Source organism: Dermacentor albipictus, chromosome 4, assembly GCF_038994185.2.
Source record: "Dermacentor albipictus isolate Rhodes 1998 colony chromosome 4, USDA_Dalb.pri_finalv2, whole genome shotgun sequence".
Lineage (NCBI taxonomy): Eukaryota > Metazoa > Arthropoda > Arachnida > Ixodida > Ixodidae > Dermacentor > Dermacentor albipictus.
Window position 1 is genome coordinate 151,877,437 of NC_091824.1, and position 144,179 is coordinate 152,021,615.

The 144,179-nt window shown below is 45.7% G+C and overlaps 3 protein-coding genes across 3 annotated transcripts; 1 reads left to right on the forward strand and 2 right to left on the reverse strand.

Annotated features, from left to right (window-relative positions):
* Nucleotides 1-537: 537 nt before the first annotated feature.
* twr (signal peptidase complex catalytic subunit SEC11 homolog C twr) lies at nt 538-20,643 on the reverse strand. Its single transcript, XM_065441827.2, has 6 exons — nt 20,433-20,643; nt 19,633-19,742; nt 16,894-17,043; nt 13,825-13,944; nt 8,084-8,141; nt 538-960 (listed from the first exon to the last, which is right to left on the reverse strand). The coding sequence occupies exons 1-6, from the start codon at nt 20,478-20,480 to the stop codon at nt 910-912; spliced, it is 537 nt and encodes a 178-aa protein (XP_065297899.1). The 5' UTR covers nt 20,481-20,643; the 3' UTR covers nt 538-909.
* Nucleotides 20,644-29,555: 8,912 nt separating this feature from the next.
* LOC135909759 (aminopeptidase N-like) lies at nt 29,556-116,964 on the reverse strand. Its single transcript, XM_065441826.2, has 20 exons — nt 115,620-116,964; nt 55,119-55,274; nt 54,515-54,617; nt 54,087-54,207; nt 53,001-53,155; nt 51,340-51,453; nt 49,489-49,623; nt 46,734-46,799; nt 46,548-46,613; nt 45,423-45,580; nt 44,642-44,733; nt 43,503-43,636; nt 42,489-42,544; nt 39,147-39,294; nt 38,426-38,505; nt 37,525-37,638; nt 36,844-37,011; nt 34,196-34,339; nt 30,379-30,460; nt 29,556-29,976 (listed from the first exon to the last, which is right to left on the reverse strand). Exons 1-20 carry the CDS (start codon nt 116,783-116,785, stop codon nt 29,827-29,829), a joined length of 3,408 nt encoding a protein of 1,135 aa, XP_065297898.1. The 5' UTR covers nt 116,786-116,964; the 3' UTR covers nt 29,556-29,826.
* A 10,199-nt stretch (nt 116,965-127,163) lies between these two features.
* LOC135909781 (uncharacterized) lies at nt 127,164-138,228 on the forward strand. Its single transcript, XM_065441849.1, has 5 exons — nt 127,164-127,264; nt 128,864-128,981; nt 135,292-135,459; nt 136,685-136,786; nt 138,081-138,228. The coding sequence occupies exons 1-5, from the start codon at nt 127,251-127,253 to the stop codon at nt 138,153-138,155; spliced, it is 477 nt and encodes a 158-aa protein (XP_065297921.1). The 5' UTR covers nt 127,164-127,250; the 3' UTR covers nt 138,156-138,228.
* The last annotated feature ends 5,951 nt before the right edge of the window (nt 138,229-144,179 follow it).

Genomic DNA, 144,179 nt, shown 5'->3' on the forward strand with positions numbered 1-144,179 from the left:
AAAACCTGTGGAGGGAAAAAGTTACCTTTTCTACCCGAAAATTTCCCATCCTGTAAGCTCGTACGACGCTTCTTTGACCTACTGAATGTAACATATATTTTGGGTGTTGCTTGATTTTGTCAGATCAGCAATGAATTGCCAGTAAAGGGATGAGCCATTATCTGTGGTCAATATTTACAGACCAGAGAAAAAGGCATTTATTCAGCATTCATCAGACGTATTATGGCTCATGATAACAGCACAAAACTCTAGTAAATTACAACATTTATGGTCTTATTAACCCCATGGCTGGAAGATGGTAAAAGAATGGGTATGGTGGCCATGTTCAATCAACAGATTTAGAATAAAAAATATTCCGTTGGTCCATTAACACTGTTCAGTTACACTTCGCAAATAGAAGAACACTTACAAATTGCAATTTTTTAGCACTTCCAACAGTGTTCACAGTATAAGTAGTCCACATAACACCATATTTACAGTGCGCAAAATTAGGACAAATGAAGCAAAAAATGCAATGAAGTCCTCAGACAAAGCAAGAAGAAAAAACAATTGCTTTTAATTCACTTTCACGTGCTCCAACCACCCTTACAAAGATGTGATGTGATGACATATATTTATAGGATACACAAGTATGGCTTGTCTGCTGCTTTGTCTTTTGTTCCAGAAATATACTGGGCCTGATTTGGACAGTATAACACGTAAACAAAGAGGTGCCCGCATTGTGAACACCTTGGCAAAATATTTCCTCCATCTTGAACAGAAAGAAAACGAAACAAAATGCGCGGCACGTGGCCACTGAACCAGTACGTGGGTGGACAGCGAGGAAGAGGGAAGCCCCTCGCCGTTGACTTGCGCAGTCCCACATGAGTTGATGTTGGCGAGGCAGTAAGCCTCGCGACACAGCCAGTCCTATTCTCGATGAACCAACACAAATAACCCAAGACATCCTAGCACAAGGAACTGCAAAGTAAGGAAAGCAAAGGAGAGTCTTGTGTGAACATCACAAGCCACAGCTGCAAGAGACACAGGGGAGTTTTAGATTTTGCACACCCAAAGTTAGAGGACGCAAACCGCCGATGATACAAAAGAATGCAGAAATCGCATACAAAATAATGCAAGTAGGGTGTGTTTCTTTTAAGGATGCGCTGACTTAAAAGCCCTACACGAAGAAACAAGATAGAAATGCAAGTTGACATGGGTGTAGGGCTTTAGGTATGCAAAGATGCTGGAGTGTGCAATTTCTAGAACTCCCTATTGTAACACAATTTGAAAGTTGCAAGTGAAGTTAAATGGCAACTGCACAAAACATTTCTGATGTATATTCAGCTGGGCATTACATCGTGTCAGAGCATTTATTTCACAGGACACTTTGCCATGGCTGTAGTGCGACCAACTGCCATCCTTGATCAGTAATCGCCAGACACCTATTTCAATCGGGGTTACAGAGCAGTGACAGCACAATGTAAAATGGACGTTAGAATGCCAGGAAACACCATATCATGGGTGATATCACATCAAAAACATGTTCCACTTCACTGCCACTTTACCTTTACAGCCAACTTCCAAAACTTCAATAGACTTATGTTTCTACTAAGTTGTGTCTCAAAAGGCACATGCGCAAGTTACATGCTTCTTTTTATTTAAGCAAGTGGATGGTGTAAACTTATCTCTCACATTCTGTAGGGGTTCAATTGATGAAAGCTGACTGCAAGTATTCAAGACATGTGATGCAAATGGTGAGCACGGGTTAAGGAGTATGGAGGCAAGAACTTTTGGTTTGATCACCTTTAATTTTTGTCCAATGCAGCTTGCAGGTGACTTATGATAGAGTGGCGAGAAAACCCACAATTAGGCATGTCTTTGCCTATGACGCTTAGTGAGCACCTCTTGAAAAGTTGTTCTCCTGTCCTCCATGATGGTACATTTAAACTTTTTTTTTTTTGATGGCCGAGGAAAACAAGAAGGCACATGGCAAGATAGGTCTGGTGAACAATGGCCCATCATTGAGGGGCTAAATATTGCATCACAGATTAGGCAGTGCAAGCTGGGGCATTAGTGTGATGAAGAAATATTGCACACTACCCTTTTCATAATTCTGGTAATTTTCTTCACACAATCTTTCTGCATTGCCTCAACCTCTACAAGTTGATCTTTTTTTTTCTAGAAGGAACAAATTCCCAATGCACGATTCCACACACAAAAAAGAAATGATGACCATCATCTCTACATTTGAACTTCTACTTTTTTTTTTGGCTTGCAGCTTGTTTGGTTTCAGGGTCATAGCCACATGTTGAAGACCAAGATAAAAACCTTCTAAAGATCACAAGCTGAAGACGAAGCTATGAAATAATAAAAATTGTCATCCACCCAAGTGTAAGCAAGAAGCTACAAAGGGCCTGCTTAGAAAGAAAGCCTCACAGTAGGAAAATTCGTCCAGATCAGGAGATCAAACCCACGAATGACGCTTTTTCGGGCCTTGACATGCACAACAAAGGTGAAGCTAGTTCTAGAAGCTTCCATTGCATCGGTGCTGCTCTTCCCCTTTCTGTCTGGCGGTAGGATTTGAAACACCACTTTGTTTCCTGTGCTAAGCTTCAAATAAAAGTCTGGGCCAAATAGAGATTTTGTTACTTCCTGGCAAGTGGGAAACAAAGTTCGTGGCAACCTGTCTAATGTCTATGCTAAAGATGCACAGACAAGAAATTCAACTCTGACCAACAGCTTCCAAAATCTTGTCGAGTGTGTAGCCACAACTCTCTCATCAATTCCTTTTGCAAACCTTTTCGACATTCTCATTGAAGGTTGGCCAAAATGAGGATAGTCTTCAATACTCATTCCTTCTCTTTAAATCTGAGCAAGCTTCTCGAAAATGCGAGCGTAGCTAAGTGCCTCCAACACAAAGGCCCCCTGAAGCATTACAAGTGCTCTGTGCTAGTTATTCCAAAGATAAAATATCTCAGGCAGATTCACTCTTAGGTATAAAGCAACAATGATTATCCAAGAGTAGTGTGACATTTTGCAAAACCATAAACACAAATGCATAGGTCATATTAAGGTGATATCAGCTTGGCTGCTTGGTCGAGATGCAACAAACTACAGCCACATAGCAGGGAAGAACTGAACTACAACTACAAAGAGCTGTGAAAAGCCAGTTAATTTTTTTGAAGAGGAGTGGTCACCTTGTCAGTGCAATGGCATTTTAACGATTTGCTGCTCTACACATGTCCACACAGATGACATATGTTGTAACAGAATCTTGTTTATGCAAATTTTACAAGATCACATAAAGTATCGTTATCACACCTCGAACAAAAGAAATAAATGTAGTCGAACTTGCTTATAATTATACAAGTTTTAGAAATACATAGCTTATAACAATTAATAGCTGCTGCACCGCCTGCTCTTGTATATTTTCTATGGTGAAGTAACCCGCTTACGACAATGCCCCTATGCCGGATTATCGGTTATAACGATGGAGTCTGTCGACTGGGTGTCCGTGCCATAAGGTAATGAAATGCGAAATCCTTGAAAAGAAAAAGGAAGAGAAATTCGAGCAGCTGCACGATTGCCTACTAGCCAAACAGCCGCCACGCACTCATTTTCCAACTTCTGCATGCCAGCCACGTGCACTTCTCTCCCGTCGCCCTTCGACCCCTCCGAACAGAAATGGGCTGTACCCATACACTCGAAACATTATTACACCTTTATGGGTGTACAAAGGGCATTCGGTTGTCGCATAGCCTTCATGTTTAAGGGGCATGATCAAATTGTTGGTGGGTACCAATGATGGCACTTTGTTTGCCCAATTTTTCTTACAAGTAAAAATGATGGCAGCTGTGACAGGCGACATAAAAAAGTGCATTAAATAAGAGATATGATAGGAGATGCGAGACCAACCTATGACCAGAGGTCAGTGTTAATGCGAAAGCATTATTGCTCCATTGAGCGAAAATCCGGCAAAGTTAGCGTGACCGAAAGATGGCACCAAAAATGGCCGATGGCACAGAGTAAAAAACGCATACAAAATGTTCGAATTAACATCAGATTTTTCGGAGAGGTTCCTGTGAACAAATTAAATTAATGGTGTTGAAAAGAAAATTAGGTAAGTTTCAAACTGGATGGGAATTGAGCATGGGCCTTTTGGTGTGAGAAGAGCACACTTCCCTGATGCCACGGTGGCTCCACGGTTCTGGCAGACTAAAGGTGCGCCTAGTGTGTAAAATGGCCGGTGGCACAGAGAGTAAAAACATGTTAAAAAACGCTTGTACTGACGTCAAATTTCTCAGGGAGGTCCCTGTAAACAAAGTAAATAAATGCCTTTAAAAAAACATATGGTAAATTTCAGTCTCGGTGGGAATCTAACCTGGACCTCCGGGAGGCAAGATGAGTTCCCTGACAGCACAGCGGTGCCAGGGCTCTGGCTGATCAAAGGTGTGCTTATTGCGTGCATCATTAGACATGTCACATTGCAGCCATCTGGCTGATTAATACCCCTGTCACAGGGGCACCCGCGAACTCCGTTGAGCATGAAACTCTCTAACGGAGATTGACGGCAATGGAGTTGCGGCCGTGCTACACGGCACAACGCGAGCTTTCGACGGGCGCCACATGGGGTACAAACGGCGCTGCTGCGCTTACTTCCATGTGCAACTGTTCACATATACGGTCGCCATTAAAGTAATCCATGTGCATTTTTTTAACGCAGTATGTAATAATGTAAAATCACAGTGAGAATCTTTGCAGTACGTTACCGCAAGACTTGTTTTTTAAGCATAGCGAAGTTGCAAGCGATGCTGGCCACACTGCGCTCTTGCTTTCGTGCGTGGGCAGAGCGGGTCACGTTGTTGGGCCGGTGCGCTTCGAGTTGTGATTCCGCTGTGTAATCGAGCGTGTCTGTGTGTTCGCGGTGCGCCGCGATCGCTCGTGGTGCGTGTCACCCGGAGAATTTCACCCGTACGGCTTGAACGATACGTGCGGCTCCCGTGCATATAAAAACCAACAAAATGGCGGAACGGCGTTTCCCGATGCAGCGTGGCGAAGTATTGGTGTAGAGAGTACAGGTGCTGATGCCCTTAACAACAAATTAAAACTTCCATTATGTGGCATATATCCCAAGGCAAAAAAAAAAAAATAATGCTATAATTTGTAAATGAACCAGTTACGACGATTTTACTAGCGTGGTTTTCTGCAGAACTGTAGTTGCCTGGGAACGAGAGTACTCCATCCAACCGTAATGGTCATTGCCGAACTCCATTCGCCCAATATCTCCATTTAACTTCCTTGGCGCAAGGGAGACCGTGTGACACGGAGCGCAACTCCTTTGGCGTAAAGACGAAGGAGTTCAATGGAGTTCGCGGGTGCCCGTGTGACAGGGGTATAAGGGTGTGCTCTAGTGTGTGCATCATTGGGCACATGACAGCGCAGCCAATGGGGAGGAGGTGGCACCAGATCATGAGTAGATAACATGAGTGCATTCATTAGGTTTCGAAGTCTACAAACAGTATAATGCTTTCACATTCCCACACTTAAGCAGTCTGAATTGCCTCTGCCAAATTTTTTTTTTTACATTTAAAATAAGAGTGTTTTCACCACTACCAAATGTGGGAGAAGAGAGCACACTTATGAATATTACTGGCACAAAATGCTTCATCAAAAGCTTCGCCAATGTTGCCCGAGTGCTAACTCGACTGCTGGAGAACACCCTAATTTCAGGGCGCCTGAAGCAGGCCCATGTATTTGTCGCTCTCGTCCTCTTCCTGACAACTCCCCACATACTTGCCAACTTTGACCCATGTGCTGGAAGCAAAATCCGCATAGACTCAAGCGGCCACAGCACCGCTGTTGCTTTCATTCAATGCCAGCACGGTAGAGAGCGCATGACAGCCAATGCCAGTCATCTGCTCTCACCTTCAGAAAGAGATGATATTCCATCACTAAAACAAGAGTGCCTGCCTTTCGGTTGTCACCAAGTTGCAGCCATACTTATTTAGCCACACATTTTTGGTCATTACAGACCACCGTGTCCTCTGCTGGATCTCTTCTCTCAAAGACCCGACATGACGGCTTGGTCTGGCTTGCAGGTCACAGAATATTTGTTAGTTATTCTCTAAAAGTCAGGCTGTTTACACAAAGATGGCGACTGTCTTTCTCATCATCCGGTAGATTCTCCTGATCCTTCTACACATGCTACACATGATTCGGACGCCCACGTACTGGCTCTTACTGATATGAGCTACGTGCACATTGAACAACGATGCGATGAATCCTTGTGTTTTCAATCATAAGCAGTGTACCAATGCTGCCCTCTGTATGTTCATGCTCCATGACAGCATCCTTTAGTGCCTCAATATCAGCACTGAAAGGCACGAACCTCTACTTGTCCTACCTCATCATGTCCCATCATATCTGAGCAACGTCATTATGTATTCACGACAGGAGCCCTCACAGTAGCACAAACTTACGTCTGCATATGATGTTGATGTTTTTTAAGCCTGAGTTGTACTGTTCTGTGCATCGCTATGTTGCTGCTTGCAACCTATGCCAACGCTGGAAAAGACCTACTCTGCGGCCTGCTGGACACTTCCCACTATTGACATTCTCTTTGAACCATTCAATTGCGTCAGTCTTGACCCGCTTGGCCCTTTTCCAATGACAACTCGAACATAAGTGCTTCACCGTCACTACAGATCACACAACACACCGTGCGATCACGAGGGCCTTGCCAACTAGTTGCACCACAGATGTCACGAATTTTCTTCTGAATAACAAAACATTTCCAATTCTAGGCACTCCAAAGCAGCACCCCAGAAAATGTCTGCGCTGTAGGCAACATCATAGGCTCCTTTTTTGAAGTGTGGCTGACCACACTCCATGATAATTTAGTCACCACATCCTCCAAAGTGATCCCATGTCCCGACACACTCATATTTTCTATGTCTTGTACGTGTTTTCAGACACACCTCTGTGCATTTGAACACTAATTGACAGCACTAAATTTTTATGGAAAAGTGCCAATGCAGCAAAGCAGCACATTTGTTTACATCAACTTCAATTAAAGCTGCAATCAAGACAATACCTTGCTAATTGTATCTTACCGTCCCTCATGTAATACCGTACCCAATATAGCATCTATATGAAATCTATGGCCTAGCATGACAAACTAATCTGCGAGTGACAGTCTCCCAACCAGCGCCGATCATTAGCGTTGCGGTCACGTCGGCCCTGTGTGATAGTGCCTGAGGTTGCACAAGGCGCACCCATGATAATGAGGCATCAGAAACAAGCAGGCAGTCAGCCCAGCAGAGAAGCCTCATCTCCCATTGTGCTCCTTGCAAGCAACCCTATCAGTGATGTCAGCACTCTTTGTGGATCGTAACAGGCAGTTTAGAAGCTACAGAATGCGTCCCTTTGATGTCAGTGTCACATAGTGCTGCAGTTTAGTGTTTGTCTGTGTAGCCTTTAAAGCCCACATTAAAATGTGTATTTTGCAGCTTTCGCTATTAATACTTGTCCAGCAATGACCATGTATACTGAGAAAGAATCAAACAAGATAAACATACAGGTTCAAAATTTTGTGTCAGTACTCCTTTCCCATCAAGACTTTACAAGAGTTGGCTATTTTGATTGTAAGTCAGTAATTATACTCAGGATGCAATGTAGAATCAACTGAAGCTTCAGCAATACCCTTAGAGGTCAAAAGGCATTTTGAAAGTGAGTATCAAGCAATTTATTCTAGCTTCTTTTTATCCTGCCCATACCTTTACCAATGAATGCAAGCGCATGAGTGATAACCTGAGTGGTAACATCACCCAAGGTCATGAAGATTTATGACACGTCACATGGGGATCATTTTCACAGAACGGAACAAGCTGCTGTGTGGTACCAGAAATTATATGTTGTAAACCTGCACCTATATATGCAGGCTTTAATATTTGGTTGATGTGCCTTCCCATACCTTTAGAAGTGACGCATTCAGATGTGATGCAGCACACAGGCATACAGATAATTTTTATACTAGAGTAACCTCAGAGAAAACAACCAGGCAAGAAAGAATGAACAAGCCACAAAACTGCTCACTACTTACCTTAAACTTTGGATAGTCATTCATTAATATCGTAACAATACCAACATATGGGACAAACCTGCAAGGAAAATAAATGAACACAGTGAAACTACCATAAGTGAATCCGCAGTCATCATACTGTGTTGGTGAAGCAGCGCACTGAACAGGATAAGGTGAGACAAGAATACACTACACGCGCTGCTTCGTTTTACTGCACAATACTGTTACGCTTGTGTCTCTGCACCTTGTCTTGGTCAGTGTGCTGCTTCACCAACAACCCAACTTTCCACATTACTGAACCTGCAGTTGTGAACTGTGCACTGTTGTGTGCAATTGCCACAACATACTTAACATTTCAAATTCACCTTCAGCCTAATTAGATCCGCTGAATACAACACAAGCCTTTCCCAAAGCTGTACAATAACCTCTGTCTCACATTGACCCTGCCACACCCTATATACCTACAATATTCTTGTCTCATGACCCAGTTTGGTTCTCTCGTGATGCCAAAAAAGAAAATGTGGGGTTTTATATGGTAAAACCACTATCCGATTATTAGCAAGCTGTAGTAGGGAGCCGCAGATTAATTTTGACAATCTGGGATTTATTAAGATGCACCAAATACACGATACATGAACATTTTTGCATTCCGCCCCAATCAAAATGGGGCAGCTGTGGCTGAGATTGAACCCGCGACCTCACATTCAGCAGCACAACGCTACAGCCACTGGGCTACTCTGGCAGGTATCTGATGCCTACAGATCTTCAGCCTACACCACAATTCTTCAAACATACCAGCTCTCAAACTCCAGCTCAATTTCCCAGTGCCCCTGAAGGCCAACCTATGAGGCTTAGTAGGCTAATAATAATAATCAATAATAATAACTTTTATTTCGCCTTAAGATGTACAGAGCACAATGGCAGGTCGGCACAAGTCGGGAGAAGACTTGTTGGGCAGTACCCGGCAGCCAGCAGTTCAAAAGGCAAAAGAGTAGACCAAACAGGGGATGCCACTATAGTGCTGCTTTCAAAGGAAAGTTTTACTAGCCGCAGAGGCATCATCAAGCGTTCAAGCCAGTTGGACTTCAGCATCAATGAGAAAAGCATCACTTGCTAGAGGGAGCAACAGGATATGCTTTTCATGTGTGCTCCAACGAGGATGGCAGTTATCAGACCACAACAGCAATGATGACACAGAATGAGCTTGGCATGCTCATATTAAAACAAATGTGGTTTTCATCTTGTCAACGCTGTCCTCACTTTTTTGTTTGGCCTATCTTCGCAGTAAGTTCTTTCTTTTTTTTCCTGGCTTTGGATTTTCAAGGGTCGGTTTAGAATCAAGGCCGGCCTAGAGTCCAGCAAATACAGTACAGCTACTCCTGATTACGAGAGAGCCAGCAATTTTTTTTGGCTCAGCTTTGAAGCAATACAGTCACGTTATGCGGTAAAGCTATGACGTTTCGTTTTGCACCTAATTGCACTATGCAGGCAATTTCCGACCCAATTTACTTGGAAAACAAAAGTTGTCTGTCAGAAATGGGTAAATACAGATAAATCAGATATTATGAGCCACCGTTATTGCTTGAAAACCTTCCTAAGGCAGAACACAAATAGGTGTTTTTGATGGGAGATGACGTGCGTGCACATTCCCAGTACCCTAAGCTCCACCAAGACAGATGCTGCCACTAAAGGGGTCATCAATGGAGTTGCCACATAGGTGAAGCACATATGTGTGGACTGGTCAAGTTGGAATCATCCGGCCAATGTCAATTTTAGAGCCCAAATAATGAACGTCTTGGCTTATAGAAATTCACGGGCACCAGCTGGGACCTTTAGTTGGAATGAAATTAACCAAAAGATGGAATGAACTGGCATCATATTAACAGAAGTCTACTGTATAAGGCGACGTTTTTGCTTTCTCCAGAATCCTTAGCCTCGAAGTCACCCCTCGCCTTATATGCGAGGCTCATGGATTCAATTACTACATCAATATGGCAGCAGCGGCGTCATATTTCCGGCAATCAAATTTTAGATTGCAGCACAAATTTTAGCAACTAATAAGCCTTGGCAGGTAAGGCAGCACAGTATTCTTGCACATAAAATCTGCAGATGATAGTATGAAATGAGCGGTTAAGCGGGTCCGCATGGCACCAGTCTCCCCCGCACGCACATCACTGAAGGTATCACTCTCATTGGTCTCCATAGTTCGCAGCTCGTGTCTTTCATATCCCGCTCCGCGTTCACTGTGCTCGTTCGTTCGGTCACGCCCTCGCTCGTTTAAAGGGACACTAAAGGCAAACACTAAGTAAAGCTAAAGTTATAGATTAGTGCTCTAGAATCTCTAAGGTGTCAATGTTATCACGAACAGAGCCTTAATAATCGAGAAATCGAGGTAAATGCAGGACATGATTTGAAACTACCCCAGGACATTCAAGCCCTTGCCCGATGACGAAAGCACTCCAATTAAATTCTGTCACTAGTACTCAACTACCCGTTGCAAGAAACATCCTCGTATTGTATTATAAGACCAAATAAAATGCAACTTGCCCATTTACATTTTATCTTTAGGAGAAAGAAGTCATTGAAATTACTGCTGACAACGACGCGGGCAGTCGAAAGGTTTCGGTTTCACTGGACTCTGCACAGCCCACGCTTTCGCGTTTCAGTTCTTTCCTGATCGCATAGTGATGCAGTGGTTTTGCTCGCTCGCGAAACTCGCAGAAACTGCAAGTAGCAGAGAATTCAACCTCTATGTGATGTCGCGGGATGCCCGGACGGTCTACGCCCCTTTACCAAAGAGCAGCTGCAGCGGCGAATCCGCCGCTCTCTCTTGGCTCGGTGCCGCCGTCTGTCGGGCGCCGTTTTACTCACCAATGGCAGCAAAGAGCGGTGATGGATGCAAAGTCACCACTCCCCGGGTAGGGTGGCGGGAGATTTCAATTTCGAAAAAGGTATTCGGACCCTTCAGATAAAATTATTGCGTAAACTAAGTCTTTTCTTGGCACGAAACAAGCGTTGCAAGGTTTCTGGACAGGTATTTAAACAGTCTACATCAACTTAGTATTCGCCTTTAGTGACCCTTTAACAGTAAAGGTGGGGTGCAGGTTATATGCAATTTTCGCCTTATATTGCAGCTTCACGGCAGTGCACACTGCTATAAGTTTTGCCATAGGGCGTATGCAAAGACACACCAACTAAAAAGGCTCACATGTGCAAGTTTCTAATGATTACCTTCGCACAGTTGTGATACAAAGTTTAGGGGCAGTCAGTGTCAATACAGAGTGGCAACTCAGCTTTGTCCTATCATTGGGGGTAGCTGGTAGAAGCTGCATTCATAGTACAAAATTGGCAGTGTATCTGGCTGTAACAGCATCCCCAAACTCTCCAGTGGAACTTGTAGTTGTAGCACCTATAATTTAAGAGCCAAGGTAATCAAGCAGGTAGAATCTCCCTGACAGCTGTCATTTCACAGCTGGGCACAACGTCCTCAGCCTGACTATGACATGATGCATGCTAGAGGACAACATTAAATAAATGTAAAATAAATTTCTTCTTTCTTTTTTTTTTACAGCTTCAGCACCGCAGAAAATTCTGTCGAAGCTGTGAGTGTGCTTCGCGTTCGCCCATCGCTATGCATGTCATTGTGATGGGCAGGTATTGCATGTGCAACGTTGACTCCGCAACACTGGCAGTTTAAACTGTGTTTCGCACATTCACAAGTTCGGAGTGTTGCCCACAAGCAAGATTTCTTCATTCCTACTAGCACGCGCACACACAAGCTTGGGCTATAGGCATTTGCAGTAGTTGCCAGCAGATACCTGCAAACCCCACTTGACACGCGCCACCGTCATTGCAGCCTGTGCATGCCATCTCACCCCAGATGTATGTTGTATATTCGTCTACGGGTATGAGCGTTCATTAAAAGCTAGCCTCCTGCGACGACATGCAGCCCGAAACCCCCGGCACCTAGGCCTAACCAACACTGTCTCATTGGGACTCGGGTGAAAAGCAGCCTAGGCACCTCAATGCGAAGTTGCTCAGGAGTTCTCGATCTCTAAGCAAACCATCTCCGACTACGTGACAAACAAGGAGAAGATCCTGTAGCCAGCAGAAGCAATGTCTGAGGGGAAACAGAAAAATTTCCATGATGGCGGTCATTTAAAGCTGGAAGAGGCCTTGAACATGTGGCTGAGCGCCGCTGTAGCTAGGAGGATACTTGCTTCTGGCAATCTGCTCAGACAAGCAGGGACGCTGGCCCTGCACATGACTATTGCTGGCTTTAAATTCAGAGATGGCTTGCTGCGGAATTTCAAAAAAGTGCAAGCTGGCATTCAAACGAATGTGAGGCGACAGTGGTGCTGTTGACCGAACCCTTGTGCTGAACTACAGCGCTGACAAGTTGCGTGCACTGCTGCACTAGTACTCTCCAGATGATGTCTAACTGTGATGAGACAGGCCTGTTTTATAAGATGTCCAGGGAACCCTGCCACGGGGGAAAGCATAGCAAGGAGCGTCTGGTTGTCGTGGGAGGCCACATGTCAAGGACAAAGAAGCTTTTGCTCCTCATTTTAAGCAAGTAAAAACATCCGAGATCTCTTAAAGAGGTTAGGTCACTGTCTGTCTGGTACGAGGCAAACTGCAAGGCGTGGATAACGCAAGATGTTTTTGAAAAGTACATACTGTAACTCAACCAGAAATACAAGCTTCAGAAATGCAAGGTGCTGAAGTTCACAAACTGGCATGCCCACAGGCATATAAACAAGCTAAAGGCTATTGATATAAGGCATTTGCTGCCAAATACTACAAGTGTGTTGCAGTCCATGGACCAGGGCGTGATTAAGAACTTGAAGATTCACTACCAATCGCACCTCTTGAATCGTGTGCTATTGTGTGTGGACCGCGACAAAAACTACCTACGTTGTGGATTTTCTCTTGGCCATCAGAATCCTGTCTGATGCCTGGAAGGCAGTGACGCCGGACACAATCCCCAACTGTTTTCGTCAACAGGATTTGTCCTTGATAATGAGGACAGTACCACAGTCCACGACCCACTGCAGATGGGATTCTGCCTGCCGCAGCAATGGACATTATCGATAACTTCCATGCTAGTGGAGTCAACATCCTCGCTGTTATGTCTCAACAGTTCAACTTTGACAACAGTTCAACTTGCTGTGGAGTGCCACCACAGCTTATTACTGTTCAAGAGAAGCATCATAAGTAAAATATAGCAAGTGTGACGAAGAAGATCGGCACGCTGAAAAGCCCCCTTGCCCCATCGCATGGCTCGTACCCAGTTCGTTCTTTGGCTGCGCCCTAGCTGCTGATGCTGCGTGTGTCGCTACTGCTCTGTGACCCAAATAAACCCCTTTACACAAGCAACACCTGGCTACCTCAGCCAGCCATAGACAATTGAGCACTCTGAATATCGCAACTTTCATTCAAGCCGCGCTGAATGCTGTAAGAACTTAATATAAGGGGAGAGGACGACGAGAGACTGCAGCCTCTTGACTGCATCAATGTTCATTGGTTACGTTTAAAAATGAAGGTAAGCAATCCTGCCACAAACTCTGTCTCAGTTCATAACAGGATACACAAAAAGTGGCAATTATGGATTAATTATACATGTTCCTTTCTACGCCACAGTTAAAGCATGGCAGTCAGTACTATAATGCTGACAAAGAAAAAAAAACTTGAAGATAGAGGTAAAGGGCTAACTGCAGCTAGTGCATGCGATAGGATGCAGTAAGGAAGCCATCACTTACCCCCTTGCCCGGCCGACAATGTCCTTCTTGTCGAGCCACATCTGGCCAGGAGCATATAGGCCTCGGTCATCAACTGAGTTGTTATCCCCCTTGGTGAGAATCTTCACTGACCCATCACCCCTGTGTGCAAGGCAAAGGAAACCAAAAGTCCGATAAGTCATCATAAGAACAATCGGTGCATAACAAAGTTCAGTGTGTGAGAAACTTGAAAGGCCCGGATATTAAACAATACAAAACAAGAAATGAAAACGACAGCAACTATAGCAAAAAGGTTAAAATGTCTTGGCTGCTAACGAAAACCTTGTTCACAAAGTGAACAGGGATCTTATGTCCAAACACGGGTCAAAATTATGTTACCTAATTCGAATCCCAGTCTTTTTCATTTGACTTTGTAGGCAGGCAATAGCTGCGGACTGCCTGCTTTTTTTTGTGAAGGCACCGATACAGCCCGATGTAACGCGGGCAAGCACAATGGCAAAAAGTGCACAATCTACTGTCTAGAATGATGGCAGAGCCAGAATCACTGCCGGCCTTTGGCACACTATGACGCACTGGAAGAAAAAACATGTCTTATCTCACGCTGAAGCCGCTAGACCAGAATGCATTGCGAGCTAGCTTGGTAGCCAGCAGCATGCTGGGCTATCAAACAAAAAAGTGCTCCCTCGCTGTGCACTTATACGTAGGGGCTGTGGCAACAGCTGATCGGCACATTCCCTTGCGCTGTTTAGCTATCATGAATTCATACCGACTCACTCAACCTTCACTGCTTTAAATATTATAAGGCGTAATTGTTTTAATTCGATGCTCACTCTTTATGGGAAAGCGTTTTGCATTTGGTTTGCCAGGGCATGTTACTGCTCTCGGCAGAAGGAAACAAAGAATTGGCATGCAGTGTGCACCAATGACAGTGATCTAGTGCGTCACTGAAAATGAGCGAATACACACCAATAATAGCAGCAAGGCCCCGTAAAACTACACAGAAATCTCATCATTTCATTCCATTTATAGGCCCGAAGGCAGTGAACAAGAGGGGGGGCAATACAAACATATGTAAAGGAGGTTATGTACAAATGAAACTAAGAGCCACATAATAAGGGTGTCGTGTCATCTGGCGATGGAGAACCGTGTCACTGCAGTGACACAATGCTCAGGGCATGATGACAAAGAGAGGTGGATAGAACATCACACCAGGCCAGGACAGCTTCCAAAGCAGTAGACGGAGGGGATGCCCATGAAGATGAGGTGGGGACAGTCTTCCATTGTTGATAACACTGCTCATAACCCGTAGCACATGCACAAACTTTTCATCATAGTGCTTTCTAGAGGTGATGTGCTAATTGCCAGACATATACAGTCAAACCCACTTATAACGATACCGGTTCCAACAATAAATTGGTTATAACCATGAGAAGCTGCTGCACTGTCAACTTCTGTATGTTTTCCATGGTGAAACAACCCACTTATTACAATGCCCTAACCCCGCATTGTCGGTTATAACGATGAAGACTGGCTGCTAGTTGTCCATGCCGAAAGGTAGTGAAATGTGCAATTCTTGAATAGAAAAAAAAAACGAGAAATTCAAGCTACTGTAAGATGGCCCGCTGCTCCAACAGCCGCCACGCGCTCATTTTCCGGCTTTCTTCACGCACCTCTCTCCTGTCGCCCTTCCACCTCTCCAAACCCGAATGGGATGCGCCCAAAGGTCTATGCCATGCCACCCTCCGAAACACAAATGGACCGCACCAACTGCACTGCTCTCATTGTTCGCTGGCTCCTCATTCAGCGCAGTTCTGCAAGCAGCTTAATCGCTCGCGTTCGTCTTTGTTGGTTGCGTCAAAACTGTTCCTCGCCACATGGTTTCTCAGTCTCATTTGATTTGCTGCCGAAACAGAAGATGGCTGATCCACCCGCTGATCATTGGCAATGCCCGGCGTTGCCAGTGAAAAGAAAGCGTATGGCTATAGATTTTGAAACTAAGTGGTTCTGACCGATGAAGCGATTGTAGCGAACATGCTTGCATCAGGTAGCGATGGCGACGACTGCAGTGATGATGCGGTAGGGCAGGGTGCCTCAACGTTGTCCTCACAGGAAGCCCGGCAGATGATTCAGTCCCTCCAGGGATTCATCTTTGCGAGGAACCTCCCGCTGCACCACATGGAGCACCTGGATGCCTTGGAGTAGGATGTCGGCAAGCGTCGCGTAAAGCATGCAAGGACAATGGACATGGGGCTTTCTCGTGCAAGCTAGTGAGAAGTGCGTGGCAAGATACTTGTGGGAGTCTCACTTCAGAATTTCTCCTGGATTTCACAAGCCAACAGGCTGCCGCAGCAGCCTTCTCAGATTGTTTAAAAGGCCCTTTTTGCCATCACCAAAACGATGCCCCAGACGTGTTCGCACATTGCTTGCTTCCAGTGACCCCCTCTTTGCAATTGTTACAGCAGTGTCATTTTTTAACGCCGACAGCCGCGGCTTGTTACATGCGATCAGAGTGCCCAGGAAACAGTTAAACGAAGGAACCCAATCAGCAGCCAAATGGAGGAAGGTGGTCGGGAGGGGCACTGGCCTGCCTGCCATTATAGCTTTCCCATATCAGCTCTGCCATCTCCCATTTTTATTTTTTCGTGCAACCCAGTTATAACAATTATCGGTTATAACAATGGAATTTTCCTGGCACTTCAATAATGTTAGAAGTGGGCTCAACTTTACCATACCTTTTATGAAAAGTGTTTCAAGGCCCTTTTAGCTCCTTTCACCAATAATCTGAATAGTTAAGACCTTTATCTGGTTCCGTCAGATGCAGTGCACTTTCTTTAAATGAAGGTTGGATAATATGAGCAGAGTTCCAACATTCTGTTATGTTCGGTGAAAAAGGAGATGGCACTGTATGCTGTGATCATGTAGAACGAGTTGACATGCAAGACTTGTTTCAATTTCCGTGAGCTATTCCAACTGCAGCCTGCAATTGAAACATGCCAAAGGAACCTAGAAAATTTTGCATGCAACAAACTTCTTTTGCAATCAGTGATTACAGCAAGATGTCCTATACAAGTTCAGCCACAACAGACTCACTTTTCGTGCAGCTTGAGCACCCTGTGAACAATGGGAATGTCACGGCCCTCCACTTTGAAGACCACTATGTCGCCAACGCGGATTGGGTCTTCCTTGTAGTTCGTCAGGAAGAGCAGGTCTCCGCGATGGAATGCTGGCTCCATGCTCCCACTGACCACAGTAAAGAAGAGAGAAAAAAACGAAATGGTACACAATTACTGAAGTTTGCAGTCTTTGAATCCTTGCATTACTTCACAAAGTGCATGCCATAGAAGCGATTTAGCTCTATGTCATACTAGAAATGGATGGGCTTTCCGAAGGGATACATGTAATTTATTTTATTAGGTGCCTCAATTCTTACTACTTCATTCTATGGTAAAATATCTGGATATTTCAAAGGAACTTCATGAGATGGCAGTGCCACTAGAGGTCCATTCTATAGGATAAATGGAGCACACAAGTTATCCACACGCAAAACTTCTGCAAATCTTCATGAATACTCATTGAACATGGATTAGTATGCCTGAAAGATATCTGAGTTGTGCCGGCATGGCTTCTGCCTTCCAAGTATATGATTGCATGTATTCATGTCTGCATACCTGCTAGTTGTTGTGGGCAAACTGCTGAGGTCAACCTTCTTATTTGTTGCATTTGCTGTGCTTCTTTCTGCTTTACATTTCAAGGCCCACAATACTACATCGTCATAGCTTTACGCTCTTTATATTTAGCTCGCATGCCCACTTCGACATTTTTTTATGTGGAACATCTTTCAGTTCAGTTTGCACAGTTAGCTTGCTAAAACCGTATGCAACAAACATGTAGTACTATTATCGCTTATAGCTTTGCAACCGTACTACCCACATGCCTTACTTTGGTATCATTGCGTAGAGGAAAGAAGCCATTACATGAATATGCACGAGGCACATGTACAGATGGTGCCGTTGTCGCGCCACACAGAGTAACCGTACATGCTCCCTATAAGGGGTGCATATACAGTAACTCTAACCACACGATTTAATTCAAGCTAAATTTAGCCTCTCACTGAGCATTCACAGAGGTATAACTCGGCCACGCATTAGCTGATCCGAGCGACATTTCATCAAACTTAAAACTGTGCTTATCAGGAGTCGCAAGGCTTTCCCGGGTGTATAATTTGTTGCAGAAATGTGGCAGTTGCTAAGCTATGGCGCTCTCGCAATCATCCTGCAGGGTACCAGGAATGGCGTGAAGAAGCCTGGGCAGCAAGACAAAGGGATGCCAATTCGCACCTGCCACCTCTGACTATAATACAATGTGCCCACTTCGAATAGGAGACGAGCACGATTACAAGATTAGACCGTAGCACCCCGACTAGATTTATATAATTTAAGCATATAAGCTTGCTAATGCATGAACAAATGCCACTTGTATATGTGATTATGTCACTTCTGTACCCTAGTGCCCATACACCCGCAACAGCATGCACAAAACGTTTCACGTACCCCACTGCCAGCTGTAGCCTTAGTACAGCCTACCTGGTAATTTTTTTCCTACCTGACAGATGAAGATAGTATTTATTTTAAAGCAAATCGCTTTCTTTAGATCTTTCACCAATGTTTGTGGTTGTACTTTGACTGCCGATACAAAAAGGAGCATGCTCTCACACAAATGAGTTGTGGAGTGCATTGGTCACCAACTGTAAGCATATCATATTAAAAGACCTTTGATACAAACCTAGTTCTCTGTAACTTAACCTAGATATGGTGTTTGCAATGGTAAAATAACTTAACGTTTATTAAACATCCAGGACTACTCCTGAGGTTGTGAAGACAGGCAATGGGTGACAATGCCCATATAACACGTTGACTCAGTAGAAGACATGCCTTCATAAGATTGTGGTGCATGTGAATAAATGGGCCTCACAACAAGTGCCGTCGCACGAGAGCTTTGGGGCAGCTGAAGGTTTGGTGTGTGGTGAAGCACTCGGAAAGGATTGCCTTCCCACTGTCCTCCCACCATGCGGTGGCTGCAGGAAGGGGCTCCGGCACCATTACAGATGTATTGTTGAATGGTTCTCTTCTCTAAGGAATTCTACAATGAAACAACAACCGCTACCTGATTGTCCTCACTGCAAGAAATATACACCTTCAAGCGCAACATTCCATTAATGAAATTAATAGCTTTCCAAAAGTGTTTCGCTATTCGCTTACATCGTCAATCATTGTCTATGGTTTCTGCAAATTCTATTTGTTCGATTTTCTCACTTAGAACATTATCGATGAAGTCTCAGCAGGGCTGTGGAGTAGCCACATAGTAAAGTAATAAGACAGCAATTCAGCATGACAGTTTTTGTCCTTTGCAAGTGAAATAAGCTATTAGAAAAGTTCTAAGTTCATCTTAAGTTCATGGAATTTCAGAGAAATTAGTTCGGGCTATGAAGTGACACAATGCATGCTAGAAGGTGCTTATGATTTCCCTTTAGTGTCATGTTAACCGCGCAGTATGCAAAATTGGTGGGCCAGCAATACGTACACTGTCTATGTTTCTCACTCTGCATGATTAGAGATGCGATACCACCTAAACCCCTCCCTCCCCCCAACCCCGCCCCCCCCCCCCTCAAAAAACAACTTTAGCGAATCTAAGGAAAGTTTGCCCCAAAAGAATTGGCACAATGTTTTCATAACTCGCCTGGTCGGTGCGCCACACGCGGCTTAAATATTTGCGTTCCCCATTTATTTTTTCTAATGTCTGTCATTTCAAAATGGATCCGGGCACATTTACCTGAGCACAACTACGATCGGGCTGCCGCTGCCGGTGACGACCATCAGACCTTTCCATATCATAAGGGCCGACGACACGATCATACCAAAGTTTAAAACTTGGTATAAAAGCTGTGGGCGGAAAACAAAAAAAAAGGTTAGGCAACATAGCAGGTTGAATCAAACATATGCTGGCACGTGGCCGTATTTACGAGAATTAAAAGGGCGCAGTGGCGACAGATCATAGGAAGCGAAAGCACCGATAACCTCAAATATCCAGCACAGTACCTCCGGTAGAAATGAGAAAACAGTAAGCAGGGAATATGCCATTATGTAGGCATGTTCAACTGACATGGATGAATCTAGTACGAGAACGCCAGCACATTGCAGCAGGAAAGCCGCCGTGGGGCAATTTCGTGCATTCGTGTACTCGCAGTACTAAATATGTACTAACAAGCAACCATAAGCGACTAATGAAAGCGGGAATTCTGACCATACAGAGTGCCGTAGCGCCACGTAATTCTTTAGGATAAGATATTCGACCGCGCAGTTACTCGTGACATTCGCTGAGCAAAACATCTGGCAAAGCCCGGCTTCCGCTGCCGAGAAACGTCGGCAAAACCAGACGCTAGGGAAAGGTTTTTGTTACGTTGCAAATAAAAACACAGAATGCTTAAAATTTTTCTAGCTTCTTGAATATCTACTGAGCTAGTACAAAATTCGCGCAAACTGTATTTACGCAGGTGCCAATATCTCCAGTCGTCAGCGCCGTAAGCACACGTCCAGAGCATGCAAGGAACCGTACGCTGTGCGCTTGCTTACCTGCCGCTTATTCATACGTTTGAGGTCATCTAGCATGCCGCCAAACATGTTTGGTTAATATTGTTGGGGGTCCCTTAGACCCTTGCAGTCACAAAATTCCGTACGTGCTCTTCCAGCCCAAACCACACCACCAAGCGTTACCGCCGCCACATACACCTAACCGGTACACGTCAGTTCAAAGGGACCCCAACAAAATGAAAATAAGAAGCGTCCATGCGCTAGCGCCACCACACGCCGGTGGAAAAAACTAAGCTCAATGTTACCAGACAAAAGTGCATTTTCGCTTTTTAAAGACTACAAATGTAACACAACGTCTAACATGATGGCGAAGGCTGCTCCACTTTCTTGCTCCCTACAAACGAAGGTTTATCTGCACGTCGTAAGATAAAAAAAAGTTATAATAAAAAAATCATACTACATTTCAATAGTAATAAAAGACCAGTAACTGCGTACGCAAGTAAAAGGTCACATGGTGGACCTCTTATGCAGCTTCATGTTTTTGGCCGCGTCGGGTGCCAAAGATCATTTTTCGCTACTTTCAGTGCTTAATTAAACATATAAATTCACGTTTAATGAGAAAAACATGGCTCGTTTTAATCACTACGATAAGGAATTATTCCGTGATTATTCCATCAGCGGAGCTATCTCGATTCATGTTCTGAGCGGTTAATTGTCTGTCCCTTTAACGCACATTTGGTAGTTTGTTTCAATGTTATGAAGAATTATAAAGCTGGACAGCGCTTCAATGCTCTAAACTCGCTTACTCGTCATTTTTTATACGTCAGTGCAAGACAGTTTCTATATTTATTTACTTTTCCTCCTTATCATGCTCAGTGTGATATAGACAGCGGCAATATATTTATTGTTTTTCTTCGTGATTCAGCTAATATACAGAGTCTTGCACAGCGTCAAATTAGCGCGAACTTTTAGCGTTTGGAGAAATGAACTACAAGCATACAAAGCTTGCACTGACAGTAGACATCGGTAGCAGCTTCCGTCACCACCGCGGGTGGAACGCAAGTATAGTAACTCTATGGGAACGCAAGTGGTGACGGAGGTCTCGGAGGCCACGCGACAGGTTTACTTCGTTGGTTTTACTTTCCGGTGTTTACCTAGATGCCGGCACAAGTCGGTTCGCTGGCTTCTCGCGACGTAAAGGCCCTTTGCGCGGTAAGGATGAAATTACCATATGAAATAAACAATTGAGCAGCCTGCCCACAGTCTATCCACATTAAAGAGGGTTAATGCTTATTCCACATGGTTTATTTCACATTCTTAGCGCATGAAGTCGCTAAAAGCCAGCAATCTGGTAGGCAGTATATCAGAGTTACATGTGGACGACTCGAGCTATTGGCGGCTACGGGCAATATTTTGCGGGTAGCAAACTTTTGCAGTGCATTTTCAAATCTAGCCAAGCTATTTTCTGTGTAAATATAAAGAAGAGGTGCCGAAGTCGGAGACAAAAAACATTCTCTGATGATTACGATACTCCCTAATGCGGAATTTCAGTGTCTTCATTTGGTGTCAATATTTTGTATTACGATTATATAGGTACACGGTTTATTCTAGGAAGAGAACGCTGTGAGTATGCCGGCGCTGGCGCCGACAATCTGTCTCGCGCGGCGCATTGCAAACGGAGCTAAGTGTGGCGCGACTGCAGTCGCGTGGCTGACGCGTGGCCGCGATTCACAGCAGCCACTACAGACAGACCTCTGCTCATGCAGTGCTTTGTTTCCATTTTGGGGGCGAGCTCCACCACCGACACCACTGAAAAAGCTGGCGCCGCCGTCGGCGTGACATGGTATGAAGGATCACGTGGACACCATATAAAGGACATAGCGGCCGCGTCGGCTGCTTCGGAAGTGCCGAAGTGAGCTGAAAACGAAAGTTTAAAAGTCCCACCTGGGCTGCGGTTCTGATTAAGTGGGGAAGTTTTGGCGCTTCGTTTGTCTGTTCCACAACACTTGAAAGCCCTATATAATAGGTAGTGGCTGCCTTTCAAGGCGTCCAACATGGTAGGCTACTGTTCGGTGCCGCAGTGCCGGACGTACGGAACGGAGCCCGGTGTCAGCCTTCACATGTACCCGCAGGACAAGAAGCTGCGCGAAGCTTGGATCGCGAAACTTAGAACTGGCAAGCAGCCATTGGCTACTACTCGATTGTGCAGCAAGAACTTCCGCGAGGAAGATTTCTGCTACACGTCGGGGCTGATGTTCGCGGCGAGTAGCAGAAAGCGCGCACTGATACTTTCGCCCGCGCGCGCTGCCCGGCTGTCATTAAGCTTCAGTTTACGTACTTGTTGACATGGAGGAAGGAAAAATATAGGAGGGACCACGACATCACGCAGCCAGCCTTGGCAAGCGAACGCTCCGTGATGCCACAGTGGTGGCTCAATTAACGTGTGACCTCTGCGTCTATATCACGAAGCAAGAATCGAGATTTACTGAAAGGTTTGGTTCCCAGTAGCTATGCCAGTATTTATTCGATGCGCGCTTGTTCAGCCGTCCTGTCGTGGCTCTGCCTGCGGAGCGGGAACTCTAAAACCAACCGCGCACTTTGTCGTGACGATCACGTATTGACAGCACCAGGTTGGCTGCAATCGCGTTCCGGTAAGCTCCATCCTATCTTTTTCCTTCCTCCCTGCTTGTTGATGCTAGATACTGGCAAGTTCGCTGGAATGGAAAGAGAACAGTAGGAAGCACATTAAAGGCATGGCATGTGCTCATGTTTGCGTTAGCACCAAACAATGAACGTGCCGAATTAAGAGAAAGAAGCAGGGGAAATTGCTCGCTGGGATAAACATATATATGCGACTCAACTAGAGAAATAATGATATTGAAACGTTCAAGACTTAGAATACCAAAAAAAAAGATTGAATCGTCGCGACGGCACATCACAAGTCGCTGTCGGCGTCTAAGTCCATATCTTTTATTTTTATTTTAAATTATTTTTCAACAGCTCTGATATTCCACGGAACAACAGTTGCTTGTGTACTGATGCTTATGTGCTCACGGCACGAAGCGAAACATTGTGCCATCGCTGCAGAGAGGCTTCATTCTTAATGCGTCACTTATTTATACAGACTATAAGAGCATATTTCACATACTTTGCTCTCAGCGATTGCCTACCTCTCACGCAAGAAGCCGGTTCGGGGAACTCCTTCGCAGCGACCGCGCGCAGTGGGCGTTCACTGCACGTATTCGGTAACGAGATAGCGTCTGTAAACCATTCTGTGCTTTCAGTTTACCTAAGATTATTATTTTGAGAGTAAAAAAACTCCCCTCGTTTCGAGACTACTTACAGAAATGTCCAGGACGGCGTATGCGTGGTATTTTTATTGAGCGCCGACAGCCAAACCTATGAGGAGCATGTTGCATTATCCATCATATTACGCAAGCGAGGTGCAACTGACGGGTGGCGACTTCTTATGTCCTCGCCCCCAACATGGTATCGATGGATGCGTAGCCGCATGACTTATCGATGACGTCATCGGTGAACGGAAGACGACGCGCTACTGTGGCGCCATCTTGTAGCGGTCGTTGCCGCAGAGCCCGTCTTGCGTGGCCCTACACGCTTTTCTTCTCAAACTTTCACCATACCCTCCTCCTCCGTTTCCTCCTCAGGCTCTCTTCGCTACCATCGTCTTTCATCCCCCACTGCTCTCCTGGTTCACTTTATCATCCTTAGCTGTGCTCGTTCGCTCGGTAACTCCAAGGGTTACCCCACACGGAGAAATGCCCACTTTCAACGCAGGAACTGGTGTTAAGAGCGGCGCTCTAAAAGAAAATGCTACACGTTAATCAGTGGGAAAGTAAGGAAAAGAACTGTACAACTACCAACATCTTGTCAATTAAAGTTAATCTAAAAGGAAAGCTTAAAGAACCACTTGCATTTTTAAATCCCGCAAAACACAAAACTTCTAGAAGACTCATTGAAATGACTTGAAAGGCGTGTAAACATTTTAGTATAGTATAGGACGGTGAATATAAATTGCGGCGAGGGGTTTTTCAAAACCTTTTAAATTTACCTCTTCGCCTCGAACGACGAACGCATATATAAATATTGTTTTAATAACATATGCTGCTGGGCTAGATGGTGGATTCTTGGGTTTATAATAAGCGCAAACTTTAGACGGCGCAGTGAGACAAGGGACAGGCGCTAACCTGCAACTGAATTTTATTAGACACCACATGCGTAACAAGGCAGTTGCGCAGACCGCACCACGCGGAAGAGGTCACACATATGGTGTCATCTTGAATAGGATGCAATTACGGAGGGCTGACAAAGTATTTGACTCTATGTTTTATGTTCTAATAAAGAAAGAAAGAAAGAAAGAAAGAAAGAAAGAAAGAAAGAAAGAAAGAAAGAAAGAAAGAAAGAAAGAAAGAAAGAAAGAAGCGCAGCGGAACTATGAGGCAGAAAGCGGAGGAGGAGGGTATAGCGAGAGCGTGAGAATAAAAACGTATAGTGCGGCGCCTTGCACTGAAATGCATTGGCGTTCCTGTCAATTTGTTCATAAAATGTCGTTTTATGCAATGGAGCACACAAGAAACTGGAACGTCAATGCATTTCTCAAAATACTTTGATTTGCGGATCAACAAAATTGGAACGTGAAGAATCGCGATTATGCCTAGGGCTTTCTAAAACTAGTGCAAGCATTAATTTTTATCTAAAATCGAGAGCTCATTTCCTTTCATACAGGTTCCGCCGTTTGACGGTGTAAGCATCCTTGAGAATTTGTGAGCCACCGCTAAGACGTTCTGAAACGGTTTTTATTGCCCAGCCAGCGTTATTTTTATCGCGATAGCAATTATATGGACACTCCAGGCGCATTTCTGCCGTCGCCATCGCCGTGATGTTCCTTATAAAGTCCAAGCGCGATACCGTCGTCGCGGCGCGTCGTACGCTGTATGGTGGTGGTGGTAAACTTTATTGAAAGGGGGAAGGGTAAAGGGGGACGTGGCTGAGGGATCGGGCTCAAGTGAGGTCCCGGGCCTGCTTGGCCTTTCTCCACCCAGTCCACCAGTTCAGTCTGTCGGTCGACGTTCCCGGAACTGAGCCAGGCTGTCCAGTCAGTCTCGCTGCCGACGGGGGCATGAGAAAACGGAAGCGAGGTGCATTCCCACATTATGTGTGTGAGTGTTTCTGTTTGTGAACAGAGCCTGCATTGGTCGCTTTCCTTGCCCTCTGTGATTTTGTTAATGTGCTTTGGGTGTGGGTATGTGTTTGTCTGGAGTCGCCTAAACGCGACCGTTTGCGTTTTATCGAGTTGTTTGGCCGGTGGTGGGAGCGCGCGAAGCCTGTATGTGCGAGTGAAAGCGTGCAAGATTGCGCCGACAATGGCTCAATCTCGCGCGCGCAAGGAAGGAAAAGCGAGGTGGAAGCGCGCCGTCTTCCGCCGCGCGTAAGGCAACAGGGGGAGCGGAGGCCGCGGCGGCGGGGAGGGGCGTTCTACGAAAGCTGCGGCTGCTTGTGGCGCGGCCGCGCGTATGTAGCTTGAAAGCGAGCTGCGATGCACTGCAGTACATCGAGCGCTGGGGAAGCTTCGTATTCGCTGTGTTCTCGCCTTAGATTGCGTTGAAGTGAGAGGCAGCGCGAAGGTAAATTCGCTCGGTGCTGCTGCCGCTCTTTCTCAGTACAGCGTTTTGCCAGCGAGTGTGCGCGGTCATTAAGTGAGATGTGTTCATGTTTACTTGTGCACCACGTGACACCATGCTTGTTAAGTTAGTAAACGAATGTTTGCAAGTTTATACGGCTGATAAAACTACTATCCTTACTTCGTGCACCTGTCTACTAATTTGCTATCGCAATCGATGCTTCGCCTTTACGGCGAAACGGTGACTTTTTAGTGTTACTCTGCAAATGACGTTCGTTCAACAGTTACTAGAACCCTTGAACGTGCGCGTCTGTGATATACTTTAGAATCCCGACAACTGTTACTCTATTAACATTAAATTTAATAACATTTTTCTTAATAGCGCAAAATTATTTCTGTACCGCATTGCAGATGGTTTACTAGAGGACCATCTACAGAGTCTTCCGACCAACACAGATGCTTCACGATATTAAGACAAGTCTGGTGTTTGTATTTCTTGCCCAAAGCTAGATTGATTTTTTATCTGCAGTTGTCGTATTTTATACCCAATTTCTCGGCTGATATTGTGACAGTAGTGCTTGCTCTACGGAAATGAAATCCACCAATTCCATCGGCTGCAATTGTCACCGAAGTTTGCGTTATCACTTACTGCTTCTGGTTACTCGCGTTTTAAGGATGTTTCATTCATCGCTACCTATATAGATACTTAAGAATTGTCCGTTTTGTTTGGGTACTTAGCCACGGAGTTGTATAATTAAATGAAATTGCCGATTCTTTAGCCAAGGCTTCTATAAGCAGCCCTTTTCTTCCATATTGCTCTGTGTCTGCTTATGTCACGGCTGCTCGATTTCGTAGGCGTGTCAACATGCAAGCATTGTCAGACTCTCCGCTGACTAACTCCACGTATTACCGACAGATTGTGCATCCCTAGGACAGATAATTTTCACAGACAGGAAAAATTGGAGTGTTCATCACGAGGCTGCGCTGTAGCACATTAATTGCTCAATGGCTAATTGTGACCTGTGTTGATGGTTAACCTCCCTGCCTTTCCTTCTTCCCTTCCCCTACCCCCCTCTCCCCCCCCCCCCTTCATCACAAGTCTGGACTGGTTCCTTCACCACTGCGTTCATTTTGTGGCGAGACACAGACTACATATAGATTTATTTTGTAGTTGTAGACGTTTCTCTTTAGTGCAGCAAGACGACGCAGCAAGACGACGGCCACTTGCGGCGGCAGACAGCTTGGTAAAGGACGAAAATCGCAAAAACGAAAGAAAGGTGGCAACGCCGCCCGGAAGTTTCCGCACTGAGTCAGCCTGCCGTGACGTCATGGATTTTGACATCGTATACATGGGCGTAATCTACTGTTGATCTATAGAGGATCCCGGCGGCCGCGTTTCAATGGGGACGAAACGCGAAAGCGCCCGTTTACCATGCACTGGGTCCACGTTAAAGATCCCCAGGTGGTCAAAATTAATCCGGTGTCCCCACTACGGCGTGCTTCGTAACAAGATCGTGGTTTTGGCACGTAAAAGTCCACAGCCTAATTGAAAAATTAACTTATATATAGTACTACATTCCAATATAATGGAACTAAAGTTTCGAAACAATTTGTAACCCGGGCCACCACACACATCTGCATGTCTTTCGTGTCTGCTAAGAAATCTTGAGGTTCGAAGTTAATCCGTAGCCCTGTAATATACTGTAACTCACCCAACGGGCAACATCAGTCTGGTGCAAGCAGCCTCTGTAACGATCACAGATCTCACGCGCGTGGCGAACCACGCAGATAGTGGTTCACGCTGCAGCTAATGTTCCGCATTGCGCGCACCCGCGCTTAATCACGTGAGACAATCGCAGCGCACGATGCAACTCAACGTGCGTTCAAGAAGTGCGCGCTGCGCAGAGGGAAAGGCACTTGGAATCGGAAAGCCATGCACGACACGTTGTACGCTTATCGCTCTTTATTTACAGTAAGTTTACAGGACAAAATGTTGTGGGATGATACACATGACAAATAGCAACCGTGCAAGTGAGACATACTCTCACTTTCGTTTCATCTCTCGCCCGTACACTTGCGAAAGCAACTATGCCACGTATCAATAGCAAGTCTTTCACAAAAGTACATTCAAGAGCCGAGTAAATCGCGACAACGTGCATTCAAAATTATCCTTGAGAGTGATATGTGCAGGGGTTCAAAACAACGCAATATTTCGGAACTTGAGAAATTATGCACACTCGAAATAACTCCGAGTAACCAGTATATATAGGGTTTACCAGCGAGTGTGGAGTGCAACCTACATGAATGGCTTGCACGAAGGTGATCGTAGCCACTGAAACACTGCTAGAAGCAAAACCAGCGGCAAACAATTCTCGTTATGCAAATCAGCTTATCCAGAACGGCGCACTGAGAGCCGTCCGTGGTGCTCGGTATATATGGCTTCGGTTACATCACGTGCAAGGCATTTACAAATGAGAGGCGATGTCATTAATGCGACGGAGTATAGCACTTAGCACTGCGTGTATTTCACACTGCTCAAACAAGCGCTACCAGCAAATTATCTTACTCGCACAACTTACGCCAAAATGCGCGAACCAGCCTTGGGAGGTCTATGTTACAGTGCTTTTGTACAAGGTCGTCGTAAGAGGAAGCAAACTTATATTGCTGGCTTGGCAAAGCAGTTACATGCATTGCAACTTGGATATCGCGTGTGAGTTAAGCAAATATCCATGCACATCTGACGAACATAAAAAAGAAAAGAGGAGTATCAGACGCCTTATCAATACCAAAGCTTTTAAAGAAAACGAAAGTACATTGAAACCCACAAATTCGAGAAGCTGCGACAAACGGAGACTAAAGCACATAGCGTGTTCGTTGCTTTGCAGTGAAAAACAAGCGTACCTCAATATTTCGGGCGCTTTTATTCGTTTCTCTAAAAAAATATATGCGCGAACAGAGTCCACTGCTAAATAAACGTCACAGAGTGCGAAAAAAGTGTACCCCAAATCTCCAAACAAAAAACTCAAAATGTGCCTGTAAGTGACAATCATACTACCGTCACACCTGCAACAAGATGTGACCAACCGATACGTCACTTGTGACCGTCACTTATCAGCTGGTCACGTAACGCAGAGATGCACGTGAGAGGAACTGCAGTGTAGGCAGACGCTTCACGTCTCGCCAAAGCAATACAACGACCGTCGAGTTCCTTTACGGCAGCGTTTAAGCAAAAGGTACTTGACCGGGAATGATGTGGAAAGAACTCACGTCACTCAGAAAGCATACGACCACCCATTATCCGCACATGTATAAAGGAACCGGGTAAGCACTCTTAAATCACACAATGCGTGACGTTGGATAAAGTGCGATAAAATGAGCTGAATAACAGCTTACTGCATTTAGTCAATCAAAATAAAATCGGGTAAAAATATTTTCAGTGCTCACAAAATTCCCAACGTCGCGCTCTAGGCAGCGACAAATGCTCCCTATTTACACAGTCATACGCACAGAAACAAACAAAACAAAGAAGAGGACAAGCAATACATTCAAGCACAACATGCGCCAGTCGCGTAACATTACTCAAACCCGCGCGATCGTCCACCGCAAACCAGAACCGAAAACACAACCAGAAGAATTTCCACGGGATAATTCAGCTGATGTACATAGGACTTCCGTTAGGTGTAGTTAATTCGGCACAAGGAATGAAGTAAACAGTGTACAGGAACAAAAGAACAAAATAGAGCGCATCTCGGTTTATCAATTTGGTATAACCTAGGATGCCTAAGTGAGGCCGGGCGGCTACTTTATTTTTTCGTTCAGCCAGTCCCGTATCCGGGCGTAGTTCTTCTCCTTCCAGCGGATGTTGGACTCGGCCTTCTCGACGGTCTGCTTGTAAGTCCGGCCCACAGCCGACACGGTTTCCTTGTTCTTCTCGTAGAACACGCTCAGCTAATGTGGGGGAAAAAAATAAACGGCAGTCGCTTTATACGAAGAAGTAAAGAGTGCATGATTTATTGTGAACATCACCTTAAGTGCCTCTCTCTATACGTCCTCGCTGACGCACCAAGTGACACATTTCGTGCGCAAACTCCCACGTTTGCGTCGAAGACGCCATCGTGTCTCATCAACTAGGGTCTAGGGCTAACACAAGATTGCTGCGTTCATTGCGCGATAGGGACGCGAAATAACGTTATATCATTGACATATATGGCTCGAATCGTTAAAGCTTTGAAATTGGTTATCTTACAAGGACCCACCCCTTACAACAAAAGAATTGACTAAACGAAAACATCTCACTCCGTTTTGTGCACGTCATGATCATCCCGCTCTGTTATGTAGGAAAGCACTCACCATCTCCATCTGGAAGTGCGAATGGATCGAGCCACTGGCTGAACCGAAGATACGAGGAAGTGAGAATGCGCCAGATGAGTAGCTGCAGCGAGGAAGAAGAAAAAAAAGAATTATATAATGCAATGCAAGCACTCGCTATGATCATCGCGCTCCATGGGCAACTCGTTAGAGTACACTGAACATTGCTCAACGTCAGCTCCTGTCAACTACTGCCTCTGCGCAACCAATTAAAGCATAAAAACGTCAATCTAAGTGAGGATTTTTCAGTTGCTACACGAACCGCACGAAGAAAACTGATAGCATTCGGTAAGAGCCAAGCCTTATCTGAACCTTTCAAATTGCGTTGTAATAAGTTAATCCTGAACGGAAAATCTTATGTGTACAACGCCAATTCTGATCAAATTGGACAACTTAAGCAACGCAGTGATAACGTAGCACGTGCATGTCCTGTTCCGCCACGTCCTTTGATCTAGGAAAGCGCGAGGGGCAGTGGTTCGTTTTTTTTTTATTTCCTCAAGTTTCAGTTTTATATTCTAAAGTTAGAAGTACCTCCAACAAATACGATTATTTATCGTCTGCAATTGACACATGTTCTGCAAAAGTCATTGCGCTTACTGAAACATGGTTGCCGGCGCATGTCGCTGACATAGAAGTGTTCCACGGTGCTGCGCAATTTCGTGTTTATCGCTGCGATCGTACTGCGCGCAGAGGAAATGGCGTCCTTTTGGCAATTTAAAATGACATTCCGTGTTCTCTTGTCTGTACGAGCGATGATCGAGAGGCTGTCTGGGTTTCCGTAGCTCTTGGTCACAAAAACGTCATCATAAGCGTGTGCTATCGCTCCCCCTCTGCAGAACCTACGTTTTTCCATGGCCTGCACGACAGTATTAACCTTGTTCGCACGCGATTTACTTCATCTCCCGTCCTACTTCTTGGCGATTTTAATCTTCCAAACATAACCTGAAACGATCAATATTCTTCACTCTGTATCTTTTCGGCACAAGCTAAGGAGTTTTTAGACTTCTGCTCAGTTTTTTCGTTGCCACAGCTATAGTAACTCAACCTACACGTGTAGCTTCTAACGCCGCAAGCACCCTCTACCTGGTTTTGACATCCTACCCTGATACAATCTTGGAGATAACACACCTACCTGGTATAAGCGATCACTGCCTACTTGCAATTTCAATAACAATTTAGTCCGCAAACCAAATAAAATCAGAAAAGCCACACATACAGAAACGCTAACTTTATCGCCATAAATAACGAATTAACTGCATTTCTCGACACTTCCCTACTGAATTTGGAAAATCGTTCGCGTCAGCACAATTTGGGCATGTTCGCAACTAAAGTTTAGGAACTAACAGAAAAGCACATTTCATCCCGTTTCATTACGTCCAATTCTGATGCTCATTGGTGCAATACCCATCTGATGCGCCTACGTAACCGCAAAAAGCGCCTATATCGCTCCGCAATACACTCACCAACTGACACACGCTAGTCTGCTTATACGTCTGCATTCGACACGTAGGTAACAGCACTACAGAAAGCTAAATATAACCTTTTATCTAACGTACTTCCATCAATGTTCAAGTCTGACGTTAAAAAGTTTTAGGGTGTAATCAACCCCTTGCGTGATGAGCACATATTTCTGGAAGACCCATTGGTCATCCTTATACCTAACGAACAGTGCGCTGCCGCCCTGCATGACGCGTTTGTGCAAATCTTTGTCCCCTGCAATGATCGCCTACCTCATACTCGCCAATACGCTTATGTAGTTGTGCCTCCAGTGATCACTGATACGGCTGGCGTTGCAAAACTAATTGATTTCCTGTACCAACACTTATCGCCTAGTCACGACTATTTAGTTCTGTTATTCTAACAAAACATTTTCAGCACTCACTGGATACATCTACGCAACCTAGCCAATGGACAATCGGGAAGGTGGTTCCATTGTATAAATCAGGTAACACAAATTTAACAGCTAATTATCGCCCCATCTCACTATAAGTACTTTCTGTAAACTGCTTAAACATATAATTTTCAAACATTTTGTTAACTTCCTGGAATCCGATGCATTTTTCACACCAGCTCAGCATGGATTTAGAAAAAAACAACACTTTTATGTGAAATTCAGAATGCAATCTGTATGCTCAAAATGCATCGTATTCTCGACTGCCCATCATTTGCAGAATGCATTTTTATAGACTTCGCTGAAGCATTTGATAAGGTCTGTCATAAACTTTTATTTTATAAACTAAGTCAGCTGAACCTTGACACTAACATCCTAAAGTGGATTAAATGCTTCCTATCTAATCGCACTCAATTTGTAACCGCAAACGGCCACAACTCACCACTTTAAAGTGTAACCTCCGGTGTACCACAAGGTTCAGTGCTCGGGCTTCTTGTTTCTCATTTATATTAACGACCTTCTTTCCTCACTATTATCTAACGTTCGCTTATTTGCTGATGATTGTGTTGTCTTTCGTGAAATGCAGAGGATACTAACCGCCTTCAACCTAATCTAATTAGTGTGTCTAACTGGTGCAAACATTGGCTAATGGAACAAAACGTTGACAAATGTAAAGTGATGCGTGTATCCCGAATAACTAACAGCATGCATACATATTACTAAATAATGTTCCCTTGGAGTTAGATCACTCTTATAGACAACTAGGTGTGTATATCTCTGCTAACTTATCTTGGAATGTTCATACCAACTATGTAATCCGCAACGCTCCCCGCATGCTTGGCTACCTACGCCGTAACTTTTCAACCGCCCCTAAATCCATAAACCCTTATACATCTGAAACTAGAATAGGCATGCGCTGTTTGAGATCCCGTCATTGACAAACTAATTAATTGATTAGAACTCGTGTAAAATAATTCAGTTCGTTTCATCTTACGTAATTACAACAGAACTGCCAGTGTGTCTGCCATGAAAACAAACCTTGCATTTACCCCACTTTCCTCTCGTCGTAAAATCGCACGTTTAGTTCTTTTTCGTAAACTACACCATCATTCACCACTCTTAAACGATCTCAATTCTCAGCCCCAATGCGTATCGCCTCGAATCGACCACCGTTATAAGGTTGGTGTCAACTCATGCCACACTAAAACTTTTTTTGCAGTCATTTTTCCTTCGGTCATCTACGGAATAGAACCATCTTCCTGGTGAAGTTGTATCCATTTACAATAACCAAAGATTTGGAGTAGCCTTAGCTAACATTGTGTAATGTAAATATTTTTTTGTTTACTGTATGGTTGTAAAAAAAAGTGCATTTGTATTGATCACTTTACTATCTTATTTTGCTACTAATTTATCATGACGTCGTAAACCCTAGCTAAAGCTATATAATCAGAAGGCTTTGTATACTTAAACGTTCTAACTGCTTGTATTTGTTTCCTTTTCTCATTTGCTGCAACCCACTCCTCTTTTTAATGCCTTTTACCTTGAGAATAATAAATAAATAAATAAATAAATAAATAAATAAATACAACAAAACAAACCTTATCTACTCAATGCAGACGGCCAAGCCGCACAATGAACAATCACACGAGCCTTCAATGCCACTGGCACCAGCGTTCAAATCACGCAGTGCACATGTGAACACACGTGATCCACTTATTGTGTGCGTGAAACGTCCTTGCGTAAAAGAAAGTAACACACTAGGCTTTTTTGTTGCTCATACATTGTGTTTTGCCACGAAGTGATGATGGTGACAATATGATGTGTGTTTCATAAACTGCGGTGCATTTCGTTTGGACTCTATGTCCCGCCGCGTTCACCCGAATGCGCGTAATTTCGTGCTTCACGTACGTCTTGTAGATGGCTTCCCAGTTCTCGAGCAGGAAGTTGAAGAGGAGGCTGCGGCCGAAGACAGTGGAAGCGACTGCGCTGATGACCGCCGCGCCGTCCTGCCGGCGAACGCCGGAGTCGGGCGTGATTGTCTTCATCAGGAAACTGCGACGGGAGAGAAAAGACACGGTCATTGTTAGAGTCGCTCACCGCGCACGTTATGCTGTCAAGAAAAAAAGAGAAAGAGGACGCCTTCCGCGAAACTGTTAATAAATATTAGACATTTTGGCTTCTTGACATGAACTTACCATACCCGACCAGGCAGTATGTGGTCAAACCTCAGATCTCATCTTATGTTGTACTTTGTATAGATGCCATTTGGGGGCTGTGTCCTCGATGGATCGGTCTCCGGTATATCCCGTTCAGTACATGTTACCGAAGCACTGCAGAGTCATTGACACTCATACCAGTGCATGACATCACGCTCGCACAAAAATGAAAGCATCTCCAAAGTGATCCGAGAGCACACGGGTACTGCGTGAGCAGAGCTCGGATAACGTTTTAGTTAAGAAGCGGTCTATATTGCAGGGACACTGCTAACCTTTTATGCTACTGCTTAATCTAGGCCTGTAAGGAACGCGCCTCCAGCGATTGAATCTAACGCCAAGAGCACCTCGTATCCTAACCTCTGTCCTTGATATATAGCTCTGTAACTCAAAAGCATACCGGCCTGTTGATTCGAACTGACGTTTGGGGGAAACTTCCAGGCAAGACGTATAGAGCAAAAAAAAAAAAATCATCATTGCATAAGATTGCAATCAGCGCCTTGTCTGTCGTACATGTGTTCTTTCGTCCGCGTCTTCGCAGCGCTCATTTCATCAAGTATGCATAACCAACTCACCCACATCAAGCTTCTGCTATTTGCATAAGAACTCCGAGATGCATCCCACTGCTGTCAGTCGTTAACCTATAGATTCGTTCAGGTGAGGAATAAAGGCCGTGCGTGTCGCATCCCGACTTGGTTAGCCTGATCACCTGCACGTTAATTTGTGGGAAAGCAATAATGTCGTTTGCAGAACAGCTCCCTCTAAAATGCCCTTCCAGGTTTCTTCGAGGTTTCTTCGAGGTTTCGCTGCTTTTGTTCTCTTCAGTGAAACAAAAATCAGCTTTCGGCCTTAAATGCCCGTTCTGTTTAACTTTTGGACCTTCGGTGTTCCGTCCTTGTGTTGCCTATAGGAAACGGCCAGAAAGGGGCAGTGAGGGAGGATACACTATACGGGCAGAGTTTTCTTAAACTTCCTCTATACGTGAACGATGGGCTAGCGAGCTGAAGCGCGTTCAAAGGAGCACGCGCTCCGGCAAGCCAAGGCGGCTGTTGTTTCCGACACCTCGCCGAGAAGCAAATGCTACCTGGACCTTCTGCTAACTGCATTTCGCAGCTTACCTCGTCGTGCTTCTTTTAACTAAGGTTTCATCGGAAGGAAAAATGGGGCGAGCTTTGTGTCAATAGCGAGGCGTGCGGAAGCCTGCAGATTACCCAATTTCCCACAGTCGGTACCGTGTCAACTGCAGACTACGGAGAATTCTTCGCGCGGCGCCGATTGCTTCGTGCTCATAAAGCAGCCTGCGGCGCGAAGACGAATGCCGATCAAAGGACGCAGAATCGTGGCCTTTGTCCTTGGGACACGTCTTTCGTTGTCGCCGCGTGATTGTGTAGAGCCTTATACTGCTTCTCTGTTGTGCGCTTCCGTAACCCGGATAGCTTTATTATCCTGGATAGCTGCAGATGGCAGGTGATTTTTTTTAAAACTGTAAACATTGCAAATTGGCGAAGTTATTATTATTATTATTATTATTATTATTATTATTATTATTATTATTATTATTATTATTATTATTATTATTATTATTATGTGTGACGGTGGCCCAGCTCCATATCTCTACAAAGCTCGTTGTTCTGCGTAGTTGTGCAGCACAGTAGTGTACAACCTATTTTATTATTATTGGGGTAACCTTTATGGACGTGCACATTTTCACGTGCATCTGGCACTGCAGTTACGTACTGCTACTGTAAGTTTTGCTCCGATCGATGTTACATATAGCCTCGAGAAAAAAAGAAACAGAACATCAAAATCATCACAACTATTACAGTTAGTTGACATCGTAGTTGTTACCTTTAAATAATAAAATGTGTGTATTATAAAGGTCACCGTGAAAGCACGAGATGATTGCACCTTCTTGTACGTATAGGCGCTCAAAGAACCTAGGTATGGCATTCACCCGTATACCTATATTAAAACGTGTCTGTATGGATTTCAATAATTCCATATTTATCAATACTATTCTTATGGTATCGATGACGATCCAATTGTTCGTTAGAGTAAAATGCAAGACTTAAATGTGGTGGTGATAGTAATGATGATTTCGAACATGACATATCAATCCCGTAGTTGTTTCCGGAATTAGCAAAGTGCGGGAAACATGCGGAATTGTTGGACTGCGTAAGAAATGTTTCAGCGGAGAACCGTAGCTGCGTGCTACAACTGCCAAGTAATTTAGGTTAGATTTCCTCAGTTGTGGTAACCCCCGCAGGGTTTCGGTGTCCAGCGCGACGTGCGGGTGTGACGGCGCCCATATGGAACACGCCAACGTTGGCAGAAGGTGCTCACCTGTTGAGGACCCATGGTTCCCTGGAACAGGCCAAGCTTTGCAGCTGCTTCACTTTCTCCGAGGCCACGGAAGTCTTGTTGTACATGTCCCACATGAACAGCCAGTCGTCGTAGTTACCGTTTTCGATGGCCGTGCAGTACACAAACGAACGGAAGTTGGGTTTGATGCTGCGGTAGCGGGAAAAATAAACAGAGGGATTAGAAAGAGAGCAAGAAAATGCTCCCGTAAACTGCGATTAAGTGTTAGGTAATTGCAACGTGTCTATGAACGATACATTTATCTGCGTTCAAAAACGGATCACGTTTAACTGCATTCAAATACCTGTCACGTTTATCTGTTACTACTCGGACACTTATTAGAACACCGGGTAGACGATGTTCACAGTAATTCCATTTTCGGTTTTGTTAAGACACCAGAAGGCTAACTGAAACTAGACATCGACAAACAGATTCTGAATAATTTATGTCGTTGTACAAGACTATTCGTCATGTCAGTGTTGCTTATACCCAGTCTCGACTGTAATCACCTCACACAAAAATGCACTCTGTAATCAAGTTGTAACTTCGGCACTCACAAATCAATCAATTCACTCAAGCTTGATTGAGCAACCGAACAATAGCTGTGAAACCAGTTATCGCGCAGAAGAGGAATTAAGTCGGCGCAAGAACACCGCCACTCACGGGCTTTTCTCCGCCTTGCTGTCTCTCCAAGTGCGGAAGTAGTTAAGTGCTTCCTTGACACAGTCCTCGTGACCCAGTGTGCACGCCGTTGCGTACGTCTCCGTGCGAAGGAACCTGCGGAAGCGGAAGTGACGTAAGCACAAGGCTCACTCTCAGGTTCAGGTTAGTAATAGAGATGGGCTGAATTGCGACCATTGAATTGCTGAGGTCATTTTTGGGCGACCATGACGGAAGTGAGCAAAGCAGTGGAGAAAGGGTGCGAACGAGAACGTTGCCTTGAAATTTCGCCTTGAATTCAACAGGAAGCGTTGACTTTACAAACTGGGCAAGCTGGTTCAATGTTAGCTTCATTCAGAATTTAGTAAATGCATTTATTCAAGTTTAAATTCAAACCATCTTTTTTTCTGGAGAGATCTGGACGGCCTTCATGACTAAAAGCTGCTTGGGCTACTTGACTGGGTCTTTAAAAATCCTGACATTGGTGGTACATAACATTTACTTAAACAATACAGACAAGACATTCAGAGATCAACCAAAGAAAAAAATTAAATAAAGAATAACGAGCCGCTGGCACTTCCATGTGAGGCTGCAAGTGTAGAGTCGAGTTGTGCTTCCAGCAAATACATGGGTCTCAAGAATTTGACACATATCATAGGTGGTACAATGTGTTGTGCCACTACGCGAAGTCAAATCGCGAAATTATGTCGAGTGAGGCTGACCCATGAAAACGAAAAAAAAAAATCGCACCTCATGCGTACTGTCGTAATTTGCGTACGGCACTGGTTCCCGCGGTAAGGAGAAAAAAAACTCTAAAGTTATAAATATTCTGCCATTGACAGACGCCGCAGAGGTCCAGCGCAGGCCTCTTCGCAGAGAGGAAATAAGCAGAAGCATGTCTCACGTCGTCAAAATGGATTCCCCTTCCTCCTCGTTCCACGTAAGGCGGTCGTAGTTCGGCTTCACTAGGCTGAGCAGATATTTCTGCAAGAAAAAAAACCAGCACGTCATCATATTTCATGGAACCTTCCCATGTATGTTGTCTTAAGTATTGTGGCCACGAATAAGGCTTTAGTAAAGTTCTACTCATTAAAGTTGAACATGGACACAAACACGGTGTGGCCGTTTTATACATTCATTGGAATTGTAAACGTACAAATATCATGTTCGCATGGTCGTCTGGTATGTGTGCTGCCCTAGCGAGAGCAGGGCGTGATAAGCTCTAAAACGCAAAAAAAAAGAAAGAAAGAAAAGTACGCCTCTCGTAAACGCCGGAATTTCAGAAATATGATTAAATTGGAGCTATACTAAAAAAGCAATACCGCCGTTTGCTTTTTTGTGTTAAGTGTTTGTACCTAACCTATAGCTGAGCAACTACCTTTCTCGAGTGCTGGCTTGAGACACCGAGACCGCCTAAATAAATTGTGTGGCAATTCTCTTATACAGCTTCCGGCTGAAGCGTTTTGCTAAAATGATACGAAAAGGTGGAAAATGTTGTTTATCACGGAGGATAAGCTGCGGGGCAATGAGTCGGGATCGGCGGGCCGGAAGGGGTCGGATGGCGGGCCGTATTTTGTCCATGTCCGAGCTATCATTCGTTTGCGGCTATAACAGCGTGCACCGACCTTCCACTTTCCGTAGACTTCGGTGGTCTCCAGCATGCGGCTGATAAAGGCGAGGTTCGCGGAGATGGGGCTCCAGGCGATGTACGACTCTTCCTTAGCCAGGTACTGCGTCGCGTTCAGAGCCAGACCATAATCCAGGGTGCCAGCCCTGCGAAAGAGCAACACGGCATACAGTGGAGGGATGATCGGGCCAAGCGAATCTTTATACCGAATAAATTAAAGGAGCCTTCAAAACCATGCACAAACACACGGACATAACAGGGTGCAATACATGTACTAATTTATTCTGTATCGTGATTCAACTTACCAAACTACACATCCCGATTGTTATAGACACGTGTTTGCGAACTGCCATTCGCAAGAAGTGTGCATGTAGACGATTAAGCGAGAAACGGCAGCAGGGGTTAGAGGAAGCGGGCGACACCTCTTTAGGACAACGGAGATTTATCGTATGTGACATCACGTTTATGCGAAAGAGGATACAGTGTTTACGGTTCATGACACCATTGTTGGCGCTCCTGCGTCGCCTTGTGGCTATCACAGTGAAGCAGGTCTAAAAGAACTAATGCAACCAGATCATAGAATGGCAATGAAACATCGATCATTCGCGTGGCAAGGTCACAAAAAGACATGATGAAAAAAAAAATGGAATAAGAAGTTCCTGCATGAAACGGAACTGAAATATAACAGTTTATATAGCAAACAGAAAAGCCATGATGATTTTATAATTCAGAAATATAGGGGGAAAAAGGCTACCGACTATGAACATAAGCCTTGAACAGCGGCACTGAAAACAAACAAACTATGTCATTAACCAAGCAGCTCGGTTAAGTACTATTCTGACGCTCCCAGTATAGAGTTTGTGGTTGGACAGTTCGTACTTAACAATTCTTGAAGACGGTAAATGAGGAATGCCGAAACAGACGAAATGTAGGCACGCATCAGTAAGCTACTTTTTTTTTCTTCGCTCTTAATCTCGGAAGCGGTGGGGCTCACTGCCTTCTCCATCACAAACCCTTCAACACGTGCCCGCTTGCATCGCTCCTCGGTTCCAACGCGGCTCACCTAAACCGCGCCAACCTGTCGAGCGCTACGTCGGCAGGAATATATTAACAGAATAGGAATCGTATTTAATATTCTTCACCGCGAAATCATTTCTGCGTGCATTTTCGAGGTATCACCACTCAGCGCTAACAAAGCTGAACAAAGGCTTTGGTGGTGCTTCGTTGCGGCAGCACGCGTCCGTCGAGGAGAGTCTACTCAGTTCTTAGCCCCCTCTCCAGAAGATAAGGCCGGCGCAACGCTGGTGTGAAGCGTTTATTAAACAGTTGGTCCTGAACAGATGGCAAGAGAATATTGAATGTGGCGTAATTACACCCTCTAGAGTCCCAAACGTTCTTCCGTCGCTTGAAGCAGTATTAAACGAAACTGTCAGTTTAAGCTAGAGTGATAGATACAAGCAGTAAATAAGCCACTTTTACCAAAGGCAGATGATCGGCATGCCAGAAGAGCGACCTAACCTGGAAGACGGTTAGTGAAGCCACTTTTTTTAAATCGGAAACATCATTTCATGGCGTCACACATTAGGAACAACGTCTGGACTAGGCCAGCTAACTGTTGACAATTTATAAAATAATAAATTGCATTAAAATAAATCAAAATGCAACCCGTAGAAATTGTCGCCCACTTTTCCTGCAAGAAAAGTGGTAAAAAGCACATTAGCCACTTAATACCCTTCCTCTATTCAACTTCTCCTTTCGAGGTCTTCTATAGGACCATGAAGTCGGACATCACGCAATCTAATCACTTTGCCACTGCCTTCGTGCGGATCGAGCCTTCATTTGCAATTTTGAGCCTGATAGGCTGCCCCCTTATCAGTTGTATACAAGCTGAAAACATTTAAAAAAGCCAGTACCTCACTGTGGAATAATGCGGTACTCGTGTTTAGCGCCATTTTTAACAAACGACACACAGGAAGACAGCCTGCCGAGAAACGCCTTCATCTTCTTCCAGCTCTAAGTTCGGCAACAGCTGCTGCCTCGGCCTCCACAGAAAAGGCGATAATACGATACGGCACACACCCCGTTTCCTGTGTCGTCGGAACACGCGCTCCGCATGCTCAGCGTTACGGAGCGAATGCAAAGGTTTGCGCGGCCCGAACGTGTGCAAGGGAGAATGAGACGTCCCATTGTGCACACGAACTTGCAGTGGCTCGCGTACCGCTCACAATGTTCGGCGCGAGAGTTGTAGTCTCAAGAAAAGAAAACATGTTTGCGTGGGTCCGTGATTTCGGATTGTTATGGAGAGTGGCATTTAAGATATGTTCTCGTTAGAAACCATACATTTTGCCGAACTTATTTCTCTCAACACTTCTTTTTTGTTGTTTATGGTGGGTGAAAAAAAAATGAAGGCCGTTAGAAAGAGGTATAAACTCAGCTTTGACGTTCCATCTATTACTCACTAGGACTTCAATGAGCCAATAAGACAACTAATGTTAGATATATTATATGAGTGGCTCATCAGCATGCGATGCGCGATTTGACCAACTAAGCGCCTAGCAGCAACTATAGAGATGATCTACCGAGACCCCGGCACACGCTCTAATTTAGCACTGCAACAAGGCAACGCCAGCTCCTGTCAAAATTGATGTTATGAAGGGTCTAAAAGAGAACCAAGTCGTTTCGCACTGCTCCAAACTGCGGACGCGAACTCCACGTGAAAGACGGAACAATTAATGCGACAGCGATTTCAGTCACCAGAACTCGTGACCCACCTGCTGCACCTATTCACGCTATTTTTAGATGTGATAAAAAGCCGCCTACCATCGGCAATGCGCCTATATTGTTGCCGAGTCGTTCCCTACGCAATTCCAGTCTACAAGCAGCTGTTAGATTACCCAAAGACATTTAAGTTCAATTCAGTAACAGTACCTTCGCTTACACGTATTCACACCACATTTCCCTTGTCGCAGGAATTTTTCCAGGGCGACAAAAAGCGTCGCTGCTTCATTGCAACAATATTTGCTATATGCGCCCTCCTTTAGAGCTATTCCATGAACAGCACACCATAAAAATTTCAGACTCCGTTCTTTTTGTCAAACAACCAAGCATTGTCTAGCAAAAAACAACAACAACAACAACAACAACGTGGAGTTTTGGTTACGGTATGTATGCATAAGTGCACCATAAAAATTTCGCATTTGATGTCATAAGCCTAGACTTTCGGGTGATAAAATTCTGAAAGCGTGAAATTTGTTCCTACAACATTCTGAAGGATGTATTTGTCCCAAACTGACTACGTACGTAACTTGCAAGCAAAATAGAGTTGTAAGAAGCAACGAACCTTGCTAGATCCAAAATGTCGTCCAACAGTTGCGCCCTGTTAATGACGTGAATGTCCTGAAACGAAAAAGTAAAAAAAAATATTAGTGAGCTTCTTTTTTTTTTGCCATTTAGTAATCTAACGTGTTCGCACTGCCTGATTTCAGTTCGACGATTGCACGTGACAAAGTTAATTATAAGCCTGGTACTTCAATTGTAGTTAGCGACAATAATATTATAGTGTCCGAAGTTACATTACCAAATAATGTACTGTAAAAAAATGAAGCAAAAACGTGACACGCCTGGCTATGCCCAGAAATTTGGTATTTATTGTTCGTACATTTCACAAAACATATTATACTAACAAATATTTGAAATGAACACTTTTAATGACTGACAATCACGTGCCACACCGCGCTAACCTTAGAAAACAAAGTTTTTACCCCGGTTTTAAGAACGAATCCATAACACAGCGAAGCTGTGTATGGCTAGGTTCTGGTAGATCTCGTCAACGTGGACATAGACCAACAATTTTTCATCCGTGGGTCGATCCCGAAGTTAATGCAAAGCCGGACCCACCCACGGCGGAGGTGAAGGAGGCGTTAAGCACTTCCCGTACATGGGCCGGTCCCGAAGATAGTGCAATACCGGGGTGGCCCGTGGAGGAAGTGAAATTCGCCATTGAGGGGCCCACATTCGCAGCTTCGCTGGTCATCCTCCTTCACAGAGTGGAAGGCCACAAGTTTTTTTTTTTTCGAAAATGTGTCTTCCCAATACTAGCAAGGACGGAAATCATTTTCCCGCCTACGTCGTCTCCATTCAAGATGCCCCATTGCTCATGTCGGCGCTTTGTAATCATCTGGACTAAACATGTTCGTTGTTTAATAATTACCGATTTGTTTACACCTTTTAGGTTAACCACTCTTTTCAACAAAGCCTAAAAGGCCATAAAAGCAAAAGTTTTCTCGATACCGGGAAATGATCTAGTGTGAACGGCATGCTGCTGACGTCATCGCAGACAAACGAGCACACCTACCGTATGTCTTTCCATGAGCTGCTTAATCAGAAGCTTCCAGTTTTGTTCATCGTAGTTGACCTTGTAGAATCCCACTTGCTGAACGTTCGCAATGAACCACTCCGACTTCGATGTTGGCAGCTCCGTGATGACGGCTGCGTAAGATAAGAAGGCACGGAACAATTAGCTGGCACTCTCCAAAAAACTCCACAAGTGGACACCAAAGAGGAACGTTATCGTGAGCCAAACTTAGCGATCACACTTCTACTATAGCAAATGTACTTCACAAAACGACCTGGCGAAGCCACCATCAACTTCTCGCATTAATTGACATCGAGGCAGTTATTCGTTGGCACTTTTCTGCGCTGGATCCGCATACATATTTAGGAGAGAGAACCCAGCGTGCTGATCCCTTTAAATTGTTCTTGGTTGTGCGTAGTACCTAACAGTAGCACCTAACAGTAACGTATATAAAGGGACACTAAAGCGAAACAATAAAGCAGTTTACACTAATGAAGCATTGTTTGAGAACCCTGCAGGCAGTCATTTAAAAAAGATAGTTTGATTATTAGATGAGAAAATGAAGGTACAAGTATCAGTATTTGAATTTCGCGCTGAAACCCCAGCGCCGGTACGTCAGCGTGACGTCAGGGATTCCAAAGTATGTTTTCGCATTCGGGCCGCGTTGGCTGAATAAAGGTTCCCGAAACTTGCCACGTTTAATATTTGGTTCCTTTAGAACACATTGTAGTCAATCTGTACCGCTATATATAAGTAGTATAGGCCCTAGAAGATGCCATAAAAAGCCAAAACGTCACAGCCCCCAGGTGCGGAAACTTGAGTAGGCGTCGCCAGCCGTATTTCGTTCTTGCGCTTTTTCTGGCTTACCAGACGTCTTATCGTTGTAAGAGTAGTGTTTTTGGTGTTGTAGAACGGTAATTTACTGATGCAGAAGAAATCATTTTTCGCTTTAGTGTCCCTTTAAACACAGCCATAAATTCAAGCTTTTGCTTAGCTCACTGGCGTGCTATCAGATCATTCGTGTCTTTAACAGCGTGCAGCGTCGTCTTATTTCAATAAAGCGCGAGTGGGGAAGAAGCCGCCAGAGCAAAAGACGTTTCGCTGATGAGGAGGGTGGGGTGGCCTTTTTCAGAACTCACCTGTTTTGTTCGTAAACCACAGCTTGGGTTCTGTCGCATTCCAATTGGGACTTCTGGCGTCAGTGTAGGTGAGCGGTATTTTCCACAGCGTCCTGAGAAAAAACGAGGAGGTATTGCTGCTGATACCGCAAGAAGCTCGAATGATATTGCTGCATTGATTTCATAGAAATTAGTGATGCGCGAAAGATATCACTGTCTTTCTTTCTTTTAATTTATATTTTACTGGGCTACATGGCCATGTCATTGTGGCTTTCTTGGATGTCGGTGACATCGTGAAAACGAGGGCAGGCAATAGACAGATGCACGAGAAATTCCTGCATCCTCAATATTTGATTTCGTGTTCGCACTGTCTTGTGATAATCACCAGACGAACGGGCTTGTTACGCGCATATGCTGCAAAAGAAAGGTGTGCCTGATCAACTGAAGGCGCCTAAGTGAACGGCTACTATTTTGTCACTACTACTAACATTGATACTAACAGCTGCAATGTCCGCAACGATTTGCTGATAGGATTACCGTTGCAACATAAGCTGCTTGTTCCATGCGCAAGAACTAAAGAGAACCTGCAGTATGCAGGAATCCTAGCCCACTCAAGTCGATCTCAGACGTGCCAAGGAAAGCGGTGGCAGCTACGTTGAACAACGAAACTAAAAGTAACATTAGTATGAGAAAGTAGAGTGCGAAACGCTGTCACGTTCTTCGCCTAGTAAAATAAACGAAATACTCTGATTGTGCAATTTCAAAGAAAGTACGAATAAATAACGTGACGAAGTCAACTCACTGGTTGTCCGTGCTGCCGTCGACCAAGAAGCGCTGTTGCGAAATTTTTGCAGTGCCGCTCTCGTACGACCTCTCGACGGTGACGACCGGGTAGCCCGTCTGGAGAGTCCACGAATCCATTACAGCCTTCACGTCCACACGATTGCCTTCACTTTGAGCCTGCGTTCAACCGAACAAGCTTTTGAATAAAGGGTCCCTGCGGCAATGTTTCTAGGTGCATCGTTTTTAACAAGTGACCATGCAGGTCACTCGTGATTTTAACACGATAGCGTTAAAGGCCCCGTGTCGTAGAAAATCCGGCGTCAGCGTAAGCGTCGGCGGCGATGTTTGTATGAGAAAAATCATCCCGAACCACGCATCCCGATCCACGCAGGCCCACCGCGTAGCGCATATGCCTTGCTGAACTCATTGAATTTCTCAAAGTAGAATGCGTCAGGAAATTCGTAAAGTACGACTTACACAGGAGCTACGGACATGATAGCGTCGGAATGTAATTTGAATGTACGAGAAAACATAATTATGTTCCGCGGTAACTCAAACGCAAACCCATTTTCAAGCAGACATTTGAGGTTTGGCGCGGCTGTGCACTGCCTACGGGATCAGCCCACACAAGAGGCCGCGTTTCTACCAGAAAGCTCGCCTTCGTGCATAACATTCGCCGCCATCGTTTCCAGGAAAACACTACGGCTACATAGGCTGCAGTTGCCGGGAAGTGTGAGAAGCAGTGAAGAATCTGAGTATTATTGCGCTCGACTCTTAAAGGCGAAACTTAAGCGTCCTCCTCATTTTGTTTTACGATCCTACCCTTTTCACATCATCCGATATTTGAGAAGAAAAATTAAGCATGTGGAACACTTGAAGCCTTCTTCTGGTTCAAAGTACCACTTAACGAAGATTTGTTAACGCCACGTCCAGATGGCTGATGACAAGAGCCATGTAAGGACGCAATCAAGATAGCACCCATACATGGGCTATCTTGTTTAAGTTCCATCTACTCAATTGTTGTTACTTTCGTGCTTTATAAATGCGCAGCTTATCGTTATATTTTCCCCCACTGTTCTTCACTTAATTTTAAGGAACATTATATTGACACCTAGTTTTCCCGATTGTTCAGAGTAAATCTCACCATGGTGAGCTCCTTCCAAAGGTCGTCCTGGCGAGCGTTGTTGAAAGACCGTTTCTTCAGGTAGGTCTAGAAAAGAATGAGTAAACATTTAATAAACTCAAAACTATCTCACGTAGCGCGTGCTGACACGTAATATATAGACAAGCAAGTTTTATTGTAATTTGCACAAGTTTCATTAGATCTTACCGATACACCTTTCCTGAAGACTGGTTCCGTGAGGAAGAAATTCATCATACGAATTATAGATGCTCCCTGAAAAGAAAAGTAGAAGTTCGAGCGTTAGTTGAATTTAGATTAGGCAAGTTTTCACACAGCAAAAATCTGAGGTTGGGTGAGAGGGGAAAGGGGAGCACTATCTACCTCTGAATGATATGGCTGCATTATCGTGCTAGCACTGTCGTATGTCTATTCGCGGTGAACGCAGACACTTAGCTGTTCCCATATTTTCACGAATGCAGTCAACGTGATGGATAAAGGGTGAGTATGTAGCCTTCAAGAATAAACGATCTGCACTTTTTCTGCTCATTTGCTTCACACCCTGAAGAATAACACTAAGGGGAAAACAACAGCTGAATCGCGGTTGGGGTGACTTTAGACAGTACTAGAAACGACTCCGCACAAGATTATAAAACAATATGATTATTTAAGCTGAGCGCAAACAAACACCGAAGCGACCACAGTCGCAAAAATACGTTAAGAATATTCAAGAGGGTTGGAATTCTACGTTTAAAAATTAAGATGAGTCCAAAGTGCGAGCAAGTATGGAAGCTTGCAAATTCGAAGCGTACATGTGAGCCTCGTTATACAAAGCTGTTTAATATAATTAAATAAACAGGGAACAACTATCGACTGTTAAATTATAGCTAGGTAAAAGATACGCATGCAGACGCAGATATAGAACAGGAGATGACACATAAGTTCGTTGCCTTTCTCATTACCTTGCTTTCCTGCTGTGGAAAATTATTTCGCTTTTCGCAAGGCAGACTTCTTAGGGGCGCCAGAAACATCACCCTCTACCCAAAATACTCAAAAGTCTTCATTAGCTGATAGAATTACAATGAACTGACTGTGCTTCCGCAGTTTAAAAACGAATTATGACGAACATATAGGCCATTTACACGTCACAACTTCTAAAGACAAACGTAATTCTGCGTCTCCAACCATTAAAGAGACACTAAAGCCAAATATTAAGTCAAGTTTAAGTGACAGATTACTGCTCGATAATCTCTAAGGCGTCAATATTATCGCGAAAACAACCTTAATAATCGAGATATTGAGTTAAATGCAGTGCATGATTAGAGACTCCCACCGGACATTCAAGTACTAGCCCGATGACGAAAGCACTCCTCAGTTAAATTCTGTTGCTATTACTCAACCACTCGTCGCAAAAAAACATCCTTTTATTGTATTATATGACGAAATAAAATGCTGCTTGACAAGTTTTATTTCATTTTTAGCAAAAAGAACTCATTGAAATGACCGTGAGAACGACGCGGGCGGTCGAAAGGTTTCGTTTTCGCTCGCCTTCGCGCCACACACGCTTTTGCGTTTCAGTAGTTTGGTTATCGCGTAGTGCTGCACTAGCTTTGCTGGCTCGCCAAACTCGCACAAACTGCAAGTAGCAGAGCATTCAACTTCCATGTGATGTCATGGGATGCGCGAACTGTCTACGCCACTTGGCCATGAAGTGGCTTCAGTGGGGAATCCACCGCTCTGTCTTGGCTCGGTACCGCCGTCTGTCGGGCGCCGTTTTACACACCGAGGGCAGAAAAGGGTGGTGATCATAGAGTTTCTCACTATATTGCCTAGAGGGAAATCTGGCGCTGCTGTGCTATGGTATGCATGGGAATGCCAGTATATTGTGACTTCGGATTGGCATTGTTGTCGGAGATCCAGGCAAGCACCCTTCCGTCTGCCATAATGATTCATTTTCTACTAAAACAGCACGTAAAAAGCTGTTATAGCTTAATTATTACACAAAAACATGTTTTGTTAAGTTAGGAGAACTTGATATTGCATGTGCATTTATATGAAACGAAAAAAAGTATCAGCGGACCGCTGAAGTTGGAGCACAGATGACATGATTCGCGCTCGCTTTGGAACAATTTGTCATCTGTTCTTGCTTTTCTTCGTTTGGTTATGCATTGTAGGTCAGTAAACTTCACTGGAAGATGTAATATGGGTGAATGAACACCTTTTATGAAGATTTTACTTTAAGAACGCATTGTTTGTGTCGCCGTATCCACGTTTTAGACGAATCTTACGACACCAGCCAATACAAGCCTCGCAGACAGATATACCGTCATTCCCATGACGGCACGGCGCCCCTTAAGAAACTCCCATAGACGACTGCGGCGAATTTCCCTCTAGGTGTTATAGTGAGATGCTCTATGATGGTGATTGCATATGCAACGTCACCACTTCTCCGGTTGGGTGACGCGAGATTTGAATTTCGAAAAAGGTACTCGGGCCCTTCAGATGCACTTTTCTCGTAAACTAACTCTTGGCAGAAAACAAGCGTTGCGATATTTTCGGAATGGTATTTAAACGGTCCACGTCGACTACGTCATTGCCTTTAGTGTCCCTTTAGCGCCGAACATTAAAGAACTTTCCGCTCACGCGGTATGCACCTTTTTGCCTCTGCAGTAGCAGCGATGTGCCCAAAACCTAACGAAAACTTCGTCGTTCTTCGCCTGTCCTTCATAGTTCGCGCGTATTACGGCGTCGATCTGTCCTGGTGCGTTTCATGGTGCGTCTAATTTTCATGGCGCGTTTGCCACCAAAACCTTGTGGTGGCAGCCCGATGCACAGACAGCATCTGATAGTTGAGGCATAACGGCAACGGTAGATTTGTCACACAGATTTGTAACACTATGCTAAAGCTTTATGCTGCGCACGACGAAGTATGTGCGCACTAATGTGGGCGCTCGTTGAGACCCACCTTTCCGTAGGAGATCTTGTCAAAGTTTTCAATGATTTCGTCAGGGTTGTAGACTGGAACCGAAACAGGGTGCGACGACTTGAGGGAGTCAAGCTCCATGACTGGCTGCAGTTCGTCGGCGATGAACTGTTGCGCCTGTTATAGAAGAAAAACAACGAAAACAAACCCCCCAATAAGCACTCTCGGAACCATAGAGCACAGCAGAATCAGAGACCCCGTCTGTATTTAACTACCGTATATCCTCCTGAGACCAGAAAGCACGTCAGGGAGATAGCCGCATTTCAAGTTGGTTCTAATAGTTTGCTGGTATGGTACAAATGGGAGCAACCATTTTTCGTTTAAATATCGCGGTCAGCAACATCTCCATGCATGTGGACAAAGCCACGTCACAATGCATATGGACAAACTAACAGTCTCCTGATGTTTGCTGCCGTAAAAACCGCTATTCTTAGCATGAACATATAGGTGAAGATGTAACACGGTGTGGCATGTTGATGCTGCATTCCAGATTTATAGCAAGTAATATCGCAGAATTCAGAACGGGCTGCCCGAGTGTTTTCTGTCGTCTGTAATGACACAACGGTGTAGATCAAATTTCAATGTTCTCGAAAGGTGACGGCAACAGCATGACTGAACCATTTCTACACCGCAACGCCTGCACCTTACTGCGTATATCCAAGATAAATTTTACGTAATCGCTTCCGAGTCAATCTTGAAAAGGACAGAAAGTAACGCGCGATATATCCTACAAGAAGTTTTCGTAAGATATACGTCAGTTTTACCTATTTGGGCAAGAGCTAGGCGTTCTAAGCGTATTTACCGAGTCTACTTGTACTTGACTTCTTCCCAGCGACATTACATAGAAAATGAAGTATGTTATGGTCTATGTAATGGCACCCATAACTAATATTACTGAAATCAAATAAGGCGAGCCACACTCTGTACACCGGTTGACATTCGCAGGCTCAGCACTCGTTACAGGCGCACAAAAATATTTGCGCACATGCTGTCACGTGACGGACGCGTTTTCTAATCGAACAACGTGACAATAAGGCACGGAGTCAACGGTTCAGCAGTTGTGTGCAGCGCAGACGCCCTTTAACTACACTTCTTGTGTGACGAGTCTCCGTTTGTTGGCACCTGGCGTACAAGAAGGCGCAGAAATCGCAGTCCGAGTGCTCACTGTCCGCGAACGTAACAGCGATGGTCTCATTAGAACTATAGCCCCCGTGTTTCAATCAGTTTATGTTTAGTCTACACGGGAATTACTGGCGAAGAGAAGTTAAGGCTGGCTTTTGAAAACCAAAACGCATTTTGCCATTTCGCCGAATTGTTGTGTTAAGCTGCGTGTCTTCTGTTTTAAGCAGCACTTGTGTGCGAATTTATCTGCAGATTGTTCGGAGCTACTCAGATTCATTACATCTGCTTTTATCTTAGCTTGTGACGACATTTTCACGACACGAGTTCTCAAACTAGTCCTTCCGAAACCGGCACTTTGGCACCAATGAATGTTATTTTCTGCTTGGATTATTTTGGCTTCCCGTCTGCCAGAATCCTTCGTGAGCTTTCTGCAGTAAATCAGTTTACAGAATAAAGAACCGAAATGCAAATCGGATGTGCGATGCGATCATGTTATTCACAAGCTCCATGTATCACGAACCGAACCTTTTATGACACCGAATAATGACACGAGTGGCGCTTCGCCTATACGCTATGATCAGTATCGGACTATTGGGCACGGTGCACGAGAAAAATGCATAGAAAAGTAATTGTTGCTTCGCACAGGTTTGGGAAAGTGTAATAACGTGCTTCGTAGCCCTGGCTCTGATACACAATAGGAGCAATACTCACCATCTCCCAGTCCTTGTGTACGAAATCCACGCCCAGATACTCAACGTAGGTAGCGAAGCCTTCATTGAGCCACAGGTCGTCCCACCACTCCATGGTAACCAAGTTGCCAAACCACTAAAGCAAGAATGGACAAAGTCATGGACGCGCTTAGCGAATTCTTGGACATCTGATGGGCATGCAAATGAAGCAAGTTGTACACATCATAGCTTGACAATGTTCAGTTGTGACTATGTTGGTACATGTTACGTAGCGACGTACAAAGACGACAGAAAGAATGAAATGATACAGAGACGGCGCTAGCGCCGTGTCAGTAGCACTTCTTTACTTCCGTTTCTTTTTTTTTTTGCCGTAAAGCACTTCATTTGTACCAATGGCACACTAACAGTATAGCAGCCTTAGTCAAAGGCGTGAGTGAATTAAGAAAGTTACTGTTAAAGATGATACACATACACGTTGATAGAAGCAGCGTCTGCGTGTCTCATTGCGATAGAAATTATAGGGACACTCCAGAGGGATTTTCGCCGTCGCGTAATGTTCCGTACATTGCTTTGATATGCTAGGTAGGTGCTATAGTATTTAAACGCCAAAGTTACTCCTACCAGGTTTCCTGGTATTAACCTAATTATTCTTCAGAATTACTGACAATAGCAACGCGCAAAGAACAGTCTAAAATTTCATTCGCAGCCCATGCCTTTTATCCTAAATCTTCGAACTCAGACAATTCAAAATTACCTTTACCTTTATTTACCTTTATTCAATTCAAAATTACGAAAGTGTATTAAGGTTCGCAATCTGACAGTGATGTAGTTTTACTGACGCCGGTACGGGTGCTCTCTACGGGCAGTGCAATGGAACTGGAAAGTTCTAGCACCGGTGTGCTAATACTCTCAAGGGCATCACAAATCTTGGCACTTCAACCATTTTGCCGACTGCAAATTCACTGAACAGGCCTGGCCAGGTTAGCCGAGTGAATTCTTTAAGCGCACTAGAAATTGCACGGACACGCACACGCCGTTGTCGTGCTGTCCCGCTGATGCTGTATACGCGGATCGCGCACGAAGGATTAGATGGTCTCAAGATACGCGGATTGTGTTCGAGTGCAAAAAAATACAAGGCGAAGCAGAAGTGCCGGCAACGCTACTCTCAATCGCCTATGCGGCAGAGCAAGGACAGCGTTCTTAATTCCTTATGCTGCCGGCATGAGTGTTGTGCGCACTCACAGTATAAGCACACTAGCGTTCGTGATGAGCTGAAGCGGCGCAGCCAGGGGAGGAGGGAGGAGGAGCATGACCCCCCACGCGCTAATACTCCCCTCCCCCCCCCCCCCCCCCTAAAAGATATATCTGCGTTAGTGTAGGCGTTTTGATTTGGCCACCTCGACAGGCGGAAGCAGTGCCATTAGTAGCGATTACGCGTGTTCGCACAGTCTTATTGCCTTCAGCACTTAGAAAAGTGTAGCTTGCTTTGAAATTGAGGCCAACAGGGGCATATAAATACCAAGAAACAAATCCACAAGAACGTCTGAAGCCAGAGGCACGAAGATCAGACAAATCCATGTGCTCCATTATTAGTATGGTGGCTGAGCGATTTCAGTGCTGTATACGCTGTTCCCTCTAGTATGATTCTGACACCACCTATACAAGTGTTTTGAAGTTGCGTACCTGATGTGCGAGCTCGTGCGAGACGACGACGGCGACGCGCTGCTTGTTCCCGGCCGACGACTCGTTCGGGTTGAAGAGCAGCGCCGTCTCTCGGAAGGTAACCAGTCCCCAATTCTCCATGGCGCCAGCGTTAAAGTCTGGCAGTGCGACCATGTCTGTGATCGCAACATAAAAAGGGCTATCACTGCCATCGGTAAGCACGTGTGCTGCATTCAAGTCACTTAGTTTGCACGTGCACACTCACTAACTCGAAACATTCCGGCAAGAGTAAAAAGCTACTAAGTTGGTTTCAGTGCATATCGTAAGAGCACACTTATAGAAAAATGTAATAACGTGCTTCGTAGCACGTTATTATATAGCACGTGTCGTATACAGCACGTGTCGTATATAGCACGTGTCGTATATAGCACGTGCCGTAGCACGTGTCGAAAGATCGTAACTATGACTGCTTGCACAACTTATGGCTGGAACTATTCGAGTATCATATTCTGTATACGATGACGACGTCAGGGGGAAAGGCTACAATATCCGACCAGAGATTAGGATCAAAAACACCGCGTAATTGAACTGTCATCTCGAGAATTACCGAAGGATGGTCTTGATAGTGACGAATAACATTTTTATGATATCTGGAAAGCACACATCTTGCGAAGGTACTCTTGCAAAATATCTCTCTTTCAGAGACCAAAGCACTAAATAACCTGAAGCACTTCATTCAGTTAGGAGTTCTGAGCCTGCCTGACCATTTATTTAGTTGTAAGCCCAATCGTATGCAAGCTTTTCACCACAAGCGCGCAACCTTAACACGAGATGCCGCGGTGTCATAAATCGAAGATAGTGAACCGACACAGCTGATACAACAGATTATGACAGTTCTGTAGCGTAACACACGGCATCACTACAGACGTTTTAAACCGAAAGCTTAAGTTGTATTGACATTATAGTCCCTCCTCCTTAGTCAATGATCTTCAAATGATCCGTGGCTCTCGTGCTACTAAAAAATAAATATTACTTTTGATGCGGCGGGGACAGATGATAAAACTTCGATCGTATGCCTCAACAGCTTTTGCATAGCCTACTACTCACCAGTCTTTGGGAGTGGATACTTTTCCGAAAAGTAGTTCTCGTAGAATTCTAGGATTTTTGGTCCAATTGATAGCGAATATTCCACGGCTGAGATGGCATTCGGCCGGGCCCACACCCTGAACTGGAAGATAAAAAAGCCTGAAGTGAGCAATGTGAATGTGCAAAGAAAACTGACACTTCGCAGACAATTAGGAGTGGGTAGCACCTCCACGACGTGGTTAAAGTATCACCCCACTAAGCTTCCCAGAGGCGTACCTTGGCAGTAGAAAATTGTACCTGGTTACAGGTAATCAGTTCTACATTTCATCTTGATATTGTCTACTTAAGTACAGAGCCATGTGTTGATGTACTGTACGTGTCCACACTCACGCACGCACCGTATAGCACACACAAAGCGAGGCATATGAATAAATCAAACCACGACTCACCTTCGTGTCACCCCGCGACTCGAAGTCACTCACTACGAAAGCCAGCAAGTAAGTAGACATGCGTACAGTAGTCTGGAAAGCATCCGCCTGCAGTCCGCCAGGCCTGCGAGAAAAGTATGCATGGTCGTGCAATGTCAGACAGGTCAGCGCATCCGCACAACATCGCGCAGTTCGCGCAAAAGTGAATTATTCACACATTGTTGTTTGTTTGTTTGTTTGTTTGCTTGCTTGCTTGCTTGCTTGCTTGCGTGTTTGTTTGTTTGTTTGGTTATTTGTTTCTTGGCTTGCTTGCTTGCTTGCTTGCGTGTTTGTATTGAGGGTTTGAATCGGTATTAAGGTCCTAAAATGACAGTTATGGGCACGGCTAGACACGTGTGTACAAGCCGCCGATGTTCCAGCCTGGTGTTTTCCAAACAAATTCTAAATGTATAGTATCTATGAGACAATTTCGTGCAAGAGTACATGGTTCTGAAGGGGAGCTTGTGCACGAAAACTCAAGCGCTATCCCTATGTATAATGTCGTCCACGTTCAGACCCGGCTCCTTAGGCCATACATCATTTAAAGAGATAGCGATATACAGAGGGAGATGATAAGGCGTCTCACCTGTTCGTCGTCGAGCCGATGGGCATGTTGGAGAGTGCCTTCATGCCGGCCGGCCGCACGATGGTGACGGCGAAGGTGGCTTTCATGGCCGGCTCGTCGAAGCACGGGAACGCCCGACGGGCGTCCGTTGCCTGGAACTGCGTCGCCGCCAGCCACCTGCGTAGAATGACGTGCACCGAAATGAAGCGACGTACTACGTGCGGTAATGATGTGGCGATAGAGCATTGCCACAAAAGAAAAAAATTAAGGTTCAACTCGAGGCGAGCAATCGCCGCCAAGAGTGCGTGATTGCGGTTTTGGTTGCTGGGATGGTTGCAGCCCTTACTGTTAACTCTTACATTGTATACGGAGGTACATGGGTCACTAATTCTGACCCTTCTTTTTTTATTCGATGTTTGTATTTGGCTGAGGAAACAAACTTACGAAATGAGAAAACAGATAAATGGCAGTTGTCCACAAAACAGAAGTACAATGCTCATAAATCACGAAATATTGCGTTGGAGATGTTTCGGAATTCATCGCGATTGAATTTAAGAGCACGGTACAGGATGACTTTGCGGGCGGAGCATCTATCAAACAATTTACTTGGAACAGAAATAATACTTGATGAGAAAAGAAAGCACGATGTAAGGAACCTAAATGAGACGACGCACTCGTACCTTGTGCCAACCCTACGCACACCCGGACACACACAGCTGACCATCGACACTTGCACTTCGCTCCTCAAGGAGCCAGGGCGTGTGTCGAGTGAGCTCCTGAACAACACTTCGCAGTGTGGTGAATGCAGTTTAAATCATGAATACAGGACCTCAAGGAGGTGCGACATAATGCTAACGCATTTCCTCGAATTTACTGCTAAATCGCCACTGTGTATATTTTCTTTAACGTAGGACTGACTTTGGCGGATGTGTGTCCTTCTCTAATATACGGCGTACCAGGCGGTGGTCGTACTGCGAGTGCGTGCTTGCGCGAACTGTCGTTGATCTCGAAGTTTCTCCGCCGTTATATAGGATGCTGACCAACAGAAAAGCCTGCGCTCGCGCAGTATAGTTAAAAATATATAGCGACTGTACTAACGTGCAGGCAAATAACCTATAACAGGGGGAGCTCGCAACATTGGCGCGATGAGAGTCACCGTTGGTCCTTCTTCTTGGTTGACCATTGACCCTGGCGATAAAACGCGTAAGCCGACGACATATTCTGTAGCCCTTCCTCCCACGGACGGCAACGCGCTGTGTAAACAACTGTCACAATTGGCCGGTCTCTCTTCAGAGCTGGGCCGATATCCTGCCACTACACACGTGGCCGAAAATTCCTATGGATAGTGCTCGACCTGCACTGTATGTGGGGAAGGACTCGGACTGTGACCGCGACGTGTAATATGGATGGTGCACTGTTAAAGGAAACACCGAATTCGTTTTAACTAGAACGCATGATAAACTTCTTAGGAAGAAAGTGCTTGATGTGACGCATTAGGTAGCAAAATATCAGGAAAACATTATCCCTGATGCCGAAGTGTCAATGTAGGGCTGTAACCAGGCCCAAAATGCTAGTCTGGTGCTCCGTTTAACAATTAACCGCACTGCTCATACTCAATATACAAGTCGTGAAGAAACTAGTTTTTGTATTCCCTTTAGCAATTACATTAGGAACTATGACGTACTTGTTCAGGGACTCTATACTTACTATACCCAGCGAAATGCCGAATTTCTCTTTACGCAACCGTTGAGGCGACTAAAAATAAGATTTGTTGCATTTGTCCCAGCGAAGAGCGACGGTTCTTGCAACAGACAATACAATGAAACATCGTGTGAAACACCATTATGAGCCCGAAAACAGAGAAAATATCTCATTTTTTCCTTGCTTAGAGCAGTGTGCGCACCTTGATTACAGCGAAGGTTTCTTTTCTCCATCCCCCAACATTGCGGGTGCTCACTGTAGCTGTGCTGCCGAGTAGGCAACTTGGGGCACTGGTCGTGACCCTGAACATGTGCCTGAATAAAGAGTTCGGGCTACGGTGCACGCGCCGCTGAGTTCGAATAGAAAACTTACTGCTCGTTTCTGTCTAGCCGAGAAAACATCTTAAGCCGCCCGGCATGTGCGACAGTGCATGTGCTACTGAATATGTGCCCTTTCTTGCCAATCTCCCAGAAGTGGTATATGCTACTGTGGCATAAATGATATAGAAACCTTAAATGTATTTCGATGTGCACCGTACTAGTCTATGCATAGGCCTCTCAACGAGATTTTCCCCTCGAGAATCCTCATTCATCGCCTTCGTCCCCGTGGTGCGGACATCGAACAGCTATACAGGCGACTAGGCTGTACTCGTGTCATCCACTACTGCTGCTACCTCGCTAACTCATACAAGCTTTGCATGATTTATATTCGGACAACGCGTTGCATCTGCGTTTTATTTTATTTTATATTTATTTTTTCCCTCAAAAATGCGTTCTAACGAGGAGTTCATGCGCCCTGTAACAAAACTGTGCAGCAGCGAAGCTGCTCCCATGCACGCACATTCGCTCTCATGACTCCCTTTACCATGGCTCTGCACAACATCCTGCCCCCTCTTTTCCTATGTTTCGAGTTTCAACACAGAACTTGCAGTTGCAACACGATGTTTCACTAAATAACCTAGAATTATGCTCTTAAACACGACTTTGAGGGACACCTATAGCAGATTTGAAGCTATAACGTATCCGAATATGTCACTGCAGTAGCCTATCACCAGTGGCTTATTAACCGCAAAGTACGATGTTGAACTTGGATTTGTTGCTTAGTGCCTATGGTTTTGGGCTGCTAAGCACGACGTCGTGGGACCGAATCCCGGCCAAGGTGGTCGCATTTTGATGGGGGGCGAAATGCGAAAACACCCGTGTACTTTAGGTGCACGTTATAAAGTACCCCAGGGGGTCCAAATTTCCTGAGACCCACACTGCGGCGTGCCTGATAATCAGATCGTTGTTTTGGCTCGTAGAGACCCATAATTTAATTTAATTTTGAACTCGGATTTGTACTTGTGCACTCTTTTTGTGCTTTAAGTACAACAGCTTATGGGCATATCATCTCTTCAGTCGTCGCTCGCGCTCTCCAAGGGGCTTCCGAGACTTCCTATTTCCTGAACAGACTCGTGTTTACTTTTTCTCTCTTTTTTTTCCGGCATATTATTCAGGCTCAATAAGCTACACGTCACTTACGAAGATATATTCATCCCGTCTTTAGAATGTCCATAGACATTTCTGCATGAGAATTGTAGACTGCCGGAAGTCTGCCAATAGCTTTGTAAGCTTACACTTGTCGATTGTTGTATAGGTATATGTAGTCACAATTGGCTTTGATATCTTCGGACTGCAAAATAAACAGAAAATAAATTTCTTCACAGCGCCGTTGCTAGTCTATTGTTTTTTTATGGATCAAATAACCACTTTGGCGTAGTAGTTCTGCGGAAACCCGCAAAGTGGAGAGAAGTAATGAATAAAGAGAAAATCAGACATCCACCCGATCGTAGCAATTGCTACAAAGGAAACCCATACGGGTTCCTCGAAAGAAAAGCCTCATAGGCTCATCCACAACATATGACAATAAATGCCCGCTATGCGGGGAACACGCAACGCTGTACCACGTTACATGGGCCTGTCAAAAGCCAAAGGTAGCGCCAGCACACAACACACCAACACCGGAGCAGTGGGAGGCTGCGCTGTCCTGCTCGAAGCCTGAAAAGCAGCTCAACCTGATCGACAGAGCTAGCAAGATGGCAAAGGCCACAGGGGCCCTGGACTGAGGGCTCCACCTTCGCTGGGATACCTCCTTTGTGAAAATAAAGTTTTTCATTCATTCATTCATTCATTCATTCATTCATTCATTCATTCATTCATTCATTCATTCATTCATTCATTCATTCATTAGGCATCGGACCATGTCCTTATGAAGTATAGACAGTTTAAATTAGTCCTCCTGCGTATACAGGTTCCACTAACTCCACGCGCGATAAGGTTGCGAATAGTTCAGATCATCTTTTAAGCCATTCCAAGATCAAGGTAGAAATTTCATTTTCTTGATTCAAAGGGATATTCGCTTTAGAACACAACTTTATGTAACGGCGAAGTCGGGCAGCGACGCAACTGTTTACAGCTCAGAGAGGAGAAAACGGAACAAAACAGCGAAATAAAAGGAAATAAAAGCGGGAGCGCACGTTTTCGCGCTCGCTTCCGAACTGCGCGCGAGCATCAAGCATTCACGAGGCTCGACCATCATCGCACGCCTTTCGAGAGTGCTGAATACTTCCACGCCGAGCGCTCATGAGTGTTGGCCACGTTTGCTCATTCATTTGAGTGCGCGGATAAGGGAGATGCGGTGCTGCTACGCGCTCTCGCCGTCATCAATGCGCTAGCAAGGGGCGCGGCCAACGGAGCGGCGGGCCACAAGGGTGCGCCCGCGCTGCTCTCTTATTTAAGCGAGCCGAGAGCTTCGAAAAGCTTCACGGCCGCGCGATGTGCGACCAGCCAGAGGGTATGGAAGTTAGAGCCGGGTATTCTAACTTAATGAATTGGTTTCACCGTAAGCGAGAAATATTGTCTGCTTCCCTTTTTTCTTATTTACGTTTTTTTTGAGCGTTTGAAGGTAAACTAGATGTTTCTAGCATCTTTTCTTAATTGTCTATGCACCAGGTCGCTTTTATTGCGTATCAAACTTCTGAGCTGACGATGAAAACCAAAAAAGGTCACTATTTAAAGGCATTTTGACCTTTTAAACTTTCCATTGTAAATGGTGGTTATATTGCAATTTAAAAACCTTTTACAGCTGCTGGATACTGTCGCTTTGCTTATTTTTGACGTTATTTAAACCATACTAGTGTCCAAATTTAACGCAACCCTGCCGCCGCGTGAAAGGAAAAGCAAGTTCCAGAATGCGCCGCGCTCTACTGGAGTTGACAGATTGCTCTCACGAAAAGAACAGCAACGTTCTAGGCCACTTCAACATATGATGCTGGCCAAAACTTGGCAGCATACCCCGTGATGAGTCTTTGCTATACATGTCCATGTTTGAACAAGTCACTACGTCTAGTTCTTGATTTCATTTTTTCACGAGAGCAGACGGGGGCAAGCAGATTACCGGTTTCAGATATCGGTGTACTTGTCAAACAACAGGCTTCTTAAATCTGGCATTCATACAGTCTTTCATCATGAAGTTGCATTATCGAGATCCGTGAGAACTTCACAGATATAAGGTGGCAGTGCTCAACCCTCAGGGAATGCGAGCACGTGTCACACAAGACTTGTCGCGTTCAGGGAGTGCTCCTGGCAAGGGCGAGTCGAGGAAGCTTGGCGCCTGCCATCTTAGATGTCATTGTTTTACAAGGAACATTAGAAAGGACAATATCGGGATTACAGTGTCTGCAGAAACTACCGATATTAAGGTTTATTTATTCATCGTGGCAAATATTTGGGAGAGAAATCGGTTGTTCTATAATTCCAACATCGGTGAATTCGACTTTGCTTTTAATTCAAGATGGCTCGAAGACACAGAACGTATATTTGTGTTTAAACTGTTAATGTTATGTAGAACTTCGAATGACATGAAGCAGCTTTGCATTCCTCGAGAAGGTCAAACTAAGAGAAGTCGATTTTCTTTTTATAACGGTGCGCGCGTCCAGTTCTTCCAGATCACGAACGACATGCGCGTTATCAGTGTTACTTGTGAGCAGTTACTTACCAGTGTTACTTATCAAAATTACTTGTCATGAATGTAGCGAGCACAGTGTTCTCAAGAAAGGATACGCAAGTAAGACTGACTATTGTTTGAGGAAAGATACGGCCTAAAAGATACTTGCATGATTACAGCGATGTTCGAGCGCTCGAGCGATACTTGTACGAAACTATGGCGAATGCGGAAGTAGCGTCTGCAATAGTGCACAACCCTACTTGAACAGCGGCCAAAAAGCCTCTCCCCTTCAGCCAAACTTGTTCGCAAAGCGCCGTCAGCCAGAAGAATGTCGTCAGTATATTTTCCTCAACGCTTAGGCGATATTAGATTGGCCGCGATGGTAATGAGACCTCAGCAAATAGCAATTGCGCAGCAGATGCGGGACTAAAGCGGCAGATGAATTGAAGAACCGCACGCTACTGACGGTGAACGAACACACGCCAAATAATTTTTTAGAAGTCTCAAAGAAATGCTGAGCCCTTGAAACCAGTACGCTCAATATTTTGCGCAGTCTCACCGCGCGCAAAAAGGGCACCGATCACATTACCTCAGGCCAGAAGCTGGGCCACTGTAATACAAGGACGACGTGCATGTGATGCAAAAGGTGTACATGCGGAATTTCAGGGTGTTACACTGATTAGTTTCATGTCGCTGTAGAAGCTTATCTATCTGCATAGGTTCTTTAACTAGAAATGAGAAAAAAAAAGAAAGGGTAAACAAATTATTAACTACACAGTTTGATTTTTTTTTTTGAGCATGACATGAATGTAAATGGCAGAGTAAATGTCGGGGGTTAGTATGTGGCTTCGTTGTTTCATGTGTTGTTGCTCTGAGCAAGTATTCAGTGATGGATTTGGTGAAGGATATATACGCAGAGTTCTCTTGCTTAAAATAATAAGAAAAAAAAACGCTGTTGAAAGTCAGCGCAGTGCACGTGTGAGCAACGTGACTGCAACGTGACAATGGTGAGCAACGTGACCGATACGCCGGCAGGCAAGACAGATTGGCCGATTTTCTGCGGTTCGCGACTCGGCTGGATTTCGGTAACGTGCAGGATACCGCGGGCCAGTCGATGCGCCTGGAGCATGAGACAGCTGTGAAGCAGCAACGGCACATACAGAATGAACTTCAAGATTAGCCAGCTCTTCGTGGACTATTGTCTGCACAAATAATGCTGTAGGCAAGTTGTTCGGTTCACTGGGGCGGGAAGAAATGGCTGCACGAGCCATGGCTTCAAGGTCTCGCTGTACTATCCGTGTCAGTTCACCTGTTTATGATGGTCGCTACACTCCTAGCCTGTCGTCACAAGAGGATGTCGCAGCTCTGTTCGGCAGACGTGCGAACGGCGTTGCAACGCGGCGCCTCCTCGCCTGCTCAAAGTGTTGACACTCTTTTATGATGTCCTGTACTGTTTCACAATTTTTTCACATGATCATGATGAAAGCATCGTCAGCGATCCACTTCAGTACATGTCCAAGCTTGTCTGCCTCAGCCATATCACTGTCGGCCTTACGGCACAGAGCCAGCACGGCCGGTATATAAGAGGCGTATGATTCTGTGGACGTCTGGGCGCGGGTCACTGGTTGTTTCTCAGCGGTGCCCTTCCATGCGGCGGAAAGGCCGAATAAGTCCCTCAGCTTCTGTTTGTCCCAGTCGTTAAAGCTATTCCTCGTGGTTTTCATACCACACCTTCGCCGTGCCTTGTAGATAGAAGACCAAGTTAGCCAACGTAATCGTCGGGCCCCATCTGTTGTGGGCACTTACATGCTCAGACGTTGCGACCCAGTCTTCAAGGTCGAGGTGGTCGGTGCCGCGTAACGTTCCTGGATCCCGCGGCTGAGCCAACACAACCGTCGGGGTTATAGGCGTTGATGTGGGCCGAGCCATTTCGGGTCCTGCTTCGTCCGTCATGTTGTCCAGTCCGAGGTGACGACCACTGCGGAGCTCCGTTGTTGTTTCAGGTGTGTATATATCCCAGCACCTCTAATGAATTTGTTGCGTTGCAGAAGTACAATGTAAATATGTAATTATAATAGCGACAAAAGAGACAATGATGCATAAACAAGATAACTGTCGAGACCGATTCCACCTCTGCACATCAAATCTTGTTCTGACTGGTGCGATTCTTGGCGTACGCCGTAGTGACCACGTTCGTCCGCCGTGGTGGCGTAGTGGCTTTGGTGTTGCGCTGCTAAGCCCGATGTTGCGGGATCGAATCCCAGCCGCGGCGGCATCATTTCGATGGAGGCGAAATGCAAAAACATCTGTGTGCCGTGCATTGGGTGCCCATTAAAGAACCCCAGGTAGCCAAAATTAACCCGGATTCTTCCACTACGGCGTACCTTATAATCATATCATGGTTTTAGTTATAACGTTTGCTGTTAACCCCGACGCACACAACAATGCGCAGAGCGCGTTATCCTCAACTATATAGAGCTTACTACAGCCCGGCTCATACACACTTTCACTGAGTATCAGTCTGGCTGATACTCAGTGAAATATTACTATTATTATTAAAAATATTAAAATTATTATTATTAAAAAATATTACTGCTATCGTTATTACAGCGTTATCGTGAGTTCTCAAGAGTTCTCATATCTATAGCTCTGCTCTCTTTCTAACGAAGTCTCAACAATATTTATTGGCAAAACAATAACCTGTCTACAACCGACGCCATGAGAATCTATGACAAATTCACCGGTGTTACGCATTTGTTTCTTTTCTAGCTTACGAAGAGTTCGCTGACAGACTGGCATACATTTCGCATTCCTAAAGCGTAATTACCAACATACAGGTTAACTTGATGTTATTATATAGTGCTTTTTTCTTTTTAATGTAGCGGTACCGTGCGGATCGCTCTATGTTACCTCGCAAGAGATAATACGTGCCTTGCAGTCCCTGCTGTAGTACCTGCATATGCGCGACGGCAGCACCAACTCCGCGCTTCGGCATACGCTTTCTAATCACGCAGCGCGCGTGTTTTGTACCAATGCGGCAAGCCTTGCCGGTAAGCCCAAGCCTCCAACGAGCGCACGGAAGAGATGGGGAGCATTCATACACACGCGGAGGCCCCGATACAACACAAGACATTGAAAAGGCGCGGCGTGACTTTGAAATTAGAAGCGGACGCTGCCAGAGCTCAAGATCGTGCCTCCTAAGGAGTTATAATTAGCACTCATTGATTGGTCAAGAACTGTGCTCCTGCGGAGGCACCGGCCACGGTCCCTCTCCCCGAGAAATTCCCCCAACGCCGCTTCAGCGAGCGCGAGCTTGACTGATCTGGCGGTATGGCGTTTGTGCACTGCGACATTGCGAGACTCGATTGTATACGACTGTGCGACGCGGAGGATCTTGCGCGCGGCGAGACCATCTTTGCGTTCACATTGCTACGATTCAGGAGGAGGTCCCATTGCAGTCTTTGACTCCGGGACCTCCTCCTGAATATTAACAACTTGTAATCATTCTAATGATCTCAATAAAAACCGATTCTGATTCGATTCTGATTTGTATAGTTTTAAATGAAATTTGAAATGGATCGCTAATCGAAAATAATCCCAATCTGGCTATTCTTTCCGGCAGAAATATGTATAAAGATGAATTCACACTGGCTCACTACACTTGTAACCCTTCAATCTTTTCGTCAGTGTTTGAATTTCATTTGTAGCGCGTATCTGTGGTACTGACTGTGCGTTGAACGCATGATCACAGAATGCGGCTAACAGCGCGGAAGTCCACCGTGCAGTCCACCGTGCAGAGCCACATCGCACAGCAGGTATGCGTTCAGGCGGCAACGACGCTCTACACGCAGCTTCCATTATTGCCGTAGCACGCCTTTCAAGCTCAAGCTGCTACGTCCACACTTGTGCGCGCACTTTTCACCGAACATCACAATTGATCACGGTCCACGCATTGTCCTTTTTATCCTTTGTCCTCGAAGACCCGCGCAACTTTCCTAATCTGAGACACAAGTCAAAATAACAATGGCACTGTGCGTCGTTCTCTAGTACTTTTCCGTTACACCCAGATATAGTTCCTAGCGCGTTTCTAAAGCATCGCAACCTTTGAATGCCTCGAAGACTCGGGAATTAAAAAGAGAAGGAAAAACGCGATCCAGATCGCGACAGCACGCAGTAAGTTTAACCACGATGCGCTCCACTCCACGCTGCTTCGACAGAGTATACCACACAACGGTACAGATAAAGAAATATACGCCTGCTTTTCTCTAGTTTAATTTTAAGGGAATGGGGCTGTGACGCGTTGAAAAACGCCTGACAAAATAGAATAAAAAATTGCTCGAGGGATGGAAGGATCTTGGGCAGTCCGCAGATAAACAAGTGTCGACCTCAAGTAAGCACCGTCTATATATAAATAAACAGGCAAAAAGAAACAAACCGTCCATCTTCATGAATCGAGTTTCGCTGAATCTCCTTTCTCTTCCAACTTTGTGTGTCTGCGTGCGCGCGTTTACCTCCATTCAGTCCCCGAGTCTGCGCTGTTCTTTCTACGCCGTCCTAATGAAACATGCCGAGGCTCAATTTATTACGCCGAGACTCTTTCTCGGCCTCCTCCACACCGTCCGGCTTACACCCCGCCCTCTTCCTCGCTTCCTCGGTTCTACAGTGAGAACACCAGGCTCCGACGAGAGAAAGTCCCAGTGTCGCACCGGCAAGCTTTCTTCGCGCCATCGTTGCGAGGGGCTATACGGCGCTTTGTTGAGATATAGAGAGTGCGGCAATTAATTTGAATTATTCGCGCTCCCTTTGCGCCCTGCAGCTCCCACGGGTTCGGCCGAGTGCTTTGCCGCATATACCGACGGGATAATGAGCGCGGCTCAGTGAATTGTATATGGCCTCGGCGTCATCCATATTAATCAAATTCGCAGGGGACGCTATACCTTGAACGTAAGCTGCTAACAAGAGCGTGCGAAGATGCCTTTCTTGGGTCCTCGCCGTTAAGTGATTATATCTATTGTTCTCACTTTCTCCGCGCCAGCCATACTGGGGTAAATCTGGTGGTATAGTGTCTGCGTGCGCTGCCAGTGTGGCTTTTCAAACAGCATGATCATGTATGATCTCGCATGCCTAAACAAACTTTCTGGAGGCTTTGAATGACCTTGAATATTCTTACATAAACTTTCTTGAAGCACGTTTTGTAAGAAGGAGCCGACGACGCTAAAGGCGATATAACATCATGACGGCCGGGTTCTTGGTTCCATGTTACATCCTCTGCTAAGATGATGGTTATGATCAATGAACTTTATTGTTATGATCAAGCGAAGTCTTCGCCCGAGGTGTGCGGCCTCCTCATTCCAGGAGGTCGTGGGCCTTCTCCACCCTCCAAGTCCTGTCGACCAGCGCTATCTGGTTGTCAGGGTTCGAGCTCGGCAGCTGGGCCTCCCACTGCTCGTCGGTTGTGTGCGTTGGCGGTGTGTTTTCCATGCTCCTCACACTATGTGACGTGAGGTGTTGGAAATGCGGCCAAACTTGGAAGTATATATATGGGTGTTCCCTGGGAGAGATCCTGCCGAGTAAGTGCCGTGTAGTAGGAATCGGTTTGTTGCCTCCTGAAAGCTACCGCTTCTTTTTTGTTGAATATATGGCGCGGCGAGGTATAGGTTCTTTTATATAGGCTGTAGTGCTGTAGAATATTTCCGTATTTCTTGGGAACGCCACCCTTTCTCCGTGGTCCGTCCGGCAGGAATGCCTGCGTGTATATGATCTCGGGCCGCGGCGTCCGCCATCGCATTCACCGCCAGGGTGCAGACGATGTATATTTCTGGTATTTTCTTGCTGTGTGCCAGTATGTGTATGGCTTACCAAGGAGATTCTTTTTTTTTAGTTTCTTCAGGCGGTCTGTGAATCGGCAAGTATTATTGCTCTTTTGCCTCAGGTAGTCGCCGCGAGTTGTATGACTACTTCTTCCGCTGTGTCTGCGTCCCTTGTAAGTGTTGTTGCCGCAGTTCTTTCTTTGTTCTCGCCATGTAAAACGGTGACACGGTGAGCTGCACCTCCTGGCCATCCATAACATCTGGGAGAAACTCACAAAGCAAGCCAAATCAGAAGACTAAAACTGACGGAAGCGGGCACGGACGCCTTCAGAAGGCTAGATTACGTGGAAGGAGGAGTGCCAACCTATATGCGAGACACCATCTCAGTAGCCCCAATACCTAGAAACATGCACCCAGAACACAACAGAGAAAAAAGGAGCGCAAGAATTGCAACAATGCAAAACCTAAGAAAATAACTTGGACGAACAGATACACGAATCATGTGCCAATATTTAAAAAGATATGCATTAGCGATCACGTACAACAGCATGCACGGCGTTACCATAGAGATGTTTCGGCGTTAAGATTTTTTGCGTTCCAGCGTTGCCTAGACCAGAGTGCTCTAATACTGTCACTTCGAAGATATGCTGATGATCAAGCACAATGCTGTGTAATATCATTCCGCTTAATATTGCATCTTAGCTGTAAGCGTACACCATGTGTGCAACAGTTCGCTGGTCCGTGCGCACAGGCCATCATTTGTAAGGATGCGCAGGCCTTGCAAACACGTTCAAGACACCAGCGTCACCAGCCGTTGCTTCAGGTGGTGTCTATGGGAAGCGCCTGCGGCAGTGGCGCGCTCGATGCTCTGCTGCGCGCCCGGCTGCGCCAGTGTATGCTTAGAAAGCGGCGAGCCCTGAAGTATCGGAGAGGAACGTAGTAGTTTAGGCCAGCATGCTATAAAACATCATTTACACTAAATTGATACGGAAGAAGCAGAACCTAAGCAATTCGGGAAGCTGGAGATCGGGAGCGAAAATGCTTAGTCCGCACCACAGCTAACGCAGCAGGTAACGCTTAACCATTGGCGTTACACACTCGTAACTGTCCTGCGAGCTGTTCTTTTTATTATTATTATTATTATTATTATTATTGCGACAACAATTATATGGACACTTCACATGCCCATTTCTACAGTCGCCGTCGTGATCGCCGTCGCCGTGATGTTCCGTATAACGCCCAAACGCGATAACATCGCCGCCGCGCGACGTACGATATAGCTGTATGGGCGAGTGAACGCTTGCGAGGTTCACCCGATGATCGCGGCTCAATATCGCGCGAGCGAGGGAGGCAGCGCGCCATCTTCTGTTGCTCGAGAGGCATGGAGGGGGCGTTCTACTCCCACGGCTGCTGCTTGCGGCGCGGCCGCGCATTTTGCAAGCGATCTGCGACGTGGGCAAAATGCGCGCCCGCGCCGACCTCAGGTTCAAAGCGACCAACGATGTGGACAAAGTACGCCGAGTGCTGGTAGCTTCGCATGCACTGCTTTCGACGTTTAGTTCGCATTGCAGCGAGAAACAGCACGAAGGTCAATTCGCTTGCTGCTGCTGCCGCTCTTATTCGCTTTAGCGTTTTGATAACGAGTTTCCGCGGTAATCAAGCGAGATGTGTTCATGTTTACCTGTGCGCGCGTGACACCGTGCTTGTTAATTTAGTTAATAAGCGGATGCTTGCAAGCTTATACAGCCGATAAAACTAATATCCATAGACAGTTTACTTCGTATAGCTGTCTACAAATTCGCTATCGCAGTTTTTCTCATCACCATCAGAATACGGCTGTAGAAACCAGAATTCGAACCCGCGACCTCTTGCTTACAGCATAACGACGTAGCCACTGAGCTACAGGGGAAAATTCTGAGGCAGGACAGTCGGTTGTTTCGCCACGAGGCTCTGATCACTCTCTTTTATAATGAGGCGTTTATAATAGGCGCTTCGTACTGGCAAAAAAAGCAAAATTTGGAGGACGCTTAAGTTTCACCTTTAAAGGAGGAACGCGATAGCATTCAAAGATCCCTGACTGCTTCTCACCCTTCCCGGCAACTGCAGCTTATGTAACCGTAACGCTTTGCACAAAGGCGAGCTTTCTGGTAGAAACGCGGCCTTCTGCGAGGACCGCGATGTCTGGAGGCGAGCGCCATCTGGAAGTGTTGCATGGAACCGGGCGCGCCGCTGCATGAATGGTAGCTATAAAAGCTGGAAAGAGGATTCCGCATAACAGAATTACGTTTTCTCGTATATTATAATTACAACCCAATGCTATCACGTCCGCAGTTCGTGTGCAAGTTGTGCTTTGCGATTTTTCTGACGCCTTTTACTTTTAGAAATTCAGTTAGGTCAGTAAGTTCCTAGCGCTACACGGAGGGCCTGCGTGGCTGGGTATGCGTGGTTCGGGATCATTAATGGCTTTAATGCTATCGCGTTAAAACATTGCGACACGGAGAACAGTTCCGTTTTCTCTTCGAACTTCCGGGTGCAAGCGACGGAGCTAACTGGCGTTGTGTTTCTCAGGCTGTTGCGGTGGCATTCGTGATCCGTGGGTATTCGCCGGCCCTCCCAGCCACACACCACCGCCCGAACGGGTTTTGTGGGGTTTCGTGAGCTCCTCTCGGTTCTGTTTATTACCCAGTGCGCTTGTAGAAGCAGGGACCTCGGCTCAACGCTGCGCCCTCGGCAAAGCTATACGGCGGCGGCTGCACTGTCTACATGCAATTATAGCCCGGCGCGCTAGACGGTGCGGCGTGATTGTATGCAAATGAACTCGCGGATCACCGCCGTCCCACCGCGGAAACAGTTTCTGTGCCGGGCGGCCAAGTGTTCGAATGCGGCGGAGGGCGTGACTATGTTGTTCTCGCCAGCCGACAAACAAGTACAAGAGCACATCGGCCATGCGGTGTTGCGGTGTCGTGTTCCATCAGTCCTACTGCCGCCATTCGTTGTTCGGCCTGTTGTTTTGTGGTAAGGAAAGAAAGCATTCTCTGTCTCGTCATGTGTGCAACGTGCGCTGATGATAGCCGCGCACTGGTTTGCCCATCCAGGACGATGAAAACAAATAAGTGAAGCCAACAAGAGAACGGACGATAGAAGAGCCGGATCGCGTTCGCTCTTGTACTCGATTGAAGCTGCAAATAGGAAGCTCAAGAAAACAAGGGCCGCGGTCGTATCAGTATTCATGGTCCTGGCTCAGGATAGATCTGATCCTATCCCGAGTGGGACGATGCGCACCAACAAAATGGTGCAGGGCGTCGACGTTTTATCGTTTGCAATGCTCTGAGAACAGAACGAAAAGAGCAACCCGACAAGACAAGGACCTATTGCCTTTGTCTTACAGCGTTGATCCTTTATGTGCGAGTAAACAAGAAGACATGGCCTGTATCTCATACAACATACACGTGGGCCATAGGCGCCCGTACCAGTTTCTGTCGTGACAATCCCACCCCATAGAACGTCGGCCTGAATGGCCTTTAGCGCAGCATTCAAGGTTGTGAGCTTGATTCCCACCAATTTCCCTCTGAAAGAAACAGGCTGGTTTGCATGGTTTGCATGCGCAGTTGCATAAGCAAACGTTTGTTCAGCCGTTCGGGAAAATGTGCCCCAACTTTAGCTTATACAGCAACAGGTTATAATACCACCCTTTCATCGTTCGTTCGCGCTGTCGCTTCGTTTTGCTTTGTTGGAATCGATGGATTTGACACGCTTCGCATGGACCGCAAGCGGGGCCGCACGCTCGAGTACCGTTTCGGCGCTGTACCAGCTAACCGCCAACCCGTGAGCACGGTAGCGACTCAGCACACCTTCACGTCGCGAGGCCGAAGCCTTAACAATAACTGTAATAATAGTAACCTTAATATGAAGAGAAATAGATTTTTTTTATCAGTATTCAGTACGCCAGGTTCCGAGCAAGGAATTACACAACAGGCGGTGCCAGTGGATAGTGCGCGCATTTGCAAAGGCACTGGTGGTGCTGCCTTTAGCGCGTTGTCCGTAAGAATCAATCAAGAGTCGCGTGAAAACCTGCTACGAATACCTAACTGTTGTTTCGGTCGACCAATTATACCATGTTTGGAAAGGGTGGGAAGTACTGGCTTTGTATCGACGTTTGTCGACTCGCGTCCTCTACTGCTGATGCATATTTCCCGACTCTGCACGCCTGGCACATGGGAACTCCGCGGCAGCCATGCTGGAGAACCCCGAGCACGAATAAATGCGACAGCTCATTTAGATTATTCCAGCTCCAACGGATGGGTAGCGGTGCTGTGTATGGAATACGCGAATGTCGTTCTATTGTAACGTCCGCAACATCAGATGCGAGCCATTTATAGTTACCTCAGCGCGGCACCCAAGCGTGGCCAACGGAGAAATGAGCCAATAAATAAACGAAATCCACAAATCTTTAAAAAAGCGGATAGCTACTGGAAGGGTACCTGCGAAGCGGAACGTGTTTGCAATATGAAGCGTTCGTGCCGACGCATTCAGCTGCACGTTATTTCCGCAGGCGCCGCCACGCTTTCTTTATAGACGGCGCTAAAACGTGCAGCCCTAATGATAATTGCTGACACGCTTATGCCCGACACTCGTTGCACGACACCTCCGACGCCTACGCTTATATGTCATTTCGCAGCTTCTCAAGGTGACCGTCACCAAAACCGCTGGTTTTTCCTCCGTCGTTCAGACGCTGCGCCATGCGATAATGTGCGCCTTTCTGCCAACTCAGGGTCGAGTAGAAAAAAACGTTTCGCATCTGGTATTGTGATGTTCTGGTTGTCGCGTAGGTTTACGATTTTTAAACATAGCCATATTGTTTTTCTGTCCTTTCGTTTCTCGCTACGTATGTGCTCGCTTCATCTTCAGATGTCCAAATTTGTTCGTATTGGGTCTTTGCAAAAACAAACTTCGAACACATGTTCGAAGCGTTTGCTGGCACATTTTGTCAGTGCACACTTACACATACTAGGACCAGTATTCTCGGTCTGTCGGTCGATCACATATTGCAGGAATTCGTTCCCTTTTTGGAGGAGTGTCAACAAGTGCGATGTCACACTGCAGAAACGTACTGCCAATGGCTTAGGAAGTCGATGCACCCTGAATGCAACTACGAGAGTAGTCTATGTAGAATACAGTGCCACTGACTATAGTCTTTTTTTTTTCTGCTGAAAGGTAATTCGACCACACGTCCGAGCGGGGACATAGTTATAAAATGCATTTCTACTAGGTTGAGAGTGAGAAAGTAAAAGCTATAATAACGCAACAAAATTTATTCTAAAAGAAAAGCAGTGGCGCACGTTTGAGATGAGGACACACGCAAAAACTCGCGCGCACACATGCACGGATGCACGCACACACATTTAATTGAAGCTGAGATCACGCGGAGAGAGGCAAATAGAGAATAATATATTTAAACGATCGCTCTATAGGGCTATTTGGAGAAGTGGGTAAGGGAACTAGCTAAACGTGGCTCATTATGGAGGCTGTACACACGATTGAATCAAGCGTTTGTGACACTTAACGTGGACTAATATAACATGCACACATTATACTGCTTGGGCAATATACACCAGGATATGCGCAAGTTACGCGAAACTACGTCTAGCAAAAAAAAAAAATGGTGTTCAGGTAATGCAATTGTGAGGGAGTCCTGAGACACAATATAGACAATTAAAGAACAGAAATAAACGAAAATAGTCACAGTGAGGTTCTCGCGACGAAGTTCAATGACTAGAAACCAGAATATTTTATGAACAGAAGTAATCAATATTGTGTGTTATAAATTATGATGGACGAAAAAAATATTTGGAAATATAAAAACACCGCTGTTTCAGTTGCCGCTGAGCACTACTGCTGTATTTTTACTTCTTCTCCTGAAGCGATCTCACAGATAGACAACTGCAACCGCGTCCAGATGCAAAATGATCAGCTTTTTTTTTTTTTAGCAAGGTGCTAGCAGTTCTGGCACGAAACTTGTGTTCTGGGGAGGCGTGGTAACCTATGACTTTATTTTCTGATGTTGTTCTTGTACTAATGGTTAATGTCTAAACCGCACTAGATGATACGCCCCTTGGCTTCCAGATCTTGAAAGAAAGCTTTGTATTCTTGCAGTACCATTGCGAGAAATCCACGCGGGAATATTTTCCACTGCCGGAGCGGCAGCACCACTTTCTGGCGGGAAAAACAACCACATCATTCCCATCTAGTTTGCAGAGCAAGCAATCCGCCTGCTTCCAACAGTAGTGACCCTCTATTGTCACGTAGAAACTGGACATTTTTAGCCACGATAGCACAAACTGGTCATTGTTAATTCGCTATACCGCATACGTAAGAAAGGTGTCAGATGAGCTTGCTTTGCTAAGCAGTGAGAGAGAACGAATAGTATGCCACGAATAGGGAGGTTAATGTTAATCTTCAGTATACCTAGCAAACAGTCCCCATGGAGGTCGACGTTTTTCTCAACAATGCTATATCTTAACACTGGGTGATTTTTTTTTCGGCCATAGATCTATGACGCTCGCATTGTATAGTCGATTCCATATGGTTCAGAAGCACAGCTGGTGCTGCAGCTTTGAATCCCAGCCTACTTCGAATTGTTTCTAACTTATCTAGGGCGACATGACACGCACGAGGTTCAGAGAACAAACGTAATCGAAGAATACGACTATGCTTTCTCTATGAAGAGACAGAAACATGCGGCCACAGCCAAAGTCGCAGCGAATTGTCTAGTTATGTGGCAAAGCTTCTTCGATGTCAATAACTTTTTGTCATTGCCACGCAATGACATTAGAGGTTAAACTTTATTTTATTTTGTTCTTATTTTTTTTTACAGAAAGAATAAAGAGAGAACGCGAAAGTACTGCAGCTACAAGATATTGTAACGCGAAAACCACCTGCATAGACAGCGAAGCTGCTTGTTCGAGTATTCCAGTTGCCCCCGTTTTCGAGCTGTTGACCTTAACGTGGGGTCAACACCTGTTTCTTTTCCATGCAGTGCATAAAAAAAGAGGAGAGGGGGCGAGAGTGCGAATGTTATTAAGCTGTTCGTTTCAAATGGTTAAATACACACCAAAATATTCAAACAAGAAAAATACAACCTAGCTCATGCCTATTTTTTGGTGAACTATAGCCATATACGACATCAGGAAAATGGAGTGAAGCTGGAGATCTCCACAAGTGTGATAGTGTAGTTGGCCGCAAAATAAACGCTAGTAGAACACAGTATGATTTGAACCACCACATAAATAAAAACTTATCAACGATCTTTTCTCTTATTCCGACCAGTGTGCCTTAAACAAGCTTTCGTTCAGTTTCCACTGTATCGCCGCAAAAGATACCTTCAGAGCAATCCTACATTTTCTTACTAAATATTATATTCGCTTATCGGGTTACAATGGCAATTAACACACACTGCAGTACCGATCAATGCGACCCCGGCAAAGTAAATGTTCGAAATGTCGAAAGCGACCTAAAAAAAAAAAGAAGAAATAAGGAAGCTTTGAAGCGAAACCTGCACTTTATTGATGTGCACCGCACGGCACGTCATCGCTGGCGAACGGTTTCATCCGTGTTCAGATTAGTCTTAATGCGACACAAACCAATACCGTGAGTTAAGCGGAAATTCGTGTTCTTCGTCGCAGGTGTTCACGTACTTTAGGCACTTTCCCCTTGCCGCACTAAATCTATGCACAACACTTTATTTGCCCGATTTCATTCGGATGTTACGGTCCCAAGAAAGAAGCGAACTTCTCAAGGAAACGAGACGTGCAAGGAAGTGTTTCGTGAGACGGTAAGCAAAGGGACAACTTTTTCCACAGTCAGCACGATTACACGTCGTACTGTTCGGAGTAATGGCAACGCTTGTTGCCGGCAGAGTGGCGTCACGGCTGCGATCTTAACCGCGGCGATGCGTCATCAAACGAACGTCCAAATGGACAAAAGGGCCTGCTTTGTGCAGCGTCTGGAGCGCCACGAAGGCCAGCCTAAACACACCTCCTCGCCCGGCGTCTGCTATGCCGTCGATCACCCCGCGAAGCTACTACAGTCAACTGGACGAGCCACGCGCGGTCACGCACGGCCAAACCAGTTTGGAGAAAACAAGGAAAGAGCAGTGCAATGGTCAGCACGTTCCGCACATCGTGCCGGACTGCAAGGGCGATTGAGTGCGAGTTTCTTGGCAAGCACCGCCGGCAGTCACTCAGCCGCCGACTGGGGAGAAAGCTCGCGACGGCGTTAACGCGAACGCGCATCCGAAAGAGGAAAGCAAGTTGCACCGAAATTGCGCCGAGTGAACAGCTGCTTCATTGTGCAAGCACGTTGCCACCTATAGACGCCTTTCACGTGGTCCTTGTAAAAGTGTACGCTGATCGCTGAAAACTGCTACCAAGGAGTCGAGCAGGCCTGCAACAGAACATATTTATCAACAGTCACCGTTATGGCGTAGGGTTGAAGAGCTTTCCAAACATGATGTAATCACAAAGTAGTGCCTAAGGTAACGAGTGTAAAGCACTAAATCGAGCTATTAATTGTGGATCATTTAATCGATCGCTAAATTGACTGAATCACGGGCTGAAAGGTAGCCAGATTGCAGTAATTGGTCAACACTTTAGCTAATGGGTTAATTAGTTTACCAATTGACTGAACGTGCAACATTGGTTGATTGATTGATTGATTGATTGATTGATTGATTGATTGATTGATTGATTGATTGATTGATTGATTGATTGATTGATGAGACGACGAAATCGAAGGCATCAGCCTAATCATCATGTTGTTGTCTTGGTAGCAGCACCTCCTTTAAGAAGAAATGACTTCCACGATTGTGCTTGTGAATGCATTGCGAAACGCCGCACCCCTGCGTCGAAACCTTGTGGAACGAGATACCATGACGCGCCTTCTAAGAAGCTCCTTCCTTTTTCGGTATATTATCTACAGAGATTCCGTAGCAGCCTCAATTCTTCACAAGAAAAGTAGGAAGACACCTATAAGGAAAGGGGTCAGACTAGGAGACACGATCTCTCCAATGCTGTTCACTGTGTGCTTGGAAGAAGTATTCAAGCTATTAAACTGGGAAAACTTCAGAGTGACGATCAGCGGCGAATATCTCAGCAACCTTTGATTTGCAGATGGCATTATCCTGTTCAGCAGCACTGGGGACGAGTTACAACAGATAATTGAGGACCTTAACAAAGAGAGTGTAAGAGAGTGGTTGAAGATTAATATGCCGAAGGCAAAGATAATGATTGATAACCGCGCAAGGGAACAAGAGTTTGTGATTGCTAGTCAGCCTCTAGAGTCTGCGAAGGGGTACGTTTACCTAGGTCAATTACTCACAGGGGACCCTGCTCATAAGAAGGAAATTCACAGAAAAATAAAAATGTATTGGAGCGCATATGGCAGACATTGTGACATCCTGACTGGAAGCTTACCTTTATCATTGAAAAGAAAGGTGTGCAATCAATGCATTCTACCGGTGCTAAGATATGGGGCACAAACTTGGAGACACAAAGAAGCTCCAAAAAAAAGTTAAGGACCGCGCAAAGAGGGATCGAACGGAGAATGTTAGGCGTAAAGTTAAGAGGCAGGAAGAGAGCAGTATGTATCAGAGAGCAAGCGGGGATAGCCCATATTCTAATTGACGTGAAGAGAAAGAAATGGAGCTGGGCAGGACATGTGATGCGTAGTTTAGATAACCGGTGGACCATTAGGGTTACGCAATGGGTGCCAAGAGAAGGGAAGCGCAGTCGAGGACGGCAGAAGACTAAGTGGGGTGATAAAATTAAGAAATTCGCAGGCGCTAGTTGGAACCGCTTGGCGCAGGACAGGGTAATTGGAGATCGCAGGCAGAGACCTTCGTCCTGCAGTGCCCATAAAATTGAATGATGATAATGATGATGATTCTACAGAATTGGCCTAGAAAATTTCCGCGTAACACCAGCGCTCTTCGTCGAGAAACATAGTCATGCTTCATGCTTTTAATACACAGGCAGGAGTGGCCAACGCATTTAGCGTATCGCAGCTTTTTCGTTGCTCAAGAACGAATAGAAAATGAAGCGAAAGGGAACAAAAAAGTAAATCGAGCGATAAATTTACCACCGGAAGTGCAACGTGTGCTTGAAGCACAGGCCTTTTCTCGCTCCCGTGTCCGGTTTCACGCTAGTCTGAGATTCCTGGAGAACGTGACATGAACGCTGATCGGTGAATATAGCAACACTATAGGACCTGAAAGGCTACGTGAAACAAAAAAACAAGAAGGAAAACAAAGACGCTGAAAAACACCGTATATGGCCATCCCCAGCTCTCTATTGCACGACTCGGTGCACACCTTTCCTAAGCGACGACACGTGCGTACGGTTTTGAACACGTTAAGTCAAACTAAAGCACAGCGAATTCGATACACACTACGCATGCGGTCAAAGGAAACAAAGGTCTAACTGCGCAGTTTCAAAGCCGAGGTCATAAGTACATAAAACGTATTGGCCATCGCTCCATTAGCCACATGTTCGCGAAGTTTTCCGTCGCATGCTCTCGTCACACAGGATAATCTTGCGCGTCTCTAAGCTGTTGCAGGCTTGCCTTTGCAGGTGACTTGATGCTGATATGTCGGCTACAGAATGTTTTAACAGCCCTATAGGAGCCTAACATGCATTGTGATAGCGTCAAGTTACCTTAATTACCGTTCTTGAGCAGATACCATGCTGCGATTCACGTTACTCCGTTTCAGACACGAAGTATTCTGAGCATTCTTTAAACTTTAGTGTCCCTGCTTTCATCAAAGCAGCTGAATCACAGTTCTACGTCTTGTTCGACATCCTCGCCAGCATTGCACGCTGCACACCAATCAGATGCCACAGCTATACGAAAGTGATCGCCATATATGCCGTGGCACTTAAGAAAAAAAAACTGTGTTTTATGAAACGACTTCCAGGCTGCGCTTAAAGAACGAATAAGACAAGTCTAGTACCAGCAGCCAATATGGAGGTGCCTGTAGCACACCCGCGATTCTGTTTTCAAGAAAAGTGGGTGACAGATAAAACGACAAGAGAAATTACATTTAACCTTAACCATCTCTATACAGGAATTTTTTGTTATTCCGATAGCAATTATATGGACAGTCCAGGCGCATTTTTCCCGTCGCAGTCACCGTGATGTTTCGTGTAAATTCCAAGGGCGATAACACCGTCACCGAGCGCCGTATGTCCGAGTGAAAGCGTGCCAGGGTGAGCCGACAATCGCGGCTGAATATCGCGCGCGCAGGGGAGGAAAACGGGAAGGAAGCACGTCGTCTTACGTCGCGCGCAAGGAAACGGGGGGGGGGGGGTGAAGGTAGAGGGGAGGGGGGGTTGTACTTTGGCAGCATGTGCGTATGGCACGGCGGCGGCGTTCGGTCGCTCGTGCTTAACATTAAAAGATCTGCTTTGAAGACAGTCTAGGTGGGCTGAGGGCTCATAGCTTTGCATGTGCTGTGTTCTCGCCGCTCAGTTTGCGCTGAAGCGATAGACAGCATGAAAGTGGTCATTTCGCTCCCTGCCGTTGCCGTGCTTGGTCACGCCAGGCTTTTGACAGCGAGTGTCCGCAGTCATCGAGCGTTATGTGCGCATGTTTGCCTGTGCGCGCTGACACCATGATTGTTAATTTAGTTAGTAATTGAGTGTTTGAAGTTTATACGGCCGATGAAACTACTCTCCTTACTTCTTATGGCCGTCTACTCATTTGCTATCGCAATCGACGCTTCGCCTTTCTGGCGAAACAGCGGCTTTCTTTCGGTAACGACACACACACTCTTCGCGAAAACAATTCATAGCAGAAGCAGCCGAAGAAAAACGTTCTGGGCACAGGTGCAGGAGTACAATGCCACTCCACGATCAGGAGGGCCCAACTTTTCTTCGTATTTGCTTGTGAAGACGCTGTTCGCAAAGCGTGTTGTTGGGCTTTGCAGTTACTATGGAGCTTTGCGACACTCTAATATCACAGTGACTCGTATAAAGTTGCACGCTCCACATTTCAAGATATACTGATTCACCTTTAATACTAATCGAAGTAAATCTTCCGGAAGCAATTTCTAGAAAGTGCGCCGCAAGAAGCTTACTAATCTACAAATAACTTCGCCGCTATAGGCTTAATTCACTCATTGCACATGATGTACACTTATATACGACGTACACTTATAATATAATGCCTAGCGCACGAGTTACTTAAGTATGGCTCCTTAACTTGTACTCCGAACGTTATTAACCTCCACAGGCGGTCAAAACCAACGATAACCTCCAAACCGATAAATCGTTCCTTGTTGTGAAAATTGCGCAAATTTATTAAGATTACCGGAGTAGTGGCTTCAATCTCGATCATTAGAAAAACATTTGTGCATGCATGTAAACAGACAATGACATAGACAATGAGGTAGAAATTACCCATGAAAATGACCCATAGACAATGACAGTACAAGAACCTTGGATGCAAGTTATAGAAAAAATTTACAACTGAAGCAAGAATGCAGAAAACAAGAAGGTAATGTTCCAGCGAGGCAAAAGACATTGAAATACATTAACATAAGAAGAGACAAGTTAATCGGATCAAGAGCTTACGAACGCAATATTAAAAAAAATATATGGAAGTTATTTATTTCGTAAGTTCTGTCTTAGAGAGTTTTTGAATAACATTAGTGAAGAAATAGTCTTTGAGAAGTAAACGGTGATTCATTCCCCACTTTGATTGTTGCGAAGGCCGAGGTAAGTTTTTCGTAATTAGAGCATTGGGAAGTAAAACTTTTTTATTAGCATCAACGTAAGCACACAGCACCAACCCTAAATCACACAGTTCGTTACCGTAAGCCGCCAAAGTTAACGTCTAAAGAGGAGACGTAAGAGGGAGGCGGAAAGAGAAAAGTTGGAGCGCGCCCGAGTCGCCTCTTAACAGCACTTCCGGCCTCCTCGCACAAACTCTGCAAGAGCACAGCCGCGAACGCTCCTGCCGCACAGAACCCTGCCAGAGGGCGAAAATTATAGTGGCCGCACTCGAGCTGCACCCGGTCGGCAGCCTGTCCCTGAGAGGCTGTCGACAGAACCGCAGCTCGGAAACAGCCGCTTTTCGACAGCAACGACCATAAATCGTCCCCGTTAGCCGGTCGCACTTTATAAAATGTAAAAGCTGTCGCTGGCGAACGTGTTGTGGCTTCAAACAGCATCTATTTCCACTGCGGAAGTAAGGCCGGCCATTTCGACGCTGGGTTACGACGACAGCATCAGAGTATAAATATACACTCCGGAAACGGGCCCACGCGCAGCACTACATCTCACATCCCATACCATGTCAAACTTGTTACAAAGCCCGCACTTCGTTGACACACGTACAAAACGTTTCTCGCTTGAACAAACAGCGAGTAAATGACAACGCAGCGGCTATTTTACGGATAGTTGCTGAGTGACGGTGTTATCGAGCGGTCTTTCAAGCGCACGTGGTTTGATAATGCTGGCAATTAATTTGGATAACCTCGGTTTCCCTGACATGCGTATAAACTTAACGCGCGTGTGTTCTAGCACTCTAAAACACTCACTATTGTGAAATTTGGCAGCAGCAGAAGAGCCTACGACCTGTCGCTTTCTAAATAATGAGCTTCACTAACACTCTGCGCACTCGACGAAAGGGTTCAGTGGCTATGATGTTGTTCTTCCTAACAAGAGGTTGTGAGCTCGATTCCCGGCCAAGGCGGTTGCATTTCGACGAAGTGAGAGCGTGGGAATTCTCTTGTACAGTGCGTCCTGTGCACGCACGTTAAAGAAAGGGGTCAGTTATTCACGAGGCTTCCATTACGGCGTATCTCATAGGCATGTGTGTTCCATAGGGGCGCTAAACTTCATAAGTGAATTTACACTCTGCCCAATGGTAGCACAATGAGGGCGTAAAACTGACTTGCCGATCGTGAAAGAATTAAATTCATTCGCATGGAAAGGAAAGGTGGCACCTGTGCTCTCTTGTGCGCGATCGCTTGAGTGCACTGACCTCAGTCCTAGGCGACGAGCTTAGGCAGTCGTAGCTTAGTAACTTAATTAGCGCATTAATGCCCACCTGTTTTATAAGCCTTCGCATGGACTGCGCAGAAAAGAAAAAGTAACGCACCCGATGCCGCATGTGCACTTTAAAACACTTTCACACCTGAGTTCAGGGCTGAAAAAGACAACAGAACAGGGACCGCATTCACAAAGCTCTTCGTTCTGGCCATTATTCAAGCCATCTTGGTTAATAATATGCACAACATATGCTCTTGCAAACAGTTCTAGCGTAAGAAGCTTTGCAGTTCTTTTAGTGCGAGCAATGCATTATACCATAGAACCTTTCACGGAACAAACCTTAAGGACAGTAAAAGACACCACACTTACGCAAGTTGGCCATATATCGTTGTGTTTCCTTCCAGCGGCGCAAATTCGATCAAGGCCGCAGTTCTTTGTTTTTATGTGTCCCTTATAACCGTAATCGCAATTTCGACTCATCATTTTCAGAGCACTTCTGTATAGCTAAGAAAGCTTCTTAATGTAACAAGTTATCTTCGCTATGAGATAAGCACGGCTCCGACAGATCGATTATTCCAACAGACCCCATTCAAGATGTCATACGACCAATACACTTTTCTTTATGACTTCGTGCGATCAATTAGAAAAAGTGCATGTGTCCTCGCTCTCTTCTGAGCAATACTTAGAAGTTAGTCCATGGGTGCTGTCATTTTTTCGCAAATTTGCGACTGCTGTATTGCTCGGTCGAGCGAGCTTGGATTGGCGACGTGCAGCGGTAGCGGCAATAATGCAGTTTTTTTGTTTTTTTTTAATGAGACGTTAAAGACACTTCAAGCATTGAGATCGGCCCTACAGAGCTCCTCGTAACTTCTGCAAGTTGCATTAACATAGAATCATTCTCCATCAAATCAAATTATGGAGACTGAGCCCTCAAAGAAGCACACGGACTATATGACATCGTACGGTATACAGTAGTGGGGTGCTCCAAATTAATGTCGCCCACCTGTGGTTCCTTGACGTGCACCTACAGTATACACGAGCGTTCTTGCACGCCACCCTCAGAATCGGTCGAGAATCGTACGAGACCTGCTGCTCAGTAGGAAAACGCCATAGCCACTGCGCCCCAACGGCGGGTAATCATTCACCATCGTCAGCCAAAGCGAACGCTCAAAGTACAACGCACTTGCTGCGCTACCAGTGCGGCTCGTCGACTCCATCCCAAACAGCCTCCTCTCCACCAAACAAGAAGGCTATACCGTGGGAAATGGGACAGCGCCACGCAGATCTTGTCCCGACGAGTCAGAACGCTCGGGGCGTGACTAGCGAGAACCTGTCGGCGACCGAACTCAGAAGCAGCCATGTATTCTGACCAAATCACAGTGACGAGGCTAATTGCCGCGACAGCCTCAACTACGCGGAAGCAGGCCTCCACGGCGGGCAAAAACTCAGGCTATACTAAAGAAGAAAATGACGTCCAGCTTCCTAATCGGCGAGCATGGGAAGGCTGACGTCGACGACGACAAAAGCGACATCACAGCGACATCACAGGGATCACACTAGTAGCAGCGTGGGGCTGTGTAGTAAACTTAAGAATGCGCACGACCGGCGCGAGAACGTCACAAGCAGGCAGGCTGAAACAACACACATGCTGCGCTACCAGTGCGCTACCAGAAAGAAGATGGAAAAACAACGGCGCGCCATGAGCCCGCGCGCCTAGAAAGCACGCCGGCGCTGCCAGCTATAAAAGCCGGAGGAAAATGACAAAACACACGAGGCACAGGCGGCCTCTCAGAACAAACAAGCAAGCAAGCGCGCACATGGCTGGGTTACGTCACTCGTGAATTGAAGTGGGCGTTCGTCAGTGCCTTCGCTCAAAGAGCGCGACCAGCGCGACGCCTTTGTGAAGCGGAGGAGACGGACGGCGACCACTCGATCCCCCCACTAGTGCGTATTTCTGTTCACTTTCCACACCACACCCCAGCGGCGCGTGCTCAGGCCTGCGACGACGCTTGCTGTGACACCCTATTCTCGATTCTTCATCTTCGGGGATATCAGTTTCACAGCGCGTTAATTGGCTAAGCGAGCGAAAGTTATGTGACAAAAACAATTTCACAGCTCCCACACAGCGTTATTTTCTCGTCGCACGCCTAGATCTCGAGTATATCGACGGAATACGCGCGTCGCTCCCAAGAGGCGCCGCGCTGAGCGGTTAAGTCGCGCAACAGTGAACTCATCACAGAAAATTACCACCCCTTGCAGACTCGATTCTGTCCACTTGCTGGGACGGCTGCGATTGTGGTCGAAGCTGGTGGCGCAGAGGGACAGCGTGATGAAAAGACAATTTCGCGAGGCAGAGAGGGAGTAAAGATTACGAGCCCTGCATTCTTGGCACATCAATTCTTACAAAGCAAAGGGTCACGGCCAACCAATGCGCATCCCCGTCAACGACACTTGGGCTCCAGCTAGCTCTGCCCGCCTTTTCTCCCTGCGCTTCTTCAACTCTACAGTTGTCGGCAGGGGCCCTCGTCCTCGCAATCCATAGCTTTATTGCTGAACGACGAAAATAGGGGCCAAGTCCTGTGAGCAGGCGCCGTCACACACGCGGATACCCCGCGAGGTCTCGAAAGTTTAGAATGCTGGCTACGTCACGACAAGACGCCTCTCAAAAGTGATCGCGCTTGCAATAGGGGCTACGAAAAGCAGCGCGCACATGGAACACAGATACTAGTTAAATTTCTAGGTATAAAAATTGGAGGAGGAAAGCTAGCATGTGAAAATAAAAGGGGGCACGCTAGGGAACAGTTCATATTATGGGTGAAACTACAAGGAACGTGTGGGCAAGTGAACGACATGCTTTATGTTAAGAGCCGGCACGGTCTGCGAGAAGCACCATCTTTATCAACCTATTTTACGTCCAGTAAAAGTCAATGGCCCTTCCAGGAATCTTAGACTGGCCTTGTCTTGCGCCAGTCGACTTCATCATAAGCCTGCGATATTCCTAACCTTCTCGTACCCTTGTACTTTTTCCTTACCACGCCTATTCGAATAGATAACCGATGATTTCGTTCACCGATTTCAACATGTTGAAATAGTGGCTCAGAAACATAGAGCGCTATCCAGTAGGTATATATGCCAGGATGTCGGCTTCGCAAAAGATTGCTGATTATTTATTACGGATTTTTTTTTTTCTGACATCTTACGTATTCGGGAAGAACAGTTAGTTTTCTGGAAATTATAGTGCTGCAATGTATGCTGAAACGTTTTTTTTTCTTGGACCCTTGAAAAATTGTCGCTCTCCCATGATAAAAAGAGAATAAAAACTCTGCCTACCTAGACTGCGTTCTAGTGCCCTTGGCACCCTATTCTGTTGCGCGAATGAACAAGTTCCGAATGTCGCTGTGTTTTGTAATATCGTGATGTCAATTTGAGTTGCATGTGATAACGTCGTTCTGCGTGCATCAACAGTTATTATGTTCTTTCTCCAACAAAATTGACAAAGTACACTACGTTGACCAGCCGTGGTTGCTCAGTGGCTATATATATGGTGTTGGGCTGCTGAGCACGAGGTCGCGGGATCGAATCCCGGCCACGGCGGCCGCATTTCGATGGGGGTGAAATGTGAAAACACCCGTGTATTTAGATTTAGGTGCACGTTAAAGAACCCCAGGTGGTCGAAATTTCCGGAGCCCTCCACTACGGCGTGCCTCATAATCAGAAAGTGGTTTCGGCACGTAAAGCCCCATATATTATTATTACACTACGTTATAAATGCAACTGCCCCATTTGTTCAAGAGATTAGTAATATCCGGCCATTTCTGTGCACCATCTCTTTCTATAATAATAATAATAATAATAATAATAATAATAATAATAATAATAATAATAATAATAATAATAATAATAATAATAATAATAATAATAATAATAATAATAATAATAATAATAATAATAATAATAATAATAATAATAATAATAATAATAATAATAATAATAATCAAAGGTGTTTATTAAAGTGCCCAGGTACATCTTCGTGGATCTTGGTGCTGGCGCACTGGTAAATCTTCTGATACCCCTAGCAAGTCGCTATATTTCAGCTGCATATGCCGGACGCAGTAGTGGCTAGAAAATTGATTTACTATAGGTATCGACTTCCGGGTAACATTGAAAAAGTAAACAGATCTGCGCACACAATCCAGTTCGTACACAATGACAGTTCATACAGTGCATAAACAATGCACAGGCAACTGAAGCATACAGGGCACAAGGAGGCAAAGATAATCTGGAAAACGAACGCATGCAGTTCGTTCTATTTCTGTCCCTTTGTGTAAGCATGTAGCGAAGGATTTCCGTTTAACGCTACACTTGGCGCATCAACAGAATAACTCAGCTGCTCTAAAGAATGTTTGTCAAAACGTGAAAATGCGGGAGTTGGCAATTGCCATAAATGAGACCGACCACCACAAATTTCTCCGGCACTCCAGCCGGAATTAGATGTTTTCTATGCGGCACTTGTCTAGGCGGAAAATTCAGAGCACTCACAGTGTTAAGTTGAATCACAGCTAAGAAGGTGCTCGAATAAATGACCTCGTAAGACAATTCGGCGACTGAGGCCTACATTATTCGACACGGTTAATTCCAGCAGCTCACTGTAGCCAACAATGTAGCCTATACTGGCTACGTAGTTCCAGCCCACCGTTACTGACGTCACACGTCATCGAGCAGCTCCCTCTACCCCTCCTAAACCAGCCCTTTGCTTCCAAGCCATATTTACGCAAGATACGAGATATGTTTTTTTTTGTAATTGGTTACGCAGCCTAATAATTGCGGCTATGAAAGCATGAAGTCGCAGGTGAAAACGAACGCGCTCGGTTTCTTGGTAACCTGCGAAAAGGCTGCATCTGCTATTTATTATTTCTTTGCAACAGTAAACGAGTACGAATTTTCACCGCCGGTGCAGAAGCTTTTTGTGTTCTCGTGTTCGCGTTAGTGCGTTCAACATGCATCGAGGTCACAACTTCGCGCTACGCCCGCAAGGCAGACGACAGAAGCGTAACAAACAGCGGCGAAGAGCCTTCCCCGACGGGTCGCTCAAATTCAAGCATGCGTTGATCCCAGTGAGCGTCACTTTAGCAACAATTTTCACGGAAGCATCAGTTCAGGCAAAAACATTTCCATATCCAGCGTTAGCTCCGATGCACGTGTTCCTTTTTCAATAAACCCAGCTCGCCGCGGCGTGGGGCGTGCGTACATCCCTGGGTCATTCCCACGAGGCGCCGATTGCAACGCGCGCGGACAGGAGCACGTTTTCCTCCTACACCGAAATGATCCCTGGAAATCGACAGAGCCTGCAGCGCGCGCCGGCAACCTCGCCAAGGGCGGTGTGCCGATGAGCATCACTCTCCGCCGTCGGAACGATGCACCGTACTTGCGACGGCGCTTTGCCAAATCACACGGCGAAGTTGCGAGCGCTGGCAACAAGACGCACGACCCGCGCGCACTCCTGACACACCTGTCTATTCTTGTGTCCCCGATGTTACAGCGCTTCAAAGCCAGCGACCAGTTTCACCGAGAATCTGCGGCGATCAAATTAGAAGGCGCGAGGTAAGGCAGGAGCCGTACGCCAAGAGGGAATGCGCGTAGCCATGGTCCTTGCCGAGACCGTCGGACCCAACTGCGCGCTGCACCCAACTCTTCCGGAAGGCAAGCACCGATGGAAACAGCGATGAGTCGGCGATGCAGGGCACCCCCGGAACCCCCCCCTTTGCCCTCCCATCTTCGCCCCTTGGCGGCGTGTCGACGACACCCGAGAGGCGCCATGGGAGGAGCGCCGGGTCGCGCACGGGGTCGGGAGCGCAACAAGGGGGCCACTTCTTAAGTGCGCCCCCCCTCCCGTCGAGTGACGGAGAGACGCCCGAGGGAACGCGCACGGGCCCGGCGGCAGGAAAGCGACCCGGCGGCTCGTTCGGTCGGGGCTGCGAACACTCAGCCCTGACTGCTCAAGAAGCCACCGAGGAGCGCGCCGCCAACCACCCGAGGAGCCTCCCCGTTGCCAGAATTGTGCAACATCGTGCGATGAACAGATTGTGGAGGAGGAGCGAAAGTGGGGGGGGGGGGGGGGAGAATGCGTGCCTCAGGGCGACCAGAAAGCGCGGTTGGTGAACCGGTTAAAAATGTCGATAATGGAAATGCTATTACGAACGCTGGTACTCTCGGAAGAATAAGCATTGGTTTTCGGCGGGGAAAACCACCGCCGAGTTGGAAAATTTGCGCAGCTGATAGATTCGCGAAGTACAGCGAATGCGTGCCGTTCGTTTATAATTCTGTCTTCAGATCTAGGCACTGAGCAAGAATTTATCTCCGTGGATGTAGCACTACACTTTGTTGTTAATAGCTGCGAGTGCCAGCACGGCGACGCAGGCACGCTATCCATTAAAAAAAACGAAATTCTGGGGTGTTACATGCGAAAGCCACGGTCCGATTATGAGGCACGCCGCAGATGGCGGACTCCGGATTAATTAGGCCACCTGGGGCTATTTAACCTCCACTCAATGCACGGTACGCAGGCGCAAAGGAGGTCAACGCAAAGCACGGAGATAAGATAAACGCGGCCAAGTACAGCACGAGTGCAGTCGACCGAAAAGGTTCCGCCACCCACTCGTGAGTTGTGTCGATTACGTAGGATTGCTACGCAACTCCGAAAAATCTACGTTTAGTTTAAACAGTTGGCTACTTCCACAGTTGAAACTGTTCAACATCACAATAGTTCTCGCACATATTAATCGAAACATTACTTTGAAAGTGTGGTCAGATCCCGGAAACAGCCCTATTGCTTCGCCATATCCTCCATTAATTTCGTCCGACAGAGCTACAGTCGTGAATAATATGAGGGAACAAGGTAACCGTTTCTGCACGGGGTGATAATTTTTAAGTTCTACGGCAATTTTTTAGAAATCGCCTGTTGCAGATTTATTCACTTTATTTATTTCATACTGCAGATCATGTTACAGGTCCAAGCAGATTGATAACATAGGTTCAAAAGTAGCAAGATAGCATAATTATTTTCCTTGAGCTACATTATTCGAAGAGGCGGTCATTATTAGCACAATAAATCGAAACATACATTCAACAAATTTTTAAAAAATTTGCTAGTTAACTGCTTAATTACTTAACGGCATCTTTTGCAATTTGGGAATTGTAGCCGGTGAGTTTGCAAGGCCTATACATTTGACATGAATTTCCAGGATGACAGCAGTTTCGAGAGACTTCCCAAAGGGTGGGGCGAAATACATGGGCGTTCCAGTTATTTTGCTTCAATTGATAAAAGAGTGTTTTGCGAGAAAGGTAGTGGATAAACAGTGCATTCTTAGGCGAGGTTTATGCCGCATATCTCTAAACTGGAGTTTCATTTTGGAAATTCATTTCAAGTGGATAAGCCTTGCAAACGTACTGGCTACAGCAGAACTGATAGTTGGGCAAGTTGGCACGAATTCATAGTAAAATATTTAGCGCGCACAATTTGCAACTGTGCTCGTGTGTCCCCCTTCACTCTGTCCTTGTCAATTGTGCGCGCTAAATATTTTACTGTGAATACTGGCTACAATTAATCAATTTCCATATGTACCCTAAATTGAAGGATGAATGAATGAATTCTGGTGTTTTACGTGCCAAAACCACGATTTGATTATGAATCACGCCGTAGTGGGGGACACTGGATTAATTTTGACCACCTGGGGATCTTTCAGATGACTCCAATGTACATGACACGGGCGTTCTTGCATTTCGCCCTACTGTATTGCGGCCGCCGCAAACAGGATTTGATGCCGCGACCCCTTGCTCACCAGCGCAACACTATAAGTAATTAATTAAAAAGTTCATTAGTGAACGTTCGTTAATTAGATGATTATTTGTTTTGCTGAATAATCAAGATTAAGCACTAGAATGAAGTTATCTGCAACAGGCGATCTTTAAATATTCCATGAAACCTAAAAATTATCACCCTGTATATTACTCGTAATGTGTGGATTCGAATATAACGTTAATATGTAAGAAGGAGCTTTCCCGCTGAACATTTAAGTTTCCTTGGACCCTTTGTTGCGAGGCGTACAGGTCTGTTTAGCAATTATTAATTCCTTCAAACAATTTGTGTGTTCCCTTGTTTACTGCGCAAGAGGTTACATCGCTTATCGATGCCACTGTTGGCGTGCTTTCCGTTCCTCAACGCACGAAGGGAGGTACAGACGATGCAGCACCAAACTTCTGTCGTTGAAGGCCACAAAATACGTACAGTGCAGGTTTTTCGAGAAGCTCGAATGCGAAAAAGCTCACGATATTTGCGCTACGTTCGATATATTGCCGCAACACCGCAAGCTTTCCATATAGCTTACGGAATGTACAGACGCAAGTATATAAGCAGGCTTTTGTAAACTATAGTCAGGTTGACTAGCATACCAACTAAGCGGCTAAGCTCTGAATGTACACCAGTCATGTGACGGTGACGACCGGCTCAGCTTGCAACATCAGTGACGTCGAACACACTCAGATTCCTTTTTTCTATGCTTACATTTGAAACTAACGCACACATTGGAACACACGAGCAAGCCCCTCCTGGCGATGTCTGCATATTGCGAACTAAAGTCGCACATTCACTTACACAACCTGCTTGCCTAATAGTAAGCGCATCATTAAGCATTCGCGTATTCCGTCCACGAAATGCTTGGCCATGAAACACACTTGCAATAGACTGCGTGGTTCGAGTTTCCAGTCAATGTCGTGTCGTGCATCGCAAAGGATGAAGTTGTGAGTTTACGTATGCGCCTAGTCACAGCGCTGTTCGTAGGGATCTTGGCACGATGTTCGCATGGTAACAAACATTTTCGTTTTTAAAGGTGACGTAACCTTCGATGGATTCTTAAGAGGAATCACGTTCCGATGTTGCGAGAAGGTGCATTGTGCACTATAGGGCACCTTGCGTGAAGTGCCGTCTACTGAGGCCTCCTCTGTCAAGCCTGTCACCTCACGCCATACTTCAAAGGCTGGCAAATTCTGCGCGAAAGCTTTAATAACGAGCGCGGAAAGCGCATTTTAGAATATTCACTCATTCCACTCTGGGAAGGTGGATGACCAGCGGAGCTGTATGTATGGTGATAAATATGTTGGTAATAAACATGTTTGAAATTAATAGGCACATACCACAAGGAATTTCGTTTTTTCACGATTGTTGTTTTATTAAATTGCATACCCAATGCTTTTTTAGTTCTTAATTTTTCTTTTGTTTGCTTTTTGGATTTATTATTCGGACACCAAGGTGACTATCGCTCTATGATCGCTATGATATGCGAACAGTTGCTCTGTGGCGGCACTAGAAATGTTCTTGGCTAATGTGAGGTCTATAGACGGCCGATGACGCGTCATGGGCACACTGATGTTTGTCTAACGTTAAATACAGAACCTTTCCAAGAGAAACGCTACAAACAGCTTCCCGTCTGGCCGAGACACGTCTATGTTGAAATTACCCACAATAACGACGGGAGTATAGTTGGTAGGGGTGATCTAACCCACGGTGCATACGCTTGGCGTTTGCGGCATGATCGTCGTCCGTATTACGTGACGCCCTCCGCCGCTGCGCACATTCCCGCTTCTGTTCACGTCAGTGTTCACGACTGCATTCTTCGTAGGCGGTCTACCCATTGCGCGGGTGGTAGGGAACTGTGATAAGGCTACGTGGTTTGCCTGTATAGAGCGCGTGACGTCCAACCACAATTCTTACTAAACAGCGTCTATTCCGGTTTTAGTTTTTTTTTTTATTACGACATTTTTTATCACAGTACGTTTTGAAACTTCTCTGGATTAAACGCAGCTGAGGCATCCCGGCGATACGCTTTCGCTTTATGCTTTAGCTCTTCTAGCTCTGGGATGGCCGCCATCTTTTTTGCCTACCCACGCAAACTGCCAGGACCAAGCGTGTAACAGCTCCGCTGTAATAACAACTAACTGGCTTGTTCACTCCTTCATTCATTGCCAAGGGCTCGACAACGTAGATAGGAATCCATACATGGGCCAGAATGACACGATGACCCCGGATGTCAGCGGGACTACGCCCCAACGCGTACCCGTCGCGGTGGCTTAGCGGCTATGGTGTTGCACGAGGTCGCGGCGGCGGCATTTCGATAGAGGCAAAATGCAAAAACGCCCGTGGTCCAGGGCACGTTAAGGAACTCCAGTTGGTCAAAATTATTCCGGAGTCCGCCACTACGGCGTGCCTCATAATTATATCGTCGTTTAGGCACGTAAAACCCAAGAATTTAATTTTTATGGTTAAGACCGCCAAAGTATGCGTCAGAATACTCTGTTGATATTAACCTGCACATGTGCTTGAGAGTATACAGCTCAATATTGGACGTTTCCGCGCGCCTGTCGGTGTGAAAACACGGAGAAAAATTAAGATGGTGAAACGTTTAATTATTTATTCGGAACAAACTAGGATAAATAACGGTTAAGTAACAAATTGATCTTGCTAACCACTGTTGTGCTCTATATTTGCTGCTGCTGCAAAAACAAAAAGCATTAAATTAAAGTTCTGCAAACTATTTCGAACTGAGGTCTTGTTTTCAGACATCAGCGCACACAAGTCCAAGCAAGTTAGGCTCCTTCAAATCTACAGACTCTAATGTGCGAACCACATGGAATGCGACATAGCTGCGCGTTGCTTCATTGGAACTATTTTTGAAAAGCGCTCCACATTGCTGCCGCTTGACGCAAACCACAGAACACAATTCGTTCGCGTCTGCCTACTGGTAACGCCGAAAATAAGGCTGAGAGGTGTTCCGCGTTGTTCAAGCTACGACTTGTGAGAATGGTGACGTCATGCTGTCCAACATGGAAGACCGCGCTATCGCGAAGATCTGTTACGCCGCCCCGAGCAACGTAACTAGATTATTTTCAGTTGTCAAACTCCGCCGCGGCACCTGACCCCTTTCTGTCGCGCCCGCGGGGCGGCGCGCGCGACACTGTCGGCCCGAAGGCGGGCGGTGCGAGCAACGTTTGTGCGGGCGGACAGAGACGCCGATGCGTGAAGCAGCGTGCCACGTTTTGCTCGTGTTTCTTATTTGTGTGCCAGGAAAATGCTGCTCGCCTTGCGAACAAACGTGCCTGCAATGAAACAAGAAAAACCACGAGAAAGAGACAAAGTGGTAGCTAGGGAGGGTGCAGCGCCCTTCCTATCACTTTGTATATTTTTACTCGTGCTTTTTTGTTTGTGGTAATAAAACCTTGCTAGCATTCTACGACGAAATAGTGTACGTGACCACCGCCTTTGAACTTCGTGCGCATTTCCTATGGGCTATAAACTTGTTTCACTAATCATTTCAGGTGATCAAAGGTTTTTTTTTGGAACTGCTAAACTTGACAGAACAGAATGCAATTCAAAAGAACCTGAAGCTTTTTGCATCATAACAAACGACAGAGTCGCTGCAAGTAACTTTGATGTCGACTTTAAACAATGTCGATAATCTGCTGCGTCAAGGTGCGCTCTATGTTTCGACAGCCAAGTTAAATCAAGATCCATTGGAGGTAATTAAGGCACACTGTTCACATTTGTTGTGACTGCATTCACATTGCACTTTTTGCTAGGAAATTCACTCCCTTATGTTTTTTCAGCCTCACTTTGGACTAGTGCGTTCCTTCGGTGGAGATGAGTCTCATCCAACTATAATCATCTTCGCGCAGATATTCCGCCTTCTAAGCCTGTATACACCTGTTAAAACGGCGCTACGTGGGAGTGTGGAAGGTGTGCCAGGCCCTGTGCTCGTCGGCGTCAATGACACATTCAAACAGACCAGAGAAGCCTGCAAGTCAAAGCATAATCTTCGCAATGCCATTGAGGCGACGTTGATAAGTTGCGTGGAGCCAAGCAGCTCACCAGAATGTGCTTGCAATGAGCACACTTATGTTCGAGGAAACATAGAGGACAATGTTGGTTATTATCTGTGTGGATATGTCATTCAGAAAGTCAGAAAGGGCGCACCATGTGATCTATGCATAGCGCACATAAGCTCTATAATCCCAGAAGTTGTCTGCGATAGTTACTTAATTGAGTACAGAAGTCTCAAGCAAAGTTCCTTAAAGCAGCCGACGCCGAAGATGCTGGGCGTTATGAAGACTGCTAACAAAAGTGTGTCAGCTTCCCTGGATGAGGCAGGCCTTTACGGAGAGATATTTTGGAAGGTTTTAGATGATCTAGAGGGGTGCTGCCTCCCTCTTCTTGGTTGTCCAGAGCATATGTTCGCGTTCACGTGCGAAGTACTGAATTTCTTCATTGTTATGCGAATGCATTTGTACTCCAGGGATACAAACTGTCAACTAGAAAGCGGTCACAAGGTAGCTGTAGCAACCAAGAAAGTGCGTCTTTTGTGAATATCGATGCAGCATGCTTAGATTCATCAATCCGGCGTTGTACCGGTCCTATTCCCTTAAAACAACATGCCGCAAACGAAAAGACTCACTCTCCTCTTCAATCACCTATTAGCTGATTTTTAGAGTGCACAATGTAAAAAGGTTATTCTTTGAACATTCAGTGCCATGAAGAGCAGCAAAAAGAAAAAAAAAACTGGCAGAGTCGGCGGTGCGCTGCTGCCTTGGGAAGCTTCCGTAGCCAACCGGGCCAACCGTTGCGGCAGCGCCACCACGCGAGAGGAGACGACAGAGGGTCACGTTCTCGCGCCGCTCCCAGGCGGAGTTTTACAACTGAAAAGTATCTAGTAGCGATGGCCCCGAGAGCTACTACTGAAGAGTTGAAGTGAAACTTAAATTAAATTAAATTATGGGATTTTACGTGCCAAAACCACTTTCTGATTATGAGGCACGCCGTAGTGGAGGACTCCGGAAATTCCGACCACCTGGGGTTCTTTAACGTGCACCTAAATCTAAGTACACGGGTGTTTTCGCATTTCGCCCCCATCGAAATGCGGCCGCCGTGGGCGGGATTCGATTCCGCGACCTCGTGCTCAGCAGCCCAGCACCATAGCCACTGAGCAACCATGGCGGGTGAGTTGAAGACTGAAGTGGAGCACCTGAAGAGTTGCGTCTCTTCAGGTGGTTCCGCATCGAGTCGCTGGCGTTTGGCCGCGTTTTCCCAGTTGCGAACCTCGATCAGCGCGGCGACGACGTCTGGCTTCCGTCTCGTTGATGCGCACGATCAGATCGGAATGTCGAAGGATACGCATAGCTTCTGCGTGCCGTTGCCGATACAAGGAACCGGCCTTACGGGCTCGATCGCGCTCGCGCTTACGTTTGCGTACGGCAGCCTTCTTCTGCCGTGCGCTGCACCCGCGGCCTACTCGCGCTGACGGTCGGGAATGCATTGCGTGACGCGCGTAATGCACTGCAGATATATACAGTTCGTCTTGGTAGCGTGGCGTTTTCCCTTTGGTCGAGAGCATGATATTGTCCCCATTGTTCTTATCGGTACAACTGCAAATGTAAACTATAGTGTTATACCCAGATGAGTAAGTTGGCTTTTCTGCAGTGCGTTTTCGGCCCTCACGGATGAATCATTGAGACATAGAAAGCTCCGCTTTAATATTCAGGGAGCAATACGTCCGCAAATACGATGCAGAGGCAGGTGCACTCTGATTTAGCTTCATTAGTGCAAGATCCAGATTTAAGCACCTCCTTTGAAGAACGCACAGAGAGTGCGGTCGATACGAAGCGGCCAATTTTGTTTATGCGCAAGCAAACGAATGTTTCACGGCTCACGCGATGCAAGGTACATGGAAAGCCTTAGGAGTCGTATGACAATGACCACAGGAACACCTCTGGCTGCCCTAAGTATCAGCAATCACTCGGGAAAACGAAGCGCTGCTTCCGTAAGTTGGTCGGTCTCTTCGTCGGCATTTTGGGGAGCCTGCGTACCACCGTCTCTGTGTCAAACACATTGCCGTCTTTGTCTACACTCGTTTTGGTCATGCTTTTTTGCACTGACTCGGCCTTTCAGTATATAAGCGTATGTTTTTCTGGGGTTAGAACGCCTCAGGCACCATTGTAAATTGTGTATAACAATGCGTATAATTCTGAAACATGCACCTGGCGCTGCATCACGGAGGCTTTCATATTGGGTTGAACTGCAATAAGAACCGCGTTTAGCGAGATTACTTGCTTCAGTCAACGATCCACATTTATACGAAAATCATTCCACTGTACGTCTTTCAGGAGCCAATTTTTGCTTTGGGTAAATAAATATTACTATCATAGGCCGTCTGCTGAGTGCTCACGGTTCGCGAAAGTCACAGTATGACGTGTCAATGTATTCTTGCTGGTATCCCACTGTTATTTTGCTGAAAATGCATTGTTTGATTTGCGCATCACATGACCCAACTGTCTTCCAGCTTCATTGCCTCTCTGCCGCTGTTTTGCGACGCCAAGATGCGTGCTGTAGCTCGCGCAATTATTCGAAATCTCCTAAAATGTGGTAACCAACCTTTTGTGAAAAGTCTCGCAGTTATACTGTGTGACAATTCTTGGCTAACGTTGTGCTGGGATTTGAAGTGGATGTCTACAGACGCTTAAGCCTGCGAACAGTGATAGCGGCACCACTGTCCGAGCCTATGTTTTCTTTTTTTCCGATAGTGGAAAGAGGGAGGAGGAGGCAGTGTACAAAGTTGTCTTTTAATCTGAACTTGTACTTACAAAGATCTTGGCTAAAACTGTTACTGAGAGCAGATACCAATTAATCATGATGTTGTACAAAATATCAGTAAAGGCGACCAGCGAATAGAAAACAGCCTATAGAAACGAAAAGCTATATAAATTTGGCTTTTGTGCTTTCAATACTGCTCACACGAAATGTTTGAAATTGACAAAAGGAACAGTAGTTTATTTTGGCACCTGACGAATTACCGAAGTCATAAGACTGATAATTACTGCCGGTAAGTACAGAAAGAACAGCGGAATGCTAGCAAGGTTGATGGGCTGGTAATGCTCATGACCAACCAATCAGAAGCGATCGCAATCCCCGACAGCGTCCTTTTTTAATGCGAATAGCATTCGTGGTGTAAGACCAGTTTCCTTTCCGGCTTTCTGGCAATCCCTCCAAAAGTGTAGGCTGATCCCGAAGATAGTGCCGTCTAAATATGTGGGCCACTTTCAAAGGTAGTGCAGCCTAAAATGCGGGCCGTTCACGCAGGTATGTGTCACTGGGTATGTGTCACGGGGTGTGTGCCGCTCTTCAACGAAACTCTTACGCCAACTTGGGTACATGTGTCACTGGCTTAATGTGCCACCGGGTATGTGGCTCCTAGGGCACATAACCAATGTGCCTCTCTTCAGTGACCCGCTTCTACGCCAACTTGTGTCGCTGTGTGTGTACCACGGGGGTATGCGCGCGGGGTTCACGGCGACGTCGCTGGAAGGCGCAGCCCGTTCAGAGGGAAGTGCGAGAGAAGAACCCGGATGCAGCACACGACCAGTTTTGGCTATTTGCACACTTGAATAATAATCATAGATGTGTTCTGCCGGAATTTTTATTTCTTCACTTATCTATTTCTTCAATTCAATTCGATCAATGTGCATTACACACATTAGAAATCTTACATAGTTGCACGTGCAAAGCTGTCTCGCATGTGCCTCCTATAGTATTTCCATGACAGAATTTTATTCCGTACCTCCGAAGCCGCCTTCATGCTCGACTGGGGATTAAAAATGAACCTCATAATTGCGCCGAAGTTGTACAATCTCTCGAACTGGCAAGCCTAATAATTTATTGCGTCGCCCGGGTGGTGAGATAACACGGGGGCCAGCGAAAACAAGCAAACACGCACGCACGCACGCACGCACGCACGCACGCACGCACGCACGCACGCACGCACGCACACACGCACGCACGCACGCACGCACACAAACACACACAAACACGCACACGCACACGCACACGCACACACACACACACACACACACACACACACACACACACACACACACACACACACACACACACACACACACACACACACACACACACACACACACACACCTTCCTTGTCACGTGGTTGTCGCTTCCCTCCACTACTTTCACGACTTCTCAATTCTTCCGAGTTCTTTCTACGTCATGACTTCGCACTTTACTGCTGAGCTCGCATAAAACAGTCCCGCGCAAAAGTGTTAAGTTCGCCGATTCTGTCTTGGCTTTTCTCGGCTCAGTCTATTATCTATAAAATCGCGAAGTTCACAATAATATGGACACACCTAACTCCACGATTCGTCTACTGAAGGTTTTGAGACTCTCTTAGGCAACTTCAAGTACTTTAAGCACACGCTCCAAAGCACTGCAGGGAAGTGGGCCGCACCCCTCGCCTGTACAGCCTGTACACGTGACTGCGCGAGTAATTTTAAAGCGGGAAAGCTACTGCGCTGGCTCTCTGCCCCAGAGATAAGGGTCCGGGACCAGGTGCGCACGCGAGCGCTGGAGTGGATCAATAGTGGAGCCATTAGCATATTATGCATCACACTGGAACGGATGCACCTTACCCTCTCGTCCGCGTACCACTCCTTCCAACTCGAAATGAGAACGCCAAGGCATTCCGTACGCGCTCGCTTCGAGCTTAAAAACCACCGGCCGGTCCAGGCCAGTCCCGGCTGGGGCCGAATCAGATTTTGAATGCAAAGGAATACGATTAGGCACCGCCAGCGCCGTCCCCACTGGGCCGTTACGCCTCGAATTCGCCAGAAGGAAAAGGCGATATATGGAACGCGCACACTACTATACCTTACACGGAACGTAAACGATAAGGAGCTGGGGCAAGTGTAGATATCACCAGTATCGGGTGAGGCAACAACAAAAACGTTCCTATCCTTTGGACCAAATAGGCAGCAACCAGAAAATTTTTACAAAGCCCACGCGTTTCCAAAGTCATAATCATCGGCCACTTCCTTGATGCAAGACATAGACCCAACACAAAACAGCACTCGTGGAGTCTTAGAAGGTAGGCGAAGAAGAAAGGCCCCACTTGATCTCATCGTGCACATGTAGGAACAGCCCTGCCAAGATAGGAGGACTATCATGGCCACCGCAGCAGAGAGTTCCGCGAATCGCAGTGCTTCGCCTGAAGTTCCAGAAAATGCACTGAGATCGCAGCACGCGGAAGTTTTCTTATTCAGCGTCCGTCAGAATAAGCAGCAGACAGAAAATCGGACGCATAACGGTGATGATAATGATGATTTGTTGACATCCCCTTCGAAACATGGCGGTGACAAATACCTAGCCTGTTTGAGTTAATCAGGTATGCGATATATGCTTTCCATTCTAGCATATTGTAATACATCTCCTTATTCATTTTTCTCTATTCCCTAAAAATTTTATGTCTGCCTTGCACCGCTTCCTATGCCTGTAACAGAACCAGTCCTATTAATCTCTTCACCGTTTTTTTTTTCGCCAATATTCTAAACATCTCCTGCTTACCCCGACTGCTGACCAGCTGATGCTTCCATTCACTTTCCAGGCGCTTCTGGAAGGTGTGCGAAACCTATAGCGGGTCTCGCTGGATGGATGTCTTCGCATTCCACTGGGTTGTTCTGATTGGTCTCAGGGTTTTTGCTCCAGCCGACACATGCCTCATCTTGTTGCGAATATTTTCTCCGGTATGTTTTTGTCCTCAGGCAACCAGCTAGAGCCTCAAATAACATGGCACAGCCCTTCGTGTCGTCCTACAAATTTTGTTTTCTAATTTGTTTCTTGCCACTCTGGTAAATCTACGTGTTTTTTTTTTTTCCTTCGCATCCTTGAGTCAGCAAGCGCCGTCTGGCGATAAATTGCAGCTATAGGTGTTGCTCGAATGCCGCGGGCATCGAATGCAGGCATTGCACGTAAATGAAAATAAAAGAGTGCAATGGAAGCTAATAGGGCGGCTTGTGCGGGCACTTTTAGAGAAAAAGATGGCGCCGGAGCAGAGGCTGAAGCGCGAAGCTTCCTATTTTTTCTCACTTATTCCTTAGGGGAGAGGAGGAGTCAAAATACCGCTTTTGTCTCGCAGAATGCCACACGCGGTTTCACTTTTCGCCCGCAAGAAATTTGACGCAAATATTTGAACTGAAATACTCATCGTGTAGTCATGGCGAACAGAAGAAACACGTTCTTAGGCGTCTGTCATTTTAAAGAGAGGCGATAGACGCCACTGAAGAGCAAACAGATAGGTCAACCAGGTTGCAGGTAAGGGCCAGGGAAATGAATCCAGCCTTCATGCAATGTTTCAAAGCTTGTCTATACAAGGCATGTGCTGCTAGTCGTAACTTGGCTTGAACTGGAAATAAAGAAATCAACAGCTAAGTGAACCAACAGTGTACGCATCGCGAACTTATAAAGGCGACGTCATAAAATGAGCTGTATACATATACACAAAAGCTCGTTGCGAAAGCGGCTATTCTGCGTGGGAAGAAATTGTGACGTCCGAACCACTCACGACGGTGTCCAAGAACACGAAGTAGCCTAGCATCGTAATGCGTATTGACACTACAGAAACACAAACACGCGCGGAGCATTTAATCACGTCCTGCATGTTTGCGCGAAACGCCAGCACGCTTACAGCTGGTTCAACGATGCCACTTAGAGATGACATGAACGAACCTATAGGGTCGCCAGTGTGCTATGTATTGTGGCACAATGTATAAAGAAACATGGAAATCTATTTACATGCTGTGTACAAAAGACAGGCAGAGCAGGCAAGTCCCTAACATCATAGCCCCAAGCTCGTGCTCTTATTCATACACCTTGCTTTCAGCGTTGTAACAAACGTCCCACCGGCGTGGAAGCTCCTTCCCGGTACGCCTTATGTGGACGAAAACTGGTAGCGTTCAAGGCGGCCAACATGGACGACGTCACGGGGAGGCTGGACATAGCAAGCGGGATTCGTGACCAGAGAGATTTCGTAGGCTACATCTGTCCCCTGGTGGAGGAGCCGGTAAGCACCGGCGTAGCGCGACATCAGGTCTTCCGATAGGACGACGCGGCGGGTCTGAGACCATAGAAGGACAGGCTCCCCGGGAAGGAAGTTGGCGTCAAGATGACGACTGTCACAGGTGCTCTTCTGTTTGTTCTGAGAAATAGAAAGGCGACGATGATCAACTTCACGTACCTGTTGGGCCTTGGCAATGACGTCTCGGACGTAATCCGATGCAGAATCTTGAGCGATGGACAGCACGGTGTCGAAAGGCAATATGGAGCCGCGGCCGTACAATATATAAAATGGTGAGTAACCCGCTGTGTTGTGGCGGGATGAATTGTACGTGAATGTGACGAAGGGGAGAGCATTGTCCCAGTCACGGTGGTCATCAGAAACGCACGTTGAAAGCATGTCTGTGATGGTACGATTAAGGCGCTCAGTAAGGCCATTCGTCTGCGGATGGTAGGCATTAGTGAGCTTGTGTTCGGCTACGCAAGAACGGCGTAGGTCGTACAAAACTCTACAGAGGAAATACCAGCATTAAATTGACGATGAGCGCCGTGATGAAGGATGATGTCGTGCAAAAAGAACTCATCGACGTCTGTTGCACAGCATGTGGGAAGAGCTTTCGTGATCGCATACCCAGTTGCATAGTCGGTAGCGACAGCAGTCCACTCGTTACCGGAAGAAGATATAGGAAAAGACCCAAGCAGGTCTAACCCAACGCGAAAGGACGGTTCTGAAGGCACGTCGACAGGTTGAAGGGGACCAGTTAGGAGTAGAGGTGGCTTTTTCTGGCGCTGACATAACTCGTGTCTGAAACTAGGTCCTTTCCATGCCTTTCAGTTATAAGATCACCTTGGCTAACAGAAGCATGATTCCACCTGTTATTTTCGCTGACACGCTCGTACATCGGCAGCCAATCTTCGGCGTCAAGGTTGTCGGTACCCGTAAACGTGCCATGACGGTTGGCATGATGACGGTTGGCATGGTGGTCACCGTCGTGGTCACCGTTGTTGTATCCTCTTCGTCAATCGGCATGGTGGTGGCGGCCAGGCTACGCCCGCTTAGGAGATCCATCTTGCATTAGGTGTACCCCGTACTTCCACCAAAATGCGGCACAAAGATTAAAGAAACAGGGAAATCTATTTACAGGTTATGTACAAGACATGCAGAGCAGACATGTCCTTAACGACGTCGCATTCAGCCCCAAGCTTGCGCTCTTTTTATTCCACCTTGCGTTCAGCATTGTACCAATATGTTTGACGTAGCGAATCCACTTCCGGCTAATCAGACGTACTGTAGTTACTCAAATCACAAAACAAAGTCAACAGACGTAATTTATCGCATTTTAGCACACGCCGCTTGACCTATTAACGCCGTAGTCACATTATAGACCCAACAGACACATTCATGCCGAGTTGAGTGTACGAGATATTGCTTGCAGACTTTACGCAAAGCCTTGCCACTTTCGCACTCGCCACTTGTTTTCGAATATATAGCGTTCTGTTACTCCACACCAGTAGTTTTCCTTAGTGCTGCCAATGCTACGAGGATTAACGAGGTTTCACGAACTGCGTTTTCCGCAACACAGTTTCGCACTGGCACAACATAATCCCTTCCGCAAAACTACAGGCAATACGTGTACGCTCACAAAAACAGCGATGGTGATAAATATGGACATTCGGACGCCGTTCAGGCCATAAGAGACAAAACTCGCCTCACTGCGTTTCGATAGGCGTTCGCTATTTTTTAATTCTTATTATATAAAGCTCTTCCACAGGGTTTAAGGGAACTAAACTGCGATAGAGTTTCTTCATATAGAGTTGCTACAGTGGGCACTAGTTTATGCGTGTGTGGGCGTCACTAATTTGCGCGCGCGACTCGAGGACGCTCGGACACGTTTTCGAGTTAACCAGATGTGACATCACATCCCAGCACTCAGCTGAACCATGCAACTCTTACAGAGTGTCTTCTTATGTATAAATCTGCATAGCGTACACTTGTACTGATTACTGGCTGTAGGTTTATCCCGAAATGAGCCGCTAGAGCAAATATATTTCCACTTGGACTGTCAGAAATCTCGCTTGACCCAAAACGTATATAATACTGCCCGTAATGTTATCACGAAATACTAGAATCTGGAACATCCATGCTGAATCCGCATTCAAGATTCCTCGAAATTTAGGCCAGCTAACGCACCCCAACATGACACAAAATATTCGGGGAAGTCTCTTCGTCAATCACCGCGAAGTGACGTTTGCAACACTAAAGAGCAGTCTTTGCCAGCTGAATGGTCTGATCACTGATTAGTTGACTTTGAAAACTTCTGCGACGTTTATTCACCAGGCCATCTGACTGGCAATGACATTCGCCTTACGTTGACGTTGCTTATCAATTCCTCTTTCTATTACAATTCCTCTCTCTACATCATCTGCTGCATCGCCACATCAGAAACTCCCATTTTACAATATTTACACGGAGCGGGCTCAACTGCGTGCGCGTGTAGCGCGCTGCTTTATCAGAAACGTAGGCGCAGACGCTACCTTTCTGGGAGTACACGCATCGCTGACGCTACAAATCCCGCACAGACTGTCAAGTGTGTGCGGGATTGCGGGTTGTGCGTACCTCAGCGCTTAGAAGCCCGAACCCAGCTTCATACGGTATAACGCGGCCGTGGCATAAGCTCCATAAGGAGTGACCGTGATTTGTAAAGTTTGGTCCTTATTATGGTTTCCGTCGGGACATGAGCTCCACGCGGCTGCTACGTCAGCGGCCTTCGCCAAGCGCTCACCAGCGCCCTTTTAGCCTGCCTGCACTTGACGGCTCTACCCGATTTCTGCGCCGGCCGTTCGCAGTATAACAGTGCAAGAGCCTGCTTATATTATCAAGTATGTTCTCATTTGAATCGTTTGCTCTCGCAGGTAAAAGAGGGTTCCCGTGAGCAAAAATACAAGCGTAAGCCTGCACAAAGACTAGCAGCTGCCAATGCTATATGAGATGCGGGTGACAGAAGATTGGCCCCCTGTAAGCGTGGCAGTACAGTGACATTTGAGAGCAGACCTGGCGTTAGCAGCAATGAACGCTAGACAAGAGCAGACGGCGTTGGTATGCCCTTGTGTACACCTTCACAAAAGCCTTCTATATACCCCCCTCCCCTTTCCCGGAAGAAGAACAAGGAAGTTATTAAATTATGGGAGCGAAGAAAATGGAAAGCGTCCCGGACCGGGAAGATACACAGCGTGAACTACAGCTGACGGCGACAATGAAGACGTGTGTGTTCGGCACTAGTCGTCAGCCATCGATCCGTCAGCCATCGGCCGAAAGGGGAGAGAAAGAGAGGAGGAAAAAAAAAAAAAACTCCGAGTACGCACACCGAGACCTTTCAGGTTCCTCTACCCTCCCTCCTACCCTCGCCTTGCTCTGAGACACGTGCCCCGCACTTTCAGGAGACGCCGAGCAAGTAGACGCGTGCCCTTCAACAGGTGCCTGAATGGCGAAGAGCGGCTACAGCACAACCGCGGAAAGCAGCCATGCATGCGCTTGAATAACGAACTGGGTCCTATTTCTTTCGCTTCCTTCTTGGCGCGTCCTTTCAACAGTCGGCCTCTTCGTTGACACAGCTTTCTCATCCCCTTGTGCTCGAGTGACAGGAAATGGAGATGTTTGTTTTCGGCGAACAGGGTGAGGGAACGCCCGTGCGCGTAGCGTGCTAGCGTCGACAGCTTCGTTAGCGCATTCCTATGCGAAATGGTCGTCCAGGTGTTTTGCATGGCAGAGTTGAATGTGTGCCTTCTCTCGCGTATCAGAGAAGGTGGCAGCGAGTTCTATCGCCTCGTCTTTGTTTTGTACATTTGTTTCATTTATTCAGCCATGCTTCAGCATAGTGCCCGATATCGCAAGCGGTGTACGGTTCTTATCTACTCACTTCATAATCACCGCTGCGGTCGACAATTCAGCTTCTTTCTCACATGACGCCACTTAGCGATAGACAAAGCTGCCCTGGTCACTGCGCCATTGCGGTTGACTCGACACTATCACATAATGCATGTCTTGTCAACGCTGTGTCTTTCTTTGTCTTAAAGTTTAGGCTCCTATGCTCATTTTCAAGCATGAGGAGAACACGCTATGTTATAGAAGCGAAGTACCTTCGATCCTGGTAGCCGCTTAAACTAGAAAACGACTCGACACATTTACCTTTAATTAGTCAGAAACCGTGGGGCGAGCCAAAAACGCTTCTATCAAGTGCGAAATAAAAAACTAATAGTGAAAATAGCAGCGTTGCATGCTCAACGCGTTCCGCCAAGAGTAATAGGACCAGACGATTGGTGAATTTTGTTCCGATTAAGACATCGTTTAATGCCCGTTAATTGACCGTGAGCTAGTTGAGCGAACTGAGCCTCTTGATAAAACCATAGTTCGCTCGATTCTCGCTGAGCAGCGAGGTAGTTACCGAGTACCAATCGTGTTGTAACAAAACATCCGAGTCCAGTTATCTCTTCTTCCTTATAATGGTTATTTATGGAACTTAGTGGTAGACACTACTAAGTGCTGGCAAAAGGAGACACGGAAGTGGCTGTCTTGTAAACACCAGTTCTTACGCCATAGTATAACGTTGACTTCCACTCCACAATGTCATCTTCCTGGTGCGTCTTTTCTTAAACATTCTTTTATTCACAGTCTCTTCTTTTCTTACCGCAGAAACGTTTTATGACTATGCTACATATATCTTCACATTGAGGGTGATGCTGTTGTTGCGGTGTACGGACGGAAAGAAAAGTTTGCAGACCACGGGTGTAGCGAACAAAAAAAATAAAGACATTTCCAACTAGGTCACTGGCCTAGTAAAGCGCCATAGAACATATAAATGTGACAGGGAACTCCGTGCGCAAGTAGCATATTGCAGCAGTGATTTTCGGTGCTGTATACCTAAGACAACACAATCCAGTTTTATCGCGTCACCTTAGCGCACCAGCTTTTACCCTCCGCACGTACCTACGTATTCTCTGTGGCATAAAGATAACTTATCTTGGAATGCACCAGCAAGCATCCTCCGCGTTGGAAGCTTCGTTGAAAGTTAAAGTATGGTAAAAAAAAAACATCGACGGCGAAAGGGGAAGATGATGCTGATGAAGTCGTGTATTGTTCTGGCGTCCTGCCAATGGGCTCTTATCGTAGGTGATAATGCAGAAATGCGGTGAGAGCACTAAAACAGCTCAAAACAACGCCATTACACAATAACGACTGCCGGTATATGATAGAAATGTGAACGAACAGCCAGCCTGCTTTTTCGTCCCTACCGATTCTTGTCTCGCTTGACGATTCTACTTAAACTTGAGTCATATTATGAGCCGTAAAGGGTCAAGCATGCAAGCAAGCATGCATGCATGAAGAACTGAGCTTTATGGTATTATCCGGAGTTATCGGCTATCCCCACTACCACGAACCCCTAGGAAGAAAGTAGGTGACATATCGGTACTCAAGTAAAAAGCAAATGAAAGAAAAGAACATTGGAGAAATACCAGGGCACAACGAGTGATTTAAATGCAATCTATAAACGTTTTCGAACGGTGTCCTAGGAGATTTTCTTTATTCATCAGCCCATCAAGGCTATCGTTTCCTTTATCGAAGAGTACAGACAAATTAATAGGCAGAAAACAAAATGCAACGTCTTGCAGCTAAACATAGCTCCTGTGCGCCCACGCGAGTATTTTGAAGGCGCGAACAATTTAAGAGTTGACATTAGGAAATAAAGAGAGGCATGGGCGATACCTCGCGATGTTAGGCAACACTAGCGTTTTCACCGAAAGTGTGGCCAAATGACATATCGCGGGTTTAAAGCAAAGCTTTTTCAGCCTCTTTTCCTCCCCGTTCACGTTTCCCCACGTTGACGTTCGCATGTTCCACATCCGCCGTGAAGGCAACTGGTTAATAAACCCACGCATGTGTGAGTTTAAACGAATAATATCCCGTACACGTGACGGTATCGAGGCCGTGAGGTGTGGCGCTGGCTAACACTCCCAGGTTTAGCTCTAGTCATCATCATCATCAGCATCAGCCTGGTTACGCCCACTGCAGGGCAAAGGCCTCTCCCATAATTCTCCAACAACCCCGGTCATGTACTAATTGTGGCCACGCCGTCCCTGCAAACTTCTTAATCTCATCCGCCCACCTAACTTTCTGCCGCCCCCTGCTACGCTTCCCTTCCCTTGGGATCCAGTCTGTAACCCTTAATGACCATCGGTTACCTTCCCTCCTCATTACATGTCCTGCCCATGCCCATTTCTTTTTCTTGATTTCACTTAAGATGTCATTAACTCGCGTTTGTTCCCTGACCCAATCTGCTCTTTTCTTATCCCTTAACGTTACACCTATCATTCTTCTTTCCATAGCTCGTTGCATCGTCCTCAATTTGAGTAGAACTCTTTTCGTAAGCCTCCAGGTTTCCGCCCCGTAGGTGAGCACTGGTAAGACACAGCTGTTATATACTTTTCTATTGAGAGATAATGGCAACCTGCTGTTCATGATCTGAGAATGCCTGCCAAACGCACCCCAGCCCATTCTTATTCTCCTAATTATTTCCGTCTCATGATCTGGATCCGCCGTCACTACCTGCCCCAAGTAGGTGTATTCCCTTACGACTTCCAGTGCGTCGCTACCAATTGTAAATTGCTGTTGTCTTCCGAGACTGTTAAACATTACTTTAGTTTTCTGCAGATTAATTTTTAGACCCACTCTTCTGCTTTGCCTCTACAGGTCAGTGAGCATGCATTGCAATTGGTGCCCTGAGTTACTAAGCAAGGCAATATCATCAGCGAATGGCAAGTTACTAAGGTACTCTTCATTAAAATTATCCCCAATTCTTCACAATCCAGGTCTCTGAATACCTCCTGTAAACATGCTGTGAATAGCATTGGAGAGATCGTATCTCCCTGCCTGACGCCTTTCTTTATTGGGATTTTGTTGCTTGCTTTATGGAGGACTATGGTGGCTGTGGAGCCGCTATAGATATCTTTCAGTATCTTTACATACGGCTCGTCTACACCCTGATTCCGTAATGCCTCCATGACTGCTGATGTTTCGACAGAATCAAACGCTTTCTCGTAATCAACGAAAGCTATATATAAGGGTTGGTTATATTCCGCACATTTCTCTATTACGTGATTGATAGTGTGAATGTGATCTATTGCTGAGTAGCCTTTACGGAATCCTGCCTGGTCCTTTGCTTGACAGAAGTCTAAGGTGTTCCTGATTCTATTTGCGATTACCTTAGTAAATAGTTTGTAGGCAAAGGACAGTAAGCTGATCGGTCTATAATTTTTCAAGTCTTTGGCGTCTCCTTTCTTATGAATTAGGATTATGTTAGCGTTTTTCCAAGATTCCAGTACGCTCGAGGTCATGAGGTATTGCGTATACAGGGTGGCCAGTTTCTCTAGAACAATCTGTCCACCATCCTTCAACAAATCTGCTGTTACCTGATCCTCCCCAGCTGCCTTCCCCCTTTGCATATCTCCCAAAGTTTTCTTTACTTCTTCCGGCGTTACCTTTGGGACTTCGAATTCCTCTATACTATTTTCCCTTCCATTATCGTCGTGGGTGCCACTGGTACTGTATAAATCTCTATAGAACTCCTCAGCCACTTGAACTATCTCATCCATATTAGTAATGATATTAGCAATGATGATTAGTCATTATTAGTAATGATGAGCTCTAGTAGACAAACATAAGTACCCCAGAAAGTGGATGGGAAGGCGGCACTGCGGTAGCTTACTTGGTAAGAGCATCGCACGCGTAATGCAAAGACGTGAGTTGGTGCCCCACCAGCGGCCAGTTGCTTTTTCATCCGCTTTCTTTCAATTAATTTATCATTTCTTTAATTATTAAGTACAGGTAATTTCCAGTGTGCTGTCCCTGTTCATCTTTTGTTGGCTTCTTATTTATTTATTTCACCTTCTGTCAATACCTCATGGGATTAAAACAGGAAGAGCAAGCACATATGGTAGTTTTTGCGAACAAAAAAAATATAAATACATTACATAATCACGAGAGTGTTATTGCAAAATATTTTTTTTGCTTCGCTCAACAAAAGAATTAAGTACATCATCGCAGATGCAATACATGGGTACAATTTACTATAACTATACAGAAGAATCTGATAAAATAATCAAACCAAATTAAGAAAGAAGGAAGCCTACAACCACGTGTGATACAATTTACGTGATGAACATGGTAAACAGGATGCAGTCTTGCATATAATGCATCATACAAACAGAATACTTATAGGTTAAAATGTTACCGTTTGAAGATCAATAACAAAACAAAATAAGTAAACCAGAGCTGTAATGCGAGGAGATGTTCTTGCACTAAACAAGCAAATGTATCTAGTAAGGACCTGTTACTAATGGATTCAGTCATGTTATTCCACTCTCTTATCGCTAAAGGAAGGAACGAATTCTTGAAGCAGTCGGTACGAAAAGAATACCCATTGAGTGTTTGTGTGTGTTTATGTCGCGTTGGCCGTGTTTCATTTCTGGAGATGTATCTAGAGGTATTAGTATTGAGCTTGTTGTGTAGGAGCTGGTACATAAGCTTAGAACGGGCTAGTACTGTTCGGTTTTGTACTGGTAAGATTCCGGCTTTGTTAAGAAGTTCAGTGGGCGAGTTTGTTAGTTTATGTTTATTGTATATAAACAGTAGTGGTTTCCTCAGTACACCTTCTAGTTTTTTTAATTGGTTGTTTAGTGTATTGGAAGCAGATAGCATTTGCGTATTCAAAGACTGACCTGACGAAATTATTGTTAGCCAGAAGTTTTGTATGGGGTGGTGCTAGTCAGAGGTGTCTTCCAAGAAAGAAAAGGCATTTCATTGCAGTGGCTGTAACGTTTATATAGAAGTGCCATCTGAATTCATGTGTTTATGTTAATGCGAGGTACTTGTGTTCATGAACGCGTATCAGTGGCACGTCGTTAACGGTATACATAAAGCTCGAGTTACTTCTTCTTTTCTACTGATTGACAGAACAGTAGTATTGATGGTCATCTGCCAGTCGGCACACCAGTTAGACACTGCTTTCGTGTCATTGTTTGTGTTATGTGGCCATCATGCGAGTTAATATTTCGATAAAGAATGCAGTCGGCTGCAAATAGCCTAAATGTTTCCTGTGATTTTTCCGGAAAGTCGTTAATAAAATGAGAAAAAAAGGGGAGGCAGAATGCTATGATATATATATATATATATATATATATATATATATATATATATATATATATATATATATATATATATATATATATATATATATATCATTCGGAATGAGAGAGAACAAAGCGCTGAGCGCACGACCAGCCGGGCTTGCCAGACACCGCTAAAGGGTTAATGGCGTGTTGACACCGCCAGCGACTAATTGGTCACACGACTAGCCGAGTTGCCAACGCAGCGCGCCGGAAGTTCTTGCGCGAGTCGCCGTCGTGTTGGTCGGTCACGCGACGCATACGCTGCACACGACTCGCGTGACGACCCAGCTTCGAAACGTGTATGCACATCTGCGGCAGGTGGGCGCAAGCCTCCACACAGGAGCTCCGAGACAGAAGCAAAGCCCTCACAATGCGGTCGCAATGCCATTGTAACACCGTTTGCGTGAGTAAACCGTGGTGAGGAAAATGACGAAAAGAAGGAAAGAAAGGAGAATGCGAGGACAATGTGTCGAGGTGGGATCGAAAAAAAGAAGGGTCGCAGACCTATATGAGAGAGAATTAGGGGCACCATCTCATCGCGAGAACAATATAGTGACCTTAATAAGTTCTGCTAAACTCATTTCGCTAAGAAAAAGTAATCAGGTCGTTGAGGAGTCCGGTAGAAATTAGGCACGAGAAACGATCCAGTGCATCTTGCAAGCGCGATCACTACATCGAAGCATTATTATCTGTAGCCATGCTCACTGCGTCATCTTTTTGAAAAGATCACGTGAAGCCAACAAACAGACACCAAGGAAAACACGTGCGTTGAAAACGTTGCTTGGTATATCTCGTACAATGCACCTGTGAAATGCCCGAACCAGTGAAAATAATTAACTTCACAATCACAGAACGTGTGCGCTCACAGCGTCTCCTTTTCGATTCGTTCCTTTCATTGCATCGGTGTCTTCGTTTATATGCAATCGCTCGGCAAGGCGCTTTACGCGTTATCGAGTAACATTCGCACCACGCTAACTTCCTCGTCGTCGTATGCCCTTGCACTATAATTTACCTAATGCAGTGTACCAGGAAGTTCCAAGAATTTGTTACTGATACAAGCTGTATCAAGTTACAATGATATCAAGCTGACCAAGTGGTCTAGTGCCAAGAAATGGTTCGTATTTATGAGTGATTCCAACAGTCGTCGAACAAGTGATCCCTCCGGCTAGAGCCAAATAACGCTTCGATAAGAGAGGGTCCCCAACATTTCCCGACAGAGCCCTTTGGCGAAACGATGGCTCCAGTATGAGGTAACCCTTGTCCAAACAGGGCTAATCACTTCAAAGACACAGCTTCCTGTGAACCTGTCTTGTTTGGATTTGTACTTAGATGTGTTGCACGCTGTGTTGGTTGTTGCTCTGGCAACTACACTATAAGGTGTGTAATGCAGCTCAAAAGACGCCAATCACGCCGCTGACAGTTCTCATGGCACGCAAGAATTTCTGCTTACTGATTGACCGTATATAGCTTTGACGCCGCCTGAAGTTTGGCCAGATGGAGGGGCTAATAAAGGCAAGCTATAAAAGCTCTCTCATGAGTCGTGTGAAGGCGGCTGCTGACACTGCGAAGCAGTATAGGCGCGTGGTATCATTAATAACGCGCAGCGATAGCTGCAGGTGTATAAATGCGAGCATGTTTTAATCAGTCCGCTTGTGCTTTTAAGATTATCAGGTGATGAAGCTATCAGTAACACATACGGCGCAGCAAGCTAACACTCCGCTTCTACGTCATTGTACGGCATGATTGGGTCTGTAACTTATCTAATGGAGTTCGAAAAGTTCGTAGACACTTATTCGTGGTGCGTTGTACAATAAAGGACTCAGAGAGACACAGCCGCCATGGTGGTGTAGTGTCTTTGGCGTTAAGGCCGAGGGCGCGGGATCAAATTCCGGCCGCCCCATTTCGATAGGGGGGAAGGGGGGGGGGGAGCGCAAAAACGCCTATGTACCGTGCATTTGGTGCAAAAGTTAAGTATGTACCGTGCATGAGTAGCGAAAATTAATTCGGAGTTCCCCACTACGGAGCGCCTGATTCCCATATTCTGGTGTTGGGACGTAAAATTCCAGCATTTAATTAAATTTAGAAACACATGGTTAGATTTTAATGGGCTTACAAAATTAGGGTTGCACCTCATTGGTACACTTGTCGGAGCACAAGTGTAGTAACGTACGGCATGCTATTAGTTTGCTGAGTCAGCAAACTAATATTATACAATCCGTATTATGCAAGAATAACTTAAAGTAAAGCACTAACAACAAAACAACTCTTTCAAGTTTGTTAAGACTCACGCAACAGACAAGGCTTCACGATGGGATTTAATTCATCTTGTAATTTCATAGGGCAATTCAACAAACAGGACTTCCGTTTCCGTCCAAGTGAAAATTGTGGTAAGTGTTGTGCTAGCTCAATTGGTTTCGTAATTTTTTCGTCCTCGAGTATTCACTCCGCTTTCGCTGAGGTCTTGCACAACCTCAAACTACATACACACTCGGCGCTCCCGTTAATCGTACACAAAAGAAAACGATACGGTGCCGCGCAGGCAAAACCTACGTCATCGTGACTGCAAAGCTGGAAACACAATTTTGTCTTTTTTAAAGACAAAGATGAACTCAGCACACGCTCAGTTTACTCTAGGCAATCACGTGACTAGGACAGCCATCACGCCGCTGGCCGAGCGCAGTAGTAAATGTGATTGAACAAAATTTCGGGGATTTCATGCAACTTTCCAGAAATGAAGATTCACACTGATAAGCTTTCTGTGTGTGCCTACGGAGATTTCTAACAGCACGGTCAAGTAATGTTCAACCAGGAGGTGATTGTCGAATAACCGGCTGACTGAGTGCCTGACAAAGAACAGTTATTTGCGAGAATAAGAAAGAGCAATTAATTGCAAGCATTTGGGTATATCTAATTTGCGCCGAAACCTTCCGCATGAACGTCTTCCGTAACGCCCATGTCGAAATGCGGCCGAAAATCGAAACCGCGGTCTCATCCTCGGTAAATTTCACCGAGCTGCTGTGGTGGGGAATTCCACCCAGTTGTAACTCACTGTAGCTGGTGACATCAGCGCGGCTACTTCCACCTGCCACTACCGCTATACAACCACATTTCCTCTTACAGCGAAGTTGTATGTGGCTAGTGCTTCGTGTATTTTTTATGTCCGTGCGTACAACAGTAAAAAAAGGTGAGCGTGGGCCTATCCCAGAGATAGTGCAGTACCGGACTGGGACGACATTTGGTGGTGGTTAAGAAATGGAATTTTACGTGCCAAAACCACTTTCTGATTATGAGGCACGCCGTAGTGGAGGACTCCAGAAATTTATACCACCTGGGGTTCTTTAATGTGCACTTAAATGCAAGTACACGGGTGTTTTCGCATTTCGCCCCCGTATAAATGCGGCCGCCATGGCCAGGATTCGACCCCGCGACCTCGTACTCAGCAGCCCAACACCATAGCCACTCAGCAACCACGGCGGGTATTTGGCGGAGGTGAAGCAAAAATTAAATTATAGGGTTTTACGCGCCAAAACCACTTTCTGATTATGAGGCACGCCGTAGAGGAGGACTCGGAAATTTCTACCACCTGGGGATCTTTAACGCGACCCAAATATAAGTACACGGGTGTTTTCGCATTTCGCCCCCATCTAAATGTGGCCGCCATGGCCGGGATTCGATCCCGCGACATCGTGTTCAGCAGCCCAACACCATAGCCACTGAGCAACCACGGCGGGTAGGAGGTGAAGCAGGCTTCACGCGCTTTGCCCCCTAATAATAATAAAAAGCAGCAATAATAATACTAAATTTAATAATAAATGAAATAAATCAATCAATATGCATTATTTCAAGTCGATCGGTTTACTGGAATCGTTTGTGAACAGCACATGGACTGACGTGCAGGAAGTGTTGCCGTATATACGCAAAGGACAAAATGTATGTATACTCGCAAGAGGACAATGCCACCGACTGTAGGGATGTCTGTGCCGTACAAACGAAAGACGGCGTTGTGATATCCACTGTGTATATATCACCAGGCAAACCCAAGTGCGATATCAAAAAGTTCATGACCACGCATTTTGCATGGGCTAGCCGTGATGACACTAACCTTGTGATCACCGTTGGAGACTTCAATGTGGACATTTTAAAACCAGACAAGAAATGGTTCCCTCAGATTGTGCTAGATGGCTTTGGTTTGAAGTCCCGCATCACTCCAATTAAGTAACTCAACTACTGAACAACGGTACTGCATAGAGTTAATTTTGGCCAAGATTCTGTTTGAGGTTGTAACCGAACCAGTCAATGTATATCGCAGTAAACACAAAGCTATCGTCGCTATCATTACCGAATGGTGAAAATAAATACATGTGCCCTTATTTAACCCTGTGTGATGTGCTACAGAGTGGAATGGCTCCTCAGTTTTCTTTTTTCCCGACACAGAAGGCTTTATTGTTCACAAGAGTTCAATTGTAGAACGCGTCATGCAGCCGGTACGATAGCGTTCAACAGACATCTTCTCCAAAGTAACGCCATGGCACGGCTTCTCGTTTCCGAAACTTCGGCTTCATGCCGTTGCTGCCAGCGTTTGCTCGCAAAGGATTTCTCAATAGCGAAGAAGCCATAGAAAAGGAAGCCACCGAGAAAAAGAAGCAGCACTGTTACAGCTGCAAAACTGGAGATTTATTTCATGCAAATATCAGAAACACGAGTACCGTTCCTCGAACACTACAGCTACAGTGCCACGGCTACGCCATTGCACAGAGGCGCACAGTTCGCGTACGCTCTAGATGAGATAGACGCCTAAACGTTTCCTTTCCCTTTTACTTGCATTCAAGACAAGCTCCTTGCTCTTGCGTTATATATGCTATATGCAACCAAATATAAGAAAACTTCTAATACCTCCGTCGCCCTATTCCCACCTACGTATCTCCATCTAATCGCACGCAGTTATTAGGTAAATTTTAACTGAGAGAACTAATATCTCCGCGACCCTTCCCTCGCACCTACAGGTCACCACTGTTCCTATTTTCTGTATCACAGCAAGCTTACAACTTCATTGAGCTTGCACTAAGAAATTGCGCTATTCGTCCCACCCAAAAAGCACGCCTACGTTCATTAAACCAACGCACTTTTGACACAAGTCTGAATGACGCCTGAAACACGTTTCCAAGTGATTGGTCCTCTCCCTCCAACTCCATCCAACAATTTCAAACTATAATTCTGCCCGTGCAGACTACGTAACAATGCTATAGCATTACCGTTTAACGGACACAATCGTAACGCGGTGACCTATATCACTCTTCACACGGCTGCTGACAACTTCGCGGCTACCTGCAGCTGCGTCCGCTGTTTTGTAGGCGCTTGAAAAACTACGCAACATGGAAGCCAACATTCTTGCTTCATTTGCAGATAAATGTTACAATTTATTTTCCTGATACAGTAACGATGAGACACGCATTCGTGCATTAAGCTGAGGTTATATGGGACAGAAGTATAATGAAAAGGGTGGGGGGGGGGGGAGATAGATGACAGCACGCATTCTTAGCAGAGTGCAAGTGAACTCTGCTTAAGACAACTTCCCACATCCTTACAGATAGTTGCTTGCTGATCGGCGAACTCCAATATTACTTATTTATTATTTATTTCGCTTCCTTTTTTTTTGCCTAAGCTCACCAGCGTTCCACTAAGAAGTGACGGCATGAGACATTAACTGAATGCCCATAGGTACTTATGTATAATCAGCATGCTTTTCATCCAACGGGCTTGCAAGCTGAAGCAAGTTTCACACACTGTAAGTTTCCTTAACTCACTGTGTGGTTGTGTTTGCCTACACGGAGTACACTTATAAAGCCACTAGCAATAGCACCAGCGAAAGTGTGACATGCATCTCAGCTACGAAATGAAATAAACTACTAAAAAATCACATTCCTTAGCGCGATAGGAGCCACGAAGTTCTTGAAGAAAAAGAATCGAAAATCACGCGGAAAATTGCGCTAACGCGCACAGCTTCAAGTGCTAAACATATCATGGGCAAATGATTTACCATTTCTTATCAGCAGTGAGGAAGCGCTTGATCTCCGCCAGATTGTTTCGACTTGTGGCAATGCAACATATACGTATCTATGAGGAACGACGAATGCCGTGCATAAAAAGAAGTGCAGAAGCATCCACTACCTTTGTGCAACGTTGTCCCTGTACGGACTGCCGGCGAAATCTATAGCCGAGCACTGCATGCAACGTCGCAGCCTGTTTCAAACGAAGCCGGCAATGCCGAACGGAAACCGGTCACCGAAATGAGCTCGCCTCGAGAATTCGGCGCACGCAAGCCATTCTCGCTGCACCCATCGTCAACGCGCAAGCCGGCCGGGCTTCGAGGTCGGCCCAGCGCTTGTGACGAGCGAATGCACTCGTGGGAGAGCCTCGCCAGCGTGGTTCAGACCTTTAAACTTCCCGCGCCGGCGCCTGAACCACGGCGCGTAAGTTTAACTCGAGGAAACAAAACCGTGCCCTCCACGCACTGCCCCGGAAAGCTCTGAGTACCCAGCGCTCAGTGGCCTTACAAGGCTATTCCCTCAATAGATTGAAACTAGTGAGCTTGTACAGGGCGCATGCTGAACGTACGCGGTGCGCAAATGACTGACATACGTTTCCTTTGAGGACGCGGGTGTGCGCGACGTCTGGAATATACTAGTTTGCAATATAGATGATGAGCTTTGAGCCATGGCACGTAACGTAAGTATACCGATATGACCCGCACGTCCGGGTAAGCAAGAATTTCCCACTGGACAAATTTGCGTCTGACGAGGGGATAAACCGCGGCGCTTACCTCTTGTGTCCCGAAGCGTCCACGTACGAGCTCCGGTAGAATCCTGCGAGATCGTCATTCAGGTGGCCGACAAAGTTCATCCTGATCGTGTAGTTTGATCCCGCGTTGAGCGGTCTCTTCAGCTTGATAACGAGGAACTGGAGAAGCTTGTCCTCGTCGTACCTGTCGTGCTCCACGCGTGAGCCGCCGGCGGCGGCCGCATCGTTTACCGACACGTCCGACACGTTTAGGTCCTTGATATGCAACGTCACGTTCGAAGTCTCTATCGCGCAGTGCACGAGGATCGCCACCGATCCGTTGAACGTGAAGTTCCCATCTAGTCTAGGCGTCAGCTCGACGTCATAGTGGACCGGCACCAGCGACCGTGGAAGGCGCACGTTCTTGGGAGGGGAGGGCACGGGCTTGATCGGCTCGGTACTCTTCGGCGGGCTCTGCTCGGCCTTTTCGGTAAGCAGTTTCGTAGAGATGCCGACGATGGCCAGTGCCGCCACGACCAGGATGACGCACACGGCGATGCATTTATGCGACACGAACAGGCCGCGGTTCTTGTGCGAGACGTCGTCGTTCTTGTCCATGTCCAGGTACTCGGTGCTGCTGGGACTCATGGACAGAGGCGGGCCCCCCGCGCGGCGCCTTCGGCTGCTGCTGCGGCTGGGCTCCGGTTGGCCGTCTCGCGTGCCGTCGTCTTCGACGCCGGTCGTTGCTGCGCCGGTAACGGGCCCGTCCCGGCTCCCGGCCGCCGATCGATGGAAGTGGCTGCTGCTGTTGCTGCCGACGGCCGCCGCTTCCCGCGCTTCGTCGTGCCCGCTGCAGCCGCGTGCCACGTGCCCCGCGCCAGAAGCCAATCCGCGCCCGCCGACCGGCTCGGGAACGTCACGCGGGAGCCGAAACAGCCGCTGCCAATGGTGCTGCTGCTCGCGGGACCTCTGCTTCGGCCTCCGCGCTCCTGGCACTCCCGGCGCCGAATAACCGACCTCGGGAGAGTCGCCGCACTCTTCGTCGTCGCTCTCCTCCCAGCGGGCTTCCTCCTCGGTCAGCTGATCTGCCGCCGAAAGGAGCGGTTCACTCTCCACAACGTCAGAGCGCCGGTCGTCGCCGCGAGAGCGTTGCTGTTTCGTAGACCCCGTTGTTGCATCGCCACGCCGCCGTCCCGACAAGTGCGACATGAACGTTGTCCGTAGGATATAAAAAGAAAGGGTGGATATTGTAAAGTCGCCGTCGAACAATGGGAGAGAAAGTTGGGCACAATAGATCGGACACGACAGCTCTTAATCTCGCGCAGCCCTGGGCGAGGACGATGACGTGTTATGCAGGAATAATATCAACCCGGTACGTTCGCCTTGCCTGCTTCGTGGCGTCTTTTAGCTCGTCTCGCTGCCCTGCCTGACATCTGTTTAAACGAACTTGCCTGCCGTAAAGCCTGCGCCTTGGTATTTCTCTCTTTTACGCTTTCTTTTTTTATTATCATTCCTCTTCCTTCCCTTCAGCGAAGCGACGTGAATACGAGTCGTGCGCTGCGAACGAAGCTGCACCTGTCGTTGTTTGGTGCAAAGGTCTCGCAGCCTGCGAGTGTCACCTCTTGACAGAAACCGGAGGCTACGGCCATTTCGTGCTCCCGCGCTCCTTCAGACAAGCAAGAGAAAGAAATTTTCAGCTCCAGCAACGGTAATTTGCTTCCAGAAAGAACTTGACACTGAGCTTATCGGACGCAACATGCTCAGAAATGGCAGACTCGAGTCGGTATCAGAGAATCTTATTCCGGTCATTAAAGGGCACTAAACTGAACATGAGCGACATTATCACAGGACCAGAATCGTACTGGGCTTTATGCGTTTATTGCTTTTTTTTTGTTTTTGTTTTATTTTCCCCTTATGTGCGTTCGCGAAAGCACTAGAATTGAAGGAAAAGAAAGTACGAAGGAAGAAAAAAGAAATGTGCACTTTTATTACCAGCATCTTCCTAATACCATCCAAATATTGGTCAATCTCCCGCAGTGGGTATGCGCCGCCGTAGAAGGAAATCCAAATCCTTGAAGCCAATACGAACCTCATTTATATCGCCGCAACAACTCCAATCTCACGATCGCTGTGCTATCTCGAAACACTGATGACTATCACTTTTCTTGCGAGTTTGCTTCCTTGTGCTTCTCGTTTCGCACTGTTTTCGGGCAGTTATGAAAACGAAAAGCACTCTTCACCTGCAACGAGGAAACCAAGCGTCTTGTATATTATATTCAAGAAATCAAGCGATTTGCTACAGAATATCCAAGAAAATCTTTTCACCACACCTTGAATTAGCGTGCGCGCAGGAAAATGATCTTTCAGACTGTTGCGCAACTCTATCAGTTGGCCTAAGATAGCCGGTGGTAGTTGCAACATACTCGCACATGTGAAGTAATTAAGCAAGTGGTGGTCACTTCTCGCCATGTTAGTCGCGATGAAATTATAGCAAATGACATTGTATCTAGCTGCATTACACTGAAGCTAAGTACAATGGTTAGTCTCATTCAGGACTGCCGTTACTGATTGTATCTCTAGTTTTTTTCCATGGATACAACTGCGAAACTAATTGCTAAATATGTGTATTTCTGGTCCATGTAGCCACCCCCTGTGTAATGCTCTTTGGTCCCTGAAGCTACTGACATAATTAATGAATGAATTAATTAATCAATACAGCTTGCAGTCGGCAAACTACATTTTGTGCCACTTGATCGTGAGAACATGTCCGGAGTTTTAAAAGATATACTTGCAGGCCAAATTACCAAATGTGCTGAAGGTGACTGATTTCGAAGGCCAGTGTTAGTGCACTGCAGGATTCACGAGCAGGCACTATGTCGGGAATACGTGCAGATGACCTGTGTACTGAAGCCTGCTGTTTAAGCTGTTAACGTTATCTGTGGACAAAGGCATGGTCACCTTCGGCGATACTGTCCCTTTCGCGTGACGTAGTGTACGGCGCGTCGTATGATTCGACCGGGTTTTCTCAACCAAGAAATCAGCCCATCCAGTTTTGCTCACCCAGCCAATCAGCGCGCATTGAACGAGATACCTCCAAAAGGGGCCATCCGAGATACGTCTCTAGGTCACATGGGCTCAATTACTGCCATTTCCGTGAATATCTGAAGGCGACATAATCCGAGTTCGTAACCTAACGTATTACATGGCAGTTCGATGGCCGAACTGCAGAAAAGTTGTCTTGTTTCTCTAATCTCAGGGCAGAAAAAAAAAGATTCCCTTGCACACAAGGATTGCTTCGAACCACTACTCTCCGGTTACGAGTTCTGGAAATTGGCCTTTTGCGTGGGCTTAATGGTCCACATGAATAAGTGCAACGTGAAGCTGCAAGCAGAGGCAAACCTCACGCATGACCTGTACATGGACAGAATGTCTTCAGGACAAAACTGCGTTGTTCTTTTTTGTTGTTTCTTTTTGAGAACCGGGTGTCACGTCGAAACTGGAAGCATTCAACTTGCTGTTCAAAGATGAGTTCGGAGACGAATACGGCATTTATTCCCCTATTTGCGACAAGAATCCTCCACGATCTGCATAGACAATCTTGCAAACGATTCTCTGGCCTTGACACGAACAAGGAGGAATATAAATGTTTCAAAATTCATTTAACTGAGATTTGACGCACTGCCAGATTTCTTTAAATTAGAAGTAATTAAGTGTCAGTCAAATCACATCTTGAAGGAGAAGTACAAAGAAGAAAATCTAATAAAATTGTATATGTTACCCAGGCTGCAGAACGTTTCCCAACCTTATTAGGCCGCGGTAACATGTAAATTTTTGGCGCCGCCTACCTTTGTGTGCAAACTATGTGTGTGCGTGTGCGTGTGTGTGTTTGCGCGTATGTGCGCGCGTGCGTATGGGTTTGTGTATGCGCATGTGTGTGCTTGTGCGTGTGTGGGGTGCCAACGTGTGTGTGAGGGTGTGTGTGTGTGCATGCGTGTGCACGCGCGTGTGTTTGTGCGTGTGCGTGTGTGTGTGTCTGTGCCTGTAAGTGTGCGTACGTGTGCGTGCGCGTGTGCGTGTGTGCGCGCATGTGTGTGTGTGTGCGTGTGCGTGTGTGAACACGGCTGAAATCATAGATCCGGGATCTGAGAGAGGTACGGTGTGACGCTAACGAATTTCTCTCGCTAATGCTACGCACTTTTGAATTCATCATTGTCGATGTTTTCAGTGCCATAACCGTACAATGTGGTTATTATGCAAATATAGAATTCTCAAATAAATAAGCTGTAACCCTCTGCCAGAGAATGGTTTTTTTTAAGTAACACTTCGAAACCTTTGAAGGCTTGCTTTTCATGACTTTACTATTGTATCTGTCGGGATTAATTTGTCAACCGACGTACTGCACAGAATGCTTGTGAGCACCTGTAGCAATCCCTTGATATATATATATATATATATATATATATATATATATATATATATATATATATATATATATATATATATATATATATATATATATATATATATATATATATATATATATATATATATACATATATATATATATACATATATATATATATATATGTATGTATAAACGAGAAGAAAGCGGGTTAACCGAGGGTCCCGATTTTATTAGTCATATCATAAGAAGCCAACAGTGACACCAAGGACAACATAGGGGAAATTACTTGTGCTTAATAAATGAAATAAAGAAACGAGGAATTATTGGAAAATAAAGCGGATGAAAAAACAACTTGCCGCAGGTGGGAACCGAACCCACAACCTTCGCATTTCGCGTGCGATGCTCTACCAATTGAGCTACCGCGGCGCTGTTTTCTCACCCACTTTCTCGGGTATTTATGTGTCCTAGTAGAACCCTGGGAGTGTTAGCCAGCGCCATCACACACAGACCTTGGCGGCGGACGTGGAACATCCTTTTTGGTGCAGGCGTCACGAGAACGTGATCTTTTTGGGTGAAGGCAACTGGTCAATAAACCCACATATGCTACCTGAAGGCATCAATGTAGCCGGATTCGAGACCCTCGTTATGGAATAAACGAGAAGAAAGCGGGTTAACCGAGGGTCCCGCAACAGGTGCGTGTTTGCTACCGCAGAGAATATATAGAGACAGAAATGGGACGACTTTTCGAATGCGAAGTCGTATAATAATTTGCGTCTCATTTCATTAAAATAAGCCTGTACAGCAGCTTACACGAGTTATCTTTTCTGGCAATTCTTAAAACGCAAACATTGTGAAGGATAAAATAGCTGAATACAGAGGACAGAGAGCCGGATGAAACAATACGAGCGCTCTCTGTCCCTTGTATTGCGGTACTTTATTCTTGAAAATGCTACACCAACTGGCCTACACTTCTATTGCATATTGACACGTAAACACGATGCTAAAAAGGGAACGCGGCTTCGTAGAAATGCCGGAGTTGCGTTGACGGCACATCTGTTCGTTATGGATAGAAAGAGTGTGATGAAGTTGAAAAAAAAAGAGAAAGAAAGAAGGGAAGAAAGGAAAAAGACTGCGCGCTAATGAGAGATGTGAACAAGCTTATTTGTCACCACTAAATTTTAACGCTATTTCATATCGATATACCTACGGATACTTGGCGGTGAAAGCAAAATTCTAATCCTAAACTATTTATATTGGTCCTTTTCTGAACCAGAAAGTCCACGGCAGAAGGTCCATGTAACTAATTAAAATAAGAAATTATTCAAATATAGCACGACGATAAGTTAAAATAGTTTTTCTGTCGACGTCCAGTGTCATTACACGTGCGTTTACTAATTTCTATTCGTTATTTTTATTTAGTTATTTATGGTCCCACCCTCGACACCGCCACTGGTAGCCAATCTAACCCTATGGCCTAAAAAGATTACTCTGCCTTATAGCCGGTGCGTCGCCATACCTGTGTAACGCAGGAAGGCGTAACGTTGGCGAGTTGTGTGCAAGCTTTTGGGCAAGTCTCCTTGTTTTCCTTTTGTCTGTTTTGTGCCTGCACTCTCAAGGTTGTAGTGACATGTGTTTTTGCAACGCACCCGTTCAGGATATAAGTACTGCAATTTCGAAATAAAATTGAATTGAAAGTGATTGCTTTGTTTCTGTCGCTCTTCTTCGTGCTCATATATCCCCCGTGTTACTCTACACCCCATTCAAGCTCAATATGAATGACCAACAAGGCCACATTTCTGCCCTTATCCACGACTCAAGTCGATCCGGCGTTAATAAGCGAGTTAACGCATCCAGAGCAATCGCTGCTGTTCACGCTGATTCAAAATTGTACGAAACTATTCGCGCCGCATGTGCAACCCGACAAAAACGCGCTCGTCCCACTACCGAATGGGTGACAACGTTCACGAAGTTGTATACACATCAGGCACGTTTTGCGCCGTGTCATACCTTTGTAACAATTAGAACCGGGTGAAAGTGGTCACCGGCAAGAAAGTAAGACAACGTCCAAGTGGCAGTATGAGGAAAATATCAAGCGAAAGGAAAATATCAATGTACTGGGCGCTGGCCTTTCATCCATTTCCACAAAATGGACGTGGCGATTTCACAGCTGTTGTGAAATCGCTTCGCCGCATTGCACCCTTGGTGTAAGTTGTTTTCATGATATCTCGGTTGCATCTCACGCTCCACTGTTGCTCAAGTATAGTTCCAGTGCCACTTCCTTCCGTGTAGGATGAAATCCCATGGCGCCCTATACGTAGAATGCCGGCAAATCGTAAAGCGCCATCATACAGCTGATAAAAAAGGGAAGAAGAAAACGGAATGGGCCGGCAACAATTTCGTCACTGCATTTCGAGGCCAAGCTGTCGGCTTGCCATGAATGAAGAACCATATTATTATTTACTGATTGCTGTTGACAGTTCACTGAGTTGTGCGTGTTAGGCGCGACCACATAGAGCGTATACAGGAGTCGGTTTGGCTTGAAGTCAGCATATATATCGCGCTGTGGAAAATCGTTAATCGGAACTTTTTCTGCTGTCTTGTTTGATGAAGTCATCTCTTCTATTGAAAGCATCTTATCTTCCCATAGCAAGTACATAGTAATGCTTCTTGGTGATTATTAATACGCCTTGAATTGATTGGAACACGCTTAGATATTGTCATTACACAGAGAACAAGTGGAGTCTGTTGCACTTTCCTTCTGTTCACTTCAGCAACATAACTTGATCGCTAATTCCTGTGGCATGATCTTACAGATTTGCCTCTCGAATGCTCAAGTTATAGATGTCTCTCGTTCTGACATTTCCCTTGTGCCATAGCTACTACGCAACCGCAGCGAGTCCTCCGATGGATATCTTGCTTGTCTGAATCTTTTTTTTTAAGTTTCTTGCCATATTGCATAAAAATTATTCCAATGACATCAATAAGTTACTCTGCAATTTCTACGGATCTTCTGTGCTGCAGACCTATACTGGCAATATATTTTGCAATAGTGGATAAGGTTCGCGTACTAACATACATTTATTCCTAAGCACGGCGCTTAACAGGTTAACATTTAATAGTTATCGGCGTGAGCGGCTTCTGAAAGACCGCTTATCTTTTTTTCATCAGTGCTTTTATAATCGCCCTTACACTTTTGGTATCTTCTTTCGTTGTCACTTGATGCCGTTACCATAGTCTGATACCATATTCGGTTGGTTCGTTTGTTTGTTACAAATGCAATGATGACCCACTCACTACGGATATTATAGGCCAATTAAATCGGGCAATGGCTACGTTAATCGCTTGGTTCACTTATCCGGCCTCTTATCGTTCTACTGCACCCCATCCTCAACCACATTGTCGAGCGATGGAAGACAACCCTTCGCAGCGACGACCCTGACCGCCAGCAATGTTTCGTCAGTCGGGCCCTGGCAGTGGAGGAAACCAGGCGGCGGCCGGACCACGCTACCCTTGAAGTTGAAGTTGAAGTTTGAAGTTTGAAGTTTATTATTACACAATACAATACAATTACAAAGAAAATGTAATACAGAAGGAGGTCCCAAAGTAAAAACTGTCAGGGGGACCTCCTGTTACAACATGCACAAAATATGTAATATAGGATTAGCAGCGAGGGTAAGAACACCGTGAAAATACAATGAACATATTAGAAGTAATTACTGAAACATCGGGTAGTTGAAGATTATACAAAAATTAGCAAGAATAATTCCATATTGAAATACACTTGAAGGTACTATCATCACAGTAATTGAATAGAAGTATAATTATTATGAACAGAAGTGGGCAATTCAATAGTGCAACAAAATTAATTTACAAACGACTGATCAACATAAATCGAGAGAAATAATGAAACATGGATACACAGTAATAAATGTATACACACACGCACACATAGATACACACCTATATATAGACACACATATAAAAGTATGTACACTTGTCGAATAATCAGGTAAGGTATGTTGTTAATAAGAACTGTTTTAGAAGCCGCCGGAAACAGTGTAATGAAGAGCATGATTTAATATTTGATGGCAGTGAATTCCAAAATGAAATTGCGGAAAAGAAGGCTGTCATTTTACCGTAGTTAGTGTTGACTTTAGGAAGCAAGAGATTATTATTTTCAGAAAACCGCGTGTTATTTGTATTGAAAAGTTGCGTTGAGGGAAGTAACTCAGCTGGAATGTCACTGTTTCTACTTCTATATAATATAAGACATAGTTTCAGTTGAAATGTGCAAGTTAATGGTAGAATCTCAAGAGTGCGAAAAATGGGCGCTGCTGATGTGATGTATGAACTGTGGGTAATTATTCGGACCGCCCGGTTCTGAAGGTGAATGAGGGTTGTCAGATGTGCAGGATATGTGTTGCCCCATGATGAAATGCAGTAAGTAAGGTGACTGTTAATGAAAGCGTAGTAAAGTGATTTTAGTATATATTGCTGAAAACAGTGTCTTGTTCGAATGAGCACGCGGATGCCGAAAGCAGTCTTCTTAGTGACAGAGTTTACGTGAATGTTATACTTAAGTTGGGGGTCTAATGTAATACCAAGGAAAGTTACAAAATTAGATGGCGTAATGACGTAGTTATCAATGTATAGTTCAGGGGTTCTTGTAGGCGTTTTTTGGGACGAGTGAAATAACATAAACTTTGTTTTAACAGGGTTTACGTTTAGCAAGTTATTTTTACACCAAGACACAAGATTCGTGACATCGGTGTTTAACTTTCTGAGTAGACTGTTAATGTCTTTATCACTACTGAATATCGTTGTATCGTCAGCATAGAGGATGCACTCAGAACTGTTAAGCGATGATGGTAAGTCATTAATGTAAATGAGGAATAGCAGAGGACCCAAAATTGATCCTTGTGGAACGCCCTGGTTCGTTGTTATTGGGGTGGATAAAACGCTTCCATATCTAACAACCTGGGTTCTGTTAGTAAGGTAGCTTTGCAAAAGAGCTAAAGCAGGTCCACAAATTCCAAATGATTCAAGTTTAGCGTACAAAATGGAGTGGTTAATAGTGTCAAAAGCTTTAGTTAAATCAACAAATACCGCTCCCGCCCATAGCCCATTGTCGATAAACTGCTTTAGGCTGTCAGTTAGTTTTATCAGTGCTAATTCAGTTGATAAGTTAGCACGAAAACCAAACTGCTTAGAAGTTAAAAGGTTAAATTTTGTTAGGTAGTTCGTTAGGCGATTAACAAGGAGCTTCTCAATTACTTTACTAAAAAATGGCAGTATCGTTATAGGGCGATAATTAGAAAAGATATTTCGATCACCTTTTTTAAATACTGGAGTGACTTTTCCTTGTTTGAGACTCGTTGGAAAAACGCCGGTACGAAATGCAGTGTTAATAATATCAGAGAGGACAAAAGATAACTCACGAGCAACAAGTTTGATTTTTGATGGATGAATTGAATCTAGGCCACCGCCTGTTGTCTTGAGCCCTATTATAGTGCGATGAACTTCATTTGGCGATGTGGGTTTTAAGAAAAAGGAGTGAGGCACGCGGGGCAACTTGGGCAAGTTAGGGACACCGGCTGCAGAGCTCTTGAAAAATGATTCATTAAATGAATTTGCGACATCTATAGGATCAGTTAGAGTGCTGGTGCCGTCAGTAAACCCTGTCACAGGTGTGTCTTGTTGATTAAGATTTAAAAATTCTTTAATTACATTCCAATTTTTTCTCCAGTCATTCCCATTTTCGAGCACTTTATTTTCATAGTAGGTTCTCTTAGCCTGTTTAAGTAAGACGGTGAGAGTTTGTGAATATAATTTGAATCGAGCCTTATGGGCGAGGTTAAATGGTTGGAGTTTTAATTTTTTGAAGAGGTTATCTTTTTTATTTATAGAGCGCAGTAGTCCTCTAGTGATCCACGGATGCCTGGGGGTGGAATACCAACGCGATATGGAGGATACAGACGTACAAGTATTTATAATATCTGTTAGTTTCTCATTTAAAGTGCTGAATGCTTTGTTAACACAAGATTCCTCGGATAATAGGCCCCAGTCAGAGCCGGACACCAAATCCACAAATTTTCCTGAATCAAAAGAACTCTTAATCACCATTTTATTTTTGTAAGTAGTTTGAGTATTTAATAAGAGAAAAATTGGATAATGGTCTGTCAGATTAAAATGGACCACCCCAGCTTTTTGATTAGTCATGATATTACTGAGTACATGGTCAATGAGCGTATTTTGACCGGAAGAAGCACATCGTGTTGGAGAATCTAGCAAAGATTCCAAACCATGTCCAATGAAGCACTTGGTGTACTGGACACAAGAACTATCGTTAAAATTTGTAATGTTAATGTTAATGTCGCCAACAATGATTACATTATAATTTTTGGTAATGAACGAGTTTAATAAACTATCAAGTTCACCACAAAAATCATCGTAAGATGACGATGAGGAACGGTAAATTGAACCAATGATAGTTCTTTTGTTGGTTGGTAGAAAGTGATTGTCAAATTCAAGCCAAACTGATTCGCATTTGGCCATGGAAAATGAGATATCTGCACGCCGTTTATAAGATAATGTGTTGGAAATAAATATACCCGATCCACCGTGGCGATCAGCCAGACGATGAAAATATTCCGAATGATAGCCCGGTATGGAAAATAAGGTATCGTCAGCTGCAGATAGCCACGTTTCCGATAGACATATGAGCGAAAAGTGGTGATTGGTTAAAGTAAGAAAGTTAACCATATGATCAAAGTTTTTGGGTAAGCTTCGGACGTTAAAGTGTATGATAGAAATCTGAGAAGTGGACGAAGAACTAAGTAGTTGCTTCAGCTCATGAACAGTGTGTGACGCCATGGTGATTCCCAGTCATTAAGGCACAGGAATAGTGCTTTTCAGGTAAAAATGGATAGATCATCGACTCCAGAGATGCGGTACACCCTACTGTCTGTAGACTTTCTTGCTTTGATACGGCAGTTGTCGACCCAAAGGAACTGCCACTGCTTTTCCCTTTTCCCATTTTCCATTCGTGTCGCAGCACATTCACGCGGAATAAGAAGATTTTGTTAATCAATAGCGCCCTCTTCTTCGCCAATCTCCCGTCGCGCATGTGTGCGTATGTCTGGGATCATCATCATCATTATTACCCACGCGCGTGCCTTGCAAGCCCTTCCTGATAGGCATCGCTGTGCGTGCTTAGAGAACGAAGAAGAAGCAGCTACGCCTTCCATATCGGATTGCGAAGGAGGCAAAATGAACGCGATAAGGTAGGATTTACATGCATGTCTTCCGTCTTTCCGGTTTGTCCTTGTTTTTAGTAGATTAGCAGATAATTTGTATTGCTATTGAAGGTTATTACAGCACTGCATTACGCGCAGTGGTGTTCACAATCCTGTCATTAGTACTATCGTGTGTCGCAATTTCCTTGCCCTTTCCTTCTTTCTTTCAAACCCTCATCCCACCTTATTCCCCCGTGCAGGATACTCAACGGGACATTTGTCTGGTTTACTTCCCTGTCTTGGATTGTTTTCTTCTCTCTCCCCTCTGAACTGCAAGCTGAGGAGCTATGTACTCCTATGTCGTTATACCACATGATGACCCTCAGAGTGCGATATCATTTGCGTGCAATTATAAAACCGAAAACACGAAACAATATCGGGAAGTGTGTGTACAGCGCTTTTCTTTAATATCCATTTACTGACAGCGTTCAAGTTTTGTTGTCTCTTGATGAACTCCTATAACCAATTTACAAGTGAGCATGGCTCAGCCGTTGAGAAGTTTTCCTGCTAAATGCGTAGCCGTTAGCTAAGTTCCTGGTAACGGCGGGCGCATTCTGATGTGGCTAGAATGCGCAGAACGCTCCTGAAAACTGGTTTTTGTTCTCATTAAAGAACGGAAACAACACGGCAGTGCTTCCTGCTGCAGAGTGGCTCGTTCCACACCGGTTTGCAGAAAACTTACCGATTATTTAAGACAATTCGATTGTACAATGTCACCCATCAGAGCTGGAGGATTGGGTCTTAAGGAATAAACGAGCACGAGAAACAAATCAATGTAAGAATCATATGAATGCACAGGGCTGGGCTTTAGTCACGGTTGCGAGACAATATTTTGGCCTATCCCGTTTTCTGCTGCTTGCGTTTGGTCTTTATTATTGTACTCCGACTTACTCATCTATCACTTTGAAGCATCGTTGTTAGCAGCGTTAACTATCAGTTCACAACGTCTTTACTTTGCCCAAAAATAGTTTTTATTCCTCGTCATTATTACGCACTATTTATTGAGATTATTACTCTTAATTCAATGTATCTAACTGCGTAACACTCGTTGCGCATGTGGTAAGAATATTTCTTGCAAGCGCAAACACAAAGGTACCGGCTCTCGTTCACCCGAATGTGAAGGCGGTGTGCAAAATACTGAAAATATATATACATACATATATATATATATATATATATATATATATATATATATATATATATATATATATATATTAGGAGCAGCATGGGTGTATGAAGATTACAATGACACTTCCTGTTCAAAGAAACGGTAACTGCTTTATAAAGTATTGTGGGGAGCTCAGTGAGAAAAGCGTCGCAGCATTGTGGTCGTGTACATGTATTGAACAGCTCGAATCACCTTGTGTCGGTGAAAAATTATTATTTTTTAACTTTTCAACGTCATTTTCTCAGTATATTTTACCATCTTTTGAATATATCTTTCTGATAAGTTCCGGCGCATGAAACGGTTTTGCACCACAGACTGAAGATTAAGATAAACAGTTCATACGCTTATCATTCTTCGCCGTTTAATTAATAAACGCCCGCGTCGTTCCAAACTGTCAGTACTTGTCGTGCTGCGCACAGCCTCACCGATGAGTTTCTCGTGGGCCGGCAGTCCGCCGTGGACGAGACCTTCAGCCAGCTGCACCTCAACACCCACTACGTGCTCTCGGTCAACGGTTTCCTCAACGCACTGCAGGTGGTACGTGCCTCGCACACAAGCGTCATCTTGCACGCTCAGAGTCATTCCTCCTACTGACCCCACTGTATTTTTATTTTTGCTGTAGACCTTTGTCAAGTGGCGACCTAGGTCACATGGAAAGGAAGCGCACGTTTATTGACGAACGCTCATAGACGTTACCGGTTTAGCAGCGGCTGAAAGGGTGACAACTCCAGCAGGGCACCAAAGTGAGCTCTCCAGGCCCGCAGTATATAACTCCTCATCTTGAGCTCTAGTGTATAGGGCGTTGTAATATATGACAAAATAAGCTTTTTTTCACATCATACTCCAAGAACAATGGCCTGCTTTGTTTGTGCGAGCGAATTGCTCGTCTCTTAACACCATCACCGAAAGTACTTGTAATGCTGATGGCGTGCGTTTAGTGTGTCTGTGGCTCAATCAGCATGAAGCACTCCTTAAGTCATTCTATACCCTGTTTGATTTTTCGACATGCCAAATTTGAGCGCCTTAACATGAACGTGACCGTCAACTTAAAGAAAGGCTCGTTTTCTCGTCATGCGTAGTCGTCCGACGAAAACATGTAGGCTTGTCACTCCCTCTGAACAAGAAAAGAATGCTTCACACGCTTAGTTTCTGACGACAGTGAACACTCCAATTCTGCAATGCTGACTGCTTTACAGGCTGCCATAATATGCGAGATGCTTAGTCTGACAATTCAGAGTTTGTGCAGTGCGAAAATATGCGGACATAAACGCATCCTTTCGCACTATACCCCCATTGCAGTTTCTTTCTAACGAGCCACAGAGGTAGCGACCCATATGTATTGAATTGTATGAAACTAAATATGGATATTCTAACCTTACATAAGGGTATTTCTAAGTGAAATTCAGATGTTTTCATGTCGAAAAAAGAAATTCAGACACTCAAGGGGTTCAGAAACAGAAAGGAATAGAAGGCGGGAAGTTCGGGGAAAGAGGGGAGAAACTTTTCAAGAATGAAGTTGAATATGAGATATATCCATATACAGGGTGTCCCAGCTAACCTTAGCGAAGCTGTTCAAAGGAAAGAAAGATTGAACAAACAAAAAAAAAACGTGCAAAATGCGATTATAGGACCTATGGTATTCAGTCGTCGGAGGTTTGATGATCGAACAACGTAGGTCTTATAACTGTATCTTGCACCGTCCTTTTTTTTTTCGTTGAACAGCTTGGCTAAAGTTAGTAGGGACACCCTGTATATAGGTATATGGAAATGCCACACAATGGAGTTGCCAGTTTGCCCGTTATTCTTCGAGTGAATGCAGGACCACTGCATGTGGTAAAATTTAAATGAAGGGCGCGAATAGGGGGCTCTTGCCGTATGTCTATAGAGCCCAACAGTTCCGTAAGGCCAGATAATATGTACTCACGATCAAGAGCATCGGAGTGCCAGTGCCGCTAAAGCGGCGACGTGGCTCCTCCTGGTCGCTCGTGAATTGCGTGCCCTGTACATCTGCACCCGAAACCGCACGCAATAGACGGGGTGACTGCAGGGCGCTTTATGCGCCAGTAGTTTGCTGGCAAAACACAAATTGACGACTCTGGCTTAGTTGCGGCGACAAATGCAGGAAGCAAATAATGACACTGAGAAGCGATAAGTTCCAAGTTGTGAGTAATTTATTTCTCGAATCACTGTGTGCAGGGTACTGTTGACGTGGCAGAAAAAGAAAAATTAAACGTCATGATTGCACTAAATTTATACGAATGAGCAAAGCGCGCATTAAAAAATAATAAGAGAAGAGAAATAGCTGCGCTTAGTTCTCCTGTTCTCTCTGCACCCGTCTTTCCTTGTTTGTTTTTTCATCCCTCCTGCAGCACAGTTAACCAATCAATGTCCTTCTGTTTCGCGTTCGGTCAGTTTTGTCACTAGACAAAGCGGTCCACCCTATTGTCTAGCTCAGCTTCCCTGTTTTCTGGCGTTTTCTTACCTCGAGGACATACTATTGTCTAGAATTGCGATCGTGTTCGCAGGCTTTGTTTGCGAACGTTCCAATTCTTATTAAGGCCCACTTTGGTACAGCTCCAGCAGAAATACCGAACGAGCGCCTGGCATTAATGATCTGCTTTATGTCAGTAATAGGCATGGAGAATTAAAAAAAGTTAGAGCGAGGTGGTAGAAGAACGGGGGTGCGTAATGCGACGTACTAATGGAAGAAACGCATATTGCAGATAAGCAACATTTACCCATTTTTGCCCGTCGCCAGCAGTTCTAACCTTTCACCCGTTGTCGACTCTGAAAAGCTCAAGGCAAGGTAGCGAGCGCTTAACGCTCGCATTGTTCCGACCTAAAGAGGGCGATTCTGTTTTTTGATGAATGTTCCATCAAGCTTTTTTCATTTTGTGCTGGAAGCGGCGGGTGGAGCATAATGGGTGATCTTTCGCTTCCGACAACAATCGGTAGTGCTGCGAGAAAGCTGGACAAGTTTCACCCTGGAGACCACCATGCGCTGTCTGTCCGAAGTGTTCACATAAGAACAAGAAAGAAAGAAAGAAAGAAAGAAAGAAAGAAAGAAAGAAAGAAAGGAAGAAAGAAAGAAAGAAAGAAAGAAAGAAAGAAAGAAAGAAAGAAAGAAAGAAAGAAAGAAAGAAAGAAAGAAAGAAAGAAAGAAAGAAAGAAAGAAAGAAAGAACCTGTGACTTCCGTTTTGCACACGCATATCGCTATTTGCAAACGTCGCATCTTACTGTAATAGCACCTGAAGTTGAAATATACGAAAAACAATGTCACAATCTTTGGTGCGTTGCATCTGAATTACAGGCCCAGCTGTAAAGTCGCTTTGCGAATTTTCATTGACCACACCTCCTCTCTCCTCTCCTGACTTCCTCGTTCTGGGCGCCCCCCATCGCCCCTCTTTCAGAAAGATAGCTAAATGAAATGTACTGGGATAAAAAGAAGAAAATAGTCAGGAAGAAGCAATACCGCACAGCAGGTAGGCTTTGTTAAAGCTACAAAATGGGCACGGTTTTGCTTCCGCGGAGTATCCTTGGCATTTTGCTGATGCCCACTCCGCTGCAAAACGCAAATCCTCACACGCGGAAGCAAAAGCTAGAGTGCTGATGCGAAAGCACGTCATAAAACGACGTGGTTGTGTGATTGCGCCGACGGCGCAGCGAGAACACTTCAGATGTAGAGGGATTCACGAGGACTTCGACTGAGAGCAGCATCCATGGCTACGACATACTTCTGCCGCGCTGCGGCGAGATTCAAGGCTGCATTTTTTTTTTATTCAACGTTACCCTGTAAGCATATGTGCACACACACACTCGCGCGCACGCACGCACCAGACTTGTACGCGTTGCTCTTTTTGCATCGTGATCTCCATGCGCGCGTTGCTTTCTATCAGCTCAAACTAAATTACGGAAAGTGTAGGCCCTGCATGTATAGTTGCCCTCGCTCATTTTCCAACTAGAGAGAGGTTAACTTCATTCTAGAAACGGCTTTTTGTCCGAGCTGTCGTCGATGGTAACGCATGTCATGTTTTACATAGAAGTCGGAAAAGCCCCTGGATGTGTTGAAGGTGCTGCACGAGGAGTCGCCAGAGCACGGGCTGGAGGTGTTCAGGTGGAGCAGGTCTTATAGCGCTTCAGATGTAAGCCAATAAATAAGTGGATCAAATGAAAGCTCTCAGTGAATAAAAAAATGCAAAGCTTGCTGTAGTTTACATCCAGTACAGCGCTTTTTCTTTTTCTAAGTAGCTTGTGGCATTGCAGCGCGTTTTTTTTTTCTTCTTTCTGGTAGATAAAACAAGGTGTCCTTGGCGCGAACCATCACGCAGTGTTTATTCACCGGAAGCGTCATGAGGAAGAAACGGAAGCCGTCCTTGAGGCACTTGCGCATGGATGGAAAGCAGACGGCAAACATTGCGAAACGCTGCTGTGACTTTGACTCTGCAAGTTCACCTCGCAATTCAGCTGGTTTTAAAAATGCAACCTTGCCTTGCGATGCCCTTCTCAAAAGCCAAAGCAAACATTGCGAAGGGTACAACGAGAAATTTTGCAATGCCGCTACCTGCGATACACTAGTGGTGCAGGTCGAGGCATCTCTCCTTTGTGCCTCTCTCACTTTCAGTGTAATGCCGCTGCAGCGGCAAGATTGACTTCACTGCTTTTGCAGTTAAGTGCGCAAAGTCGCCTAAACTGGGTTCTAGCAAATATTCGCTTGTTCCCTTGCAGTGTGACAAAGTGGGATTCGCACCATGGTAACGTGCACCACCGACGACCGCAGCACGAAGTACGGATCAGGCTCTTGTAAATGCGCAGAAACTCATGCGTGAGCATCTTTCGCAGAATATATAACAAAACGCCACACGGTGTGCTTCGGTGGGTGAAAATTGCGGGCCATGTGTCCTGACATATACCAAAATTTGGAGGACGCATAAGCTTCACCTTTAAGAGTGGAACGCGGTAACATTCAAAGATCCCTGACTGCTTCTCCCGCTTCCTGGCAACTGCAGCGTATGTAACCGTCATGTTTACTGGGAAACGCTGGCGGCGAATGCTATGCACGAAGGCCAGTTTTCTGGTAGAAGCGCGGCCTCTTCCGTGAGCCGATCATGGAGGTAATGAACAGCCTCGCCAAAATAAAAAAAAATACTTCATTTGGAAGTTTCTGCTGTCGTTTCGAACTTTTAATACTTAAGTCTGAGATTATTTACCATAAAGAGCATGCGCTGTCGTTATTTCTTTATGGCATTTGTTTGTGGGCTGTCATTCTTAAAATTCCCACGAATAACCTTGTGAAGAATGTAATGCAAGATATCAGCAACTTTGGTTATGGAATGCTGTAGAAATGTAACCCGCATATACCACACGTCATATAGCAAGGTGTGGCACATACGTATACCTAAGTAATACGGAAATTTTTGCTCACGGACAACTCCGCCGACACCGGATTTTCTGCGACATGGGGCCCTTAACGCTTTCGCGTTAATATTCAGCTCGAAATGTGCGATTCACGGTGGATCGCGTTCCACGCTTTGCTTGAATGCCATCGTGTATGAATATGAGACGCGAACGAACAGCACACGAAGCTCAATTGCTGGTTTATGTTTCCTTCAATCTGCGGATTCAGTTTTGATGATGCGCGAATAACTTCTCGTCCCCCTTCATTTTCTCTCCTCAGAACCAGTCTCGTCGCCTACACCCTCGTTTGTCCAAGTTTTTATGGCTGCAAATACAGACCGCTTACGTAAATATCTTGGAAAATATCTACAGAGATTCCACAGCTACCCTAATCCCTCACAAGAAAACTAGGAAGGTACTTATAAAAAAAGGGGTCAGACAAGGAGACAATCTCTCCAATGCTATTCACTATCTGCTTGGAAGAAGTATTCAAGCTATTAAACTGGGAAGGCTTAGGAGTAAGGATGGACGGCGAATACCTCAGCAACCTTCGGTTTGCCGATGACATTGTTCTATTCAGCAACACTGCAGAAGAATTAGAGCAAATGATTGAGGACCTAAACAGAGAGTGTAAGAGTTGGGTTGAAGATTATTATGCAGAAGACAAAGATAATGATGAATAACCAGGCAAGGGAACAAGAGTTCAGGCTCGCCACTCTGCCTTATAGTCTGTGAAGGAGTACGTTTACCTAGGTCAATTAATCACAGGGAACCCTGATCATGAGAAGGAAATCCATAGAAGAATAAAAATAGGTTGGATCGCATACGGCAGACATTGTCATCTCCTGACCGGAAGCTTACCACTATCATTGAAAAGGAAATTATACAACCAGTGCATTTTACCGGCGCTGAAATATGGGGCAGAGACTTGGAGACTGACAAAGAAGCTTGATAACAAGTTAAGGACCGCGCAAAGAGCGATGGAACGAAGAATACTAGGCGTAACTGTAAGAGACAAAGCGGCTTGGATCAGAGAGGAAACGGGTATAGACGATATTCTAGTAGACATCAAGAGAAAAAAAATGGCGCTGGGTAGGTCATGTATGGCGCAGGTTACATAATCGTTGGACCATTAGGGTTACAGAATGGGTGCCAAGAGAAGGGAAGCGCAGTTGATGACGGCAGAAGACTATAGGTGAGGCGATGAAATTAGGAAATTCGCGGACGCTAGTTGGAATAGGTTGGCGCAGGACAGGGGTAATTGGAGATTGCAGGGAGAGGCCTTCGTCCTGCAGTAAACATATGTTTAAGGTATACTAAATAGTAAGTAGGGGTAGTCTAAAGCATTCGTAAAACAATGGGTTGTCCAGGAAGTATCGCATAGAACCATGGCGAAATAAATTCTGTGCCTCAGGTTCCATTGTGAACATCTCACGTTCCCTTGCCATTCAGTTGGCAGGCCTGGGCAACTTCTTCACGTACATGATCTTCGGCGTGGGCTCCAAGTCGCAGCACTTCCTGTACGCCTGCTGCTTCGGCTACTCGGTCAACGGGCTCCACTTCCTGGTGACGGGGCTCAGCTCGCAGCACGTCGCCGAGGTGCTGCCCATCACCATCTACGTGAGTGGTCGTGCCGTCTCAACTGGGGCACTGTCTTCCTGCATTCAAAAACCCTGTATTCAAAAGCACGCAAAAAATTATAATCTAAGGTTTCATGTGCCAAAACCACGATCTGATTATAAGGCATGCCGTAACGGGGGACTCCGGATTCATTTTGACCACCTGGAATTCTTTAACGAGTCCCTATTTCTAAATATGCGACTGTTTTTGCATTCCGCTCCCATCGAAAGGCGGTAGCCGCGACCGGGATTGAGCCCGCGACCAAGCGCTTGGCAACGCAACACCGTAGCCACTGCGCTACCACGTACGACGGGCGACACTGTGACAGAGGTGGGATGTAGGCAAGAAGTGCAAGTGCCTGCTGACTTCTGATTATCTTAAATAATATTTACTAAATGTATACGATACCTTTCACTTCTGCTAGAAAACATGAAGGTCTCCTCATTAGAAAAGCAATGAATATATTTGTTTAATGGTGAGCTAAGCGTTAAATCGCAATAAAGTGACGTAAGCATGCACGCACGATAACTTCAACAAATGGATTCAATCGCAAATGGTTATAAGAATACGGGGAAGGAGACGATGTTCATGATTTCTTCCGCGATGGAAGTTGACGTGACAAAGCGTAGGGGCTATTGAAGGGCGTTGTAGCGAAGCACTCTTAATTAATTTTGACCACCGGTTAACGTGCGCCGAACGCACGGCATTTGAGCGTTATAGCATTGTGCCGCCGTCGCAGTGCGACAGCCACGGCGGGTAATCGACCCCCCGGGACCTCATGCGGCAGGCCACTGATCCACAGAAGAAGCAAATGTGTCGCAGGCGCACTTTCGTCCACGCTTATTCGTGAATGCCACCTGCATAAGGCATATATTTGTGACCATTTTATTTAAGACCGTGTGTTGTATAGAACTCATCGGATCTCCAAACTCTCCGTCCGGGATTTGTGTTATGGCTCCTTGAGTGTTTAAACTTCTTTTACAAGACCGAAATTCAAGAATTGATAAAAACTTTGAAATTTCAAACCTGCGCCGTATAGATAGCGAAGTTGCAGCGGTCCGGAGATAGTTCTCATTGCTTTCATTTTCCCTAGGTCACGGCCTTAAGTGCTACTTCCGCGGTAACAGCGGCTTCCAAGACTGAACAAAGCGCGCGCCTGATATCGTTGGCCATTGCACGATCCTAAATTGAAGCCTTGCTAATCACTGCAACTGTTCTGGCACAGTACAAGGTGTTCCAGGCGAGCGCGATGAGCATGTACTTCCTGGGGTCGGTGGCCGTGATGACGTACGACCTTCCCAACATGCCTGACTCCTTCTGTGGCATGGTAAGTCCTCGGTAGGCTCAATGTTTTTCCCTAGTAGGTACACAGACTCAGATAAATGCGGCGAATACTGAGGTGCACAACCTTTAGAATGGCAGTATCCTTTTCTTTTTTTTGAAGAGACACTCTAACAGGGTATACGTGCATAACCCACCATTCGTTTTACAAAGGAATGGAAAGTGCGCTACTGCCCTCAATAGCTATAGTGAAACTCTGTTGATGCCATAGCTACTCCTTATTTGCCTTGCCCAATGCCTTTTCGCAATATTATTATAATTTGCGTTTCAGCATACGAGACATCCTAAGCTGTGAACGCTCAACTTATGGGGTTTTATAAAACCATGATTCGATTAAAGGCACGCCATAGTGGGGGACTCCCGAATAATTTTTCCACCTGGGATTCTTTATCGTGTACCTAAATATAAGCACACGGGTGCTTTCGCAATTCGCCCTCATCGCAATGCTGCCACCGCGGCCGGCATTTGATCCGTGACCTCGTGCTTAGCAGCCCAACACCATAGCCACTGAGCAACAACGGCGGGTCAGCTGTGAACGCTCTAGAAGACTTTCCCTGGATTATAAATAGTGGAAAGTTTAATTTTCGGTAATGTCTGCGCATCAAAGCTACATGAATAAAAAGTTAAGTATAGGATGGCGAAGAACTGCACTTAATATACCTTATTAAAAAAAACGCATACCTCCTTTCATGTTCTTTGAAATCTTGCACCTTTGTGTAACAAACGTGCCCAGTAAACGTTATACGAATTTTGAAGCGGTTGCAGGACAATGTGGACTGACTGTTCGGATTGCTTTCAACCGGGTATTTTTCTTTCGATCGCAGTGATCGTCAAGATTTTGTTTTGACGTGGTGCGTAGGTTTGCCGCATGCCACTACACGTCGCAAATAGCCTCAAAGATTCTCATTTTGCGAACAGCTTGAAACTCATAGATCGGAATACTCAGCGACGAAGGGGGTGAGTGGACGTGAGTGTGAACAGGAGTATAGTATGTGAATTAGTGCAGACGAGAGAAAGTGGAGGCGACTTTGAACGAGAGCAGGTTATGGTGAGTACGAATGGGCGCTTGCAGGAACGCTAATATTCACGAGTGTGAGTGCACGTGAGTGCGAGTATATAGACGGAAAAAAAATATTGGTGAGTGAGTGCCCACTTATTTTGCCGATCTATGTGTTTGATCCTTCTACGTATAGCTATTAATACTAACGATGACTATGATGGCTTCTGTAACTTGCGTGCCAAAGTTATCCTACACCTGTCCATCCCCGTCTTCTTTCCAGGCCACAGGAATGTTCACCGGCCTGCTTCACCTGGTGCACCTCGTCTACGTTTTGATCTACGTACCATCACCATGATCTCGCTTGCTTGGCCAACACAAGCAATGTTTTCTCGCGTTTTTTCTATTATTATTCTACCTGTATGTATATTTCAGGCGCGTAATCTTGCTTCGTTTCTTTTTTAGCACTGAACGCCATTAAACTACGACCCTTTTGTACTCTGTAGCAAATCGTTATTCTCTATTAAGCCGCAACGACATGAAAACCACTTCCGACGTATTTTCGGGACAACGTGGCCTGGCATCAGTGCGTTCATATGACAGCGCGAGATAATCACAGTGCGTGTGATGAGGTATCGATAACTACACGCGAGCAGATTTCGAGTGAAGTTACACTGCAGTCATCGCGTACGCATCGAAGAAGTGGATGCGCTAACGTCTGGCGAAGACAATATATCTGGTTGCGGCTTTTGCTCGGCATAAACAAGGCTGCTGGTAGCGCTCAGTGAGCTCTTCAGTGCAATACTGCTTGAAGTAGTTTAACCCTGACATATACTGTATACGCTTGCGTATTTTCTTCAGCGCCCCATCCCAGAAATCCCAGTCCCGCGCCCATATGTGAGTTGAACAGTGCTAGAAGCCTGCCGGTATATATAGGACCGCGCTTTTCACCTATGTTGCTATATTCTAGCGTGTTGCTACGTTCGCAACTTGCGAGGTCGTCCCACCGTGTCAAGCCCTAGGCACACTGCCTTAAATAGAGCATAGGTGCCTCCCGTCGCTGTGTCAACATCTGGGGTAAAAAGGCTGCAAAAAGCTAGCCTATTTGAACAGCTGCCGCACGCGAACAGTGCACCTATTGTTGCGATCGCCACTTGCAGACTACTGCGACCGTGTTTTCCAGTGTGAAGTCCACTTGTTATGACCAAAACTGCAATGTACGATGATACGTCGCATGAGCTAGAATGCACGTGCTCCGTTTAGAAATAAGAAGTCGTGTATTAGGTATTAGAGCATTGCCTGAAGTAAAGTTCATAGTTTTATGGGCATGCAGTATAAATTGCAGTAAACATTCACTTACCAACTCCGGCTCCTGCTGCGTATGGCGTGGCCGCGCTGACGCCATCTTGAAAGCGATCCGCGATGGGAACGAAGCGCGTCGAGTGCCGATAGCTTCATGTGCGCGTTCTTCTCGTCTTTTAGTTCACCTTGAAGCGAGAGGCAGCGCAAGGGTCGATTCGCTCACTGCTGCTGCCCCGATTTCTCACTTAGCGTTTTTACAGCGAGTTTCCACGGTCATCAAGTGAGATGTGTTCATCATTGCTTGTGCGCGTGTGACACGACGCTCGTTAATTTAGTTAGTAAGCGAATGTTTACAAGTTTATACGGCTGATAACACTACTATCCTTACGTCGTATAGGTGTCTACTGATTTGCTATTGCAATCAATGCATCGCCTTTCGGGCGAAACTGCGACTTTTTTCTCTCTGCCACGTCTTGGTCAAAGACGGCATCATCGCTAATCCCGCCAAAATAGAAGTGATAAAAAAAATGGGGCCTCTTGAAGATGTCGGCTAGCTAAGATCACTATACTGGGCGTGGTAAATCATCTGGCCGAGTTGCTCCCAATATTAGCCAAGAAAACCAAGCCTTTGAAAGACCTATTACTGAGCGATGGCAGTTACTGGTGCTCGAATGAGACATAACTACGGGCGTTTGACGATATGAAAGGAGCTTTAGTAACGAAACCCCTTATGGCGATACCGATAAACTTAGGACGATACCGGCAGACGCGTCAATTGGATTGGGCGCAGCCCAGGCCTCAACATCAATGTCACAAACGGAATAGAGACGTTCACAAGTTGTGAAGGGAGCCCTTGACATGACGTCGGCCTGTGATCGATTCCGGGTATATGTGCTCGGCCTACAATTTCACACATAGACCAGCCATAATGAAATAGGCTTTGGTGCCTATTTCATCAACAAAGCGCATTGACTAACTGACACAAAGACTACAGCGGTTTCGCACACGTCTATGTGAGTACGGCTTCACAATCTCAGATGTGCCCGGCGAGCATGTACACCGCAGATGTCAGGGAACCTCTATCGCTTGAAAGTGAAAACCTCGACTCAGTGGTACCTAAGTATACGAACTTTCGATTGTTGAACAGTTGAAGTTCTCTGCAGACATGCTGAATAGGTCAAGGGCTAAACTCAAGAACAACTCAACTACATCCCTTGTCGTGCGCTATTCAGCAATTAAGTTGTCAAAGCCTTACTCTATCATTCCGGAAATACGTAAATATGGCAGTGTTGCTGAGGAGCTGTCCGTCGTAAAGTACTTTTGTTCAGAGGCTCAAGGCTAATACGCCATCCAAATCTACGCCAGACAGTGGTTGACGCAACAAAGATGCGTAGAGACTGCTCATTCACTGACATTTTATCCGACAAGTGTTCCAGCTTTACTTTTTTGAAGCGGTATGCGTTTTATGCTATGAAGACAAAACATAGATAGATGGACAAAATACAAAGATTTAGTGAGTCATAAAATGATGAAAGTGTGGACTCGGCGACACTTGTGGAGCATTGCTCTTTCCTTGACTCTCTCTGCCTGGGAACGTTACGTCATTCACTACACGGGAAATGGTTTGCAGAAACAAAGAAATGGCAAATGGCAAAGAAATGGCAAAATGGCGGAAGCCTGCAAGGTGGAGAAAAGTACATGAAAGGGAAAAACGGCATCTACCGGAATTGCAGCACGGAGCTACAAAGGCTTCGTGCTTTGTAGCTTCGTGCTACAATTCTCCCTTTCATATACTTTTCTCCACTTTGCGGGCTTCCATAGCACTGATTTGCCCTATTCAGTGTCCCAGTGCCTCAAGTTGCCGACCGATTCGCCCTCGCCCTGCGATCGACTAGCCTCCTGTTTAGCTCAGATGGCAAAGCGACCACCCCGGAAAGACATTGGTCCCGGAGTTGAGTCCCGGACCGGGACGTATTTTTCCTCAACTGCGAGGCTTTTTTTCTGAAAAACACGTATGGGTTTCCTTTGTAGCTTCGTGCTACAATTCGGGTGGATGCCAATTATCCCCTTTCGCACAAAGAAATATGTCTTTCACTGTCGCGCCTAGCGCTCTATGTTTTCGCAATGCCAAACTATAGTCCTCCGTTAAGCAAGCGCAAAGCCGCGCCTCACCAGATTTGCCTTTTTAGTGTAACGCATGGTATTCTAATGCTTCTAGTGCTGGTATAATCGTACGTGACGTGCACGCAAAGTGATTCCGCGAGCTGCCACACCGTACGACTTCGAGTTGCATAACGTACTCCTACTATTTCGCCACTTCAATGCAACTGCCGTGGTGCAATCCTGAGAACACCTGTCTTGGATGGATGGATACAACTTTATTGAACGTCCGGCAAGGTTTAACGCGACCCGGGCTTAGGGTCGCGGGGGAACGTCAAGGCCCTGCCTCAACGCCGCCTCACGGGCTTGCGGACTGCCCACGTTTGAATGCCGAGGCCTGAGCTGCGCAGAGCAACGGCCCACCTCGACGACAAGGTCTCCGGAGTAACACCTGGCATGTGACCGAAAAATCTGAGTTCAAAGCCTGCCATGGAGAAAAAATTAAGGCATTCTTTTTTTCACGGGCCATTTTGTGATGACTGGAATAGTAGGAAGACCTGTTTGTGATCTGCATAATGGCTATGACCATAAAATAAGGCTGAGAAACCTTGAAATTTTTATGTAACATTAGAGCTTAATTCAGCGCTTGCGTTTAGCTTAAGCTCAATTGTAAGAGACCGTTTCACATTAGGTGTTTTAGAGAAGACTCAAAGCTACTTTGTTGCATGCCACTACTTTAGGAAAGCCACGGGCGAATTCAAATGCGAATCACACTTTCCAGCGTTACCTTTGTAGCCCTTCCGCTAGTCCTACAATATTGTGGTGGGCATATCGTGCGAGACATGTCCAGCCTTTACAACACGCTGCTCAAGAGGAAGGTTTTCATGAAATAGCAGTGCAACTATAAAGAGGAAAGCAACCGCAAAATTATATGTCCTGACTCGTCAGATGTTGCAAATACGCGCGCGCACTGTCCACTGTCCGTCCACTGGCCTCAACCATGCGTCGAGCAGCGTGCGACGTAATTACGCGCGACCGGACCTGCAAACAGGTGAAATGTTCAAACAGCGTCAAGTACATCCTGTGCACACTAGGTTGGCGGTTTTATTTTTCATGGCTACGGTAGAAGACTTTCTTGCCACAGCACCCTTATACCTATTTGCTCATCTATACAGCTGCACACCACGTGTGGCCGACCAAATAAGAACATCTGTATGACATAAAAACTGCAAGTTCTCCCTGTGAGTTAACCATATATGAAGGCGTCAATACACACATCGAAAACCACGCATTGAAAAAATAATAATAAGCTGAGCGCGCAAAATATGGCCTGCACCACTGATTGAAATATATATGCTGAAGGAAGGAAGGAAATCAACTTTATTCAAGGTCCTGCAGGCCACGAGAGCTTTGGGCTCTCATGTAGTGGGCGTCTCCCACGGCGGAACCGGGAGGCTGAGTTTCCTGGAGGCGTCGTGGCCCTGTTGGACGGCCCAGAGTTGGGGAGCGAGCTCTTCTCCCCGGATTGCTTCTTAAAACTTGCGCTTGTCCGGTTCGGAGTTTATGTGAGCTCGCGAGCACGGCCAGAGTAAATGATATACGTTAAGGGATGTATTGCAATAGGTACAGTAAGACTTGTCGTAGAGCTCAGGCATGTAATGGTGTAGTCTGTTTTGCGTAGAATATGTGTCTGTTTGTAGCATTCAGAGTGTAACAGCTTGAGCTCGAGTGAGCGTGCGGTGTGGCGTGCTATACTCTCTACGTTGTAGTAAGTAGTGTTTAGTGATTTCATTGTATGTAGTCGGGGCGCCCTTGTTCTCCGAGTAGTCGAGTGAAGCCGCGCGGTCTGTAAGCGCGCGCGCAGCCTCGTGTGCCGCCTCGTTAAGGTTGGGGACGTCGCCGATCTTTGGTCCTAAGTGTGCCGGGAACCCGTATATGACGTGGTTGTTAATCTCTTTCTTTGTGGCAATTCTGAGAGCCTGTGCCCTTTTGGAAAGCTCTGACAGCAGCTATGGAGTCGCTGTAGACAGGGGAAAGATTGTCGTCGGTAAGCGCAACAGCGATCGCAACCTGTTCGGCCTGTTCAGGCTTCCTTGCAATTACCGTGGCTGCATATCTTGTGGATCCGTGGCCTTCCACAACCTCCACTGCGAAAGCTTTGTTTCCCGCGTATGCCGCCGCGTCGACAAAAGCTGAGCGTTCGCGGTTCACCAAAGCTTGGTTAAGGAGGAATTGTCCTCTCGCTTGTCGTCTGCCTCTGTTGTTTTCGGGCTGTATGTTTCTAAGTATAGGTCGGACCGTGATCTTGGCGCGGATGTCCCGTCGGAGGTCCGCAAAGTCTTTTTCTATGTCTCCTTGAGCAAAGCCTAGCTTCGATCCCTAGGATCGCGCGCTTCGGAAGTGTCTTCGAAAGCCTAGCAAGCTGCGCGCGCTGCTGGGCTTCGGCAATTTCTTCCAGGGTGTTGTGCATGCCCAGGTGCCCCAGCTTCTCGTTGCTGGTGCTGGTTGGAATGCCGAGGGCTTGCATGGTGACATTTCTGATTTGGCCACTAAGTCTGTCTCTTTCGGATCGTGACCAATTGAGCATTGCCCCAACGTATGCGAAGTGACAGGTGACGAACGCGCGTATAAGTTTGATGAGATCATGTTCCTTGAGGCCCCTGTGTCTATTGCCAATTCTGATGAGCCCGATAGCGAGTGTTTTGGTGATGAGCTTCTGAACCGTAGAGGTATTGACGTCTTTAGTCTCTACGATCATACCCAGGACTCTGATTTTGTCGACGCACGGTATGGTGTGTCCCAAATCGGTTTGTACGGTAATTTCCTTATTATAATCGAAGTCTGACGAGTATGATCTGCGGCCCTTCTGCACGGGTCTGTGTACGAGCAGCTCCGACTTGGTAGGCGAGCATCTGAGTCCTGTGGGAATTAGAAGTTCTACGATGTTCACTGCTTCTTGCAAGATGTCCTGCACCATGAC

Bases quoted from the DNA above. Each gene is read 5' to 3' on its own strand.
- LOC135909759 (XM_065441826.2), bottom strand. From the start codon at position 116,785: ATGTCGCACTTGTCGGGACGGCGGCGTGGCGATGCAACAACGGGGTCT. The intron at 46,614-46,733 runs GTAAGATCTAAT...ATTCTTTTCTAG, and splicing joins TCTTCAGGAAAGGTGTATCG to ACCTACCTGAAGAAACGGTC. The intron at 39,295-42,488 runs GTTCGTTGCTTC...GCTCTTTCGCAG, and splicing joins GACATTTTGGATCTAGCAAG to GGCTGGCACCCTGGATTATG.
- LOC135909781 (XM_065441849.1), top strand. The intron at 128,982-135,291 runs GTACGTGCCTCG...CTTGCCATTCAG, and splicing joins TCCTCAACGCACTGCAGGTG to TTGGCAGGCCTGGGCAACTT. The intron at 135,460-136,684 runs GTGAGTGGTCGT...GTTCTGGCACAG, and splicing joins TGCTGCCCATCACCATCTAC to TACAAGGTGTTCCAGGCGAG.
- twr (XM_065441827.2), bottom strand. From the start codon at position 20,480: ATGTTTGGCGGCATGCTAGATGACCTCAAACGTATGAATAAGCGGCAG. The intron at 19,743-20,432 runs GTAAGCAAGCGC...TTCCGCCCACAG, and splicing joins AACGTATGAATAAGCGGCAG to CTTTTATACCAAGTTTTAAA. The intron at 961-8,083 runs GTAAGTAGTGAG...CTTACTTTGCAG, and splicing joins ATGACTATCCAAAGTTTAAG to TTCCTTGTGCTAGGATGTCT.